This window comes from Canis lupus, chromosome 24 (assembly GCF_011100685.1).
Source record: "Canis lupus familiaris isolate Mischka breed German Shepherd chromosome 24, alternate assembly UU_Cfam_GSD_1.0, whole genome shotgun sequence".
In the NCBI taxonomy this organism is placed as follows: Eukaryota; Metazoa; Chordata; class Mammalia; order Carnivora; family Canidae; genus Canis; species Canis lupus.
In genome coordinates this window covers 36944155-37088333 of record NC_049245.1, presented here as the reverse complement: position 1 = coordinate 37088333, position 144179 = coordinate 36944155, and the positions used below count along the sequence as shown (strand labels likewise).

The 144179-nt window shown below is 45.3% G+C and overlaps 4 protein-coding genes and 1 long non-coding RNA gene across 8 annotated transcripts; 2 read left to right on the top strand and 3 right to left on the bottom strand.

The window, feature by feature from the left end:
• The first annotated feature begins 12131 nt into the window (after window positions 1-12131).
• On the top strand, window positions 12132-22672 carry SPATA2 (spermatogenesis associated 2). Its single transcript, XM_038572574.1, has 3 exons — window positions 12132-12424; window positions 17942-18390; window positions 19319-22672. Exons 2-3 carry the CDS (start codon window positions 18055-18057, stop codon window positions 20543-20545), a joined length of 1563 nt encoding a protein of 520 aa, XP_038428502.1. The 5' UTR covers window positions 12132-12424; window positions 17942-18054; the 3' UTR covers window positions 20546-22672.
• Window positions 22673-25511: 2839 nt separating this feature from the next.
• Window positions 25512-26084, bottom strand: IL29L (interleukin 29-like). Its single transcript, NM_001114853.1, is given in 1 exon segment — window positions 25512-26084. A coding segment is annotated over 1 exon segment (573 nt).
• A 6238-nt stretch (window positions 26085-32322) lies between these two features.
• On the bottom strand, window positions 32323-102527 carry SLC9A8 (solute carrier family 9 member A8). The gene is given in 18 exon segments (XM_038572573.1): window positions 32323-36908; window positions 37803-37949; window positions 39584-39766; window positions 39768-39805; window positions 43265-43376; window positions 45824-45906; window positions 48142-48258; window positions 55389-55494; window positions 56991-57129; window positions 62613-62756; window positions 67852-67886; window positions 69015-69116; window positions 74011-74094; window positions 79560-79618; window positions 93435-93515; window positions 100189-100367; window positions 101778-101825; window positions 102291-102527. Coding segments are annotated over 18 exon segments (1791 nt in total). The 5' UTR covers window positions 102317-102527; the 3' UTR covers window positions 32323-36800.
• Window positions 100996-108608, top strand: LOC119865685. Of its 4 annotated transcripts, none has more exons than XR_005377956.1 (3): window positions 100996-101081; window positions 101207-101324; window positions 107994-108608. It is a non-coding gene; the product is annotated as an uncharacterized LOC119865685 (long non-coding RNA). The 4 variants fall into 4 exon arrangements; XR_005377953.1 differs by having other exon boundaries at window positions 101207-101929; XR_005377955.1 differs by having other exon boundaries at window positions 101019-101324.
• Window positions 108609-126296: 17688 nt separating this feature from the next.
• On the bottom strand, window positions 126297-130310 carry LOC611366 (glutathione S-transferase P-like). Its single transcript, XM_038572998.1, has 2 exons — window positions 130056-130310; window positions 126297-126998 (listed from the first exon to the last, which is right to left on the bottom strand). The coding sequence occupies exons 1-2, from the start codon at window positions 130308-130310 to the stop codon at window positions 126297-126299; spliced, it is 957 nt and encodes a 318-aa protein (XP_038428926.1).
• Between the last annotated feature and the right edge of the window lie 13869 nt (window positions 130311-144179).

Genomic DNA, 144179 nt, shown 5'->3' with positions numbered 1-144179 from the left:
TAGAGGGAGAAGCAGGCTCCATGCAGGGAGCCTGACGTGGGATTCGATCCCGGGTCTCCAGGATCACGCCCCGGGCCAAAGGCAGGCGCCAAACCGCTGCGCCACCCAGGGATCCCTGTTTCCTCAATTTAAATCATTACTGTTACTTGAGATTTCACCCCACATCGAGTTGCCTTTTCTTTAAATTTAGGCAAACAAATCTCATTAAAAAAATTTTTTTTTTAAAGGAAATTTTAAAGGGAGATCTGTCATCACTCCTGAACTATGATAAGAAAATAATCACTTATTTCTAAGAGCATTGTAAACACAAAGTAGAAACAAGACAGCCTTATTAACGCATGCCGGATACCGTTGACACTGAAAAAGGAGATTAGCCATTACTAGAGGTGTTGAAGACAGGCTATGGCCATAAACGAGCCGGCCTAGTGAAAGCAGAAGTGGGAGGCTGGTCTCCCTCAGGGAGTGAGTCACCAAGCTTTGGTGCTGTGTTCACCCAACCCGTGGCCATGGGGCCCAACTCCCGCTCTGTAGAGATGGGGAAGCTGAGGCCTCCGGAGATAGTCTAAACCTCAACCTCACAAGAACTGGGAGGACCTGGAGCCCAGATCTTTTGAATGCCAACTTCATCCACTTTCTACTGCACCAAATTGGCTCTTGTAGACAGCCCATTGAACAAAAGATACATCTTGTTAAAAGGCAGGCTCTGCTAACAATTCTAACCTGGTTTTCTTAACCAGGGAAATAAACTATCAAGTAAGCCTCTGCTATGAAAGGCCACAGAGGCCTGACAGTATGGAGTCTATACAGGACAAGTAAATCCTGTTTGTTAACCAGGTTAATTGAATGTAGGAGGATTGTTTTTAGCTATCCATGTGGGCATCTTTTCACTGATAAATAACTTGGCATGTATGCACAGCAGCCCAAGGGAGACAATTTTTATACTTTGTTTCTTTTTCCTGTTCCAATGGCAGGCATCCAGTGCATCTGATCTCCTCCCAGCCAAATATGCCATTCCCCCTCCAGGAATGGGGTTACCTTGGCAGGGGCAGAGGTGTGCTGTAGGTATTTACAAGACTTTGTGTTAGCCTTGTAGCTGCTGCCAGACCCTGGGGTGAGGACAGGAAAGCCCCAGACCTGGGCTTCGGATTGACTGCCTCCAGTTTGGTCTCTTGGAATGAGTTTGCCATGAGCTCATATACTTAGTTATAGAGTCAAAAGGGCAGGATTGAGATATTAATAGTGAACTTTTTGGTGCTTATTGGCCTAAGCATTTTACATGAATAAATCCCCATTGCAACCTATCACTTAGGGTCAATTATCCCCATTTTACAACTGTGCAAATTGAAGAGATTAAATTACCTTTTAATAGAGATGGAAAATGATAGTCAGGATTTGAACACATACAGTTTGGCTTTGGAACCTGTGCATTTAAGAGTACCTCTCTAAGTCATCTGGAAGGTTTCTGAAACCAGTAGTGGGAGACAACCCCTTGAGATTCTGATGCAGCAGGTCAGTGGGGGTAGAGCCAAGGATTTGCATTTCTAACAGTTTTCTAGGTGTGGCTGATGCTGCTGCACCAGGGGCCATACTTTGGGAACCACTAGCCTACACTATCCTCCCCCCTCTCCCCCATCAGTGCTGGACTAGCCTGAATGTACTCTATCCCTTCCTGTTTTTCCTAGGCTTTCCCAATATCCCTTCCCATTATCCCTTCTCAGCTTGCAAATACATTGCCAGTCCTCATCTCCACACTCAATACTCGCTGTTTTTCAACCACAATCAACCTAATAATGTGTGTGAAATGAGTGAACCTTTCCCTTCTCAACGTTCTTAAGGGAACTACTTCCCACAACTGTCTCTTCCTCTTCTTTAGCTTTGGCCAGCCTCTCTCAGGCTGCCCACATCATCTAAGATCTGCTGTGAGCCCAGAGTGGGGAAATCAGTCCTGCTCAAAGGCATTGCAGACGAGATTTTTACCACCAGTGTGGACTCATTCATTCAGACAAGCAAGGAATCCCCGAGGGCCTTCTGTGTGCCAGGCCCTCTGCAGGGTTCAGAGGAGAAATATGGGGTCTTTAGTTGGCAGTGAGGTAGGTGGGTGGTGGCAGATACTTCTAAAAGTTATTCAACTAAATAATGATCTTAAGGAAAATCACAGGGAGATCTGGCTGTGCTAGTGTGAGGTGAACCAATCACACCATGCCTATGAGAAACTGAGATAATCAACATGCGTTAAGTTTGTGGTCATTGGGGATCCCTGGGTGGCTCAGCGGTTTAGAGCCTGCCTTTGGCCCAGGGTGTGATCCTGGAATCCTGGAATCCTGGGATTGAGTCCCACGTTGGGCTCCCCGCATGGAGCCTACTTCTCCCTCTGCCTGTGTCTCTGCCTCTTTCTCTCCGTGTCTCTTGTGAATAAATAAATAAAATCTTAAAAAAAAAAAAAAAGTTTGTGGTCATTTATTACATAGCCACAGATTATACAATCTCCTTAACAGGCAATTTGCCTATACTTATCTAAGTTACAAGAGCATATACTCTTTGGTTTACATATTCTATTTTCAAGACTTTATCCCTTGGACCTGCACCATCCCATATTGTGGCTATTTAAATTTAAATAAATTTAAAAACAAATCTAAAGAGTCAGTTCCTCTGGCTCCCTAGCCATTATTTCCAGAGCTCAATAGCCACACGTAGCAGGTATGTATTTAACATAGCAAATCTAGAACATCTCTACAGCCACAAAAAGTTCTGTGGACAGTGCTGCTACAGACCTACTCACACATATGGCACACGAGCGATTGTGAGCTTTAAATTCTTTAAAGCTATTTCAGGCCTAACTCTTAGAACTGCACCAAATTTTTGGACACTTTGTAAATTCCAGATACAAATCCTTTATCAGAAATATGTATCGCAAATATTTTTTTCCCAGTCTGTGGGTTGCCTATCCATCTTCTTAGCTGTGTCTTTTTTTTAATGCTACATTTAAAATAACAGCAAAACATCAAGCAACAACAAAATTCCCAAGCATCCACAACATGAAGACAAACCTTGCCAACTGGTTGATGAGATTAAAAAAATAGAAAAAGCATATCCTGATTTGGTAAGCCTAGGCAGAGACTCTCGCTTTCATCTGGAATGATTTATCTTTCTAAGGAAGATTTCTCAACTAGGAGTTCCATTAAAAATAAGTAACAAAATAAATATTGGGAAATTGGAAAATGTGAATATGGGTTGTATATTAAAAATAGTATCCTATCAGTATTAAACTTCATTTTTTAAAAAACTTCTTATTTTGATAATTGTTCAGTTGTCATTTAAGAAAATACCTTTGTTGGGTGCCTGAGTGGCTCAGTTGGTTAAGCATCTGCCTTTGGCTCAGGTCATGATCCCTGGGTCCTGGGATTGAGCCATCCCAACCCCCCATCCGGAATCAGGCTCTGCTCTGTGGGGAGTCTGCTTCTCCTCTCCCTCTGCCTGCTGCTCCCCCAAAGTTCATTGCATTATTCCTGCACCTTTCTCCAAGTTAAATTTTTTTTTTAAGTTTAAGAAAGTGAGTATCAAAATAAACTAAAGAACATATTCCCAATTGGCCATATCACAAAAATGTGAACTAAGATTTTAAAAATAATGAAATAGGGACGCCTGGGTGCTTAGTGGTTGAGTGTCTGCCTTTGGCTTAGGTCATGATCCTGGGCTCCTGGGATGGTATCTCATATCAGGATCTTTTATGGAGCCTGATTCTCCCTCTGCCTGTGTCTCTGCCTCTCTCTCTCTCTCTCTCTGTCTCTCATGAATAAAAAAAATCTTTAAAAAAATAATGAAATATTTTCAATCACATTCCTCTCACAAAAATATTTTATTGATAATATCTTTATTGGGGGCATCTGGCTGGCTCAGTCAGTGTAGCATGCACTCTTAATTGTGGAGTTGTAGATTCAAGCCCTCTGTTAGATGTGGAAATTACTTAAAAATAAAATCTTTAAAATAATAATATCTGTTGTTAGCACAATAAAGTTTTTACATTATTAAGAAATCAGAAAAAATACTATTTTATATCTAGGTCTTTCTTTTTGTAAGTTCATATTTTGAAATAATTTTAGACTTACAGAGAAGTTGCAAAAATAGTTTAAAGAACTCCCAGAGACCTCTTTCATCAGATTCCCCAATTTTATCACATTTGCTTTATTGTTCCATTTCTCTTTATATATATATATACACATACACACATATGGCTGGCTTTTATATATATTGTACATACATATGCTCTTTTTCCAGAAATATTGGAGAGTGAGTTGTAGACATGATGTTCCTATACTTCTAACTGTATCAGAGTGTATTTCCTAAGAATAAAGACATTACTTACAAAACCATAGTACAGGGATCCCTAGGTGGCGCAGCGGTTTGGCGCCTGCCTTCGGCCTAGGGCGTGATCCTGGAGACCCGGGATCGAATCCCACATCGGGCTCCCAGTGCATGGAGACTGCTTCTCCCTCTGCCTGTGTCTCTGCGCCTCTCTCTCTGTGACTATCATAAATAAATAAAAAATTAAAAAAAAAAAAAAACATAGTACAAATATCAAAAGGAAGGTGACATTGATACAATGCTATTATCTAATCTATAGGCTTTCATATTTTAGCAATTGTTTCCATAATCTTTAATTGTCATTATTTTTTAAGATTTTTATTTATTTACTCATGAGAGAAAGGCAGAGACACAGGCAGAGGGAGAAGCAGGCTCCCTGCAAGGAGCCTGATGTGAGATTCGATCCCAGGACTCTGGGATCACGACCTGAGCCAGAGGCAGATGCTCAACCACTGAGCCACCCCAGCATCCCGGGGGAGGCCATACTTTTTAATCCTTCTTTGTGTATCCCACCTCACTGATAAGGACACTTAGGCCCAGAGAAGTTATATAGCTTGTCCGTAGTCACACAGCTGGAAAGCAGCAGAACTGGTATCTCAGGTCAGGCCTCTTGGCTTCAGTCTACTTTACCTTCCTGCCTTGCGAGATTGTAGCTATAGAACAAAGACCTGGCCTGCTTCAAGGACAAAGATGATCGATTCTAGCTAACGGTCCTTTGAAACCCAATCCCTTAAGGAACTGGTAGAGTAAATAGCAGGAGCTCATAAACTCTGGGTTATTGTTCTCATCAGCAATTTAGAATCATCCACAAGAAGTGCTGACGTGCTGGCTGAGTCTTCCACATCCAACCCCAGGAGCTATGTCTCCTTGGAGCTGGGCTGGGCTAGAAGGCTCTCCTAATACACAGCCTTAAGTCAGTTGAGTTACCTTTGGACTTGGGGGTGGGCAGCTTCCAGGCAGAGGCAAAGACTTTGAAGTGATTGGCAAATTGAGTTTATATTTAAAGGGAAAGGGGGAAGAAAGACTTTTGTACTGAATGTGAAGTATTGGGACTTGCCAGCTTTCATTTCTAGACATGCTTTCTTTGGGGTTACAAGCTTCCCCCAGGTCCTGCCTCTGACAGTGGAGATCAGAATGAATTTTGAGGCTCTTTTTTTTTTTTTTTTTTTTTTTAATTTTGAGCTCTGAGGGATCCCTGGGTGGCGCAGCAGTTTAGCGCCTGACTTTGGCCCAGGGCGCGATCCTGAGACCGGGGATTGAATCCCACGTCGGGCTCCCGGTGCATGGAGCCTGCTTCTCCCTCTGCCTGTGTCTCTGCCTCTCTCTCTCTCTTTCTCTCTCTCTCTCTGTGTGACTATCATAAATAAATAAAAATTAAAATAAATAAATAAATAAAATTTGAGCTTTGAGAAGCAGATGGAATTCTTTGCTCCCAGCAAATTTACATTGCACAGCAATGATCTTAATCATGGATAACATTAGTTGCAGGTTGACTCCCTTCCAAGCACTGGGACTTCCCAAGGTGAAGTTCTTTCCATGAATTATCCCACTTCATGAAAAAGGCTTGATGGCAGATCATGCTTACTGAGTACTTACTGTGCCAAGTGCTTGCAGGGACTATCTCACAACCTGTATGGAAGTAGGCACTATTGTCATGTTTCTCATTTCAAAGATGGATAAACTGAGGTACAGTGAAGTTAGGTCATTTTGCTCAAAGTCATACATAGGAAGCAGCAAAATCAAATCCAGGCATTCTGGCTCTGGAGTCTGGCCTTGTAGAGGAGCTAAGAGAGATTGAGGGGCTCGTCCAACTCATGGGGCCATGTAATGCAGTACCAGGGACTTGAACCCAGGTGTACTGTCTGCAGTCATTTCTGTTCCAATGTGCCATGTTTCTTGGGGCCTTACATGTTGGTTTCTCATGCACCATACTCTTATCTACCAAGCACTAGACACCTGGTCTGGAGAACAAGGGCTATAACTGTCATCCATCTGGCTCACACACCTTCACTGGTTCCTCTGTGCTCACAGGGTCAAATCCAGACTCTTGGCTTGACTTCCAAGGTCCTCAGAGACTGGGCTGATCTCCCATCATCTCATTCTCACCTCACCTTGTGCATTCATCTCTCTAACTAGATGAACTACTTGTTACTTCTCATCCATCCTTAGTACAGGGGGCAGACCTGGCACTTGGAGCTACATATAGTCCCTAGACGTGTTTCTCTGGCAAACATAGTACTTCATGTTATATTTAGTATCAGTACGGGATCATGGTTTCTTTGACTCCCATTAAAATATTATAATTCATTACTATCATTACTTATTTTGATGTTCAAACTGTCCCAGATTTGGCCAGTGGGAACCCCTCCAATTTGGCTTTTGAGTCCTTTTGATATGTCCCATCATTCTTTTGGCATATCCTCACTTTCTGGCTCAATAAAATGGTCCAGGCTCATGTTGGAATTTTCCTGCCTCAGTCCTGAAAAATCAGTCATTTCTCCAAGAAGCCTTGATTATTTTTAGTGGAAGATGGCATTTAGAAAGCAAGATCTGGGTGCTAGGTGCTTATCATTGCAAGGATGTTGTTTCTTGTAGGCTCTCTCAGCAGACAGAACTAGGAAGTATAATTACACATGGAATTTATTATTGGGAAAGTTCGCCTAAAAATCTGGACTTCCCTCTTTAGAAGTCTGAATATCTAATCTGATCAGCAGGGAAATTGGCAATAATCAGCTGGAGCACAGTAGAGATTCAATAGTGTCCTCTCTAAAATTTGTATTGAATGCCTATTGTGAGCCAGGTAATATGCTAAATAACATTACTACTTATAAAATGATAGTCAAATCTGTGTTGGAGGCAAGACCTCAGGGAAATTACAGGAGACAGGGAGCACATTTGATGGGTTTCTAAACTTGAGTATGACAGTTATCGTGGGAATAGAGACAAGGAGTTAGACTCGAGGGCTAAGTCTATGTAAAATCAAATTGATGATGGAACTTGGTAACATGTTTTATAACTGAATGTGGGACACAAAAAGCAGTTTTAAAATGTGGTTAAATTTTCTAACCAGAGCAAATAGATAAATGATGTCGACATAAACCAAGATAGGAAATACAGAAAAAAGAATAAAGAAGAAGGAAAGAAAGAAAAAAAGAAAGAAAAGAAAGAAAGAAAGAAAGAAAAAAGAAAGAAAGAAACTAACTAACCTCTTAGGTTGGGAATAATATAAATCTGGTTTTGGCTTTTTTTTTAATAAGATTGTTATGTAAAAAATAAAAGAATATGTAAAATATTCAAGCAAGTTATGAATCATAAGGAAATGAATACTTGTGACCTCACTACACAAAGACTGTTATTTCTAACACTGATGTTACCTGTAACATGCTTCTTTCCAATCCCATCCCACTATCCAGAATCCTTCCCTTCCCTTCTTCCCTTCCCTTCCCTTCATAGTTCTACCACTTGTGGATATATTCTCATATAATAAAATCCTTAATTTTTATATAGCATGAAAAACACTACTACTAATATCTGGTACCATATGAGAATGTAGTACTCTAGTACCTAGCTATGTCAATTTTATATGTTTGTAGGCAATTGAGTTTTAATTTCTGGTCCTTGCCTTTTTTTTTTTTTTTTAAGATTTTTTATTCATGGGAGACAGAGAGAGAGGCGGAAACACAGGCAGAGGGAGAAGCAGACTCCCTGTGGGGAGCCCGATGTGGGACTCGATGCCAGGACCAAGGATCACAACCTGAACCAAAGGCAGACATACAACCACTGAGCTACCCAGGTGCCCCTGATCCTTGCTTTTGATTGCTTTCTTCCATCTAGCTGCAAGGAAAGCTGGACATCCTCACAGGTTCAGCTCACTCAAAGCCCAGCTCAAATGCCTCCACCTCGAGGCTGCCTCCAGTTTACCCTGTTGGCAGTCACTTCTCTGTTCTCTAAGCTCTACACCCTTCTCCTAACATTTACCACCTTCTATCCTGAATTATAGGTTTTTAGTTCATCTACTCTTATTCTCCTTCTGATAAGAAGACTATACACTCCTTGAGGGTAGGGGCTATGTCCATCTTGCTCATCATATGTCCCTTAAATGTTAACATCAAATCTGGTATTCAGTGATAATTTCCATCAGAAACAAGTACTGTTGAACCTCCTACTTCATGTGGGGTAGTGTATATATGGCAGATAATGCTGATATAATTGTAAGCAAAACATACAGTTATGTCCTTATGGAGCTTATTGACTGTTGGGGGAAAATATATTAATAAAAATCAAATTATGGGCAGCTCCAGTGGCTTAGTGGTTTGGTGCTGCCTTCAGCCCAGGACGCAATGCTGGAGACCCAGGATCGAGTCCCACATCGGGCTCCCTGCGTGGAGCCTGCTTCTCCCTCTGCCTGTGTCTCTGCCTCTCTCTCTCTTTCTCTCTCTCTGTGTCTGTGTCTCTAATAAATAAATAAGAAAAAATCTTTTAAAAATCACATTATATATATTAATGGGCTGACTTAAAAAACAAATGATCTATATTTGCATTATTGCCCCCTGTTGACTTTATACATAAACACATACCTTTGCTTTTTTGTCTTATTTTTATTTTTTGAAGATTTTATTTATTCATTTGTGTGTCTGTGTGTGTGTGTGAGAGAGAGAGAGAGAGAGAGAGAGAACAGGGGGAGAGGGAAGAGGGAGAAAACAGACTCCCCAATGAGCTCGAGGATGATGTGGGGCTCAATTCCAGGACCCAGAGATCATGACCTGAGCTGAAGGCAAATGCTTAACCATCTGAGCCACCCAGGAGCCCCCATATACACATACTTTTAGAAAATATATATTATTGTTTTGTTTTTCATTTCAGAGGATGTCTTTCTTTTTTCATTCCACGATATATCTTGCAGGATTAAGTAGGTTTATATCATCTTTTTTAAGTGATATGTCATAGTTATTAGTATGGACACTTCATTTCCCTATTGTTGGACATTTAGAATGTTTTTGGTTTTCACTTTTGCATTATAAACAAGGATGCAACAGGTTTCTGTGTACTGATGCTTATTTATCTAGTAGATTCCAAGACATTAAATTCCTAGGTTATAGGATTGCTTTCTTTTTTCATTTTTTGTTCTAAACACATCCATATCATTGGAATTCATGTATTATTTTTGTAATAAAAAAAGTAAAAAATAGAAAGAAGTAGGTAGATTTTTGTGTTGTTGGCTCTTAGGAAGTAGAGGTGCCTAATCATTGTCACATGACTATTATATAATCTGCTAATCATTATGTAATGAAATCTGAAAAGGATGCTTCTATAATTCCACATCATCAAGCAGAGAAATCTCAGGCCTTCAACTCTGCCTAAAAGATGAGAAACATGGCTCTGTTCAAAGACTTTGAGCCCTCTCTGATATAAAATGTCACTATACCTCAATGACCAGGGTTTCCTACTAGTAAAGCCTCCCTAAAAATCTATTTCCCTTTTGGCTGCCACGGAACCACAGAGCTGTAAGGGCCTTCTTAACAGTCTCATGCTGTTTTGTGACAGTTTCCAAAGGACAGTTTTGAGTTGTTGCAAAGGCAGAGAGTTCTGTTGGACAGTTTTTCTCAGCTGAAATTCCTATAAACACCAATAATTTGCAGATGATTAAGAGAGGAGCTTAAGCCTGAGCTGATAAAGGATGAAGCACACAAAGATCTTGAGTACTGCTCAGATAGCAACAGATACAGTAGTCACTGCTGTTCGAATAGCAGGTTGCTGGTTCTCCAAATGCTTCCCTGTGAATTGTCACTGACTCCTCTGAGACAAGACCCACTGGCTTTAGCTGGGGACACAAAGGCTAAGAGAGAGAATCCTGCAATCAAGGAACATCTGTGGGGCACATCCTGATCAGACATGTGTAGAGCTCAGGGGAAACACAGATAACATAGATGAGTAAGGAGTTCAGGTCTTGTGGGGGTATCAGGCTTAAAATGAATGAATGAATGAATACATATATATTTATATATATATATATTCATATATTATTTGAATGGGAATGGGTCGGGAGCCATATATATATATAGAGAGAGAGAGAGAAAGGAAGAGATGAGGGGAAGAACATTTACAGTGAGGGAACAGCATTTACAGGCACAGAAGCAAGAAGGGTAGAAGAGCATGTTGGAGGAAGAGGCCATGGCATGGAGTGGGCTCTGAGTTTTTTTAAACTAAAGATTTTTTTTTAAAGATTTTATTTATTTGATAGACACCAAGCATACTTGAGTTGGGGGAGAGGCAGAAGGAGAGGGAGGAAGCATATTCCTCCCTGAGCAGGGAGCCAGATGCAGGTCTAGTTCCGAGAACTCCAGGATCATATGATCTGAGCCGAAGGCAGACAACTGAGCCACCCAGGCGCCCCAACTAAAGATCTTATTTAGAGAGAGAGAGATAGAGCGCAAGAGCAGGGCAGAGGGAGAGGGAGAGGGAGAGGGAGAAGAGAGATAGAGAGAGAGAGAGAATCCCAAACTCCAGGTTGAGCATGAAGCCCCATGCAGGGCTTGATCTCACAACCCTGAGATGACAACCTGAGGTGAAATCAAGAGTTCCTGCGCTTAACTGACAGAGCCACCCAGGGACCCCACTCTGAGTCTTCAACAAGTGTCTAGGGTAAGTTAGAGAGAGAGAATGATGATCCAATCGCAAATATGTTGGACAAGGTCTTGTGTATGTTAGGCACTTTGCAATCAGTAAGGATTCAGTGAGTGGTGACCCACAAAAGCTGAGTCCTCGGTGAGCTCACGGTTTGGTGGGAGTACATAGACAAATCCATGAGTCGAAGCCACCATGACTGATGCCAGTGTAAACCATTCAGGTACTCCAGATGTCTGGTGAAAAGTCACAGAGCAAGGAGGCTATATTTTGGCTTGGTCTTCCTCGACGCTGGCTTCCACTTAGGGACATCGAGGGCAGAGAGAGGTCGTTTCCTTGGACTTCACCCGGTTTTAAAAACAAAACATACCTAGATCTTTACTATATGCCAATTATTGTAATAATTATTGTAATAAGCTTTCCCCATGTGTTAACTCACTTGATTCTCACAGGGGTCCCAGCAGGCGGTATTATTAGTATTCCACTTTACAAGTGAAAAAGCTGAGGCTCTGAAAGGTTAGGTAACTTGCCCAGGATCACGCTGCCAGTAAAGCGGCAACAGCAAAGCTGGGAGCCCCGTTCTTAACGCTAGCCAGTGACATCAACAGTCCCCTCAAGGCTAGATTCCATCTATGATGCTGGGGTTCTCGTTTGCTCTCTTTATTATTTTTTTAAGATTTTATTTATTTATTCATGAGAGACACAGAGAAGGGGAGAGATAGAGAGAGAGACAGGCTCCATGCAGGGAGCCCGACGTGGGACTCGATCCCGGGTCTCCAGGATCAGGCCCTGGGCTGAAGGCGGCGCTAAACCGCTGAGCCACCCGGGCTGCCCTCGTTTGCTCTCTTTAAGCCTCCGTATTTGCATCTGTAAAATGGGGCGAGGGCTCCAACTGTTAGCTCCTGCTCAGGTGCAGCCTGGAGCGCCACTCGCGGGCGGTGGACAAGGGACAAGTCCGGGGAGGCGGGGGCCGGGGATCACCCGGTCTGCGCTCGCAGCTCCCAGCCTCCACCGCCCGGCTCCAGACCCGTTCCCATGGCAACCCGGCCAGCCACCATCCTGGGGCCGGCGTGCGTCACGTCCGGCCCGTTTGTTTCCGGGTCTAGCGTCAGCCGCGGCGGCGGCCCTCCAAGCCCCAGGGCCGGAGCCCGCGACTCCTCGGCTCCTTCTTCTGCCTCCCGCTTCTCCCTCAGCCTCCCGTAACGATCGGCCTCTCCCCAGCCCAACGCGCAGCCGCGGCCCTGCCTCCCTTTGGGCCCGCCCCCTAAGACGTCACTTCCTGGCCGAGTGTTTCCGGGTCGCCGCTTGTCCCGGGGTACTGGCTTCGGTCCCCTGCAGCCGGCCGGAGCGACGAGAGCCCAGCCGGGCCCGGCTCCGGCGGCGGCCGCGGCTCCTTGTGGATTTCCTCGGCCGGGGCGTCCTCGGCGGCAGCGCCGGGGTGAGTGCGGGGCGGCCGCGGGCCAACACGGCCTCCGGCGCCTCCCAGGGCGCAGGGGGCGCCGACTCGGCGGGGCTCGGCGGACCCGGGAGCGGGGGGTCCCCTCGCAGCCCGCGGGGGCGACGGGTGGCCCCGCCTTTCCGGCATCCGGAGGGCCCAGCTGGTCCCCGGGATCCCCGCTCCCCCGAGGGCTGCCTCGCAGACTCCTGGGGCCGGCATGGGTGGCCCGGGGCAGCTCGGGAGGAACACCCCCTCTTCGGCGACGAACCAGGCAGTTGGCTACCCCGAGCCCCCCGTGAGACCGTTACCGCGCAGCGGGCTCCAGCCCCGTCTCGGGCCCCAGACCCGGGTCTGTGCTCGCTGTGTGACCTTGGACAAGTCATTTCATCTTCTGAGCGTCGTTTGGCCTAATTTGTTAAATGGGCGTGAACGTGCCTGCCGGGGCCGTGGTGGGGGCGAGATGAGAGGATGCTGGTGAAGCGCGGCCTCCGGCATACAGCAGGCGTCCAATAAATGAGAGCTGCTGTCCGCTCACTCACCCGGAAAGGGCCAGAGTTTGGGACCGGAGTATTTTTCACGACCGGATAGACTCTCAGAGGCTGTAGGAATTACCAGGTGGGGTATAAGAGCAGCCTCCAGCTTCGGTCTCCGGCAGGGAGGGGGAGCTGCTCCCTTCAGAGCCCCTCTGAGACGCAGCTGCCCGTGGGGAAGGCCGTGTTCAGCAGCGCTGAGGTTACGTTCAGAGGTGTGCAAGGCCTCTTTCTCTCTCTCTGAATTTCCCTGGAGTCTGATTGGGGTCTGGGGGACCCTCAGGTGTTTCACAGCCAGTGCAAGGTGCCTCCGCTGTGTCTTAGGAACCTCGGCTTTGGAATGAGTGCAAAGGAGTGGCGGTTCGGAGGTGGAGGGGGTTGAACTGCTGGCTCTCCTCTGGCCGCTGTTTGGAGGCCGAGGGAACTCTGAACTGGCTGGAGCCCGACCAGAGATCTGTAAACCTGTGGACTGGGGCGATGCTGGGACCAAAATAGCTTCTGCCTGTGCAGGGAGGGGGCGCCTCCAAATGCTGCCTGGGGAGTGTTTCTGCTTGAATGGGCCAGCTGAGGTAAAGCCAAGCTAATGCTTTGCTACCTCCAAATCATTTCAGCTCCTTTCAGTGGGGTTTTAAACAGGTACAGCTTTCCTTTGGATGCTTAAAAAAATAATCATCGGAAAACTAATAATCCTTAAAAAGCTACCACCTCCCTGACTGTGTATGTACTTGTACTGTCTCTCTCTTCATTGACTTGTTTTTCAAAGGGAGTCCAGATTGTGGGCGCAGGGAGTGCTGACCAGGCCTGTTGGCTCTGGGCACCCGCCTGATGCTGTTAGGGATGTTCACAGTGCCATTTTTTTCCCCCACCAGACTGGCACGTCATGGTGTTCCAATCTTTGGGTTGCTTAGAGAAATTAACGGCTTCTGTCATTGCGCTGTCTAGTCTCCTGTAACCACGCTGTTTTTGCAGAGAGCGTGTTTTTTGTTGTTCTTGCAGAGTGCTGGGAATAAATTGCTGGCTCTGTGCTCAGAAAAGACACCAGCTATGGCCAGCTACAATGCAGCCTGTATTCTCAGAAAATGTATTCAGGAGGGATGATGTCAGCTGCTTCACCACTGGCCGGTGTCTGGCCAGCCTCTTCCCTTGGCCCTTGAGCTTACATCATAAAGAGATTTGTGGCTCTTCTAGCCCCGTTCTGTGTGGGAAGATGTGAATTTTGCTACTATAGGAATTTTTAGAACTCAACTCCGCTCTCCCTGCCATAGGACGTTCTAACTTAGCCCTTTCAAGTAGAGCTGTCCAGCAGATGCCACAGGACACCTTTTGCCTAGAAGCACCCCAACTCAGACTTTGAGTCAGGGTTTTGGCATTGGTCCTAGGTTTGGACTTCAGATTCCCTTTTTCCTGTAACTTAGGACAAGTGCTTTGGCCTCGCTGAGCCTCAGTTTCCTCTTTAACCTTGGGCTGTCCTGTGAGTTTCGTTGATTTTTATCAAGCCCTTAGCAGAGGACCCTCATGTACTAATCCCTTGGTGAATGGTAGATTATAAGAATAAATGAGTAAGATAAACGGGGAAAAAAACCCAGGCCTCAGGGCCTGCCAGCTGAAGTTCAAATTACAGCTCTGACCGTTGGAAGCTTCTCTGGATTCATGGCCGAACTTTAGTTTCCTTCGAGCATTGTTGTGAGGATTAAATGGGATGATGCAATTAAAGTGGAAGGCCCTGTGCTTAGTGCGTAGTAGGACCTCAGTAATCAGTCATTTCCCTCTCCTTCCTTAATTCTCTCATAGTGTTCATTTCCTTTCACTTTTCTGTTCACCTACTTATATTGGTTCAAGATTCATCATAGATTGGTTTCCTATCCTTGACTTCAGGATTTAGAACACCAGTTGGGCTATTCGGATTCCTTTTCCTTGTTTATTGTGTGCCAGCAACAAACAAGGGTGTGGACTGTGGTGTGATTACAGAGCAGCAGACGCTGAGCTTGAGGGTGGCTGACTTTGTTAAAAAAAAAAAAAATCAGCCTCTATAAGCTCAAAGCTGACTTCCTTGGAGAAAGATCACAGCGGTACTTAGGAGGATTGATGTCCCTCTGTTTAAATTCTTCTCAGGTGTATCAAAAAATAGTCCCTGGGATGGACGTTTCTCTTAGATGAATAAAAAATGGTAAATACTTACAGGTTTTTATTAGCAAGGACTGACGTCTTTCAGGTTGCAGTGCAAACTTTGATAAGAAGTTCTTTCAGCTAGACTTGAGGGACAGGGCTGTGGCTTTCCAACTGCTCCCCACTACCCACCCTACATCCCCCCACTGCACCCATCCTAGGGCCTGGCACCAGAAAGGAGCTGCATAAAATACTTGTTGAACTCAGGAATTGTGGGGGTATGGGGCGGAACACAGGTGCCACAGAAGGTCAGGCTTGGAATCTTGGGTTCACTAACTCTGGCAGCTTACAGCATGTCATATCATGGAGCCTCTGTCCCTTCTCTCTCCAGCTGATCTCCCGGGATTCTTGGAGAGCTCAGTGAGAAACTGAAGGAGTGGCATCGTGAATGCACCATTCATTTCACCTGTTTTCTCAAACACCTGCTGTGTGCCAGGCTGTGTGTTAGGCACCACGGAACAAAACAGATATGGTCTTTGCCTTTGTGGAGCTTCCTGGGTAATAGGGGGCACAAAGAGAGGAAGTTAGTAAATGAATAAATAAAAGTGATAACGTCAGAGGGTGATGATCCCAGGATAATGGGATAACGAGGGACTGGGAAGGTGGGAGTTAGAGCTGGGGTTGTCACTGAGGCCTCTGAGGGGTGACATTTGAGCTAAGGCCTGAGTAATGAGAGTGAGCCAGTTATGGGAAGGATCAGAGAAGGAACAGGCAAAAGGAACAACATGGGCAAAGGTCCTGAGACAGGACTGAGCTTGGTGTGTTTGAGGAACAGACAGACGGGTCCCTGTGAGCAGAAGGGAAGGAAGAGGGAAGGGGAAGACGGCCATGAGCAGGGGTAGACCGTATGAAGCCTTTGACCTTTGGTCAGAAGGTGGGATTTTATCCTAATGGACTTAGGTTTGCCCCCTGTGCCCCTCACGTGTATTTGTTCCTGAATAATTGGGCTCCCTTGGCAGGGCAGTGGGTAGGAGAAGGTGGCCTCTCTGTCCCCAGTTCTCTCGCACATCTCACCCCTCACCTCATAGTTAAGATACTCAGGAGTCTCCCCAAAAACCAGAGAACCCAGGCGAGTGGCTCAAGATGTAGATGATTTTATTCAGCTCCTGATTGCCACTGGATTCATAGGCCTTTAGCACTTCCTGAGCTGAAGCCAGTTGTGCTAAAGGCTGGCACAGGCCTGTCCCATCCCTGCAGCTTCCTTCTCGGTCCCTTGCTATGTGCACAGCCAGCAGCAGCCTCCTTCACTTAGACAGCAGATGTCTAGGAGGCACGTACCCCATGTCTGGCTCTGTGCTTGGGTTACCTTAACGAGTAATTCAGTTGGGATCGCTGTGCCCATGGAGCTTGGCGAGGGTGAAGATGCTCATCCACCACCTGGGCGGACATAATTGCCCGCTCTGATCTTACCTCTTTGAGAATGCTTGGCGTTGTGGCAGGGGAATGGCACCTTCAGAGAGCAGGAGTAGCTGCTCATGTGTATCAAAGGCTTATTTCCAGCCAGCCCTCTGTGAAGAGCTCTCTGTACTGATTGCACATAACCCTTCCACCAATTCTGGACTCTAAGTACTATTGTCAACCCCCATTTTTGGATGAGAACACTGAGGCCCACAGAGGCTGAGTAGTTCACCCAGGTAGCCTCGAGAAGCAGACCCAAGATTCACACCCAGACAGTCTGGCTTGGGGATCTGTTCGTAACCCCTGTGCTGTGCTGTCCTCCTGGCCCTGGCAATACCCTCGATGAATCCAGATTGCTCCTGGCATTGTGGCACCAAAAATATTGCTTGCTCTGTGCATGTTCTACTAACTGGGGGCCAAGCAGACAGCAAGAATGTACAAATTTGGTGTACCCCAGCTCAGAATGTCTTGTCCTCTTCCAGTGGGACTGTGAAACTCTCCTAAGGTAGAGGGGAATGCAGGCTGTCAGAGCCAGGGAAAATGTTCTCCAGGGGTCAGCAGCCAGCATGATCTCTCTTTAAAGTGGCAGATAAGATCATGTCCCTCTCCCCCTTGCTTTGAACTCTTCAGGTGCTTCATGTGCCTCCTTGAATAAAATGTACAGTTGGGGCACAGGATCCTGTCCTGATGGTGCCTGCAGCTTCATCTCTGGTCACTCCCTTCCCTTCCCCTTGCTGCCTCAGCCGCATTGGCCCTTTTTCTGTTCATAGGCCAAGCTCCTTCCTGCCTCAGGAAAGCAGGGCGTGGTGGTTAAGGGCGTAGACTTTGGAACCAGGCTGCCAGGGCTCTCAGCTCTGCCTCTTCGTGGTTCTGTAACCCTGGACACTTGTAACATTTCTGTGTCTTCATTTTTACATCTGTAAAATGGGGATCCTATCTCCTAGCGTTGTTTGAGAAGACGAAATGCATTCACATGCATCAGTGCCCGGTGCGTAGTAAGAGTGATAGTGTTAGCTCTGGGCCTTCCTCCCTGGCGACACTGCTGCTGTTACATTCTCCGCCCACCTCTTTGCTTGGCAAACTCTTCATGCTTCAAGCCTAACTGTCACTGCCTGGGGTGGGGATGGGGGTGGGACTTTTAAAAACTTCTCCTCCCCACAAAACCAGGTTAGGTGCTTCTAATCATATCTTTATCTGAGTTCAACAAAGTCCAGGACCTGTTTGTCTTGTTTCCACTACAACTTTGCACATAGTCTGCGTTCAGTCAGTGTGTTAGCAGAATGGATGAGCAGAAAGGGGCCTAGAGCTGGCGATGCCCGGTGTGGCTCAGGCCAGGTCGGTCTGGTTTTGTCTCAGCAGCCACAAGCTGGTATATGGACCATTTCAGGAATGAAATGATGTGCTTTTTTTCTTCCCCTTCCAGAGCACGCCCCTCTACTCCAGGTGGGCAGCATGTCTGTGCTTTTAGCAATGGCCCTGCCTCGAACCCAGAAACCATGGAGGAGATAAGGTAGCCCTGCCCTGTCCCTGAATCAGATGGGGAAGCCCAGTTCGATGGATACAAAATATAAGGATGACTTATTTCGGAAGTACGTGCAGTTCCATGAGGGCAGAGTGGACACCACCCCCAGCAAGCAGCGGCCTGGCAGTGATGAGTACCTTCGGGTGGCAGCCTCGACCCTACTCAGTCTACACAAGGTGGATCCCTTTTATCGATTCCGGCTGATCCAGTTCTATGAAGTGGTGGAGAGTTCCCTGCGCTCACTCAGTTCTTCCAGCCTGCGGGCTTTGCACTGCGCCTTCAGTGTGCTGGAAACGATGGGCGTCAACCTCTTCCTCTACCCCTGGAAGAAGGAATTCAGAAGCATCAAGGTAAGGTCTAAGGAAGGGCCGTCCACACCGGTCTCCCTGGTTCACCTCCTGGTCCAACCTGAGAGGGCTTGTGCCAATTGCATGCCTCCTCTGCCCGCAGACCCTCCTGTCTTCCCCACTGCCTTTGATGTAACAACTAGAAGTACCCCCCTCCCTGAGGCTCCCTACTTTGCTGTCTGACAAGTGTCATCTCTTTACTGGGTCCCTGCCCCTGGCAGCTCCCACCTGAAGTTGTGAGGTTGGAAAGGTAGGCAGCTCCCTGGTTATGCAGGGCTTTGAAGCCCAGGGCAAAGGGCTTGAATCTGCCCTAAGTAGGCTGAGAAGCAAGGCAGGTCAGGGTCAGGTTTCCATTTGGAAAGCATCCCTCTGGCTGTTGTATGGGAAATAGCCTAGGGGGGCGGCGAGAACAGTTAGGAAGCTGCCGTGGATGTTGGAGTACTCTGAGAGCAGGTTTGGACTAAGTAGTAGCAGACAGGAGGGTGGAGGATGGATTTAAGAGAGAAAGAAAATTCTGAATCATTCTGAAGGCAGTGGTGGCTCAGGAGAGTTTCCACAAAGCCAGTCTGTTATTCTTCAGAACTTCGCAGAGATGCCAGAGAGGAATATTCTTGCTCATTGGGCATTCATCCCCCACTCTGATCCCTTCTCTTCTTGTGCGTTTGCCCTGTTTCCTCCTCCTGTGGAGCAGAGCCGCTGAGCCCCATATGGGAAGCTGGTGGCTTTGTGCCCTCAGCTCAGGGCAGGAGTGCCGTGCGGCTCCCCTCGCCATGTGCTAGTAGCCTCCGCCTGCTGCAGCGAGGAGCTGCTGAGATCCTTCCTCCCCTCCTTGTGCTCCCGTTCCGCCCTGGGCATACTGGGCACTGAAGCCAGCTCCCTGTGTGTCTCAGCAAATCGTGCCTCTCTTTTTCTGCCCCCTCCCTTCTCCTAGACCTACACGGGCCCCTTCGTTTATTATGTCAAGTCGTCGTTACTGGAAGAGGACATCCGAGCCATCCTGCATTACATGGGCTACGTGCCTGAGTTAGGGACTGCGTATAAACTCAAAGAGCTTGTAGAGACCCTCCAGGTGAAGATGGTTTCCTTTGAGCTCTTTCTGGCCAAGGTGGAGTGTGAGCAGATGCTGGAAATCCACTCACAAGTCAAGGACAAGGGCTACTCCGAGCTGGACGTGGTGAGCGAGCGCAAGAGCAGTGCGGAGGATGTGCGTGGCTGCTCTGAGGCCCTGCGGCGGCGGGCTGAGGGCCGGGATCACCTGACGGCCTCCATGGCCCGTGTGGCACTCCAGAAGTCTGCCAGCGAGCGGGCAGCCAAGGACTACTACAAGCCTCGGGTGACCAAGCCCTCGAGGTCAGTAGATGCCTATGACAGCTACTGGGAGAGCCGGAAGCCACCCCTGAAGGCCTCGTTGAGCCTGCGGAAGGAGCCCATGGCACCAGACTTGGAAGATGACCTCAAGGATGAGATCATCCGCCCATCCCCCTCGCTCCTGACCATATCTAGCTCCCCCCACGGAAGCCCGGATGACCAGCCATCCCCCTCCCCCAACAACGGCCTCGGCCTCCTGCGTGGCACGTACTTCTCCGCTCAGGAAGACGTGGATCTGTACACAGACTCAGAGCCTAGGGCCACATACCGGAGGCAGGATGCCCTGAGGCCAGACGTGTGGCTGGTCAGGAATGACGCCCACCCCCTCTACCACAAGCGCTCACCCCCCGCCAAAGAGTCCTCCCTGTCCAAGTGCCAAAACTGCGGGCTGTCCTGCAGCTCCTCCCTCTGCCAGCGCTGTGACAGCCTGCTTGCCTGTCCCCCAGCCTCCAAGCCAGGCGCTTTCCCTGGCAAGTCCTCTGCCCACGACAGCCTGGCCCACGGGTCGTCTCTGCGGGAGAAGTATGCAGGCCAGACTCAGGGCCTCGAGCGGCTGCCGCACCTCCACCCCAAATCCAAGCCCTCCACCACAGCCACCTCCCGCTGTGGCTTCTGTAACCGCCCGGGTGCCACCAACACCTGCACCCAGTGTTCAAAAGTCTCCTGCGACGGCTGTCTCAGCGCCTACCATTACGACCCCTGCTGCAAAAAGAATGAGCTGCACAAGTTCATGCCCAACAACCAGCTGAACTACAAGTCCACCCAGCTCTCCCATCTCGTGTATAGATAGACTGGACCTGGCATCCCCTGCTCCAAGGGCTACAGCACTGACTTTCTGGTTTCCCCCCTGGGAAGTAGTGTTGATGTGTTGATCTCAGAAGCCGAGACCTGCATTTGACTATGTAGGTGTCAGGGGATCGTGGGGTTGGCCGCACCATGTGGGAGTTCCCATGGTGACCCAGATACTTCAACTGATGGCTGCTTTGTCGCCTGACAAGGGAGAGGGTGGCACTTCCGTTCAGATTCATTTTGCTAATCTCTCCACTCCCTATTCCGTTGTTTTGTTTTCGAGGAGGATTTCTGAGACTCTTGCCACACCCACCTCTTCCACTGCAAAGCCAACTTGGACTGGGAAGGGTCCTCCAAATGCCCACCTGGAGCGCCTGAGCTAGAGGCCTGTTGGCTTGTGAAATGAGCCCTCCTGCCACACCGGGCCTCTTCCAATGGCTCATCCTTTGGCCGCCCCCTTCCCAAATACAAGGATCTCCCACCTGGAACCCCCCCCCCCCAACGCTGACTTCCACCTAAGTCTCAAGGGTGGACTGTGTCCAGTATTCACTGAATGGCATCCTGTTGCCAGCACAGCTCAGTGCAGCCCGTGGTGTTCGTGCACTTTGCTCCAGCGCATCGAAGTGTGGACCTTCCACGGCGGGATAGACTTTTCCCCTTTCTGTTGTTTGCACATGCCCCTCTTACTGTACTGTAAATAGATATTTTTGAGATTTATTTTTAAATAAATATTCAACTTGCCGTGTGTTTCAAAGTGGTTAAAACATTAATTATGTAGCTATTTATACAAATGACCTGGGTCCTTTAGTCTTCCAAGGGAGGGTCTCATGCCCTTCCATGTATCCTACACACACCACAGCCCGAGGGTAAGGCGGAGAGTGCGGGGGCCAAGGAGGAACAGACAATGCCCCTGAGCTGATGGAGAGCCACTGTCTTCCCTACAATAAATCTCTATATACCTACCTCCAGTGTACACTTAGGGGGCTAGTGCGGGCCAGGAGGTCTGTGTGCCTGCGGACTGTGATGACCTGGTGACCTTCAGGATCCTCACTCTGCAGATCTACAGCCTGGTCTTTGCCACTTGCTGCGTGTGAACCTTGCACTCCAAATGTCTCCAGTCTTGTTTCGGAAGGAAAATCCTATGGGATTCCCCTGCCTCCTCCCCCGCCCCCAATCTCAGCCCTCTTCGCCTGTTTCCAGGACTCCTCTGCAACATCAGTGATCTTTTTGCACTAATGTGGGCCCAAGTCAGCGTGTGCCCATCAGACAGATGTCTCCTGAGATACTCAGCTGAGCCTCAGTGCTTCCAAACCTGAGGGCCCCTTAAACTCCTCATGTGAATGACTGTCCCCTGGATTTTGCTTTTGGGGTGCAGAGCAGGAGTGGGGCAAGAATTCGAAAAAAGAACCGCTTCCTTGTGAACTACTATATTTTAGCCATAAGTGTTTGTGATGTACAGAGTATTATAGGAATTTACATGCAGTGGGTTTTCTGGTAGAAGGAGGTATTCAGCTCTTGAACAAATTTAAATCTGGCTGAATCCTGAGGCCACTGTGAATTTGCTCATGTTCTTCCAACTCAATTGAGTGATTTTAAGGTTTTCCAAATCTATGGCTCTTTTTTATATGTCTGGTAGAGCACATGTAGATATTCAATGTGTATGTACAGCTGACTTTCAACCACCTTTATTACTAAGACCAGCCCGTTCTGGGGTCATCATCTTTGACGTTCTTCTTTCCACATTTCCGAAGTGTCGATGCCTGTTTTACTCCCGAGAGCTCTAGTTTTCTAGTTTTCCATTTCCAGATCGCTCCAGCTCTACAGGAACTCTTAACAAACGGTGATGCCCGGTAACTTGTACGGTGGGCAGAAGCAGGAGTGCCCACCTTGTCCTGGGAGAGAAAGTCCGGCACGCGTGTGTCATCACGGAGATATTGTGTTCACAGACTGGAATAGAAAATGCTCTGACCCTGTCTTTGGTGTGTACCTTATTGTATGAGGTTGCTGTGATTGAGCTGGATAAATATATACTAATTTAAAAAGGCAGATGTTTTGCATTTGATTTCTACCAAGAATTGAAATGTTGAGAGATGATTTAAAAAATAATAAAGCGTCTTCCATTATTAAACCAAGTGTTTGAGGTTTTATGTCCCTCCTGCCCTGCTGCTTTTGAAGTTTGGGTTGATTGGGTTTTTTTGTTTGTTTTGCTTAAGCTGCATCCTTCAATGACAGGACTCACATTTTCTCCTCCACGAAACTGATATGTAATAATAGTCGGCATTCGGCATCCAAGTGCTCGTCCTGTGAGCCAGGTACTTTGTATGCTGAGACTTTACCTGCATGATTCCATGTAACAGTCTTCAGCCCCCTTGTAAGCTAGGTAGGTAGTGTTATGTATGATTCCCTTCTTACAGACGGGGAAACTGAGGCATGGCCAGTTCAGCCATGTTTCTCAGGAGTGGGACTCCAAACTCTAGGAGAAATTATTGGTGGTGATTGGCAGGCATTAAATAACATTGAAGGACATAATGAAAAAATTAATGACATCTTTAATTCTTTTGATCCATTTAAATGCCTTAAGGAGGAAGTTCTTATCGGGAAGACAAGTTCAGTGCTAGCTTGTCTGGACCAAAGAGGAAGGAGGTGTTAGGCACAGAGCCTCAGGCTGAATCTTAGCTAAGTAATCAGTTACTTTCTATTTGAAGCAGGTTGTACTGTTTTCCATCTACAGCAATGATAGATCACTTCAAAAATCAATTTAAGTGTTTTTTAAAAGCAAGATGTATGGCAAAAATCTTGAGGGCAGTATACAAGCGGCTGTGGTTCAAGACATCCAGGCTCAGTAGCAGCACAGTCTCCACATGATAGTGACCACTGCTGGGCTGGCCCTTCAAAGGCACCTCAGCCTTGTGAAATGAGCCCTCCTGCCACACCCAGCCTCTTCCAACGGCCTCAGGCCAAAGGCCCAAGTGTTGGGTTTGGTTTTAGCTACAACATAGGAGATGGCGCTGCTGGGAACGGCGGTTTCCTATAGGTGCACACCCAGCTCGGGGGAGCGGAGGAAGCCAGACACTCCTGCACCCAAAGCAGCGTGGTGACTTCAGAGCAGATTGCTTCATCTGTGAATATAAATGACAAGCATATTTAACATCATCAGGCCCACCAGCTGTCCGTTAGCTCTGCTGCCAGCTCTGAGCACCCATCTGTGGCGCCCCACATGCATGATTACCAGTCTCAGAGGGATAAGGGCTGTGGCAGACATTTCAAATTCCTCTCACCCTTTCTCCCTTGGTAACAGAAGACCATGGTAAAGACTACCTTTCCCAGCTCTCCTGTGGCGAGGCATGGCTACATGGCTGTGTCTGGTCACTGGGACAGAGACGTGGTTTGTGTGTCTTCCAAGACGTGTTTTTCAAAGGATCTTGTCCTCCCACCCTGATCCTCCTTCCTGGCTGGAAGGGCTGTGCTGGCTGGAATGGGGCAGCCATGAAGACACTGAGGCGGAAGCCAAGGGAAGAGGGCAGGGTAGCAGTTGGAAGGGGCCAGGAAGCTTAGGTGCTTAGGAAGCTGCCATCAGACCCAGCCTGCCCTGCCCACCTCCAGAATTCTTATGTACAAGAGGAATGAGCTATTACTTTGCTTAATCCACATTTTCCCACTTTCTCATTTAAAAAACCTTTTTATTGGAGATCCCTGGGTGGCGCAGTGGTTTGGTGCCTGCCTTTGGCCCAGGGCACGATCCTGGAGACCCGGGATCGAATCCCACGTCGGGCTCCCGGTGCATGGAGCCTGCTTCTCCCTCTGCCTATGTCTCTGCCTCTCTCTCTCTGTGTGACTATCATAAATAAATAAAAATTTTAAAAAATAAAAAATAAATAAAAAACCTTTTTATTTACAAACTTCATGTACCTTGAACCTGGCTTCAACAATTTAACAGGTTTTTTTTTTTTTTTTTTTAAGATTTTTATTTATTCATGAGAGACAGAGAGAGAGAGAGAGGCAGAGACACAGGCAGAGGGAGAAGCAGGCTCCATGCAGGGAGCCCGATGTGGGACTGGATCCCGGGTCTCCAGGATCACGCCCTGGGCTGAAGGCAGGCGCTAAACCACTGAGCGACCCAGGGATTCCCCAATTTAACAGTTTTACCAGGTTGCAGCCAACCTGGTTTCCTTTCTACCTGTCCATCCACTTCCCTCCTAAATTCCTTTGAAGCAAATTCCAGACATCTGTTTCACTTGTGAATATTTCAGTATGTGTATCTAAAAGACAAGGACTTCCATTTATTTATTTTTTAAAGTTTTATTTATTTAATCTCTACATCCATTGTGAGGCTCAAACTCACAACCCCAATAAGAGTCACCATGCTCCTCCGACTGAGCCAACTCAAGACAAGGACTTTTAAAACACCATACCATTATCACATCTAAGTTTTTAGAATTCTTTAATAGCGATGGTATGCAATGTTCTGATGTCCGGTTGCATAGAAATCCATATTTTAAAAACTATCAGTGCTCAAATAATTCTCCAAAATGCAATTGGTAGTTAGATCTTTAAATCACTTTTACCCTAAAGGCTGTGCCCACAGAGTATAGGGACCCCAGCTTTCTCTTTCTTTTCCTCTTGAAATGTTTTTTTTTTTTTTTTTTTTTTTCCCTCTTGAAATGTTTTAGTTGAGCTGGATTTTTAGTCCTTCATAGTTTGTCAGAGATTGCATTTTGCTGACTGCAGCCTGCACTGTTGTTCAACACGTTCCGCTGTTTTCTCAGTCTCCAGAGTTGTGGCTCTTTTTTTTTTCTCCATTCTTTATATGCTGCATGTTGTACAAAAGTAGAAAAATAAACTTTACTTAGGGGTACAGGGCAGGGCTGCATAAATAAGGGGTTGAGAGGAAATAACTTAAGGCAAGGGTGAGGCTGGTGCCTGGATAAGGCCTGGGTTCCAGACGGGCTGGGGGCAGGTCCAGGTTCTCAGACGCACAGGTCTCTACTGGCAACACATTTCAGGTCCCGTGTGAGGAGGCGGAAGAGGTTGAACGTGATGGAGGCCTCGAGGCAGCCCTGGGACTCCTTGGGGGCCTTCTGGAGCCGGTGCAGCCAGTGGTGGAGGCGGCCGTGGGGCCTGGGGTCTGCTGTGGGCTGAGCCGGGACACAAGCCTGGAGCTCCGAGTGGATGTGGTGCAGCGTGCGGAGGGGCTGGTCCAGGGTCACCCCCAGCGATGAGTCAGTCATGTTCTCCAGGACCTTCAGTGTCAAGTCTAGCTCAGCCTCCAAGGCCACAGGACGCTCCCAGGCCTGCAGGAGTCTCAGGTCCCTGGATCTAGGGAAGAGGCGAGAGCTGCAGCTCCAGTTCTTCCAGGAGAGCGACTCTTCCAAGGCATCCTTGGCCTTCTTGAAGGCTTCTAGCTCCCTGGGTGACAGAGACTGGAACCTGTCCATGTGGCAGCCCCTCCTGGTTGTGGTGGGTTTGGAAGTAGGGACAGGGCCGGCTCTGGTCAAGCCCAGCACCACGGTCACCAGCACCAGGACCCGAGCTGTAGCCATGGCCAACTCTCCTCTGCTTTCCCTGCCGCATGGCTCTGCTTTTAGCCAGGCTCACTGGGCAATCCCAGCTGAGGTATGTAAAGTGAAAAGGCAAATGAAAATTGGAATCTCCACAGGAGAGGCAGACACACGTAGGTGGGGCCAGTCCTGAACCAGGGGAGCACATGGGGCTGGGCGAGGCTGCCTGAGTCACAGAGACCAGGTATCCCACAAGTCCCTTCCCTGGACCTGTGCCGAGAAGGAAAGAGAAACTGAAATTCACTCATAGGAGGACGCCTGGTTTTGGAGAAGTCCCCGTGCCTGGACAATCTTCGGATTAGGACCCTCTGGGGCAGCCTTCAGCTAGCTGGCTTTGGGGAGCCCCGTACTGAGGCCGAGACCGGTAGAGGGACAGGAAAGTGGCTCCGGTGGGGTGCAGGCTGGGAGGTGCGGCAGAGAGGGCTTCCCTTTGAGGCACGTTTTGTTCACTGGGGTCCCCTTTGTCTACTTTCGCTTTGGTCACCTGTGCTTTCGGCGTCCTGTCCAAGAAATCCTTGCCAAACCCTGCGTCCCGAAACTCTTCCCTGTGTTTTCTTCTAGGAGTTTATAGCGTTAGGTCTTACATTTAGGTCTTTATTCCATTTTAAGTCTTACACGTGGTGAAAGGTAAGGGTCTAACTTCGATTTTTTGCATTTGGCTATCTAGTTCCTCCACCACCATTTGTTGAGGCCGTCCGTACTCCACTGTGTGTTCTTGACTGTCGTTGAAGCTCATTTGACCATATATGTGAGGGTTTATTTCTGGGCTCTATTCTGGTCTATAAATCTATCTTTATGCCAGTCCCATAGTATTTTGATTACCATAGCTTTGTATGTAATAGGATTTGAAATCGGGAAGTGTGAGAATCGAAAATTGTCTTTTTAAAGATTGTTTCAACTATTCAGGGGCCCTTGAGATCCAAGATAAATGTTAGGACTGTTTCTATTTCTGCAAAAAATGCCGTTGGTATTTTGATAGGGATTGCATTGAATTGGTAGAATGCTTTGGGTAGTATGGACAATGTTACGATACTAAGTCTTCTAACCCATGAACACAGGATGTCTTTCCATTTATTTGTGTCTTCTTTTATTTCTTCCAGTAATGCCTTATAGTTTTCAGTGTACAAGTCTTTTGTTTCCTTGGTTAAGTTTATTTCTAAGTATTTTATTCTTTTTGATGCTATTGTGAATGGATTTGTTTTTGATTCCTTTTCAGATTGCTCATTGTGTTTGGATAGAAGACAACTGATTTTTTATGTGTTAATTTTGTATCCTGCAAGTTGGTTAATTTCTTTTATTCTTTTTTTTTTTTTAAAGATTTTATTTATCCATGAGAGACACACACATAGAGGCAGAGACATAGGCAGGAGAAGCAGGCTCCCTGTGGGGGAGTCTGATGTGCGACTCGATCCCAGGACTCGGGGATCACAACCTGAGCCAAAGGCATAGACACTCAACCACTGAACCACCCAGGTGCCCTTATTTATTAGTTCTAACAGAGTTGTGTGTGTGTGTATGTGAAATGTTTAGGGTTTTCTACATATAAGATCATGCTGAGAACAGATACAGTTTTACCTCTTTCTTTCGAGTCTGGATGCCTTTTATTTCTTTTTCTTCCCTAATTGCTCTGGCTAAGACTTCCAGTTCTGTGTTGACTTCAAGTGGCAAGAGTGGGCATCCTTGCTTTGATCCTGATCTTAGAGGAAGAGTTTTCAGTCTTTCACCATTAAGTAGGATGTTCGCTGTGGCACATACACTTTCATATGTGGCATTTATTATGTTGAGGTAATTTCTTTCTATTCCTAGTTTATTAGAGTGTTTTTATCATGAATGTGTGTTGAAATTTGTTAAATTTTTTTTTCTGCATCAGTTGAGGCAACCATGTGGTTTTCGTCCTTCATTCTATAACTGAGGTACATCACACGGCAGTTGACTTTTAAGGCTTGCTCAGATTTGGGTCTGATTTGGGGGGAATAAGAATACTTCATAGATGTTGTATTCCTTCACCAGAAGGCACGTGATGTTGAATTTTCTCCCTTTGGAACAGTATCAGCCTTTAGAACTATTATTTGGTGCTTAGATCAGTCATTTCATTGGAAGTTGCAAAATGTAGATTGTTTTAGTATTCCTTTTGGCAACCAGAATACTTCTATAAAAAGAAACTTCCTTGTAGTGGTGTGACTCTACACATGTGATAAAATTGTATAGAACTAAACACACTCTCTCTCACAGGAGTACATGTAAAATTGATAGAATTTGAACAAGGTCTGTGGCTTGTACCAATGTCAGTTTCCCAGGTGTGATATTATTCTGTAGCTGTGCAAGATGTTACTACTGGGGAAACAGTGCAGGGTACACGAGGCCTTTTTGTATTATTTTTTTGCAACTTCCTGTAAGTTTATAATTATTTTTTTAGAAGAAAAAGAAACTGCCATTAGCTGTTACTTGACCATCAGGAGTAGTTTAAATGAGATAAATGCTTAATCATTTTTTATTACTATTTTTTTTTAAGCAAGTTCTTGGCCCAGTGTGGGGCTTGAATTCACAACTGGTATGAAGAGTCACATGGTCTACCAACTGAGCCAGCCAAGTGCTCCTCTTTGTCTTTATTTTTACTTAATGAGTTGATGCCTTAGGGTCCCCCAACAGTGACTATTTTTAAAAAAGTATCATTAACTCATTGATTTCAGCATATGTGTCTATGTGTATATATATACATATACATATATACATATATGTATATATATACATACATATATGTATATATATATTTAATTTCAGTATATTTTATTTTATTTTTTTTAAAGATTTTATTTATTTATTTATTCATGATAGTCACACAAAGAGAGAGAGAGGCAGAGACACAGGCAGAGGGAGAAGCAGGCTCCATGCAGGGAGCCTGACGTGGGATTCGATCCCGGGTCTCCAGGATCACGCCCTGGGCCAAAGGCAGGCGCCAAACCGCTGCGCCACCCAGGGATCCCCTATTTCAGTATATTTTAAATACTTTAGTTCTTTACATTATTGCTATTGATGCTCAGATTCCTGTCTTTGGCCAGTAGGGACCTCTTCCAGTCCTTCCTGAGTCCTTTTTTTTTTAAAGATTTTATTTATTTATTCATGAGAATACACAGAGAGAAAGAGAGCGAGAGGCAGAGACACAGGCAGAAGGAGAAGCAGGCTCCATGCAGGGAGCCCCACGTGGGACTCGATCCCGGGACTCCAGGATCACGCCCTGGGCTGAAGGCGGCGCTATACCGCTGAGCCACCCGGACTGCCCGCTTCTAGGTCTTTTTAATGAACAGAACTTACATTTTTTAAAAAACAAAATACATCATAAGTTCATATTTATACTTTAATTAAAATTTAGGACCAAGGGATTTTTTTACTTCACCTCTTTCCTAAGAATCTTGGTTCTCAAGGATTCTAGGAAAGCCATTACTGATTTTAATTTTGCCACCTATGACCAGACCTAATTTTGACTGAGAGGGAGTCTCAGTTACCCCCCCCCCCCCCCCCCCCCCCCCCCACATACAAGCGAGAAGGGGAGGGTAACTGCTTATCCACTTTCTTGGTGAGACACATTTCGCTTGTTTCCAATCAGGTGCTATTGCAAATATTCTCACGGGTATTTCCTGGTGCAAGAGTGTGTTAAGAATTTCTCTAGGGCAGGGGTGGGCAGGCCTTTTCTGTAAATGGCTAGGTAGTGAGTATTTTTGGCTTCGGGAGCCAAGAGGGAAAAAAAGTTATGTAGGTACTTACATAACAAGAGAGAAAAAATTTTCCATAATTTTTTTTTAAGATTTCTAAAATTTATTTGGGAGAGAGACAGAGATAGCGAGACAGACCATGAGTGGGGTGACAAGGGAAAAGCAGACTCCCTACTGAGCAGGGAGCCCAACTCTGGGGTGGATCCTAGGACTCCAGGATCATGACCTGAGCCGAAGGCAGCCACTTAACAAACTGAACCACCCAGGCACCCCTTCCATAGATTTTCTTTTTTTTTTTTAAGATTTTATTTATCCATGAGGCACACACAGAGAGAGGCAGAGACATAGCCAGCAGGAAAAGCAGGCTCCCTGCAAGGAACCTGATGTGGGGCTCGATCCCACGACTCCAGGATCATGATCTGAGCCACTCAGCTCCCCCAATAGACTTTTAATTAAAAAATTAAAAGCTTTATTTATAGGCATTGAGATTCTAATTTCATATAGTTTTCAGGTCATGAAATGTTCTTTTGAATTTTTTTTCAACCATTTGGAGATGTTAACCATTCTTCACTCTCTGGTAGTACAGAGCGTCGGCAGGCAGGCTGGGGTTTGGTCCTCCGACAGTCATCTGCTCCTGCTTGCTCTCCAGGGCATTGTCCTGGGAGGGGAATTCCTGGATTGAAGGGTGACAGATGTCTTTAAATTTTTTTTTAATTTTTTATTTATTTATGATAGTCACACAGAGAGAGAGAGAGGCAGAGACATAGGCAGAGAGAGAGGCAGGCTCCATGCACCGGGAGCCCGATGTGGGATTCGATCCTGGATCTCCAGGATCGCGCCCTGGGCCAAAGGCAGGCGCCAAACCGCTGCGCCACGCAGGGATCCCAGATGTCTTTAACTTTACTAGGCATTGCCAGATGCTTTTCTAAGTGATTCTCTCAGTTTGGACTCTCACCTCCGGTGACAGTGAGACTTCGTTTCCCGAGTGCTCTATCATATCAAATCTCTCCCCTTACTGCATTGCTCCTGTAGCTGTGGTTTCATTTGTTTTCATTTGTAATCACATTATGAAACGTGAAGATGCCGTGCAGTGTGTTCCTGAGTACTGAATGACTGTGCTTTCTGAAGGATAGGAAGGATATGCAAACAACAAGAGGTTTTAAGTTGCCATCATCCTTCCATTCAGAGAACCAAAAACTTGGCACCTGTTCTTCTGGACCGTTTCCTATTTATACACACACCATTAATTTAATTGTTAGAGGCTAATGCTATATATTATTGTTTTGGAATCTGTCTCCCTTCAGGAATTTGTATCCGTTATTTCTGCTGCAAGTGACATCCAGGGGATTATGGGGCCCTGACCTTTGTGTACGGCCCTCCCCCAGAGTTTTCTGGCCTCTAAGGAAAAACTCCCCTGCCCCGCTCCCTTCCACCCGGAGTGCTTCTCCTAGGAGTTGAGAAGAGGTTGAAATGTGAGCGAAAAATACCAGCTCCCTCTGGGGGGGCCACTTGAGATCCATTCTCCTTTTACTACCAGGATTCCCTTATCCAAGCTGACACTGCTTGGCACAGCTCCGTTGCCCGGCCTCCCCTGCAGCCAGCGGTGGCCTGAGAAGACTCCGCCACAGTCCCCCTCATTCCAGTGCCACCCATCATCACACTCACAGTTTGATTATGTAGAGAAACGATTCTCTGAACCCAGGTCTCCTCAAAGGTGGAAGAGGGAGCTGATGAAGGTGCGAGTGCCTCCCCCCACCCTGCGGCTCCCTGTCCCCGACCCCAGCAGCATGTCTGGGCACCGGGTTTGGCAGCCCGGGCACAGCTGGGTCCCAGGTGTGATCTAATCTCCCCACTTCCTTCTTTGGCTGGGGGTGGGGGAGCAGGAGTGGAAGGCGCGGAGAGGTCTAGCTCTGGCTTCCCTGCCGGAAGGCCCGCACCTGGCCTCAGCACAGGCTGTCCTACCTGCTTTCACTTTCTAGTACGTGTGTTTTTGGTCTGTGCCTGTTTCCGTAAGCAGCTTTGGGTGCCATGTGGAAGTATGAGGGGGCAAACAGACTCCAGGCGTCCTTCCGGCAGAGCGTGCCACCACCTTCCACCAGAGACACCTGCGGCTGTGTGGATTCAGAACCTGGAGGACGGACTGGCAAGTTCCTGCTTCCACAGCCTGGCAGAGGCGCATGAGGGCTCGTCTGCAGTCCCAGCAGCAGGAGACCAGCAGTCCAGGGAGCTGTGGGGAAGACAGACTCTAGCAGCTGTGGGCTGGCTGGAAGCTGGGCCCATGCTAGACCCTTCTGCTTGGCCTCACATCCTCCTCACTAAGGGGCAGGGGCGGGGGCAGGGCAGGTATGACGCCCGGGGCCTGTCTGGTCCGAAGCCCACCGCGTGGCCTGGGCAACACGTCTGCCGCTGGTCCCCAGAGTCTGGTAGGTGCTGACACAGAGCAGAGTCCAGGAGAGTGGGACCCGTGTATTTGCAGTGCCACCTGAACACAAACACAGGAACTGCTCGGATCCAGCAGCATTCATTTTTATTTCTAAATAAATATCCAGTGACATTACTGTTTTCTGTTTCTGAATTCTTTACAGTCCAGTGAGATGAAGCAGGGGCTCCAGCACAGCAGCTCCTGTGCTCCCCCCCCCCCCCTCCCCAGTCTGAAGCCCCATCAGGAAGAGCAGCAAATCATTTCTCAGGAACCAGGACCTAACAAATACCTCTCACAACTTACACATGGGAGGACAAAGAATAAGCCTGACCTTCTGAAAGGTCCTTAAAACAAAACAAACAACAACAACAACAAAAAAAACGGTACTTAAAAAAAAATCCTTCATTTTTATAAAGAAAATGAGTCAGAAGAATTCAAAGTTCTGATTAACCTTGAGAACAGATCAAGCTTGGCAGGGGCTGTTGTGGAGATGATGTGAAAGCCTTGGGGAAGCCATGAACCCCGAAACCTGGCAGCGAGCGAGGAGCCTTCCCCAGGTCTCTACTGGTTCCTTAGAACAGGGCTGGGGCTTCTAGAAGGGACTAGGAACATGAGGACATGGCTCTTCCACAGGGCTGACAGGCTCCTGGGAGCACAGGCCCACCAGGGTGACAGGGGACCTTTCTGTTGAGTGCCCGTCTGCATGTTCCCTGTCCGGTCAGGTGGCCCGGCTCCGGCAGCCGCACTCACCCTGAAGTCGGGCGAGCTCACACCGCAGCCTGGCACGACCAGCTCACCGGGAGAAAGGCCAGGTGTTTGTTTCCCTCTGGACCAAGTTGGCCAGTGGGATGGGGTGGCCCAGGGGAAACTTGTCAAGTCTTCTTCATTTGTCACATGGCCAATGGCCACAGAAGTTCCTCAATATCTAACTACTTGCGTGAGAGACGGCAGGAACCTAAGCAGGAGGGAGTGTGGCTACTTACTCTGTGTAAGTCTTCCCTTTCACTGGGAGTATTTTCATTTAAAACAAATTGCCTGGGGCTTTAGAGACTGAGTTCCTAGGAGAACAGCTTCTTAATGGTGTTGGCTGCCATATCGAGAACGAGAACGGTTCAGAGTTGGTTTCCTACACACGTCAACCAGCAAGAGAAACACAGGGTCTGCATTCTGGAGGGAAGGGGGGAGGATCACGGTGGCTTTTCTCTTTCTCTCTCTCGCTTTTAAAGTCCTAATTAATGGCAGATCATTGCTGCTGATTCTTCCTTGTGCTTGAATCAGGGACCAGTTCGGAGGCTTGCACCATTGACATCCATGACTTAGCTGACGAGAAGCCAGCCACCACCCTGCCTTACCCCCACTCTCCCCACCAAAGCAGAAATGGGATCCTGGATGTGGCCACCCTGCTGAGGACTCGGCCAAATGCACAAGCCCCTGGGATGTGAAGCTGAGACCTCACAGAGCAAGTCTTGCTGATGCCACCTCTGATGTAGGTTTCAAGGATAGGAGGGTCCCCTGCTCATCAATCTTTCCATATTTCATGGCACACAGAGGAATCTGCAGGCCAACCAGGACCTCTGTAGGCTAACTTGGGGTATTCTGGGGGAGCCAACATTCTGGGCCAGGCCCTGCCCCTGGGCCTTACCCAGGGCCTGGCCAGCACTTCTACTGTGAAGAGAGGTAGCTGGCCAGGGAGCAGGAGGTTTTTGGTTCTGCTGTTGGGCTATCTGAGCACCAGACTATGGAGCGGAGCCACCTTCCTCGTGCCTGGCCCTGGCTCAGCCCAGCCTAAAACTTGATCTCTGGGGACCTAAGATAAGCCCCCTCCTTGCCCTGTAACTCCCCACACCACAAGCCTCAGGGTATGGTTTTCCCAGGGATCCTACAATGACAGGGCTGCAGAGGGGAGCCTTGGGTGTGGGCCTTGTTGCCACATGGTTCCCCAAGACAAGCACGTCTTCTAAGTTCACTAAGCTGCCAGATGCCTCAGAGGCACTCACAGACTTCACAGCGTTCACCCTCGCTCTGAAGTATGACCCTGTCTGTGTGCTATACCCCTCCTTCCCATGGGCTAGACCTAGAAGGAAATAAATCTGTGGGAAATTGTAGTTATGCTAAATATTTTTTTATCTATTAGGCATTTATTGCCCCCAAAAGTAGAATTATTAAGTATGCTAAAGGCAGCAGCAGCAGCAAACTTCTGATTTTCAAGCAAAGACACTTGAAAAAATCCACCAGGAAAATGTATCTCCATAGGCTCTGCAGGTGGCAATGGCAAAGGCCAAGAGACAGACGTGAGGAACGCGGGTTGCCCTTGTCCCCATAAGAATGGGCTCCAGCCTGCCAAAGCCTCACGTAGCCAGCAGGGGGCAGAAGAGCCTCTCAGGAGACCCAAGAGGTGCCAGGACCTGCCAGGAAAGGTGCCCCCCGGCCCACTAACCCAGGCCTAGGGGACCTTCCACTTTGAGGACTCTTCTCTACTACACTATCATTTTCAAGTCTCCGCTAAAAGTGGGAGGCGAGACCTGGTGACAGGGGGCAGTCTGAATTGAGAAGGTGTTTCCACTGCTTTATCTGTGAATTCACAGCCCCCCCCCCCCCCATTTTCTGGGAAGCTATTGAGTTTGCAATGCAAGTTCCACTTCTGAGATCAGACCACGAACTTCAAAGGAGAAAGTAAATTATTTATGGATTGGAGAACACTCTAGTCTCGGATCCCTGCCCTCTTCCTCCTAGGTGTGGACAACCGTCTTCTCCTTCTTTGACCTCTAAAAGTAGGAAATGATGGAGACAAGAATTATACATGGTATTGCTCCTCCCAGAAGGTATTAGGTGAAGTAAAATACTCCTGTTTGGCTTAAATTACGGAGCTAAAGGGGGAGGTTCCAAAAAGAGAAATGAACATATGTTAACCCAAGCAAGTACAGATTTACTTTTCATGCATAAGAAGGAAACCAAGTGCTTCCTGTCTGATTGGCCTCATACTTCCAGGAAAGGGGCCTGGTCGGGTGGGCTGGGCACCAGGGTCTCGGAGGGCTCTGCAGTCAGTTCTTCCTGACACCCAGGGCCATGCTGCCTGAGGCAGAAGGGAAGGAAACAGACCTGCTGCCAGCCCAGGGTCCATGCTGGCCCAGTGTTCCTCACACAGAACCAGGACACAACGAAACCACCCAAGAGGGTGCCGAGTCCCAAGGCAGGGACCCTGAGGCACCTAGGGGAGGTGCCACTGGCCCATAGATGGGCAAAGGCTAGTGGGTATGAGGTTTGATAAGGGAAGATGAGGAGCAGATGTGAAAGTGAGGAACTCCACTCCATCTGGATGTGACTAGCAGCTCCTCACCCTGGATAGCCAAGGGCCGGGACCACAGGGACAGGGCAGGGGGTGTGCGTGTGGGAGAGAGAGACATGTGCAAGCCTCTGTGAGCGAGTTCTGGGTGGGAGTGGCAGGGGAGGAGCACAGGGCACTGCTGCTCTGGCCCCTACTCAGGGCTTTGGTGAGCTGGGACCCAAGACGGTAAAGAACTGAACAGGGAAGAAGGAAATGCTGACTAGCAGTGAAGGTGGCAGCAGGCAAACAGTGGGCAGACCCCACAGAGCCCAGGAACTGGGGCCTCTGGACCAATGAGATCCACTGGGTGAGGGAGGGAGGTGACTGCCAGGCTCTCACTATGTAAAAGTGCAGGAATTTAAACTGAACTCCAAGACCACCGATGCCAGCTGCATAAGCTCTATAACTCTAGCTTCTCCCTCCAGAGGGCGCTTTGACCCCACGGACTGGGCTGGCTCACCCCCAGAAACCCGATGCAGCTTCTAATGGGGTTCCTGAGAAGGACCCCTGTGTCCGGCTCCGCACCAGTGTAAACATTCACACTATTCCCAGAGGAGGGCAGCAGCTGCCTGCCACCCAGGGAGACAGCCTGCAAGGTGCCAGTCCGAGGTAAAGAAAAAGGTCACTGGTTTTTCCTTTTCAGGGAGTGCAAGCAACAACTCAAAGGGAAGTGTGAGGTTTTCCGGATTTCTGAGCCCACCACTTAGGTCAGAACTGCTGCTGCTGAGACCAGAGGCACCTTGATGACCAAAGGGAAAGGGTGGCTGGCTCCCTGCACTGCTGAACAGACACCCATTTGGGCCACAGCAGGGACTCCTGTGAAGGCTGTGGCTGAGAACAGCAGAAGCTGCAAGCCAGGGCTCCCCCAGAACCCCCAGTCCTGGCAGGCTCCACAGCTGGTCACAGCTTTTCTTCTCAGGCACCTCAGCTCGTCAGAGGACTCTGCACCCTGGCCACAGAAGCAGAAGGGAAGGTTTACCTGGACGGTGGGTCCCTCTGGATCTGCGGGCTGGGAAGCAACAGAGCAGAGGTCTGGCTCGGGGAGGCCCGGGGACATGACCTACTTCAGAAGCAGACAGCTGGCTCCAAGGCCCAGGGACATCTGGTTTCAGAAGACCATGGCCTTTGCTTCACCCTGCTTCCATCTTCCCTGAGGCTGCGGCCAAATGCAGCATCTCCGGGGCCCCTGCTGAGCGTCTGTCCTGAGAGCCAAGAGGCCGCTGGGCGGGCGCCCTGCTCCATCACAGCAGCTCCTGCTCGTCATCTTCGGAGCCCGAGGGGCCCTGGCGCACCTCCTCATACCACTTGTTGGTGAGGGTTTTCATCTGGATGCGCCCATGGTGGAGGTCCTGGGGCAGGAGACACAAGTAAGCCCTGGTCAGTGGGTCTGGGTCAGGTCAAAGTTAGGAGGGGGAGCTGCCTGTACCTTGTGGGGGTGTGGGAGAGAGATGGGAGGAAGGGCACAGGGCCGCAGGCAACTTCAAAGTGTTAACCAACTAACTCAAGCTGGGATTCTTCTCTGGGGGGTGGAGAGGACAGGAGATGTCACTCAGAAACGGGAGTGGGAGGCAGGCTGGCGTGATGTTCAAAAACCTGGCTTCCGGGATCAGACACCCCTGGGCTCTGCTGCCACCTCTGCTGCGTCTTGGCTGTGTGACCTCAGGGCGGTTACTGCACCTCTCTGGGTCTCAGCCTTCCCAGCTGTCCAGCAAGAGAACAGCTGTAGCTGCTACACAGGTTGTTGGGAAAATGACATGAAGCAATAATGAGAAACAGTCCCACAATGACAGAGACCATGACTGCCAGGGAGGAACACGGGCTCAGAAATGAAGTGCAGCAGACCCAAGTTGGGCCCCCCAAGACTGTGTCACTCACAGTCCAGAGGCCAGCAGTCCCCGGGGGGATGGAACAACAGCCCTGAGCCTTGGGCCTCACTGCCTGAGGCCCCGGCATGTTTGAAATTTTCAGCTCCGATTCAGTAGCTGATCAATGTTCCGAGTCTATCATCCAGGAAAACCAAACTGTGTTAACAAGTCTATTATTAAACTCACACTACAAATGGCAGTGAGGGGGTAGCGAAGAGCAGATGCCGAGCCCCACAGCATATCCAGCTGCCGGCCCGGGAAGGGGGGTGCGGGGGAGGCGGCCCGACAGGTCCCTCTGCCCACCCACCGACGGCCCCACAGGGCCTGAGGGTGGAAGGCTAGGGACCCTGAGCCATGTGGTGCATGCTGGGGTCCCACCTCCTGAGTCAGCCGCCGCGTGAAGAAGGGGTTCAGGTACTTGGCGTCCAGCCACACGAAGCCTTTGAGGTCCTGCCGCCTGATGTAGTGGGCTTCATATTCCTCCTCCGTGAGCTCTGACAAGTGCTCTGACTCGATGGTGTTGCCCTGTGGCCGGAGGGAGGTTGTCAGCTGGCCTCTTCCTGGGAGCCCCTACCCCACCCAGCCTACCCAGCAGCCCTCCGCTTCTGGCCACCAGTGCCCCCAGCCCTAACTGTGCTTTCGAATCAGTGCAGGGCGTCTGTAGGTAGCAGAGCGCCTCCTGGGAGCCCTGAGGGAGGTGGAAAGGCTTGTGAAAATACAATGGATACCCAGAAATAAATCAGAATCATGAATAAATCAGAATTTATTTGTGGGCTGGGGTTTGGTCTGTAAGCTTTCCAAAGGTGATTCTAATGTGCATGCAGGACTGGGAATTGCCATTCTCGGTGATTTTGTTCCCAGCAAACTGAATAGGGCAGGCTCCTTTTGTCACTTATGCCTGCAGCTGCACTAGCTGTGGTTCTGTTCTGGGCAGGTGTTTGTCAGTCAATCGGTGGGGCTGGTGGTGTGTGGGGGGGCAATCTTGGTGGGAAGCAGAGAGGAATGAGAGTGACCACCCTCTGGCAGGACAGGTCTGCGAGGGTAGGAGGTCTCAGGGTCACTGGATTCATGCCAGCACAGCTCTAGCCCACTGCGGAGGAACAGCCCCACCCTCTGAAAGGAGGACCAAAGGCCACCAGGGTGTGAATGCAGGAGAAGCCCTGAGGCCACAGCCAAGTGGCCACCACTGGGGGTTTGGGGGGAGGTGCAGCTGCGGGGGGTGGGGGAGAGGCAGGGAGAATCACCCAGAAGGCTTGTGGTTTCAGAAAATGCAGCCCCCCCCCCCGCCCCACAGGGTTCTCATTAGGCAGATCTGGGAAAGGGCTCAAGAATTCACATTTCTAACAAGCTCCCAGTGATGCTGCTGGTCCAGGGGCCTCCACCTTGAGAGCGCTGATGGAGAGCGTGATGGTTAAGAGCACAGACTATGGAGTCTGTGTGGCCTCTCTGTGCCTCCGTGCTCGTATCTGCAAAATGGGGATGAGCAGAGAGCACCTGCCTCCTGTGGGTGATCAGGGCACCCTGGGACAGTAGGAGGAGAGCCTGTGGCACACAAAGCACTCCCTAAATAGCATAGCAGCTCCTCTTCCTCTGGGCAAACATCCTGGTTCCCCTAAAGCCGGGCTTCAACAAGGGTGGCTGCAGGGTCGCAGGGCAGCGGCACCTGGCAACTTGCTAAAAATGCAAATTCTCTCTGGTCCCACCCAGCCCTGGAAAGCCCTAGAGCCACCACTGGTTCAGATACCCAGCAAAAAGTCTGAGAACCTATATTGGGGCTTTTGTTAAGAACAGACAAGAAAGCTGGAGGATGGGGGTGGTGGGAGAACAGCCTCTGTGAGAAGGTCCTGCTGAGCCAGCCCCCACTGTGACACCCCCTCTCCCCTGTGGACCTCTTTCCAGCAGGGCCTTGGCTGAGACATGGCTGCAGAGAGACCTGTGCTCCCCACTGAGAAAGTAGGCTGTGTCCCTTTCCCACCATGAGGCCAGAGGCTGGCAAACAACTCACAAGGAGCCTCAGGACTCCAACCTCCTTCTGAGGCTGGCAACTGGTATATGTGTGTGTAGGTGCTGAGATCGTCAAATCGTGTCTCATTTCCCCATTTCCCAGCTGCGGTGCAGACCAAGCCCCCATCCCATTCCCGGGCCCACGGGGCACTGACCATCTTCTCTGTCTTGCTGAGGTTGACGTCCTTCTTGTTCCTGCGGCGTGCCTTGGCGTCCTCAATGTCCATGAGGCGGATGAGGGGCATGGTGCTGCCGCCCAGCAGCAGGATGGTGAAGAGCACGATGATGATGGTGGTGGTGCCGATGAGCTGCCGCTTCTCCATGGGCTCCAGGTCCAAGGTGCAGGCTCAGGGCGTAGGGGATGGCCCCTCGCAGGCCTGGGGGAAGAGAAGGGGGTATGAGGACATGCATAGGGCGGAGAGAGGAGAAGCCGCATCACTGACCGGGTGCTCTGGGGATACGGCCATGGCCCTGCATCACGCCAGTCGAACATTCTAACACACCCGACTAAAGAGGATGAGCTCCTCCTGTGAGGCTCTGGGGTGTGAGGAAAAGCAGGCCACAGAGAAGCGGGGCCTTAGCTCATCCCATTTCTCCTTCACAGGGTGGCCAAGCAGGTCAAATGAGGTGACCTGTCCAGGCCGTGATGCACTAGGTGTGCGTGCTTGTGTGAAGATTTACCCAGCTCAATGCTCACAAAAATACTAGCATGGACCAAGCTATCCCTGTGCATAGGTGCCAGGCCCTGTGCTAAGGGCTCCACATGTACAACCTCGCTGGAACTTCACAGGAGGCTGGTAAAGCAGGTCCTACAATTCTCCACCAGATATAGATGAGGAACCGAGACTGAGGGAATGAAGCGTCCTCCTGGGACCACACAGCCTTTCAGGCAACAGCCAAGGAAACAATTTATCCAAAGGCCCCTCGCTTCTGAAGATGCTACTCTTACACAGCTCCTGGCGGCATGACAGGCCCTGGGCTGCCCTGCTGCTGGCCAGAGGCTGTGGGGGAGCTGCGCCACTGCCTCTTCCTTACTTCCTGCTGTGGTGCCCAGCAAGGCTGCTGGCTCAGCTGAAGGCTGCACAGAGCCAGAGCCGGAGAGAGCATTTTCTAGGAAACCTCCTAACTTGCCTGGGGCCACACAGAGGGGAGCTTCCAGGAGGGGAGACCCCAGACAAGGACTTGTCACACGGTGAGTGCCAGAGAAGGGGAGAATGGGGCAAGGCACTCAGTGGAGGATCTGACCCAAACATGGAGGCTGGAGCATCACAGAATGAGGGGGCTCTGACCAAGCAGTGCAGGCCCAAGATAGGGACAAAGACAGGGGATGGAATTAAGAGAGACAAGGAGAGGGGAAGGGCACAGACGATGGCGGGATGTCCTAGGAGGGCTGTGCTACACGGTTGACGGGGCACAGGGTCTAGAATCCGGCTCCTGGGTTCACCACCTAGTGCCCTGCTTTCCGCCCAGGTGTCTCAGGCTGGAGCGATGGATTCAACTCCATCTCTCAACCTGTCACATGAGACTAAACACAGGGCCTGCCAGGTTGGTGGCCTGAGGAGGAAATGCTCAGCACAGGACAGATGTACATGCAGCAAATACGGAGTTAGCCATGCCTCTGCTGTAACACGCACTTCTCTGTTCTCCGTGGAAGGGGAACGCTGGCAAAGAAGAGGTTGGGCAGGAAGGCAAATTCAGTCCTAGACAACAAGATTGTGGTGTTTCCATGGCATCAAAGGAGGATTTCAACACGGGAGTCAAGATTTAAGAGCAAACAGCTTGGGCAGCCCAGGTGGCTCAGCGGTTTAGTGCCGCCTTCAGCCCAGGGCGTGATCCTGGAGACCCGGGATCAAGTCCCAAGTGGGGCTCCCTGCATGGAGCCTGCTTCTTCCTCTGCCTGTGTCTCTGCCTCTCTCTCTCTCTCTGTGTCTCTCATGAATAAATAAATAAATAAAATCTTTAAAAAAAAAAAAGAGCAAACAGCTTTGGGAGTGTGGGAACTTGATGGAAGTGGAGGCCACATGATGGGTGGGCGTGTGAGAACACAAGAGCAGAAGCAGGCCTGGGGCTGAGTCCTGAAGAAGCCAGTGTTGAGGGTTTGGTAAGGAGGAGGGGCAAGCCAAGGAAACCCCACAGGAAAAGGAAGGCAACCAGGAGCATGGCCTGGATGCCTAGGAAAGAAGATCTCCAGGCAGAAAGCAGGTCAGTAGGAAGAAGGAGCTCAAAGCCGAGGAGGCAGGCCAGATGAGGGCTGCCCTGTGCCCGCCAGGTTTTGGCTGCAAAAGGTTGCTTCGTGACCCGGGCAAGGCCAAGTTCAGGTCCATGAACAGGAGGTGAGGAAGTGGAGAAAGCAGGCGAGGACAGTCCATGTCAGGAGGTCTGGCAGCATTGGGAGACAGGAAGCAGCTGAAGGGGGTGTGCAGAAGGGGTTTGGGTTGAAGTTGCTGGTTTTTTGCTGAGAAAGAAAAGAATCTTTAAGAGTTTCAATGATGATGTCTCAGTAGAGACAGAGTCTGAGGATCCAGGAAAGAGAGGGCAAAAGCCTGTGGCAAGAGGGCTCGGGATGGCCTGGGAGAAGCACCAGGGGAACCAATGGTCCTCACTGTTTAGAACAGCGCCCCATTCCCCACAGAGGCCTCTTCCCATGCCCACTTCTCCAAACAGCTCACGCTACTATGTAAAGTATCTGATACATTTCTGACATTTTCTTTGAAATTTTTAAGACCTTGGATCTACTACATTTTTTTTCTTCTTGGCAAAAAAGATTGAGCAAAAAGTTTCTCTTGCTATACATACATACATATCTCACACACACATACATATGTATATATTTTAAACAAGGCCTTTTGAAAGGGGAGACAAATCTGTGAGAAATTTACAGATACGCTGTTGGATAGAAAACAACTTATAAAGCACGTTGCTATACCCCAACCCACATGGAATATTTTAATTATAATATTTAAATAAGAAGGTACAAAGAACTGGATGTATTGCTCAAAAATAAATTTAAAGATGCCTAAGGATCCAGTGTGTTAGGAGCCAAAGATGAACTCATTCCCATCCTTTAAAAAGTAGAGGAATTTGCACAGAAACTTACAGTGTTCCAATCAATGCTGAGAACTCTGACTAAAGGAAAAAAATACCTAAACCTAGCCTGTCGTGCAAAAAAAGTTTCAACTTGAACTTTCTTTATTCTGAGCCCTACACTACTTGTAGGAAAGTCAAAGCTGCTCCTTGTGCAACCTGCCCCAGGCTGCCCATCTGTCAAGAGGAACGTGAATAGACAGTAAATTCTGGCTCTGCCTCCTGTTGATACACAAACCCAAGTGAGTCCTTTGCCTTAAGCCTGGGCTTCCTCATGTGTAGAACAGATGCACATTACCCATTTATCTCACAGCATGGAGCCTGTGAGTAGTACTGTCTGGAAGGGGCTCGTCCGGACCCTGTTAACCAGGGGATTGTAGGATTTTTGCCTTATGAGGTGTGGCCGTTTTTGTTTAAAAATTTTATTTATTTGACAGAGAGAGAGGGAGAGAGCACAAGCAGGGGGAAGTGACAGGCAGAGGGAGTAGCAGGCTCCTCATGGAACCTGACACAGGGCTTGATCCCAGGACCCTGGGATTATGACCCGAACCGAAGGTAGACGCTTCACTAACTGAGCCACCCTGGCACCTTGAAGCGCTCCCATTTTCTTTTTCTTTTCTTCTTTTTTTTTTTTTTTTTGAGGCGCTCCCATTTTCAAAGGGCTCCAGCAGATAGCCACATGCACTCTCTATACAGCGTGTGCCTTTATAAGAGGCATTTTCCTTCCACTGTTCATTCAACATTGGACTTACCACTAAACCACATGATGAACATCATCTTCGGTGTGATTTTATGATCACGGAAGAAATTCAGGAGGTAGGAAAGAGGGAAAATGTTTACCGCTCTGCCAAACAGTACAAGTACCTGTGAAATAGCAACAAATGAAGTCTTAGACAGAAACCTCTGGTCTTTCAGGATGAAGCTTGTTGAAGCTAACACAGACCTTGTGACACACCCAGAATAAATGCAGCCTTCCCCTTGGCCATGAAAGACATGAATGATAATGCTAGGCAGAGACCCAGCTGGGGCATGTTGCTCTAGACGCTGGTTTCTATGAGTCTTGGAAAGGATCACACTTTGTACAGTATGTTGCCATGGCCAGGAAGAGAGGACTAACAAGTATTAAAGCCAGCTTTAGTTATGACAGTAGAACAAAACCAAATGCCAAGAGGCCATGCTAAAGTATCCAGAGACTAATTTAAGGGCAATCCCACTCTTTCCAAAGGTGCTCCACCATGGGACAGGCCCGAGCTAATCGTTTCCAATGGGCTAGCCCTGGAGGGACAGACAAGGCGTTCCTGCCTCTCCTATGGGCGCCCCACTCCTCAGGGAAAGGAGGAATGACTGAGAAGGACGTACACCTAATGCTCGTAAATGCTGCTCCTCAAGCAGAAGGAATGTGTAGGCAGGTTCTAGAAGGAGGTTACATGCACCCTGCCTGGACATTTGCTTGCCACAGCTTTGGGTTCCTACCCATCTCTACAGTCTTAACAAAATATAGCTTTAGGTAAGGTTTAAATCTTATTTAATTGGATGCCTAGAACTACTTATTAATTTGCTTTTTTCAACTTGGTTCTCACCATAACTAACCTAATAACATGTACACAATATACACATGTACACTTGGCAGGCTCTAAGTTTCAGGGGCAAGGAAATGGAGACAGAGGGTAAAGGACTGGTCTAAGAGGACCTAGGCAGGAAGTAGGGGAGCCATGTCCCAAACCCAGTCCGGTCTCCAAAGCCCGTGCCCTTGACCATGAGTGAGTCTAAGGTAATGCATCTGAACAGCACTAGCCACCTCTAGGAGCGGGAGGGAGCTCCCACTCCAACACATCTTCTCATTTTCCTTTTGTTCCCAGCCCACGGCTGAGGGAGCCACCTCCGTTTTACCCACTGAAATCCAATCTTTCATCCCTGCACTTGTGTCTCAGGTTTGACCAAACGTGGCCCTTTTACCCAGGTACCACACTAAAGACCCTTACACTTTTGGGAAATGATTTTGGCTGTCCTCTTTTGTCCTGAAACTTGAGTTTGAAGGACAGATAACAGTGACAGAAGCAATGAGCTCTTGCTGACTGAGAGGGGGAAGCACCCCTACTGCAAGGAGAAACACTGTTTCCAGAGGATTCTTTAGCTTCTCCATGGCTCGGTTTCCCATGTGCCAAACAGGTAGGCCTCACTGGTTTGTACATGGTAGGTGACAGTGCTTAAAAAAGGTGTGCCTCTCCAATAGCTGGGTTCTGTTAAGTGGCATTGGTAATAAAAGTTAACTGAAGATGAATTATGATAATTGATTGAGCAACAGTAAGGCGTGCTTCTCATGTGTCTTAAATTGAAGGTGGGTCTAAAAGGACAACAAAGATCGAGTTAGGGATTACAGCAAGAATCAGCAGGCAGCAGGCCCCTGGGAGACAAGCTCACAATGAGGGGAGAGACCTGGGAGCACCAGGCTAAATGCTCACAGGTCAGAAGCCATTCATGTCACTTTCATCAGATGCCTGAGGAAGCTGGACCTTTGTTTTAAATGCTAAACATTTATTTCCCCCAAAAGATTTGACTCTACTGTGAATGATCAAACTTTTCCTTTCCTATTTTAATTAGTTAATTTATGACTTAATTTGTTAGTTTATTAATTAGCTTAAATTAATATTTTAATTTGTCTCCTCTTGCTGCCCTGAGTCCAGGGATAAGCTTCCCAAACCTTCTGAATGGCAAGAATCACCTCGGACAACTGCTCTGGGTAAACCTCTGGGGAGGTAAGGGCCTGGTAATCTTTACTTTAAACAAGTGTCCACGGTTATGCTCAAAAATGGACACATCTGAAGAAGGCCACAGCAAGAAGTAAATATATGCATTATAAATTATTGAGAAAAAGTAGAAAAGGAAAAGAAATCATCCCAATTCTACAACCCCTGTGAACATTGTGCTATATTCTTTCACATGGTTTTTTCCTCTATGCATGACGTTTTTACATGGCTATGATCAAGTATGTATTAAATTCTGAAATCTGCGTTCACCACCTCACATAGAAACACAGGAACTTGTATGTTTTAGAGAAGATCATAACCTTTAAGGCCGTTTAAAATTCAAAAAGAAGCAAAAATTCTTTTCCAGGGATATTCATTCACTTAATTCCATCCCTCCTCCCTTTATTGTATGTTTATGATTTTTTTAACAAAAGAAACTTTAAACAGAAGAGTGTCTATGTAGCTGTTGACTTTGAGCAGTTAACAGTTACATAAATGAATCCAGAATATGTGGTTATTGATCTACAAAGAAGTAATTAAATAAAAAACAAGGAAAATACTTACTATGCACCAGATGACAAAGGAAATTTCAAACTTGTGAGGGAAACTAAAAATGGACAGGCCAAGAAATGCAAACACACATGTTTCTGAAACAAACCAAAGAATGGATTATTCAGCCCCAACTATTTTCTTCTAACATGGTACTCAATCATTAAAGCAAGCAAACATTTCATGTAAGTCAGAATCCACTATAACAACTTTGCTTATTTTCTGAAAAATCCTGCACCTGATGCCTCCTTGGTGGAACTTGTACTTCGATTCACTCATTCTTTTCTATCCCATGAGCCACATGTGCTTGCTTATTCAGAATCTCCTCATTTAATGAGCCAGCTGTCAAATACTCATGCAAATAAATACTCTCCAACCGGGGGAAGATGATAAATACATGAATCTGCCCATTTGTCACTGTTATTAGCGAGGATCCTGACTGCAGCAAAGTGGCAAAAATTCAGAGCAAATGACTGCAGATACCACATAACCAGTGTGGAAAGGGCCCTCGGTTAACTTCCTTACCAGGGCAGACAAAACTAAGTGAGTGACTTCACACATCTGATGCGGTCACAGATTTGGAAGAGGACTTGTACCCACAGGATCTGTAGGAAGAGAGGGGGATCTCCAACTCTTGGCTTCCATCCACGAGGCAGAGAGAGTCGGATCCCTACTCTCTGGCCAGCAAGCCCTTGTGTATCTTAAGAAAAAGCACCATATGAATTTCTAGCACTAAGCTCCCTGCTTACATCACAACATCCCCCAGAATAGGCTAATAATCAGGGAGACAAAGACTGTATTTTAAAAGAGTTGAACATCATAAAATAGGCTGCTTTAAAACATTTCAGCCATGTTTTTCTCTAAACACGTATCTTTTTAAAACAAGTCTGCAAGCCGGATAGTATACACACCCTTCTCCTCCTTGAATTTTTTCTTATCTAATATTTTTGTGATCTTTCCAAATCAGCTCATTCAGAACATATTTAGATCTATGTTATGCTTTTCCCTGGTGGCATAAATTTCACTATATTGATCTGTCATGGCTAATTGAACAAAACAAATCCTCTGTCAATGGACACTTAAGCTGCTTCTATTTCTGATGTTACCAGTTACGACAAATATCCAGGCTCAGTTCCTGAGGGTAGCACTGGAGGGTCAAAGAGCACACAGCTTTGAAACCCTGCCTGATGCTGCAATGACTGTACAAGAGATGGCATCAGTGCACACGCCTGTCAGCAAGGTCTGCTTTCCAAATGCCCATATCAGAAGTGGGTATTAGCAAACTTAAGATACGCCAATCTGATGAGTACAAAACAGACAGGTGTTTTGCTTTACATTCCTTCAACTGCGAGTATCAGGCTCAGAGACTTTAGCTAGGGCTCTGCGAGTGGGGGGCTGGGGTAAAAAGACCCCCTCGGCCAGGAAGAGACAGACCTGGATTCCAGACTCACTTCTTAGCTACAAGACTGAGGGCAAGTCATCTGAACTCTGGGCACCTGAGCGCCCTAAGGCTGCAGAAGGAAGCTTCTGCACAGCCTGCCCCTGCCTCCTAGGATGTGACCGTGTGTAACTGGTGCTGGAAAATGAGACGCACCCTACCACAGTGCCAGGGAGATGCTGGTGATGACAGCTGGGCACAGTTACCTGGTAGGCCAGTGGAAAGGGACTATGTGAGAGTGCATCCTTTGCTGCCAGATATAAACCAGGGACAAGGTAAGGGAGTACAGCAGAGTGTAGGGGAGCAAGAGCCCACGCTGGAACAGCTTCACAGAGAGAGTTCTTGTGGTGGACCCTGCCCAACAATGACTGTGCTGGCACACGAGCTCCCAAGTTACGCTCTTCGAGCCACTCTTGTGGAAAAGGGGCCTGTGGATATGCTGGGGAAATGCTATGATGTGTGTCAGCTCACAATGCTCTTGTAGTCCCCAAACTGAAACTGCATTTCCCCCAAGATTTTCCAGATTCTTGTTGACTGTTGGGTCTTGTCCTAGCTAACTCTCACCGATGCCAATGCCAGGGAATACATTTTTGGAAATGTCACTTTACAACATTACAAACATAGGAGTCTCCAAAATTCATAATTAGTAGTTCTTACTGTTTATGGTTTTAAAATTGCAGGCATCAAATGTTCTAGAAAGTTATCAGGAGTTAGGTTTACATTACGGAATTTGAAAGCCAGAGTAATAAACAAAAGATAAGGGAGTGCAGTATCTGGCTTGAAGGAATTCTGCTGCCTCTCCTGCCAGGGGAAGGCTGGGCAGCCTCCCGAAACGGTGTAGCAGAACAAAGGCTGTGGGCAGGCCTGCGCAGGACCACACAGAGGCAGAACTCACCGCACAGGAAGGCCACGGTCCGGAGGGTCTGCTGCATGAGGATCTGGGTGACTGGGGACAGGTTATGGTGCGTGTAGTGGGACATCACAATGCCCGAGAACAGGATGGCCATGATGCCTAGAGAGAGACCAAGAGGGAAAGCACAGAGACATGAACAGCACAGAAGAGCACCTGCTATTTGATACACAAATAATATCGTATATTTTCTGCAGGTCACTGGACCCTACAGTGTTACATATATTCAGAAAAGGAAAAGAAAAAGCGAAGAAAATACTACCTGAGGCCTCCTGGAGGCTGCAGAGAAATGCTACAGGCCCCCTATCACTGGCAGCATCCTTACCAGCTGGGTGACCTCAGGCCAACCTTCTTTACCTCTCCAAGCCTCAGCTCTCTCTTCTGGGCAGGGGACTAACAGCAGCTTCTCGTGGACCTGCCAAGGGGGTACTGGGAACAAGTGACTCTCACCCACAGACAGAAACAGGGCAGGTGAATCACTCTTGGGGCAGAAAGGGAGTGTAAGAATCGGGATGTAGAGACTGCATGGACTTTCATTTCTTTTCTAATTTTCACCTTAATCACCATAATCTTTTATTTTTTATTTTTTTTAAAGATTTGTTTATTTATTCATAAGAGCCACAGAGAGAGAGAGAGAAAGAAAGAGAGAGAGAGACAGAGACATAGGCAGAGGGAGAAGCAGGCTCCCCTCAGGGATCCTGATGTGGGACTTGATCCTGGGATCATGCCCTGAGCTGATGGCAGATGCTCAACCGCTGATCCGTCCAGGCGTCCCCTACCATAATCTTTTAGATTACAAAGAGGAGTGACTAAAAAAGGATATGTGTCCTTTCCTGAAAGCTCTTCACGAGAGTCCACACCTATTGCCCACTGCCCCGATCATTCCCACAATGCTTTGTGTGGATGGGTTCGTCTGTTACTGCTGCTCTGCCTCGGCAGCAGCAAAGGGGTCTCACTGTCATGTAAGGAAGCTGAGATGTTTATAAAGTCATTAAGTAAGCTGCTAAAATGGATTACAAGTGAAAATTTATAAGAAAAGTTGTAGCTCACGCCTGCCACTCTAGTGACAGGGATGAATGGCTGACTCGCCACTTAGAAAAGGGATGAAAACCACTGAACTGTAGTAGAGACATTGCAAGAGCTCAGCTTGCATTCTCAATACCATTCCCACAGGGGTAGGCCTGCCACCTTGTGTGACCCACCAGGCACTGCGAGCCTGTAGATGGGAGGCCTAAGTGGTGACCAATCTTCCTTCTAGCTTTTTGAGAGATACTAGAAAGCTGTTTCTTGTGGGAAATCTCCCAGCTTTTATTTATTATTATTTTACCTTTCTTTTTCTCCCAGCTTTTAATGATGGCAACTAACTCAAATGTTAACAAAATTTCTGTATAGATAAACCACCTCTGGAGGCTGAATTTGGACTCTATGAAAATGGGTCCTCTGGCCAAAGCAAGAGTAAACAGCCAGCCACCACATTTTACCCTGGGTTAGTCTAAGATCAGAGCATCTCTTGAGTTCTGAGGTTTAAAGGAAAGAGTCAGCAGCATCAGAAGTGGGTGCAAAGGCCCAAGGGACAGTTCAAGTGTCTGCCCTATGAGCCGTCTCTCAGCAAAGGTGGCTTCTCCATTACCCAGACTACCCTTATCCACTGTAGCTGCCACCACACAGGCTGTAAAAACACCAGTGGATAAATGGTGTAAACAGGCTCACTTGTAGAGATAAAAGACATTGGTATTTTTTTTTAAGATTATTTATTTATTTGAGAGAGAGACAGAGAGCAAGTGAGTGAGAACAAGTAGGAGACAGAGACAAAGGGAGCAGCATACTCCCTGCTGAGCAGGGAGCCTGATGGGAGTTCAATCCCAGGACCCCAAGATCACGATCTGAGCCAAAGGCAGATGTTTAATTGAAGGAAAGAAGGGAGGGAAGGAGGGAAGAAATCCATTTCTAGTCTCAGTTAAATCCATTATTTTAAATGTAATGAACAATGATGATGAATAGACTCAAGTCCAAAGGCAGAAGGTGAAGGGTGGTCCTATCAAGGTATAACTTCCACTGTATTGTACCTTCCTGTGGGTAAAATATGAATTTCCTGAAGGCTGGATCAAATCACAGTTAGTTTTCTTTGTTAATTACCTCAAAATAAACCCATTTTTCTATAAAACATCCAGACTCAGAGGTAGAGTAAGAGACTCTCCATTCACACCACCTCGCCCCAAATTAAGTTTCTGATACAGGTTGCCAGTTCTTTTCCTAAGCCATAAATCTGTCTTTAAAAGGCAATGAATAGGAGGATCACATTATGTATGCAGCATGGATTATCAGCAGAGGGATTTTTAAAAGACCTCCAACACTTACCTGCCTTTGCACACATAACAGAATCCCAACTCCTGCCCAGGACTAGAGAACTCTGTGGGCCGGGGTCCCCGCCCCTCTGTCCCAGCCACGATGGACCTCTGCTCCTCCTGGAGTGTGCCAAGCTATCTCGTGGCAATATGGGAGGTCAAGCACTGCTCAGGAATCATGCCCTGGGCCCTCCCTCCCTTGGCTGCCTCCTTCTCACCATACAAGCCTTAGCTCATGCACCACCTATTTGAGGAGACCTTCCTGACCCCCTGCTGCAGGACACACCTGCCCCCATGCCACTCTCTATCGCAGTGCTCTGATTTCTCTCCTTCCTGTCACTTCTTCACGCCCTGAAAATTATGGTATGTGTTTGCTTACTTGCTTCCCATCTTTCTTCAGCAGTTGGGAACCTGATCTGGTCTTGTTTATGAAGGACAGCCCCAGTACCAAGGACAGTTCTCAGCCCAGGGTTGAATGGATGGATAAATGGTTTTCCAACTTTCTTTCTTAAAACTTAGCAATGTATCTTGGGAGTTCTTTCCACGGCAATACAAATAGGTTAAGTTCACTTAGTGGCTGCACAGGATTCCATAGTAAGAGCCTACCCAAACTTATGTAATCTTTCTCTCCTGTAAATGAACATGTAGTTGCTTCCAGTTTTTTTCCCATAGGCAGTGCCACAAATAAAGGACTCCCCTGGCTGTGTACCTGTGTACACGAGGGCTGCACACTTTCTACCTTTGGCCTACGTCTTCCCAACTTGGCACAATGTGTTATATCCTGGTCAATCTTGCAGATTCACCCTTCAACCTCCAAGTCCCATCCTCTGTGACTCGCCATGACAGTGGTCGCTCTGCCCCAATCCCTGGCAAAGGTGGGGTCTAGTTATCCTAGAATCTTTAGAGCCAGAGGGCAAAGTGGCCCCTGAAACTGGCCTCAATAAACAGAATAATTACTGTTGATAGAGTTAGAAAAGATTCTGAAAAGGGCTAACACTTACTAACTCATAATTAGAGGGAGAATTTAATTTGCTGTTGAAGCCAGGATGTTTGTGAGAGGGAAAGGGGGTATTATTAGTTTACATGTTGGGGGTACTAGGGCCAGTAGGGTATGTGGTCACCCCAGCATGCCTCTGTCAGAGCTCTTACTTGCATCCTTCCCTTTAATCCTCACCACGAGCCTCGGGGTGGCTCTTTTATAACATCCATTTCATGAGGAGGAAGTAGATGCTCAGAGTAGATAAGTCAGTTGTGTGAGGTTACACAGCTAACGAGAGACGGGGCTGGGATTTAAACCCAGGTCTGTCTGGCATCCTTAACTGCTGTGTCCTAAACATATGGTTTGGGTGTGAGTTGGGAGGACAGCATCCTGCTCCCTGTTCTTGGGAACTGCTCACTCAGTCATTTGTGACAGGAATAGTGCAGCATGAGAAGGAAGGGGGGACATCACCTTTCCCGCTGTGTTCTCACAGCAGGACTAGAAGGTCCTCCCAACACACCCGGGCTATCCTAACCTTGTCTGTGAACCCAAAAGACAAACAGGGGCAGAGCCCAGCCAATCGCCTAGACATGGCCAAGCGTGCCCTTGGCTTGCGTGTGCTGAATTTGGCTCATGTAGCAAAGGTCCTTAAAGAAGTGAAACCCGACAAACAGAAAACACAGTTTCTTGGAAGACAAGAAAAACACACCCTTGTTTTAATCACAAATTTGAAATGGATGCACAAAATACATCTTTGCCAACCAGGTACTCAGCGTTCATCTCAAAGGGGTGTGGAGCAATTTAGAAAAACAGAGGTAAAAATAGCTAGGCTAAAGCCAAATGACTCAAAGGTAATATTTATGTAAGTGCCAAAATTCGGGACAGATAAGAGAAGGAACTTGATGACAGATACCACGATGAAATTACCCAAGAGAACTGGCTTGGGAACAAATCAAACTAAGAACAAACAAAACCATAAGATTTATAACGAGTTCTCCAGTGAAAATGGCCAGAGTCCTCTCTGCTTCCTCCTTGGCAGGATCTGCTCGCAGAGTACCCATATGTGATTCTAGAGAGTGACCTGCGGGCAGGAGATTTCTGCTCAACAGTCATTAAAAACCACTGGGGACTTCCACTTTGCTAGGCAGACTGCTGTCCTGCCATAAAAAACTAGAAAACCTGCTAGAAGATGTGAAACGAAACTGTTTTCCGATGTTGGGTACTGCAGGATAGGATCTCGGAAGGGAAACATTCCTGACAGAAGGGAAACAAAGTGGCCACTTCTGCTCCAGGCCCCAGCCCAGCTTCTGCCCTGACATAGCTTCCAGGTTGAGGCTTAGGGAGGGGAACTCCAAAACCAAGCCCAGCAGGGTTGGTCCAGCTAAGAGGAGACAGGTGAAAGGAATAGGCCAACATTCCTTTCGAGGGACTCAAAGCAGTCATAATACCAGGAGGGGAAAAAAAAAAAAAAAATACAGGAGGAGGGGCCACAAAGAAACAGAGCTCTGGAGAGCTACCATAGCATCCCCCTGAATCTTGTACTGTACTGGTCTGTCCATGTGAGGGGTGAGATTCCAAGAAGTTAGGGAGACAGCCACTAAAAAAGAATAGGCCAACAATTCTTGAAGCAGACACAGGGCTGGTAAGTTTGTGTTTGCCCAGGCCAGAGTGAGGTAACCTTGTAATAGATGAGCCAGGAGGGAGAGGCCTCGGTAGGGCACTGTGTTACCTCTGGGCCTGCCGACAAAGTCAAAAAATCAACCCCAAAGGGATTAAAGTGATTCTGAGAAACTCAGATACACAGCAGAAGAAAACCCCAAATTCTGCGAAGAATACAGTAAAATCTAGTATTCGACAACATCATAAAATTTACAATGACTGGTATTCAATCAAAAACTATTAAGCAAGCAAAGAACAGGAAAATATGACTTATAAGCAGAAGAAAAGTGAACTGACCAAAGACAACCTAGAATTGACAGAGATGATGGAATTAGCAAAGGAGGATTTACAGCAGCTGTTATACACATGCTCCATGTGCTCAAGAACGTAGACAGTAGGGCAGCCCGGGTGGCTCAGTGGTTTAGTGCTGCCTTCAGTCCAGGGCGCGAACCTGGAGACCCAGGATCGAGTCCCACATCAGGCTCCCTGAATGGAGCCTGCTTGTGTCTCTGCCTCTCTCTCTCTGTCTCTCATGAATAAATAAATAAAATCTTAAAAAAAAAAAAAAAGTAGACAATCACGAACATGGATCTCTCTCTGTCTCTCATGAATAAATAAATAAAATCTTAAAAAAAAAGTAGACAATCATGAACATGGAGAGAAATGGATGATACAAAAATGACTTAAAGGAGGGGCACCTGGGTGGCTCAGCGGTTGAGCGCCTGCTTCTGGCCCAGGGTGTGATCCTGGAGTCCCGGGATCGAGTCCCACATCAGGCTCTCTGCATGGGGCCTGCTTCTCCCTCTGCCTCTGTGTGTCTCATGAATAGATAAATAAAATATTTTTTAAAAAATGACTTAAGGGGAACTCCTGTAGATGAATACTATAATATTTGAAGTGGAAAATACACTGGATGCAACTAACAGGACAGTGGGTGTAGCAGAAAAAAAGATCTGTGAACATAAAGACATAGCAAAAGAAACCAGGCAAAGTAAAGCACAAACACCAAAGATTGAAAACAATTAAAAAGGCCAAGTGTATTATGGGATGACAGTATATTGTTGATCATTTCAGTAACTGAAGTTTCAACAGGAGAAGAGATGGGAGAACACAAAAAAGTGTTTAAAGAAATGGGTAAAAATTTCCCAAATTCGTGAAAAGCTATAACTTCATAAAGGATAAACCCAAGAAGCTCAATGAACTCCAAGTAGAATATAAAGAGGACTATTCCAAAGTCCATCAAAATCAAATTGCCACACAACTATCAAAATGGCTAAACTTTAAAAAATTAAAATAAGTGTTGATGAGGACAGGAAGTAGCTGGAACTCTCTCATGCATTCTTGTGGGGATGCAAAATGGTCCAGTCATTTTGGAGAACAGCAGGCAGTTTCTAATAAATACTCACTGTATCACCCAGCCACCTCACTCTTAGGTATTTATCCAAGATAAATGAAAATATGCATACATGTTCGTAGCTAAAATCTGGAAAAACTCAAATCTCCTTCAAATGAATGAATAAAATGTAGTGCAGTAAGAGTGTATAAGCTACTGACAAGTGCAAAACCATGGATGTCTCTCAACAACATTACTATAACTAAAAGAAAGGAGACACAAAAGTCTATATACTACGTGATTTCATTTGTAGGACATTCTGGAAAAGGCAAAACTATAGTGATAGAATGCAGCTCAATAGGGGCTCGGGGGCAGGCCAGGGGACTGACTGGCCCTTGGCGGTCTGACCCCATCCTTTGAGTGAAGGCTCTTTAGATGCCATATTCTGGGAAAGAGGCACCACTGGATGAGTATTTTGATCTCTGCTACAGGACAGTGGGTGAAGAGAAAACATGACCATGACAACACCGAGACCCTGAATCCAGCCAGACCTGAGTTGACCCAGGTCAAGGGTCAGTAAATCCCCTTTGTTGCTTAAGCTTTTGGGAGTTGTGACTGTCTCTTGTGATTGAAAGAGACCCCACTGGGATGCCTGGGTGGCTCAGCAGGTTAAGCATTTGCCAATGGCTCAGAGCAGGATCCTGGAGTCCCTGGATGAGTCCCACATCAGGCTCCCTTTAGGGAGCCTGCTTCTCCCTCTGCCAGTGTCTCTGCCTCTCCCTCTCTCTCTTTGTCTCTCATGAATAAATAAATAAAATCTTAAAAAAAAAAAAAAGGGACCCCACTGATCTAACCTCTTTCACCAGGCAGGACAACATGCCATCAACCCCAGCAGTTCAACGTTTCTGTCACTTACCCGAGAGCGAGATTCCTTCTGCGAGCCCATAAGGAAGATAAGCAAAAATGATCATCATGCCAAACTCCAAGGAAGGCGTTTTCCTCAAGTCAATATGCTTTAGCACGTAAATAACAGTTGTCAAGGAAAAAGAACCAACGGACAGTTGATGGGAGATGTAGACAAGTCACAAAACTGCTGCCTTCCAAATATATAGGGTAAGCAACGGATGTGAAAGGCTTTTGAACATCCCAGGGTAACACATGAAAATCTGTTTTTTTTTTTTTCCTTTTGCAGGCAGACTGTTTTAAGAAAGGGAATCGGACAAAACACCAACAACTGTAAATTCCTGAGACAAATGGTGGGGATTTATAAATGAAAATCAACGTAAGTAACTCATTTAAAAATGCTGACTTGAAAGGCTGACAATGTGCCAGAGCTACGGGGGCAAAGCTGGGGTTGCTGGGGCAAAGCTGAGGAAGCAGCCAGAATGAGGACAGCCCATGCTACCAGGAGGGCCTGGGCTTCCGGGGCTGCATCACCCTTCATCCCCTTCCTCTGACGTCTGATGAGACAGCTGATGGAGTGGCCAGAACTCTGGGGTAAAGTGCCCCACTGAAGGACCTTCTTTCTTTCCTATTCCTGGAGATTTCTAAACTCCTGCTCCTATGAAAGGAGAGTCTTCTCTCTATTCAAATACAGCCCACACGCCTATGCTGGGACTCACTGAGCCCATCTACTTGGCTTCATCACCGCCGAAGGTTCTCCATCCTCCCTCCCCTTAGAGAAAGATGAATATGGAGGAAAATACTGAACTAGAAAAAGTTCTTTTCCATTCTGTTTATGGTATAATATGAGAAGCTGTCAGCCAACAATAGAGCCTTTAGACTTCTGGACAAAGGAGGTGAAGGAAAATTCAATAGGACGGCAGACAAGCATGCCTGTCATAGGCAAGGGTGGCTCTTCCGGCCATCTGTGGACCAAACTGCTCATGGAGGAGGGCCAGGTGGCCAACTCCCTGAGACGCAGGCTTGGGCTCCCACAGAAATGGTCTGGTGCCTGTTCCTATTTTAAACATGATGAATTTTCTACAGCGATGAAGGTGTCATTGGCCTTAATGAGCCTCCTTCCTCCTCTGGCTGGAACAGCAAGTGTATGGGCTGTTGAACAATGCAATCCAGCGTGAATACCTTGGATGGACCCACTTTGCAAGTCTCTTTTCTGGACCTCCAGATAATCACTTTCAGTGGGATAATAAAGACTTTCTCAATTTAGTATTTTCAGAGGAAATTAATTTCCAGTTTTCTGACTATGAAAAAGGAGACAGTGGAAACGGAAAATCTTCTCTACTGAGAAGCAAGCTCCCACAACAGTGGGATCTGAGAGCCAATGGTGTGTGTGATCAAGACACTCTGAAAAGTGAGGCCCTAAACTGTACACGTCACATCTAAAAGTGGTTGGGTGTTAATGAAAGTGCTCCCCAAGCCAAAACCACGTAAAGGTCCTTCAAATGCAGCCTTACACTAAAACTGGCCTCTTAAGCAAGGGGGTGGAAATGGCTGGAAATGAATCTAATTATGAAAATCTTCTCAGCCATGCTAGTTCATCATATTAAAAGGATATTAATGCAGAGATTAAGCCAGTGAGAGTGCCGAGTGCTGCTGAGCCAAAGAACATTTTGAGGAAGTAGCCAAGGGCTTGTAAAAATGTTTGCCACCCACTGACATCTGACATATTTTTCCTTGTTAAACCTTCAGCTGTGCTAGGAAATAAAAGAAAAACAGAAAGAAGTTAAAATGTTATAGACAAAGTTATTAGAAATCAACTAAAACCCAAAACTGATTTTTTGCTTATGTGCTCCTTCATTCCTTCTGCCACTGGGCTGGGCCACTTATTGGTTCACCTACTTTGTGAACTACCACCTACTGTGTTACCTTCCAGGGTGGGGGGTAGGGGGCAGGGGTATGTGTGGGAGGGTGTTTCAGGGAGGAGAGCAGAGGACCTGCTCTGCAGGGGCTCCTTCAGCCTGGTAAGGAATATGAACAAGGCGGAAACAAATGACCACCTCGGGGAAGGGCAAAGGGCTGCAGAAACACAGGGTGGGCATCTAACTCAGCCGGGTGGTGCCCAAAGGAGTTTTCTCATGACATGCCGGCTGGCTTCAGAATTGCAAAAAAGAAGAGTTCACAGGTGAAGAAATGAGGGCAAGTGCCGCCAGCAGAGGGAACAGCGCGTGCAGAGCCAGGGAGCCCATTCTGGGAGCATTCAATTCCACACATTAGTAGAGGTAGAGCCCAGGAACGGGCCGGGGAGGGGAGGCGAACAACAGCAAGAGATAAGGCCAGAGCGGCTGTCATGGCAGACCTGTGAGAGGCCAGGAACCAAGGTCAGGAGTGGCTTTTGCATCCCGAAGGCCCTAGCGAGCCATGGGGAGTGCTTCCGGTGGTGGCAGGCCCTGTGATAAAACCTAGAATTGAAGTGACGGCAGGAACTCCGAGAGTAAGGGCTGAGGGAGTGGACTTAAGAAGACTGTTAGGAAGAAGAACTGAAAGGATTTTCCTTTCGGGATCACAAAACAGGAAAATGTCAGAAACCATTAAATTCAATTAATGGTTTTATCCTCAAAGGGAAAACCATTATACCCTGACGATGGAGTTACTCTCATTAAAGATCCTCCTAATGGATCCTACCTTCAGATGACCTCTCAAATCCATCCACTTCTCTCCCTCTCTCTCCTTACCATCCTCCGTCCTGGGCCTTATGTCTCAGGGCTCTTTCTAAACATCCTTGTCTTCCTAGGGACCAACCCATTCTCCACTTACTGGCCGTTAAAATGTACTATCTGATTGGGTTACTGGCCTGTCCAAACCCATCAACCCATCTACTGCTTTTTAGAAGGAAGCCCAGTCTAGGGGATCCCTGGGTGGCGCAGCGGTTTGGCGCCTGCCTTTGGCCCAGGGCGCGATCCTGGAGACTTGGGATCGAGTCCCACATCGGGCTCCCGGTGCATGAAGCCTGCTGTGTCTCTGCCTCTCTCTCTCTCTCTCTGTGACTATAATAAATAAATAAAAATTAAAAAAAAAAAAAAAAAAGGAAGCCCAGTCTAAGCAACACTTGACTCCGTCCACCATATATCATGACCCCATCTCCTCCTCATCCAGGGAGGGCCCCAATGTTATGGTGGGCACCCCTCTGTAGGTCACTTTTTACTGCTCCCTGACCCTAGTTAACTCCCCAGTTTGTTCCTCAGAACCCACTGTCAGTGTCACTTCCCTGGGGACACCTGCTCTGACCCCTTCACATATTATAGGCTCCCCTGGTGCTTGACTTCATGGCAAGTGCCAACGTTGTCATTCACATGTCCATCTCGATCATCATTACGCGTCCAGGGCCTAAGGCAGAGCCTGGTATGCAAAGACACTCAGTACAGTTTTGCTGGATCAGTAAACAAAACAAAGAATTGTCCATAAAAATATTTAGCTTCTTTAATCAGCGTTTCATGAATTGGTATAATTTCAAAGCAGGATAATCTCTGATAAGAGGATAGCTTGGTCAAATAATCTCAGAAAATTTTCAGCAGTGATTCACAGCTGTAGTATAATAATGGTTCTGAAAAGTCCCACAAAAAAAGAAATCTAACTTTTTTCACATAAACGTTTTCTAAACTCACTTGAATGCACAACGTCCTCCATCCCTTTCTTTCCCAACAGACCATATAGGTTAATACCCCACCTTGAGGAGTGCTGAGAACCAACAAAGGTTCTCACTGGACAAGTGTTTTTGAAGGCTAAACTCACCCATAGTTCCCAAACAGATCTGTAGGCCACTTGCACATAGTGCCCAGCCCCCACCCCTTAGAGCTGCCACGGCTGGTTCACCTGGTTCACCGGTTGGGGCCACTGCTTTCTTTTCATGCAGAGGCTCCATGGAAGTGTCTCACTGGTGAGGCTGCACTAAAGGATAGCAGCAGATGAAGGACAGAGGCCAATGGTTTCTGAACTCAGGGTAACTGAAAGTAGAATCTGGACTCTTTCTGGCCTGGTAAATTTCTACATATTTTGTTTCTCACACTTAAAAGAAAACAAGACAATGCTGCGTCAGGATCCATCTCATTAGTTTACACTGCAGCTAGAGAGCACAAAAAGGTTTCCTCTACAGCAATCGTTATAAGAATAAATGGTCATACTAACAAATCAAAGCTAAAACTAATAAAGTCAATGAAAAAACAGAAGATAGCTTTCTGGCACTTATGAAAATGAAAACATCGAAAAAGGGGTATAATTCATTCACATATTCAGTTGCAAATATAAATGTGTCAGGTCACTTGGAAAGTGATCATTTATGAAGTAGACTCTGAAATAAGACGTAATTCTACCTTCTGACCAAGCAAAGCTGACAACAATCCCCTCTGTACTGCTCTCTCGCCCCCTCAAAACAGGCAGGCCTACCATGCCCCCTCTGCCTCTCCAATCTGAAAACGCCTACTGGCTCACAAGACAGCTTGGCTGAGAAGCCTCACTCCAATCCCTCAGAGAGTCTGTCTCCCTCTTGTACTCAAGGCACTGTGCTCACCTCTCTGTGAGCATCCTTCTTCTACCTTGGACTGACCTTGGCAAGTCCAGCTGGCCTCTGAGCAATAGAGGGCCTTCACCAGATGCTGAGAGTGGACAGCCAGCCTGTAGCACACCTACCCCAGCCTAGAGACCAGCAGTGGTGAGGTGGGGGCTGGACACTATATATGCATATGGCCCACACATCCAGTTTTGGGAACTGTCATCACAGGCGATCTTGGCCTTCAAAAACACTTTTCTAGAAAGAAACTCTGGCTGGTTACAGTGACTCCATGATTTCACATTTTCAAAAGAAAATAGCTCCTCAGGACGCCTGGATGGCTCAGCGGTTGAGTGTCTTCCTTTGGCTCAGGGCATGATCCTGGAATCCCATGATCAAGTCCCACATCGGGCTCCCTGCATGGAGCCTGCGTCTCCCTCTGTGTCTCTGCCTCTCTCTCCCTGTGTCTCTCATGAATAATAAAAAAATAAAATAAAATAAAATAAAATAAATAAAAAAATAAATAAAATAAAATAAAATAAAATAAAAATAAAAATAAAATAAAATAAATAAAATAAGATAAAATAAGATAAAATAAAATAAAATAAAATAAAATAAAATAAATAAAATAAAGAAAATAGCTCCTCATCCTTAACCTTCTTGTGGCAAAGAGTCCTGGAAAAGTTCAGAAAACATCCTAATTCTGATGAATTTTTGAAAACAAAACAAATTAGAGACAAAGCAGTCGTGTTGAGCTCCTAATGTGTAAAAATAACTCATGATATCACCACCAATTTGGACAAAATTCTTCACTGCAAATGTTCAATACGTGCAGCCAGGACATGAGACAAAAGACAAAACCCAAAAGTTAAAGGCTTTCAGGGTAGATCTTAAATTAGAAAAAATATTGCCATCAGATTTTTAAAAGGTCTTATAGGCATGATGTATGATAACTGCCTAATAAAGCTCCAGAAATTTTTGTCAAGAGAAACATGAAAAAGCCAAAAGTGGGGAACTTGCTAAACTGATCACAGTAAGTTCATAGAAAGGAATACTCTGTAACCAGTAAAATGAGGTTATGGACAATTATTTTTCAACTCTGCTCAATGGAAGAGTTATAATACAGTATATGGGGTATAAGCCCATCTCTACAAAATGTGTGTATACTTCCAAATTGTCAACTATAATTATCTCTGGATAGTAATAATGCATGTACTCTCTCTCCCTGTTTTCTAAATATTATATAAAGAAATGTATTACTTTTAGAATAACAAAAATATTTTAAAGTTTTTTGTTTGTTTTAAGGTCTGCTAAGCACCTCTTGCAATTAAACAACATTTGGTAAAGTTCTTCCTGCAAAAGTGGGACAAAACTAAGACAAACACAGGAAACAGTAAATGGGGGACAGGCAAAGAAGAGGAAAGGACCTAACATGAACTTATGTCCGGTGCTTTTCACACAGCATCGTATTTATTCAATCCTCGAATCCAATCCTAGGCTGGGGCATTATCACCCTCACTTTACTGCTGGGAAACACATAGCTCAGAAGGGTAAAGGAGCTGACCCAGGGTCACACAGCTGTTAAGTGGCATCAATGGGACTTGAACCCAGGTCAGCCTGATTCCAAAACCTGAGTTCAGGTTCCTTCCACTATAAAACATCATTTTATTCCGACATAAAAATTCAGAATGTCGTCTGTAATAAAGCTTTTAAGAAAATGCTGACTACAACAGAGTGGCTATGCTTAGCCAGGAACCCCTCAACAAAAGAAGTCAAGTCAGTATTCAGATCATGGAAAGTCTATTCTTTAGCAGAACACAGACTGGCTCCTAAAATTCTCTTAGCCCATCTTGAAACACTGTCCAGGGCTCTTTTCTCCAATTGCTTTGACTGTCTGTGCCTTCTCTGTTTTTGGTAAAACTGTCTGGGTCTTTCGCCCATACATGCTAATGAATGAATACCACAAAAGACAAGGAAAAGAGGAAGACAAGGACAAGAGCCCTGTGTCAGATAAATGCATCTGAGATGATCTTAGATTCATTTCTTTTTCTCAATGGCTTCTTGACATTTTAGGATTCATCTATAATTTCTCAGATCCTATCAACAAGGGTGGTAATACCCATGAACATTTGAAAGAGATTTACAGTTTCCAAAGTAGCTTTCACACAATAGCATCTCAAGTTGGGATGCCTGTTAGTATCACTAGCTTATTTTACAGCTGTGAAAAGGAAGGTGATGTGCAATAACTCCTCACTGGGAGAGCAGGGTCTCTGGTCTACTGCTTTTGTCTGCACCGAGGCTGTCCAAACATAGATCCCTCAACCGGCTGCTCCCTCATCATTTGTGGAGCCAATTAAGAACCTAAGTTCTCAGAACTACCCCAGATCAACTGAATCAGAAGCTGAGAGTGGGGCTTGGGACTACTCTGGTTAATATGCACCCCCAGGGACACTGACAAGAAGCTGAACTTGAAAGCACTGCTGAAAGGTAGGTCCTAAAAGGCAGGTTCACCTCTGATCAGCCTGGGCCCTGACAGTATTGCTGGGGTGCCTCAGGGCCTGTCAGGACAGAAGATGTAGGATCGTGTGAACCCATCACCTAGAGGACAAGCAGCTGTACACGCAGCTGCATGGGAACATTTGTCCTTCTGATACAAGGGCACTTGAATGCCATCCCCGAAGAAAGGATACTCACTTGGTGAGGACAATGGAGACTGCGTCATTGAGAATACTCTCTCCAAAAACCAGCATGTTGAGCACTGGGTCCACGTGAAGGGCATTGAAAATAGCAATAGTGGCCACTGGATCGACAGCAGAAATCAGGGAGCCAAATGCAAAGCTGGAAGAAGAGAAAAGGAAGGGGTCATTCAGAATGCTTTATCACTCGGCCCACAAAATAAACAGCCAGAGACTGTACTTGGTATAACATGTTGGTACACACTGGAGCTGAAGTAACGACAGGAGAAGGTGTCTTCTCTCCCACTTACGGTATCTGCTGGCAGACCCTGTGCCAAAGGCAATAAAGGCCCACTCCACAGGCAGTTGTTAGGAACGGCCTGCTTTCCCACCACGAGTCCTAGGACTTTACTGGATTGATAATGGCTGGGAGGACTTTTGCTTAAAATATACTACAGACATCCCAGCCTTCCTTGTCAGAGCAGCCAGAAGCATAATGGCCCAGGGGGGCCTCCCCGACAGGGCCCATGAACCAGAGGTGTGACCTCTGCCTTTCCCCTTGCCACCAGAGTGCCACCTGTGACTGATCATACCTGCCACTTAGATTTGCAACATAGTCAATAGTCAGCAGCAACTCTGGCGTCCTTCAAGGGGATGGACTGTAGACACCAATGCCAGCGCTGCCCCCCCCAGGCCAGCAGCGCCCCCTAATGGTGCCCAGGAAGGTGTCATTCTCTCCAACAAAGAGGTATTAATTGCCTGAAATGTTTCAGGCACCGAGGCCAATAATGACAGCTAACATTTATGTCCCAAGCACTGTTCTGAGCACTCACTACTCCACAGAGCTCACCACTCCCATGTAGGGTGGTACTATTACCACCCTGATTACATAAGAGAAAACTGAGGGGCAATGAGGTTAAGTAACTTGTTCGGGGTCAGACAGCAGCTAAGAAGTGGCAGAGCCAGGATCCAAACCCAGGCCGTCTGGCTCAGAGTCCGTACTCCTGACTGCTACACTGGATACAACAGCACCCAGAGACCAAGGCCAATTTGGAAAATAGCAAGTGTTACATGGAAGATCAGAGTGACCTGGCGGGGGCAGGGGGACAGGCCACTTAAGAGTGGCTGGTCAGAAAAGGCCTCTCTGAAGAGATGACACTTATTTAAACAAGCATCTACGAGACAAGAAGCAGATGGCAAGCCAGGATCTGGGGACAGAGACAGCAGTAAGCTGCTTCTGAGGTGGGAGTAAGCTTGATGGCCTGAGAAATAGAAAGGTAAGCATGGCAGCAGCTCCTGAGGGTGAGTGGCAGGAGATGTCAGAAGCTGGCAGGCGAGGCAGGGCCTCATGGGCCACCTCAGGAGCCTGGAAGATCTATTCACTCCACCTGTTTGTCTTTTTACCCCGAAGAGTTCTTGTGTGCCTTCCAATCCCCTCAAACAACATGCCTAGCACTGCTTTCTTTCTAGCTCAGCAGACAGATGAGGTCTGCCCCCTTCCACAACAAAACAGGGACCCCCAAGGGGGCAGACCTGGGTAGAGAAGGAAGCCAGAGACTAGCCACCTCTGTTTCCTGCCCTCTCACCACGCTTGGGAAGGGGGAGCAACTCACCCGGAACAGGCGGCGGGCTCTGCCCACTGTAGCTTCCCCAGCAGCCCTGCGCAATCACGTGAGTCTGGGCTCAGGCAGAGCAGAGCCAGTGGGAGGAGAGGCCTAGTTGCCTTGGCCAGCTACAGTTTGCTCTATAAGTCAATAATCTGGCAGCTCCCTGTGTTTGATTAATGTGAACTCGTGCAGGATAGCCCGCTTACCTCAAGGACAGCCTCTGGATCCCAAGTTGAGGAGCAGAGCCCGAAAGACAGTCTCAAGTCTCAGTTCAGAGCTCAGTTCCACACTTGCCCCGTCCTCACAGAGGTTGTCACATGTCACCTGCCTCTCGCCCTCACTGTGAGTGCCCAGGGAGTGAGTCCCAGGATCTGTACTGAGTATGGCCTAGAGATATTTGTGGAAGGCAGGCAGGAGGGGGGGAAGGAGGAAGGCGAGGGGGAGGAGGAAAGGTAACACCACCAGATGACTGCCAACCTGGGGGGCCCTGTTCCACTGGCAGCCGACTTTGAGGCCCTCCTGCTGCATTCTCGACATGGAGCTTGTCTCTTCTCCTTGTCTTTAATTCCCACTCTCCTCACTTGGGGCAAAACACCAAGGGCCTCAAGGGAAAAGGTCTAAAAAGCATATTCTGAATGCCCCAAAGACAAAGGCGAGGGAGGGGGAACCTGGGAGCCTTTGATGGCCTGTGCGTTGGGGGGTGTGGCTCCACTGGCCCTTCCCTCCATTCCGGGGGACAGTGCGGCTGAGCAGACAGCCACGGTTCTCTGCTCTGCATCCACACCCCTGGTTTTGGTAACAGCACCCCAATTTTCCTTTGGGGAGCCTCCCCTCCCCGCACAGAGTTGCATGGGGCTCTAGGAGCAGGCAGGGGACCCTACTTTGGTCCAAGAGGGCCACCACCGGGCATTCCACCAGGTCATTGGGAATCAGGTTGGCCCTTGGGCAGAGCTGGCTAGAGTGGGGGCAACATGAGCCCAGAGCCATCAGCGCTACCACGTGGGACAAGTGGGACCAAGGATGAAGCTGGTTGGAAGAGTGCACAGAGACATGATGGGAGGAGAGATCCCTGGATGGCATGGACCCCAGGGTGCCGTCATGCTGGAAGCCATCATTCCAGGACACTTCAGTTCTCTGAGCCAACAACCCTTTCCCCCACACACAAAAACTAGTTGTGTTGGGTTTCAGTTGTACTAAGAGAGGCCCAGTGCCATCCTTTGTCACAGTCCCTGTAGCAACCTGAACTGAAACCAGAGCAGGAACCAGCAGAAACTGATGAATGGACAGTGAGATAGGCGGATGGAAAGATCTGGGTTAAAGCAAATGCAGTGAGACAGTAATTGCAGAGTCCAGGAGGTGGTCATTTGGGTGTCCACGGGTGTATGCTTTGCCTTTCCTCTACGTTTGAAATTTTCATAATAAAAAGTTGGGCAGAAATGCTTTGCACAAGTCATAGAACGCATTTAGCTTGGGTTGGGGAGGGGGATCTATATCGGGACAGAGCCCTCTGGGCAGTGAGCATGACACGTCTCAAGTATGAATGACCCAACTCTTTGAGGTAGGAGTCTCAGGAGTCATGTCATTGTGCCATCAGCTGCTCTCCTCCTCACTTTCATGGCTGGTCCTTGAAAGGCCAGGAGCTAAAAGTCCAACTTAAAATGTGTTCCTGGGGCACCTGAGTGGGTAAAGCATCTGCCTTCAGCTCAGGTCATAATCTCAGGGTCCTAGGATCGAGCCCCACTTCAGACTCCCTGCTCAGCGGGGAGTCTGCTTCTCCCTCTCCCTCTGTGCTCTCTCTCTCTCTCTCAAATAAATAAATTAAATCTTAAATGCTACAATAAAATATTACATGCAACAGTTATTTTTATGTTTTCTATTGTGCAGAAGTCTGTGGGTATTATGTTTGACTTAGATGGCATTTTGAAAAATTGACTAAGTTGTCAACATTTAAAAACTAGAAAATTGGGATCCCTGGGTGGCGCAGCGGTTTGGCGCCTGCCTTTGGCCCAGGGCGCGATCCTGGAGACCCGGGATCGAATCCCACGTCGGGCTCCCGGTGCATGGAGCCTGCTTCTCCCTCTGCCTGTGTCTCTGCCTCTCTCTCTCTCTGTGACTATCATAAATAAATAAAAATTAAAAAAAAAAAAAAAAAAAAACTAGAAAATTCACTATAAAATCTGGAAATCTGGCTTCTTGTGAAAAAAATTTTTTTTTTAATATTTAGTAATTTGGGGATCATTTTCTCACATGGTGATTACTAGGTAGAGCTGAGAAGTGGCTGTCCCCTTCAAACAGGGTGCACTGTTAGGGTCACCACTGTGGCCACCCCTAGACGCACAGTGGCAGGTCCCTCTGGTAAGCACTCGGCCAGGCCCCATGGCTGTGTGGGTTTGTGACTGCTAGCTAATTTTTCCCAGAGTATCCCCTATCTGGGGGGCAGTCACTTTCTAACAGGAAAGAGAGTATCTCCACATGGAGAAGAAAAACCCTACCTGGCTCTTATTCTGCTTTTCTAAGGGACAATTCTTTTCTCTACCTGAATGTCCCAATAAACATTGGTTCAATTCAATTGCATAAGAATTTATCAAGCAGTTTTTGGATCTCTAACCGGTTGCCCCAGAACAGGCTGAAGGACGGAATACTGTGACATTTCCTTTACATGACTGGTAGGGGCATTTCTTCTCACTTGCAAAATACTTACAAAATGCAGGGCCTTGGTTCTGCTTTATACTTCCAGCTCCTTATGGAATAGAAATGTGACTTTTGCTACTTGTTTATATATCAGGACTATCTTATAACAACAAAAACTCCCAAAATTTATGTTCCCGGTAGAAAGATGGGATTGGACTGACTGTTAGCAGAGGCACATTTCCCATGAAAACTAGTCCCCAAGTTACTGAAGGCTGAAAGCTCCAGCCAGCTTGACGGGAGAGATCCGGGACTGAGAACTCAGCCCTGCTTTCTGCCCCCAGCCATACTCCAGGAGCAAGTGCCGATGGTGCAAAAACACAGACCAAGGCCATACACACACTGGACTTCTCAGAGGGGAAACCAGGCCTCACTCTGCTTGTGTACTTTTTTAGCACTAGATCTGGTACTATCCACGAGACAGTGGCCTAGGCTGTTTCTTGCTAAGTTGATTCTGGAAATTCCTGGGCTGCACTTTGAGACAACAGCTCTCAATGGAGCCATAGTAGAGCCCTTGGCCCTGCCTATTTCCCCCACCCTGCCCCATGCCTGGCTTGGCGGGAATCCCAGAAAAAAGATACCCCTCACTCCCCACCCTATCCTTCATCTATCAAGAGGACAACTTTTCATTGTGGCCACTGAAAACATTCAGAAATTAGTTGAAGATGATTCTGGATAAAAAAAGATGCACTGTGCGGTGTTGAAATTAACTGACCAGAGTTATCCTCTGCAAAGCTTAAATTAAATCAATTATTTCCATCAGCAATGCTCTGACTAGAGATCTTCAAAATTCCACAATATAGTTTTGATTCATTTCAGAGCCACAAGTTACTTTGGCAGAAATCACCAGCAAAACAAAAAGAGAGACTGAATAGAGAAATACCACACCCAGGAATCAATGTGGAGAAAACTATCCCCAGTCTGAAAAGCAGTCACACGGGTGTGACAGTATGAAAGATTTACCTGTCTGTCATGTTGAGTTTAGAGATTACATCAGCCTGTAAAATAAAACACACAAACACACAGACACAAAAAAAACCCCCTGGAGAACAGCCAAGAAGATTAAAATGTCCATTAGTGCTTTATTAGAAACTAATAAGGACATTAATCTTCAGTCCCCAAACCACTTGAAAAATAAAGAAAACTCCAAAGTTTTAGTTTAAGCATGCATTCAACCATTATACAACAAAAGTACGGAAAAGAATACTACATTTTTCAAGCCAAATTAAGTATAGTTTTCTTCTCTTAAGTTTATTCCCATTTGATGCTAGAAGCTAGAAGCAATGAAGAAGGCTGCATGACAGACAGATTTATTTCTGGTGCTACTGAGGCAGCAGTATAGGGGACAATCAGATGCAGTGGGCTTTGGCCAATAGCTACCCACAGAAGCAAACATATCTGACACACACACAAGAAGCCTGCCAGTCACCCAGTTGCCTGAGCCTTAAGCTTTTAGTTTACAGAACCGGGGCAGGCAAACTTGCTGCAAGTGACCATAAAGGAAAAGAACTCTGACGTGCATAGGCATGCAGAATGCAAAACTACAGATTTTACCTTTCTGGGTAGATTTGGTTTAAATTAATTCAAATTAATTTGTATTTGAAGTACAGAGTGTCCAACTGATGACACTGGGAATTGGTTTAGCAATGGTGGAAAATCCAGAGTATATAATTCTATGGGTGGACAACTTAGAATTGAGTGAACATATTCAGAATCAAGTGTGATTTTAAAAACACAAATTTTTGTTAAGAAACAGTATTTAATCCTGATTCAGTCTACTTGATAACACAACTGAAGACCTATAATCTGAAGACTTTGATGGTATATATTCTACTTTAGTTTTAGTATTCTGTCTTAAGAAATTAATGGTTTGCAAATAAGATAAAAAAAACTTTTGGGGATTATGGAGAAGATTCACTCAATTCCAGACACCAATGCTCTTCGAGGACACTTAGAAACAATTTCAGCATGCCTTTATTGTGCCTCGTAGGAGTTTGGCTTTCCTTCCAGGACAGCATTTAACCTTGAACGTGAAACCCGGCCCCACAAGATGTTCCTACCCCACCTCCCTGTACTAGCTCAAAGAATATAAGTTTTTCAGAATTTTTCAAAGATGTTTTTCTTACCTGACCCAGAAAATAAATTCCTCCACCTACTACAAAAGCGGAAATTGCCGTACCGAAGACAGCAAACAGGGTGATGGAACCAATATTTTGAAAGAAGTTACCCTGTTGGAAAGAGTAGAAATAAGAGGACTGCTTAGGGAAGCTGGTCCAGTCAATGAAGGCATACACCCCTCCCCTGGCCCTCTGTACACGTCTGATTCTCTGCAAAAGACCACCCACCTGGTTTGGCAAGCTGGTAACCTGGGAGTCTTCCCTCGCCCCCCATCTAATGCAGAGCCAGGTGCTGTGTGGTGTCACCTTCTCCACGTCACTCACATCGCTACAGCCCTTGTGCAAGCTGATAATGCCTCTCCCCTGGACCGCTGCAATAGCATCAACAATCTCAACCAGTGCTGGCCCCTTGCCCTTTATTCTTCAAGGCCTTCCAGAATGATCTTTGGAAAAGCCAAACCTGATTGTGCTATTGCTATCTTCACTCTCTGCCACTTGGAATGCAGCTAAAATCCAACCAAAGCCTAGATGGTTCTACCCCTATGAAGCCCTCTAATTTCCCCTTTGTTCTCTGGGTTCTAGTCACACTGGTAGCTTTTGGTTCTTGGAACATGTCATGCTCCCTGGGCTTGGGCCACTCTTTCTTCCTCCTTGCTCAGTGAACTTAAATCATCCTAAGGTCTTAGGGCAGTCTGGCTCTTCCTGAGGGAAGCCTGCTCTGATCCCTCATCCAGGTCAGATTCTATTCTATGCTCTCAGTGAACAATCACCCTCTCCTGGTAACACACGACATGGCTGAAATCTTGCATTCATTTATAGAACTATTTGACTAATGTCTGTCTTTCCCACTAAACTATATAGGCTCAGTGGAGGTGGGGGGGTGGGGGGAATGACCACATCTGCTTTTACACAACATAGTTACTGGCATAATACCTGTCAGATGGAAGATGCCCAATGAATAGGAAGGAAGGAATTAACCTTTCATATTTCATGTCTGATCAAAGTCCAAAGCTTATACAATTATAATTTTTTAATTAATTTTAAGAAGGTGCATACTTCTTAAAAAAGATTTTAGGTAATCTCTATACCCAACATGGTCTTAACCCTGAGATCAAGAGTCACATGCTCCACTGACTAGAGCCAGCCAGGTGCCCCAGAAAAGATGCGTTATTATAAAGCATGTCAAGATAATAGATTACGTGATTAGAAAATCCTGTTTGCTGTCCAGGACTTTCAAATAATCTTATTTTACTCTAGGGGCTACTGGGTGGCTCAGTCGATTAAGTGTCTCCCTTTAGCTCAGGTCATGATCCCAGGGTCCTGGGATCAAATCTCATACAGGGCTTCCTGCTCAGTGGGGAATCTGCTTCTCCTTCCCCCCAGTCCCTCTCCTCACTCATTTTCTCTCTCAAATAAATAAATAAATAAAATCTTTAAAAAAATAATAATTCTATTATACTCTCAGTATCTTCTTCAAATATGACAGATAAAATATATTTCCATCTATACCTCATAACATTTAAGAAAAAAATATTTGAGTCCTACTACCATGGTAATTTCCATAAAAAAATTTCTAAAAGCTACTTATTAGAATCCTGTGGGCTCCACTTAGGAACAATACCAAGGATCCCTAAAACTTGACTGTGGGCACAGACAAGGAATCTCATCTTTTTGCTTAACTAACACACCAGAGACAACAGGAACTGCTATTTTATTTTACTTATTTTTTAAGTTTACTTTTAGTAATCTCTATACCCAACATGGGGCTCAAACTCATGACTCAAACCAAGATTAAGAGTCACATGCTTTACCAACTGGGCCAGACACCCCCAGGAACTGCTATTTTATCTATTTTTTTAAAGATTTATTTACTTTGGAGAGAGACCATGTGTGCATGAGCCAGCAGGGGGTGGGGGTGGGGGTGGCCAGAGGGAGTGGGAGAGAGAATCTCAAGCAGACTGCACTGAACACAGAGCCAGATATGGAGCTTGAACCACTGCTCCAAGATCATGACTGAAGCCGAAACCAAGAGTTGGACGCTCTTCTGATTGAGCTGGTCAGGTATGCCAGGGAAGTGCTATTTTGTTTTTTTTTTTTTTTTTTTAAGATTTTATTTAATTATTTATTCATGAGAGACACGGAGAGAGAGAGAGAGGGGCAAAGACACAGGCAGAGGGAGAAGCAGGCTCCATGCAGGGAGCCAGGTGTGGGCCTCGATCCCAGGTCTCCAGGATCACGCCCTGGGCTGAAAGCGGCGCTAAACCGCTGAGCCACCACTGAGCCACTGGGGCTGCCCGGAAGTGGTATTTTGAAGCTCACTTCAAAAGTATGCCCCAGTTTAATACTGGCGGCCCCACCAAGCCCATCTCCTTCAGGAAGCTGCTTTGCTTCATTCATTGCAATCTGATTTGGCCACCCATGATCTGACATTCAATTACTTTGTTTGGTATATCAATCTACCATACACAAAGAACCTTAAAATAACTCAGGGCAAACACAATTATTTGTTTTTTTCTAAACTAAAGGCTTTCCTCTGAGTTTTTCTTTGCAAGGAGCTGATTTATTTTGTTGTTAAAATAGATTAAATTGGGATCCCTGGGTGGCGCAGCGGTTTGGCGCATGCCTTTGGCCCAGGGCGGGATCCTGGAGACCCAGGATCGAATCCCACGTCGGGCTCCCGGTGCATGGAGCCTGCTTCTCCCTCTGCCTGTGTCTCTGCCTCATTCTCTCTCTCTCTCTGTGACTATCACAAATAAATAAAAATTAAAAAAAAATAGATTAAGTCTTGATCTGTTTATAGGAATCTAATGCTGATATAATTTATGTAGTTGCTTAATATTAATCTGGATATGGAAATTTTACCCAAATTCAAGTTACTATTCAAGAACTTCCCTTTCCTACATAATGTAAATTTATGTTTCTCTTTCAGATAACTAATGGCCTATTCTTTATGTGATATTAATAATTTTAAAGAACCAATAGCCACCTGTCTAATGCATATTAATTGATGGTAATCTTACTGAAATTTTTATTCCAAGTCCAAATTTACATCAACAAATACAACAAGGGCAGCCCTGGTAGCGCAGCGGTTTAGTGCCGCCTGCAGCCCAGGGTGTGATCCTGGAGACCCGGGATCGAGTCCCACATCAGGCTCCTTGCATGGAGCCTGCTTCTCCCTCTGCCTGTGTCTCTGCCTCTCTCTCTGTGTGTGTTTCTCATGAATAAATAAATAAATCTTAAAAAAAAAAAAAAAAAAACAAATACAACAATATCAAGGACATCCAGAGTCAATTTCCTATCTTCTTTGGGGAGGGCAGGAAATGAACAGAAATCTCTTGAATTCACATTGCTAAGTCACATTAATCCCTTTCTCATAATTGTCACATTTTCTGCTGGAAAGCCATCTTTCTTTTTCTAAGAAACTACTATTTTCCCTAAATTTTAGAACAAATTTATCTCCCTTCCAAAAAATTAGAAAATAAAAATTTTATATGCTCTAATACAGTAATCAAAGGGTCAGCTTTTAAGTAAAATCCAAATCAATCACCTCAACATTGTTTTGAAATATTTTCATAATCTGCTTATAGTTAAGATTTGTTTATAAAATGAAAAAATGAAAGACGCTGACTTTTTAATTCCTTCTTACTCATTTCTTTTTAAATTATCCAAGGTCAGTAATAGTTTATAAGTCTTGGGAATTTTTTTTTTTTTTACATTAAGCTTCCTTTTTACTTTTTCTTTGAATAGCTACACAATAACAGTTTAAACTGAATCCTGACTGAACATTTTAGAATTTGGACTGTACATTTTATGCTTTAGAATCCAGGTGGAAAATTAAAGATTTAATTAATATGTTTTAACTAAAACTCTCATGACAAATTTAACTCTTGAGTTTAATAAGCTATTAAAAACAACACTGATTATATTAATAATAGATAATGTTAATAACAAGCACCCTCACCAATCATTTATTGTGATGGGTGACGCTCTGCAAACATTCCTTCATCTAGTGCAAACCTTCAAACAACCTGAGAAGTAGAATTTTAGGGGTTTTTTCATTTTGTTTTTAATTTTGACTTTACTCAGAAGACACCTGTAGGGGGCAGCGCGTGATTAGACCTACATCTCTCTGAAAGTCCAGGCTCTGCTTTCTTCAAGGCTAGGCCAAACCTTCCAGCCTTCACAATTTTTAATCACATTCACAAAATAACTGATGTATTACTAACATTTCAAGTTGAATACCCTTTTATTTTTAAAACTAAATATATTTAAGGAAAACTCATAGGCCAAAAAACAACATCCCAAACACCCCCTTTCCTTCCCCCCTACACATATATACAATACAAATCAGCTTAAAAGTTAGAAGCTCTGGCCCAGGCAGTAAGGGTCCCATTGGAAGCCAGAGGACAGAGACTAGAAATGCTGGGGCAAAGCAGGGAAGCGGGCAGAGGCCAGAGAGGCTGCTCCCCAGGCCAAGGAGCCAAGGATGGGCAGGGGAACTGTGGGACTAGGTAATGGGCCAGAAGGAGACTGGGAGTGAGGGGCTATCAGCAGGGAGCTGAGGCCCAGGGCAGGACACTGAGAGAGGATACAATGAAGGAGGCAGAGGGGCCCCACACTGCAAGCTGAAAGAATCAAAAGGCCTGAGGCACATGTCTCTGTTGTCCCAGGACAGTCTCTGTCCAACAAGAGGAGTTAATGTATCGTCTGTACATCACATAAAACCACTTTGGTGATCACTTCCTAGGCAAAGTAATCCTTTATGGAAAATGCTAATTAATAAGCCACACTGCCTGAAGCCATGAGAGCAACTCACTGACCATATATATATTGTCTGCTCTTCTCCCTATGTCAGGCAGTGCAGTCCAGCTTCTACCATGTACCCCGGGGTGTTCATGCTGAGCCACTGCAGCTAGGTCAAAACCAGCCTTTTAAAGAGCTTGCCTTACTAACATGGCAGCTACCTAGACTGGTCCTAAAGGACCAATGCATGCCTGAGTCTTACCTTGTGTAATGAATATCCTGACTCAAATATAATAGGAGGAAGCAAGAGGAGGAAAAACATATTTGGACGAAACATTTCTTCTTCCTGTAAATATAAAATGGGTATTTTCAGAAGCATAGAATTTGTATAGTTACAAAATAAATCCATCAGTAAAGAGCCAAAATAATTGTTCTCTTAGGCCCAGTGGAAGCATGCAATGTTTAAAAGAGTACCTGATGATAAAACCAGGCAGAAGAAACCAAAAACACAACAAAACCTGCATTAAGAAATGCAGGACAGGGGGATCCCTGGGTGGCTCAATGTTTTAGCACCAGCCTTCAGCCCAGGGTGTGATCCTGGGGTCCCGGGATAGAGTTCCATGTCGGGCTCCCTGCATGGGGCCTGCTTCTCCCCCTGCCTGTGTCTTTGCCTCTCTCTCTCTCTCTCTCTCTCTCTCCCTCATGAATAAATAAACAAAATCTTAAAAAAAGGAAAGAAAGAAAGAAAGAAAGAAAGAAAGAAAGAAAGAAAGAAAGAAAGAAAGAAAGAAAGAAAGGAAGGAAGGAAGGAAGGAAGGAAGGAAGGAAGGAATGAATAAATAAATAAATAAATAAATACAGGACAAGTGATTTTAAGAGGTGACCAGCAAGAGAAGCCACAGGATGAACTGCTTCTAAACACACAGTATATGCTTTCCATTCTTTTAAAAAATTTTTACAGAAAGAGGGGGAAGGAGCAGAGGGAGAGGGAGAAAGAGAATCTGAAGCAGGCTCCACGCCCAGCACTGAACCCAATGTGGGGCATGATCTCATGATCATGAGCAAAATCAAGAGGCAGATGCTTAACCTATTGAGCCATCCAGGCTCCCCTGCTTTTCATTCTTTACTAAGGAAAGAAAGTTAATTTTAATACAGAAAACATTTCAATTAAAATAGAACACTTTAAAAAATAAGTCCACAAATCGAAATCCTCTGGAAAAAAGGTAACGGTTAAGGCCCTAAAACAATCCACTTGAAGAAAGAGTAAACTCTGTATGTGTTTAAAACAACCCAGCCTTTTCTCTGCCTGTCACAGACAACCGTGACAGAGATTTTCCTAAATCTGGGACTATGACAGAACAGTTTCCACCTGATGCCCTTGTTACTGGGGACACAGCTATAAAGCAAGGCCCTTGCCATACTTCAGATTCAAATATTAAGTACCATTAGGAAAGGTATTTCTAGAATATGGCCATCTTTGGAGGAATGAAATGATAATTCCATTTTCTATATTAGTATCTCTAATTGTTGGTGTATTGGGGGAAAAATTCGTATTGGTCCTCAAATCCAAAATGACCACACGTAATATAAAGTCTACTTACTATACTTAATTGTAAAATTAGGCCCCCTTTCACATGAAAGTTTTCATGCCACAGTCAGATTTCTTGTCCAAATCCCTGTTTAAAAGAATGGCTAAGTGTATTCTTACAAATGTACAGCTGTTACCATAAAGACTAAAATAACATTCAAAGGCTCAAAATAGAAAGCAAATGACTTCTGAAAATGCCTTATTAAGTCTTAAAATAACTGCCCGTGCAACAAGCTCATGACTCAGACTGGGACCATGTGAAAAGAAATGGGCCGATTTCTGTGTTTTGTGGGGCAACCTATTCTCAGGATATGTGTGCGGTGGGACCGCCATATAGATTCTTTTGGAGTTTCAGAAACTGACCTTCTACCTTGGCCCCGGGGAAAAAAAGAGAACCCACCTGCAGTGGGTTGCACGGGTTTTACAGGCTTAATTCATGTCCACTTGGAACCCCAGAATGTGACCTTCTTTGAAAATAGGGTCTTTGCAGATGTAATTAAGGGAAGAGTCCAAAGGAGATCAGACTGGATTAGAGTGGGCCCAAAACCCAATGACAGTGTCCTTACAAGAGATAGGAAAAGACACACAGACACAGAGGAGGAGGACATGTGAAGACAGGAATGAGAAACAGGTTATGCTGCCACAGCCAAGGAACACTTGGGACCATCAGAAGCGGCAAAAGCCAATCACTGAGCCTGGATTTGCTCCCCAGAGGGAACACAGCTCTGCCAACACCTTGATTTCAGATTTCTGGTCCCCAGAACTATGGAAGAATAATCTCTGTGGTCTTAAGCCCCCCAGTTTTGCTACACCAGCCACAGGAAATACACATCCTACCTTACAATGAACAGTGTTACAGAAAGATCCCAGGTTCTTTTGGCAACATCTTCCCCAAAATGATATGAGGTAATTTTAGATGGTACCTGAGCAGTGTATGTCAAATACCACAGACCTGTCAGACTGAAAAAATCTCTTTTGATTCTTTTCCAGTCCCAATGAACTCAGACACCACAGGTTGGAGTTAGGGCGTGTAAAGCCTCTCTCCAATATGCTGATCGCCCTTTTATTTAACAGAGCAGGCTTGACCTCAGAGGCTTCAGCAGGCATCTGTATTACTTTGTTTTTATCATATTTATTTATAAAAACAATACTGGTTTCCCACAGTATTATAACCTGGTACTATAGTGTCTCCTTTAAAATAAATGTATATAGTATACCAGTGTTCACAGGAGCATTATCCACAATAGCCAAAAGGTAAGAACAACCCAGCAGCCCATCAACAGATGAATGGATAAACAAAGTGTGGTGTATACCTACAAAAGAGTATTATTCAGCCACAAAAAGGAAGGAAATTCTGACACATGCTACAGTATGAATGAACCCTAAAAACATCACTTTAAGTAAAATAAACCAAACACAAAAGGACAAATGTTGTATGATTCCACGTACATAAGGTACCTAAAGTACGTAAATTCATAAAGATAGAAAGTAGAATAGAGGGTTCCTAAAAAAACAGAAAATACTAAACAAAAAAAGAAAAAAAGAAAGAGCAGAATAGACTGTGGGCGGGGGGGACTAGGGAGTTTTTTACCAGGTAGAGTTTCTGTCTGGGATGATAAAACACTTCTGGAAATAGATAATGTGATGATTATACAACATTGTGAATGTATTCAGCTACTGAAACATATACCTAAAAATAGCTAAAATGATATATTTTATGTTAAATATACTTCACCACAACAAAAGCCTTTACAACAATCTGCTACAATATATATAAATATATATGTAAAAACCAAGTTGCTTTCAAGAAATAAATATTTAAGTATATGACAATACAGGTGGAAGGCAGGCCCAGACAGACAGTCTGGCAATAGAACTGCGCGGAGAGAACACCAAACTCCTTGTTTTTTCTTATCTCCCCCTGCTTCCTGCAGCATTCGGTTTCCAAACAGGTGTCCTGCTTCCTGCTTCGGCTTTCCACAAACACCTGTTCCTCCAGGAAGCCTGGCCCAACTGTCCTAGCCTAGAAACCTCCCCCTTCTCTGAGGTCAAGCCCAAATTGGATGGCTCTTTGGGCACTTCGTTACATTCACCACCCAACTGTGGTTTACTTGCCTGGGCTATTAAATATACTATTATTTAACATCCATTGAAAAATAAATTCAACAAAATTGACGCATATAAAACTGAAAATGGAGGACAATCTCCCCTCCTTCCCCCTGTCCCCACTACTCAGAACAGGGGTCACCAACTCAAGTGGTTCCCCAGGCCACATAACATTCCCCAGGGAGCAACTGCTGGATCTCTGCAGGGCGGCATGTGGGCCTGATGTTAAGAGTTTCTGCTTCTTCAAGGGAAGCTAGAAATTCAGGTTTTTATGTGAAATTTCCAGCATTTTATATAGATTGGCAATATTTTAAAATAAAACAATTTCTAATTGTTTAAAATCAATTCCAACTTTGAGCAACTGATTTTAATTCAAACAAAATGTGTTAGGAGGTTCCCTCTACACACCAGGCTGTATGTAGGAGTAGAGAAAGGATTACGGTCCCCTGCCCTAAAACTAGCCACTGTGAGAGTGATTAACATTAACCAGTTGTAGTAGGGCAGAGATTGGGCAGGCCCCACTGAAGTACAGTGGGGCCTGCTCAGTCTCTTCCCCAGCTGGAGGGAGATCTATAATAGCAAGAGCTCAATGTGTATTTTGAGAATCCATTTAATACATGCAATATTTCCTGAATATTATTTATAACAGTTTCAAATTATGTTTTAAGTCAGTCTATGTGGCTTGTTTTGCAAATTTTATGCTCTATAGTTTCATAGGTAAATTAATCCTAGCATCTAGGAGCTGAATCAAAATAGGAGGGGTTTGAAAAAAAAAAAAATAGGAGGGGTTTGGATGTGATAAATTTTTGCTACAAAATATTCTTTAATGTTTTGAAATTAACCTTATTTCCCTCCACACAATTTTTTTATATGTTTTTAATTTTGATTTTTTTTTTTTAAGACTTGACACAGAGAGACAGAGCACAAACAGGGGGAGCAGCAGGCAGAGGGAAAGGGAGAAGCAGGTTCCCTGCTACACACTTTTTAAAGCTCTGTACTCAACATGGATGCACTAGTTTAGGTTGAAATTTGAGTTTCAATTAGTTCTTGTACCATAAGATGATACTCACATGCTGACTTCTGTGTGAACACGCTGGTACGAATGCCCACACAACATGGTATAGTGGAGAGAATACAGAATACACAGGGCCAGAGGGTCTGGCCATAAGGCTCAACTCAGCCACTTTCTAGCTCTTTGATGTTGGACATGTCTCAACCTCTCTGTGGTCACTTTCTTCATTCATGAAAACACAGTGATGATAATATGTGGTCAATTTACCTCACATGGTTGACATGAGGACAACACGAGCTACAGTATAGAAAGCATTCTGTAAGCTCTACAGGGCTGGACAAATCTGTTTTATTGTTAGCTGGCAACAATAACCACTGATTGATATTTAATGCTAATTAAAGATTTCCTCCCCAGACAGCAGCAGGTGAGTCTAAGATTATGCAAATGAAATTAAGTAACAAAACATGACACCAGGTGCTCCCACATTAACTTGAAGCAGTGTGAGACTCAAGCTTTTTCTTTTTTTTAGATTTTATTTATTTATTCATGATAGACATACAAAGAGAGAGAGGCAGAGACACAGGCGGAGGGAAGAAGCAGGCTCCATGCCGGGAGCCTGATGTGGGATTCGATCCCGGGGCTCCAGGATCACACCCTGGGCCAAAGGCAGGCGCTAAACCACCGAGCCACCCAGGGATCCCCAAACTTTTTTTAAAAAGTCAGATGTTGGGATGCCTGGGTGGCTCAGCAGTTGAGCATCTGCCTTCGGCTCAGGGCATGATCCTGGAGTCCCGAGATGGAGTCCCACATCAGGCTCCCTGCATGGAGCCTGCTTCTCCCTCTGCCCATGTCTCTGCCTCTCTCTCTCTGTGTCTCTCATGAATAAATAAAATCTTAAAAAAAAAAGTCAGATGTAAAGATATCAACCCTAATCCAACGGAATGTTAAAAAATTAGTGGGACAATATAAAGTTTACTGATAGTCATGTAATGATAAGCCATCATAACTAACCATCAGTGTTACTAAAATTAAAGATAATCAATAAAAATTGTAAGTATGTTCAAAAATCAACAAGCAAAAAAAAAAAATCAACAGGCAAACCTACCTTCCAATTTGCCAACTTTTTGAACTCTATAATTTTTATTACTGCTCCCATGAGAATACCTAGAAGAGAAAACATAAAGTTTGACATAACTTATGATATGAGAAAGATTACTCAGGTTTATTTTCCTAGAAAAACTGATTATTACGTCTTTAAATAGCTTTTATGGATTTCCGCAAGTTTTCGATCTGAAAACGTAAGAATGGAGATCAATGTGAAGTTCCGAGTCACATCTTAGACAAACATACTATAATGAAGTCAACAATGGCAGTGGGGGGGGCATGCAGCTTGGTAACAAAAAGCTTGACTGAACAAGCCCTAAGGACAGTCTGCTGGGCACAGGAGATTTAACTGGTCAGTTTTGGTACACCCACTCATTTTCAATGTGAAATGACAGAAAGCTCACATGCCAAGTTTCCTCTATACTGCTTATTCTTATCATTTCTGAACAAGAAGTCTGAGATCACTTTCTTAGATTCAGATGGCAGTTCTAGGCAGAGTATTTAGTTAGAGATAAAACCCCAATGCTAAAAATAACCTAAAGTAAAAATTCTGTGAAATTCCTGGAACAAAACAGACCATCTAAGTTCAGGCATGTTTCCTTAAGGCTGACAGGCTCATTATTCTCTCATAAAGAACCTACCAAAAATAATTCTCAAAGAAGCATCACGGGTACAATTTATGATGGCTCTGTTACTCACTAGATAAATGATTTTTAACCCTGTTGACTCATCAGAATCATCATGGGAACTTTTTATAAAATAAAGACACCTGAGCAGCACTCTGGACCTACTAAATCACAATCTCTGGTAGGGGCTGATTCAAAGCAAGCCTAAAGGCCACTGTCATAGACCCTAAAAGTCAAAGACATCTCCCCCGCCTCCTGCCCAGAGGAAGGAGCTTTTCCCCACTAACAACAGAAAGATGAAACACACTTTGTTACTATGTCTGATGGGGGTGGGAGGAAGAGACAATACTAGAACAGAGAAGTTTATCAGGAAAAGGAAGTGCACATCACTCACTTCTGTGGGGGAGGGGGTTGCAGGTGGAGAGGAGATAAGTTTAACTTTATAAACCTCTATACTATCTGAATTGTTCCATATTGTTAAAACTATAATAACATTACTCTGAAAAAGAGACCAAGACAAAATAGATCTGGGGTGTAAAGAGAGTCAATGAATCTATTTTTGAAATAGAAGTTGTCTATTCACTTGCCAGGTGGCATGAAAGCACTGATTCCAAACTCTCCAGATAGAGCTTCCCAATTGCTTTTTTCTTACCTTTTCAAATTGTGTATATATTTAAGGACTTTTTAATACAATTGTTTATTAACCAAATAGCTCATGAATACATTGTAAAATGTTGTAAATAAAAGTCCCTTTTGATGAGATCCCACCCCCCATTCCCACCTTAGTGCTTTCTCTTCCTGCCCCAAGGTAAGCAACCATCTTGAGGAGTTTGGGAAACATTCTATCAGATCATTCTCTAGCCTCTGACATGTTTATATTTAACATACAGTACTGTGTTTATGTACATATGGCACACCTGTGTGTATTTATATAAAATTTACAGTATGTAATGTGTCATTCTACTATTTGCTATTTTGCTCAGTGTTAAATCCTGGGAGATGCACTCAGGGATTATTACATATAGATCGGCCTCATTCCTTTGAACAGCTCTGTAGCATAGCATAAAAATGCCACACATTTAACAGATATTTCTCCAAAGAAGACATACAAATGGCCAACAAGCACATGAAAAGACGCTTAACATTGTTAGGGTAATGCTAATCAAAACCACAATGAGATAGCTCTTCACACTCCTAGAATAAAAAGACAGGAAAGCAAGCACTGGCAAGGGTTCAGGGAAGCAGGAGCTTTCATTCAGATATTGCTGGTAGGAATGTAAAATGGCGTGGTTGCTGTGACAAAAACAGTTTGGCAATTCCTGAAAAAGTGAGAGTTACCATATGACCTGCAACTCCACCCAAGAGCCCAGAAAACATATGCTTTTATAGGAACTTGTACACGGATGTTCATTAGCACCATTATTCACAGTAGTCCAAAGGTGGAAGCAACGCAAATGTTCATCAGCTGATGAACAGAGAAACAAAATGTATATTCACACAATGGAATATTATCTGGCAATTTAAAAAAATGGGGCACTGATCTATGCTACAACGTAGATGAGTCTTGAAAACATGCTAAGTAGGGATGCCTGGGTGGCTCAGCGGTTGAGCGCCTCCCTTTGGCCCAGAGCATGATCCTGGGGTCCCAGGATTGAGTCCCACGTCAGACTTCCTGCATGGAGCCTGCTTCTCTCTCTGCCTGTGTCTCTGCCTTCTCTGTGAGTCTCTCATGAATAAATAAAATGTTAAAAAAAAAAAAAAGAAAGAAAGAAAACATGCTACGTAATAGGGGCCAGGCACAAAAGACACATATTTTGTGATCCATTTGTACAAAACATGCAGAATAGGCAAATCTATAGAGACAGAAATGGTTGCTTTGGACTGGGGAGGATGGTTTGGGGCTCATAGCTAAAGGGAAAGGGGTTTCTTTTGGGGATGATGAAAATTTTCTAAAATCAATTGTTGTGATAGCTGTACAATCTGTGAATATACTAAAACCCACTGAACAGTACACTTAAAATGGGTAACTTGTATCATATGTGAATTATATCTCAATAAATCTGTTATTTAAAAAAAGGCCACAGATTATATGATTCCATGTATACAAAATGTATGGAATAGGCAAGTCTACAGAGGCAGGAAGGAGGTTGGTGGTTGCCAAGGGAAGGGGAAAGGAGAGAATGGGGAATGACTGCTAATAGGTAGAGGGTTTCCTTTTGCAGTGATGAAAATGTTCTGTAATTAGATAGTGGTGATGGTTGCACAGTCCTGTGAATATACTGAAAGGCACTGAATTGTATGCCTTAAAACTGTGAAGTTTACAGTATGTGAATTATACTTTAATTTTTTTTAAAGTCACAATTTTTTTTTTAACCATTCAGCAAATAATAGCTGTCTCCAACTGTTTGCTGTTAACAGTGGTCCTGCAACGAACACGATGGTTCAGGCTCCTTTGTGTAAGTGTTTCCAGAGGGCAGATCCAGAGACAGTGAAAGGCATGAACATTTTTATCTCTTGAAAATGTTGCCAAATTGTCCTCCGAAGTGGTTGCACCAATTTACACTGCTGCTCCAGAGCATTCATTCCCACATTCTCAGCAACCCTGGACAGTCATCAGACTAAACATTTCTGCCCCACGGGATGGTCAAGAAGTTGTTACATTGTTTCACTTTGCATTGGCAGTTAATCTGCATTCAGTAATCATTCCTGATTACTAGAGAAGCTGAACCTCTTTTCACGGTTTCAGATTTCATTTTCAAAGCTAGTGTTTTTCTGCTCTACTAAAACTTCAACTTTCTCCTTCCCTTGTAAATGTATAATACCATGGTTAGTGCTTTGTAATTACATATGAAACAGCTGCATTCGAAAATCATTATTCTTTTTAAAAGATTTATTTATTTATTCATGAGAGACATAGAGTCAGAGACATAGGCAGAGGGAGAAGCAGGCTCCCCTCGGGGAGCCTGGTGCGGGACTGGATCCTAGGACTCTGGGATCACGCCCTGAGCCAAAGGCAGATGCTCATCCACTGAGCCACCCAGGCGTCCCATGAAAATCATTATTCATAATTATCTATTATATCTATCGATTATAATCATTATCATTCTATTGCCTAAGCTTGCTTCTATATTATTATTTATGAGGCACTAGAAAGCTTTGTAAAATACAATGTGATATTATCACTACTACTGTTACTACTATTTCCTGAGCAATCCTTTCTAGATGTCCTAGGACTAAAATATCATGCAGCCTGAGATTAGCAACTTTCCCTTTTGAGACTAAGGTTCCAAGTTAGGTCAAATCAATCTACTCTCCAGGAGGAATTCCTACCACACAACTAGCTACCAGATGGAAATAATGCCCTAGTTACAATTTTGTATATTCTTACCAGTAAAAAGAATGTAAGCATATATAATCTCAAGTTATAAATTTTTATCTCTTATTAAAAAGCACTGCTACTATATTAATATATTTGAAAGTGTACACACAAAACAGATTGTAAAAGAATGAAATTAAATAGAAACTCAAGGGACGTCTGGGTGGCTCAGTGGTTGAGCATCTGCCTTTGGCTCAGGTCGTGATCTGGGGTTGTGGGATCAAGTCCTGCATCAGGCTACCAATGGGGAGCCTGCTTCTCCCTCTGCCTATGTCTCTGCCTCTCTCTCTCTCTGTGTCTCTCATGAATAAATAAAATCTTTTTAAAAAATAAAATAAATAAAATAAAATAAAACAGAAACTCAAGTTCTTACATTTTCTTCTGCCCCCAATAGATTCTGATGCACACATCTCATTATGGACATCACTGTATTAACTAAAAACATTGGGAACAATTCATAATTATTTGTTGAGCCCCTTCTCCTACGATTTGTCACTTTAAATTATTTCTAATCCTCAAGAGAATGTTTCAGGTAGGCTCAGAGTGTTGAAGTAACCTGTGTGATGGCTCAGGGCCAGCAAGGGACACTGGACATCCTAACACTTCATGATGCTAAGACAGAGGCAGACTATACTGCCCCAGCCTGTCTGCATAGCTGTTATAGCCTATGAACCCTCACCTCTCTCCCAGGGTGCTCTGCCCTACCACCATCACTGTGCAATGTTCCTAACAATGTTACAGGAAAAATGCTTAAGATATCTTAAGGATGATAATCAGGTTGCAAAACAGAATGTAGAACATGATCTTAATTCCCTTAAAGAGTAGATATATATGTACATATATATATTTATTTGCCCTATGTTAAAAAGAGACACACACACACACTTTACATCCAGACACTGTGCTGATGTATAAGATACACATTATTTTAGTTCATTCTCACAACTACCCTGCAAGGCGATAAACCATAATAATATAGATAATATTAAGAGCAGCAGCTAATAGTCATTGATTACTTAGCAAGTCGGCATTATACTAAGTGAATTCTATGCATTACCCTGCTCAGTATCTGCAATTCCAGGAAGTGAAGACACTGTCACCTGCATTTTATAGATAAGGAAACTAAGGCTAAGGCCCAGCACCACTTATCTAGTAAATAGCAGGTCCAGAATTAAGAATGAATTATTACATCTTTATTTAATTATGTAACAGATGTACGTGATACAAAATTTAAAAGCTACAAAAGAATATTCTGTGAAAACTTGAGACCCTGGGCTTTTTCTCAGGATTTTGCTATCTGAGTAAATACATGATTCCCCATGGGTTGGGGCATCCAGAGCACAAACCCCTGAAAGAGGGATTGCTGGGTCAAGGGTACAGGCATTTTTAATTCTCTTTCCACTGGGCCCATCTGTGGGAGCCGCTGAGAATGCTGGCTGCTAAGTGCTCGCAGCTGTCCCCTACTCTGGAAAAATGCCCTCAGCTGCCAAGAGGCACCTTCTCAGGAGGTTACACCCACCCCACACCAATTCATAGACAATGACTGACAGGGTGGTGGGAGTCCAACTCCCTCTCTTTAAAGAGGGACAACCATGGTGTGGGTTCTAGTCCCTGGGCCTTCCTGGTGAGGCTAAGGCCAGACTGAAGCTGAGATCCGGCCTGGTGTTTGGCTCTTTCTCCTCCTGAAGTCTGGTTTACTTCCTTTCTTGCAGATTTGTTCGAGCACCCCTCCATAAATTACATGTCCCCAGCCCTGTCTCAGACTCTGCTTTCAGGCAGCCAACTTAAGACAACTGGTTTCAGGAGTGGAGTGGCTCTAGGAGGTAAATTTGAAAGGTGCTGTACTCTGGAGTTGGATAGCTCAGCAGCCAGCTGGCCATGAGGACCCCAGCACGGTGGTCAATCCCGATGGTTACTCCCAGGGGCAGCAGTACCACTGCTAGGGCTCCCTTGTGGTGGACTGGGTCAGACACTGGGTGGGAAGCAGTGGCTCAGGCAGTGCCTGTGGTGTTGGAGAGGTGTGGGGAACATAAGAGCAGTGGAGTTGTGTGGTGGCTGCGGAAGGCCACTGATCTTTTGAAGAGAGAAAATGATAGGCTTAGACAATCACAACTTAAAAGCAAAGGGTGAGCGTCAGAGGGCTTCCCTGGCAACATGTAAGCAGACCCTCATCTCCTGCAGCTGGAGGGTTTCTAGAGCTAAAGATCAGGCCTGGGACTTAAGTGCAAGAGTGGCAGATCTCCCAAGAAAGCTGCACTCGAGAAGGAACATCCATGCCTTCTCCTGCCAGGCCTGCTAAGGAAGAAGTGGGACTTTGTGACCTGGGGGAGTTACCCAGGGGAGATGCACACAAGCACCTTCAGCCCACAGATTCTTGGAGACTGTCTGGTGGCAGAAGTGCTCCAACCTCCCTGCTGGAATACAGAGTTCTGCAGGCTATTTCACGATTACAGACGAGCCCCAGATAAGTCGAGCGCCTTATGTTAACTCCTGCTTTGTCATAACCTAGTCCCAAAGGACCCAGACCATATGTACCCCAGGACAACATGCTGATCCACTAGACTGTGGACATCACGTTAACCTGATACAATAAGCAAGAAGTGGCAAGTAGATGTCTTGGTAAGACACACAGGCTTCAGAGGATAGAAAGTTTCAGGGGCCTGCCCATCTGGCAAGCTGTTAGGGGTCAAGTGGTCTGGAGCATGACAGGACATTGTCTCCAAGTAAAGGACAAGATTTACACCTTCCACCTCCCACCACTAAGAAAGCAGTGCAATGCCTGGTAGGCCTCCTCCAGGTTTGGAGAAAACTACTTCAATCATTTACTGGTTTGTGGGAGGCTGACAGTTTTTTTTGGGAGGGGGGGCAGAAGAGAGGCCCTGCAGCAGGTCCAGCTGCAGTTCAAGCAGCTCCGCTGCTTTTGCCATACCATCTATGGTATGGTACTAGAATGATCTATGGTAGAAAGGTATGGTGTGTGACATCTCAGGCAAGTCGCAATAGGAGGGCTGCTCAGCATAGTTCCCTAGGGTTCTGAAGCAAGGTCCTGCCATTTGCAGCAATTTGAAAACCACCTGAGGAGAAAACGCAAAATGCTCTTGGCATGCTATGGGGCCCTGGTACAGACAGAGTATCTAGACATGGGACATCAGATGCTCATGTGCTCAGAACTGTCCTTTAGAAGTAGGTTGCCATAACTACTCAGTTTGGGGGCTGGGTGGGCTGAGCAGCAATGTGTTGAAAGATGAAAGTGTAACATTACACACTGAGGCTTGTGCAGGTCTACAGGGCGTGAGCACAGGTGCGTGAACAGGCACCACAGGCCTCTGTGTCCTCCACAGCTGTTACGTCAACATCTCTCTCTCAGTGCTTACTTCTTGATGGGAGTTCTTCATGACCAGCTGACAGAGGAAAAAGCACTCAAGCTTGGTTCATGGAAGATTCAGCCAGCCTCTCACCTCAGTCACTTCAGTGTTTATGCAATGGGTTCATGATCACAGACACTACAATGGGAGCTGTGCAGGGGCTCAACAGCACGAACTCCTCCTCACTATGGCTGCTCCAGCTACTACCATTGCTGGATGGATGGCTGGACAGCCACATAGACCAGCACCTATCCCCTGATGTGGTTCCATCCCTTGTGAAGACCAGCTAGCTACATGATGGCAGCTCGATTACCTCAGACCTCTTCCACCCTGGAAGGGGTGGTAGTTCATACTGACTGAGACTGGATGCATGCTGGCTGGATGTCCTTTGGCTAGTGCCATTGTCCAATGGTCCACAAATGTCCAAGCCACCGAAGTGGGATACTGCATAACAATGGGTAAACCAAGAGATTCACTTTATGGGAAAAAAAGATGCAGCAGTAGGCATGTGACCATGGACTCCATAATAGTCATATACCATGTAACACTCCATCCAGAAGCTGCCAGCCAGCCAGAGCTGTAACCAGGTCTTTTTTTTTTTTTTTAATTTTTATTTATTTATTCATGAGAGACACAGACACACACAGACACACACACACACACACACAGAGGCAGAGACACTGGCAAAGGGAGAAGCAGGCTCCATGCAGAGAGCCCGATGTGGGACCAGATCCTGAGACTCCAGGATCACGCCCTGAACTGAAGGCAGGCACTAAACCGCTGAGCCACCCAGGGATCCCCTGTAACAGGGTCTCTTAAAGAAGCTGAGGCACCAGCTTGGAGATGACATCCTGTGAAGAACGGAGCTCTCCCCCAGATTGCAATTTACTCCTCAAACCAAGGGCCATTTTAGGGTGGTATATCCCCAAGGATAAGCATGGGTATAGCACACAGTGGGTAAAGTAGGAGTGGCCCCACTCAACATCACTCTCAGGGACTCACTTGGGAATGGACAGTCCTATTTGGGGAATTTCTGCTTCCTTAGCCTGAAACTTTAGGCTCAGGGGGTTGAAAGGTCCTGGCTCCCAGAAGGTAACATTTCCACCAGGGTTCACATTGTAAGAGTTACAATGGCAGCTGCCTGGTCCCTTTGGGCTCCTTAAGCCAATAGACCAGCATGCCTAGAAACAGGCAACCATATTGGCAGGGATAATTGACCCTGATCATCATGAGGAGACAGGTCTGCTACTATATGAGGCAAAAGAAATATAGTTACTTATATTATACTCTTTTAGCCAAATGATTTTTTGAAAATGTTTTTAGCACATTTTGTCAGCTGTAATTACAGAACCAAGTTATATTATCATAAGGTAATTTTGAAAATCCAATCCTTGATTTTGCCACCTATTCTATTCAAAGATACTCTAAAAGAAGTCCTACCAGTTTGGATTAGAATCCATACTTCAGGGCTGTTTGTTTTCTGGGGAAAGCCTGTTTTATATGTTTTGTTTTTAAAGTAGCTCACATTTTCAGAGGAACATTATTCCTTTTTCCACCAAAAAGGAGAACATTTAGGTGGTGAAGGAGGAAATTCAAGAAATCAGCCAAATATAGCAACTTTCAGAATACAATTACTTAACAATCTTTCTTATTCTAAATTTGAGCTTATCTCCCTACTCTGGCGTAACTGGAAGATTGAAGTATAAAATACAACATACGGATGATAAAATGTTCCACTAAGAGAAGGAGACCATAAAACTAGGAAAGTCCAAACAAGACTCCAGGAAAAAAAAGGGAGTTATTCCAGACCAAGCACACATTTAGTTCACAGCAGTAAAAGAACAACAGGAGTTCCAAGAGGACCTCATCACTTCTGACCCATACATCCAGGAACTAATAAAAATCTGTGCTAGCACTCTTCCTTGGAATGCAACAGCCCTGAAAATCCTGAGCTTAATGTGACCATTTTGTCAATTTGACAACCAATTTTGGCCTCTGCCTCTAAGACCACTACTCTAACACCAGCAAATGAATGCCTGTTTCTTCTCTAATGAAAATCATGGCACTGCAGATTCAGTGAGAGTTCCCTGTGAGCCGCTGTAAGCTGCGTCAGCACTGGTTAAACTTTAATAGTCTAAAAAGGAACAGAAATTGTTACAGCTAGGAATCTCCCTTTGTCTTAAAAAAACTTTTTTTTTTTTTTAAGAACTTAAATACAATTAGAATATCATTACTACATCTGCTTTTTCCTGAATTACTTTTAGTCAATAACTCAGGGACTGAGTGATTTTTCATTCCTTTCTACTCAATTAAAGGAGCACTCGATAAAGAAATCTAAAATCTTATAGTTAAAACAAGAATGAGTTAATAAAACTAAAGGCACACAGTTAAAAAGGTGATGACAAGGGAGCACTTCGGTGTTTCCTAGTCAATGATTCCATCAAATCTGGGTTTCCTAATTATCAGCGTATTGGCATTTGGATGGGGCAAATTTTCAGTCTGTATCTGACCCCTTCCGATTTTTCCTCTAAAAATATGTTGGGGGGGGGGGTGGGAATCTCCTGTTTTGCTACTGGAAAGATTGTAAGCACTAGCAGATAGTAAGCAGTACAATTATTTCATTTTTATTCATTATAAATTCAGCCCAAAATAGCCAATCAGCACCAATAAAAGTAAATATGTGAACTTAATATGTTCACATATCTTAATATGGAAAGGGTGGTAAAAAGGAAAGAACACAAAAATGATAAAAACTCAAACCAAGTAAGGTCATCTAATCTCCACATATATGCCTACAAATGGTTTGGAAGAGAACGAAGCCTAATAATAAAAATAGCTGAAGTTATCAATGAAAAGGATTTTTCTTTTTCTGTATAGTTCTTTGTACAGAAAAAAAAAGGGGGGGGGGGGTTTTAAAGGCCTATGCTACAGAATTCCCTAAGTACAGAAAGTATCCAAAAGCTTTGAAGAAGGGTCAAGGAAATATCTTTAGAATTTCATGTTGATACTTTTTTATAAAGAATGAGAAAAGTTGGGATGCCTGGATGGCTCAGTCGGTTAAGTGTCTGCCTTTGGCTCAGGTCATGAGTCTAGGGTCCTGATCATGTTGGCGGAAAAAAAAAAAAAAAAATCCATGCTTAGCAGGGGGTCTGCTTCTGTCTCTGCCCCACACCATGCTCATGTTCTCTTCTCTCTGAAATAAATAAAATCTTTAAAAAAAAAGAGAGAAAAGTCTGGAGATTCATCTGAAAATACAATAAAATAGAAGGGGAAAATGTGCTTTTAAAGGCAGATAGTCCTTTTTTATACCAACTTTTTTTTTTTTTAAGATTTTATTTATTTATTCATGAGAGACACAAAGAGAGAGGCAGAGACTTAGGCAGAGGGAGAAGCAGGTTCCTGTGGGGAACCTGATTTGGGACTTGATCCCAGGACCCTAGGACCCCAGGATCACAACCTGAGCCAAAGATAGACAGACGCTCAACCACTTACCCATCCAGGTGCCCCAGGAACTCTGAATGTTTAACATCAAAGGCTAATCATGTCTCTACATGACTGCAAACTGAAAAGCAACTCTGGGTTAGAAGAGGTAGGCTGGGAGAGTTTATCCCTGAAAGAAAGAAAACTTTTTTCTCTGGCAGCTTCATCCAGATTCTTTTTGGCACAAAACTTGGAAATTATTGAAATGGGGGATATCTCAATATTTTGTTACACTTTGCTCTAATAAGAGAAAAAAAGTTTTCCTTCAATTCACATGGTTTTATGAAATACAGAACTATTTTGATAGCTTTGTCAGCATTTCTAAGTTCTAACCAAACGTCCTCTAACATAATAAAAAATATTTTCTGGACCCCAGCACTCTCCCTGGAACCGTTCTCAGCGTTCCAATCACCTGAGTTAGCTACCGGAAGTTTTGAAAGCAAGACTTACTTCCCATCAACCTTCCCATGACCTAGCTGTACATGCTACGTTATTTCTGCTCTATCAGTGAAGAAAGAAACCCTGTGGATAGAGAGCCTTGGCCAATCCCCAACACCATTCCATCCTGTCCAGGCTAGGGAGGCTATGAGGTCAGAGTTCATCCTACAACTTCTGGTGGAAAGAGGGAGAAGAGGAGGCTACTTTTCCCACTGTGATTGCTATGGTAAGGAGAGCAGGCCTGAAGCTAGGGTTCAGGAGAGAGCCTGCCTGAGAGTGAAGCCAAAACAAAGGGAAGGAAGCACTGTTGAAAAATGAAGAAAAACAGTCCAAGAGACTTGATCCAGCTAAGTCTGAAGCTAGTGCTACCTGTAGGTTTTCTGTTCCAGGGGCCACTGTGTATGCAACTCCACCCCCACCAATTTTTTTTCTTTGAATCAATTTCAATTAATATTGTCCCTTAAATAGGAAGAGTCCTGTATCAGTTAAGATGCTTTTAGCTGCAAGTAAAAGGACACCCACATAAAAATGGCTTAAGCCACAGATGTTTGTTATTTCATATAACAGGCAGCTCTAGAACTATCAATTCAACAAAAACAACACTGCAGTCAAGAATCCAGGTTTCCCATCTGTCCCCTTGGCAATCCTTAGGATTCTGGATTTTGTCTTTGAGCCACAGTGATTACAAGACATCTACCAGTGCTCCAGGCATTATATCCTCACATGACAGCATCAGAGGTAGGGAAATTTTCTTAGCGGAGAGGATAAAGTACACTCTACCTCAGCACTTCACTGTGGTCTCACAGGCCAAAACAGGGTTTCCCACTGCCTCGCTGCCTTCACCCTGTACAACCAATCAATGGTAAAGGGGAATGGAATTATCATGATGGCATAAAGACCAGTCTTGACCTGGATGGGCCTATCTTTCTTCAGTGCACTGTGGCAAGATACCTGATCAAAATTAGAGTTCTATTTTCAAGGAAGAAGGGGGACATGGCTCTTGGGTAGGCAACCAACAATGTCTGCTGTAACTCCTAATACAAGCATTGGTGTTCGCTGACCTGCACTTACCCAAACATTCAAAGAGTGAAGAACATGACATTCCAAACCAAATTATAAGAACCATCGTTTCCATGTGCATAATACCTAAATGCATACCAACTATAGTTCTTATTCTGAGAAACTATGAAAACTGAACTGTACACTCCTTGGAGTCATGTTTTAAGTCTTTACTGAATGTCCCTGAATAGGTTATTAGTTGTATAGGTTATATTCAATGTTCCTGATAGCAGGAAAAGGATGTTAATAAATGATCATCCCATTCTTAGAGCTCGAAAACTATCTTGTTAGTGAAGGTTGTTTGAATCTGCCAGGATGTGCAGCTCAAGAGCCTGCTAAATAGAGAACAGGAATTCGAGTAAAATTGTTTTTCAATTATTTACTGAAGATCAGTACTACCCAGTGGTGTCTCTTCCTTAAGATATGGCATCACTAGGGAGTTATGAGGCTTATGTGAGGGGGCAATGCAAAAGATCATGGGCAAGAACCTGGCACTTAGAAACATGAGGCCCAGGGGAAACACAGGAGGAGCTGAACCAGGGTAGTAGGAATGCAGATGGTGACAAAAGAAGGTGAATCAAAGTCTGAATGTTCCATCTCCAAAGCTAACCTAAACCATCGCTGTACTGTAAAATTATTACTAAATATGCTAAATAAGACTCACAAGGCAAAGAAAATTAAGTAGAGCATCAGTGGAGATAAGGAAAAATTAAATATCATTAGTAGGCAAGTGGAAACTAGTAAGAGTAACTACAATATCACAAACTGATGAATGTCTTAGCTGACCTTAGTGAAAACTTATATACTATGCCTTAAGTACCCCCACCCACATTTTCATCTTGATTTTAATACTTACTGAAAAGTAAGGTCCCTGCACTTTCATTAACCATTTCAATTAACTTTCATGTAAGCTTGTATCTATTATGATACCGATTTAGTATCGGTAGATACTAAATTAGCCTCTAGAGGCTAATTATCTTTTTTCTTTTAATATTTATTATTGAAGGACAGTTGACATACAGAGGCTAATTATCTTAACAATTAATTGCTGCAGGAAACAAGAGAGAAATGTAAGTGAGGTAGAATGGAATGCTCCAGAAGACTTTAGATCTGACTGACATGGAAGTGAGCCACTTCTCCTTCCTAAACCATAAAGTGAGAGTCCCTTCAGGTTGTAAAATTCAATGACCCTAAGAATTAAGCATCAATTGCTTGCCTTAGTTGAGTTGCAGGTCTGCACAGCCTAGTAACACAGTCAATGTGCCCCAAAGGTAGTTCTAGAAGCAGAAAGGCCTTTGAGTAATATGGGGGGGCGGGGGGTTCTATGTGACTTTTAGGAGGTCATCACCCCTCTCTGAGCTATAGTGTCCTCATCTGTAAAATGGGATCATAATACCCTCATGACAGATGGCAGTGAGGATTTAAATGAAATCAGGAATATATCATATCTCATGTGGTTCCTGGCACTAGGGAGGCACTCAAAAAATGGTATTGTTACTGCTTTTCTTATAGGATCACTGATAAGCACTTACCTAAAGAAACAACAGCAACGCTCTCTGGCAAGAAATGTAATCTGTATCGGATCAGTAAATGCACCAATATGATGCAGATAGCTGCGGGGAAAAAATAAGACATTGTTAAAACAGCACAATTTTAAGTTCAAAGCCATGGTTACTTCTGGGGGGTGCTGCCAGGAAAATGTACAAGGGACAGTGACACAAACTGCAGTTGTATTTTCAATCTCTTATTTCTTAACCTGGAAACAGATTCACAGTGTTTATAGCATTGTCTCCATATTTCTTCATATGCCTGGACTACTTTGTTTTCCAGTGGTCACTGAAAGAGCAACAGATATCTTCAGTTTTTCTAGCCTGTTAAGCCTTCTACAATCATTTCTTCAAATCTCTCTGATTCTAAGAAATGGTCTTCAACTTTTTTGAAGTAATCAACTAGAAAACTTGAATGGTGAGAAGGAAGTCAATGAAATCAATCACTTTTATGTAAAAATAACTGCAACATAACATGTTGACACAAAGTATTTTGCTACCATGTGGTTGGTTCTCTTTGAATACAGAAGGAAGTGAGAATGTTGTATAAAGAGGACAAAGTAAGTACTTTGAGCTGATGATGAGAACAGCAAGAGCAAAAGATGGGGTGCCTGCTTCTTGGCTGGGGGACCAGGGCTCCCACTGGTTGAGGGCTCCACATGAGCCAGGCGCTACACTGAGCACTTCCCAAACACTGTCTCATTTGGCCTCCAACATCCCTCTTAACTATTATTATCATAATCTCCTTTGATTATAGATGTAAAAACAGAGGCTTCAAGAGGTCATGTCATTCATAGGTACTGCAGGATTGAGCCCAATGCCAACCCTGTGCTCTTAACCAGAGGCACCCACCACCTCCCACTCAACTGCCTTTGTTCCTCAGTCACCAAAATAAGAATAATGTCTGACTTTTCTCATGGAGGTGTTGTCATGAAAGAAAAGAAAGGAAACAAAAGGATGTGAAACTGTTTGAAAGAGGGGAGCCTGGGTGGCTGGGTCAGTTAAGCATATGCCTTTGGCTTGGGTCATGATCTTAGGGTCCTAGGATTGAGCCCTGCATTGGGCTCCCTGTTCAATAGGGAGTCTGCTTCTCCCTCTCCCTTTGCCCCTCCCCGCCAACTCGTGTTCTCTCTCACTAACTGCTCTCTCTTTCTGTCTTAATAATAAATAAATAAATAAAATAAATAAATAAAAAATCTTAAAACAAAACAAAACCCTGTTTGAAAGAAGTATTTCTGGACACCCCCCACCCAAAGCATACCTTCACATAAATAATTCCTAAATGTAATTTCATGGTCCAAATCCAAATGTGCATGTCTCCTTCTTTTATTATGCACCTAGGTGGTATACCATCTCATTAATCACAGTATTATCTTAACAGCACTAAAAATAATTGTTGCTTTTTTTATAAAAGGAAACGTTTAAACAATCTGCAGGGCGGTTAAGTGGCCACCCTCAGAGCCTGCACTGACAAACCAGATATCTTTAGGCCCACCAAAAACCACCAGGTGGCTAGAAAAAGGAAACAGTTGTACATAGAGAAATTTTGTCCTCCTTTCATTCTGTGCTTTAAGCTATCAATCTGTGGTGTTATTTTATTATAAATATTTAACTTAGAAAAATCCTACATTAAATAGTAAGAGCAAGAAAAAAATGTTCTAAGGCATAAGCACAACATGTGACCAGTGAGCAGGCCTATTGTCTAAAAAGGCAGGCACATAAGTAGACCGAATATAGATCTAGGGAGTTCATTCAGTTTCTGTTCTTTTTTTGCACCATGCTAGATGAAAAAATTAATTTAAAAAGCTTATTGTGGGCAGCCCTGGTGGCTTAGAGGTTTAGCACCGCCTTCAGCCCGGGACATGATCCTAGAGACCCGGAATCAAGTCCCACGTGGGGCTCCCTGCATGGAGCCTGCTTCTCCCTCTGCCTGTGTCTCTGTCTCTCTCTGTCTCTCATGAATAAATAAAATCTTAAAAAAATAAAATAAAAAAAGCTTATTGTAATAAATCAAACATCAATTTGTACCTTTAAGAGCAAAGGGGAAGGGTGCCTTGGTGTTGTGGTTTTTTTTTTTTTTTTTTTTTTTTTTTTTTTTCCTTGGTGGTTTAGTAGGACCCTCAACTCTCAGGGTCATGAGATCAAGCCCTGCATCTCTCTCCCTCTCCTTCTGCACTTCCCCTCTGTCTCTCTCTAAAAAAAAAATAAAAAAAAAAATAAAAAGCAAAGGGGAAAAACCTATCTCTAACAGAGATAACTAAATATGAGGTTCATGAATGCCAGGTAATGGTCCTCAGCCACTTAAAAGAATGAAGTATGAAAAGACCCACAGAATGGATGAGAATATTTGTAAATCATTTATCTGATAAGGGTCTAGTAACCAGAATACATAAAGAACTCTTACAACTCAACAACAAAAAGACAAACAATACAATTTAAGAAATGGGCCAAGAACCAGAATAGCCATCTCTTTGAAGATACAAATGGCCAATAAGCACATGAAAAGATGCTCAATGTCACTGGTCATTAGAAAAATGCAAATCAAGACCATGAGCTACAACTTTACACCAACTAAGATGGCCATCATTAAAAAACAAAACAAAACACAATAAAAAATAACAAGGGTTAGGGGCAGCCTGGGTGGCTCAGTGGTTTAGCGCTGCCTTCAGCCCAGGGTGTGACCCTGGAGACCCAAGAGGTATGGAGCCTGCCTCTCCCTCTGCTGTGCCTCTGCCTCTCTCTCTCTCTCTCTCTCTCTCTCTCTGTCTGTCTCCCATGATTAAATAAATAAAAAAATCTTTAAAAAATTTTTAAAAAGTAAAAAATAACAAGGATTGGCAAGGAAGTAGAGATCCTGGAACACTAGGCCACTGCTTGTGGAAATATAACATGGTACAGAGTTTGGAAATTCCTGAGAAAGCTATACATAGAATAACCATTTAACCCAGCAGCTCCACTCCTGAGTATGTATCCAAGAGAAATAAATATATGTCTACACAAAAACCTGTATACAAATGTCGACAGCAGCACTATTCACAACAGCCAAAATGTAGAAATAACCCAAACATCCATCAATTGATGAATGGATAAACATAATGTGGTTTATCTACACAAGAGATTATTATTCACCCATAACAATGAATGCACTTCTAACACATGCTATCAACCTTGAAGATACAATGCTGACTGAAAAAAAACAGATATAAAAGGCCACATATTGTATGATTCTATTTGCCTGAAATATTCTGAGTAGGCAAATTCCTAGGGACAGAAAGCAAAATAGTGTTTACTAGAGACTGGGGGTGGGGAAAATGGGGAATGACTGCTTTTAATGGGTACTGGGTTTCCCTTTAGGGTGATGAGAACATTCTGGAACTAGATAGTGGTGGTGGTTGCACAACATTGTAAGTGTACTAAATGCCACTGAATCGTACACTGTAAAATGGTTAAAATGGTATATATTTTATGTTTAACACATATACATTCTTTAAAAGAAAAAAAACATCAAGTAGATACAAAAAACAGTAACATAAAAAGACCTCCAAGACATTCTGCAAGATGAAAAAGCAAGTTATAGGATCTTACTTATATTAAAACAAACAAAATCCAAGCTATCTAAGCTCTATGTACCTGTATATGTGAATGTGCTTATGAACGTATATTTGCATATACACATACAAGTACACGTTTTCAAGGATATTTGAGAAAAAAACAAGAAAAGACAAAAGCTTCCATGCGGTATGGAGGACAGGGATACCACAAGTTAATATGCTTCTAAATGTTCATGCCCAAAGTAATAATTATGGAAACTATATTAAAACATAGGTATATCAATTTTAATAACTCCATTAAACTTAATGGCCCATAAAATGTATCATACAATGCTAATTGTTAACTCAATAAAAATGACTCACCATTGTTTCTTCAGACTCAAAGATCAGCAAGGGTTAAGTGTAAGTCAAATGATTTCAAGCTTCTAAAGTCAAAAGTAACTAGAGTAACCAGAGTTTTATCATCCTTCCTCAAAAAAAGGGGAGCACACACTGTAATCCTCTGACAAGCTTATAAGACATAAATTACACTTTCATTTGACTTGACTAAAATAGTAAAAAGGGGCATCCCAGTGGCTCAGTAGGTTAAGTGTCTGCCTTTAGCTCAGGTCTTGATCTCATAGGTCTTGGGCTGTAGTTACGCTGAGCAGAGAGCCTGCTTCTCCCTCCCCTTCTGCCTACTGCTCCCCGTTTGTGCTCTGTCTCTGTCAAATAAATAAAATATATATACATATAAAAGAAAATAGTATTTTCCTAAAAGATGTGCAGTGGGGAGTCTGCTTCCCCCTCTCCCTCTGCCCCTCTCGCCACTTGTGCTTATGCACTCTCCTTCTCTCAAGTAAATAAATAATCTCTAAAAAATAATAAACAAAAGTGGTTAAATGTGTTCCAGGTTGGGAGTTCCTGAAATTTAGAATAAACTATGACTAGTAGTTTCAATTCACTGCAGTTCATGTATTTAGTGAGTTAGAAGATATCCATTAGCTGTAAACTTTTTTATACTTTATCAGATATATATTGTCTGGACATCTAACATATGAGATATATAATATTCTGTTGATAACACACAGGAAAAAAGCAAAAATGCCTTCAAATTTATTGAAAAAGAAAGCATTCCATTCTGCTAACACATACTGACTTACATGTAAAAAGTGGAGATACCAATTCAGACTGCCAACAGTCTGACGAGGTGAAAACAAAACCCATCTGATGCTAGTGTGACTCTAGAGTCTAGGTTTATGATCTGTTTGAAATGACAATCCAAGTAAAATACACAGCACTCATAAATACAGTTCAGACCTTTCTAGCCCCAAAGATGTGTTACCACTGCACAGGGTTTTGCCAGGATTAAAAAGTACTAACAACCTGTTTCGTGGTTTCTGTCAGAAACTAACCTTCATTGCTCCACACCCTGAAAATCACCTTGAAAGTCTGACTTACCACTTTTTATCTTCCCGTGAAAACAAAGTCACTACAAAACAAAAGTTTGCATCCAGGCCCGCCTTGTATGCTATCCTACCATACCAAACTGACAACAATGTACAGAGGCTAATAATACTCATCCTTCAGGATTAAGGATTCAGGTACTAAAGACTTCTTGATCAAGAAAAGAACTGCTAAAAAAAAAAACAAAACAAAAAAAGATAACAAAACTGCTTTTCTTTATATTCAACTACTATCACAGAGGAAAAAGGAAAAAAAAGAAGAGTCCTTGATTGTTGAAGGAATCCCCTAGATGCAGAATTCAACTACCTTCACCAGGTACACAATTACTTGAGCATATCAGGTCCGTATGGGAGACTTCATGCTTGTGGTTTGTGTACTTTTTCAGTATTCCACTTAAAAGTCGTGTGTGTGTGTCTTTTTTTTTAAAGTAGGCTCTTCACCCAGCGTGGGCTTGAAACTCACAACCGTGAGCACAAGACCTGAGACCAAGAGTTGGATGCTCAATCAATTGAGCCATGTAGGTGCCCCCAATTTAAAGGTTTTTTAGAATCTGTGAGAGATAAGGCTGAGTCCTGGGACTTTAAATCAAGTGATTGGTTTATTAAAATTATTTGACCATTAGCAGAATCCAAATATAAATATGAAATAAGTTCTAGTTTTCTTCAAAAAAGTCCTCAATGACATCAGTGAAATGCTCTGCACCTTTTAATCCAGTTGTACTTCCTAGTCCTCTGAAGAGACCTAATTTAATTCAAAATATGGCTCAGTATCATTAAAGAAAAACAAAATGTAAATATGCCAACTTCACTCTTCCAGGAAGAGTTTGGATTTGGGCCAAGTTTCAAGCTATTTCTTCCTTAGCTAGTCCAAAGTGGTTGTCCAGTTTCAACTGGCTTTTCTTGTCTAAGACAGCTGTCTACAGTCTCGAGGAGGCATCTAATGTATTGCCTTTTACCAAAACTTCTCAACTGATGTCTGGCAACCCAAATGTTAATCTCTAGTCTCCCCAGAAACGAGGCATGTCAATTGCTTAATCTCTCTGGGCCTAAATTTTCTCACCCGTTACTGGAGGAGGATGAACAGAACGAGACTTTTAAGTTTGAGAGTGAATCTGTTCAAAGAAAAATATTACATAAGTAAACAACAGCGTAGGTGGTATACAGATATGGGAAAAAATCATACTATGGTTGATGGGAGATAAAGGGTAAGGAAAGGGGTGTTGGATTTTTTTACTCAGCAACAAAACCTTTAATTAAGCAAAATTTACATGGAAGCCTAATAGATAGGAGACCAAATGCTGCTCTGGTCAGAAAGTCAGATGCTCTCCCATTTGACTTAGCCCACCTCCTGCTACTACTACCACCACCTACACACACACACACACACACACGTGCACGTGCGCGCACACACATGCACACACACTCATGAGCAGGGTTTGAAATCCACTAAGCTAGAAGAAGTTCAAGGTTCTTTCCGGGTCAAAAATCCCTTCTTCCAAATGACATCTAAGATACTACTATATAAAGAGCTCTTCAGAATTGCTAAGCTCGATGATTTAGAAAGAAAAAGGAGCACGCTGTTGTGATGTTACGAACTAACTTATCATTGTCCCTCAGTGTCTGATGTCAAACCAAATGGAAGGAAGGCTTGATATTAAGTAAATGGTGGCTTAGACAGGGTTGACCTTCTAGATAACACACACAGACACTCATGATGGCAGATGAGGGTGTCTCCACATTCACCTAGGACGAGGAGGCTGAAGAAGATGGTCATGCCGCTTGACTGTTCCTCCTGCTGAGCCTGCTCCCCTGTTTGCACAGGGAGAATGGGCTTGGCAGGGGTCGGGAGCACCAGTTTCGTAGTGACAACCAGGGTGGTGTGGAGGGTGACATTGAAACCTTCGTGAGTTGTGTTAGGAAACCTGTTGGACACAAAAAGCAGCAGGATTAGTTAAAGGGAAAAGGGCCCCAAGTGTCAACACATATACACAAACAGAAGGAGAACCTGGCACAGAGGATGACGGGATTCACAACTCTTACAACCACCAGGCAGGCCTAAGAGAGACACTGATTCAGAGAATTCTTGCCTGCCACAGCAGGAGAGTACCAGGGTCTTCAGGTGCTCTGAACACAGCCACTCAGAGAACAGCAACAAGGGGGAGCCAGGGCCCATGTAGACACAAAACACTGCCTGCTCTTTGGCATTTAATGAGGGATTTAAATGGAGACAAACTGAAGTCTCATCACATTCCAGGATCCAGCGCTATTTACTTGGCGCCGTTATTTCTCCTATTTACTTTCTTTTCCTTGAATTATAGCAGCAGGTTGAAGAAGCCACCCAAATTTACCCAATTGTTGATTCTGGTCGGAACACCCCACCCCGCTTTACAGAATCCTTCTCAGATTTCTAAAGGCTCAAATGTAACCTCCTCTGTAATACTGCACCCACCCCACCTCTTATGTTCCTCCCAGTGCACACTCCTCACTTTGGGGTGGGACTGTTGTAAACTAGGGCAATATTCATATAATAACCATTGCAACTGTGATCATAACAGCTCATGTTTATTGAGTCAATGCTTCACTCCAGGAACAAGGTCACCTACAACCTCTCATTTAATGGGCCCACCAGGCCTGAGGTGGGCACTATTCCTTTCACTTTTTCACCCATGAATAACTGAAGCTCAGAGGGGTTGTGTAACCTGCCCAGTATCTCAATTAACCGGTGGCAGAATCAGGTTTGAGACCAATCGTGTAATCACAGGGCCACTGCTTTATGCTGCGGATGCCCAGGTTGGTGTCTTGTCAATGGTGCATGTGCTGAGCAAGTAGGAAATGAAAGGACCACCCAGCCAGCCGAGACACATCTGCAAAGATGTCAGGTGAGGGAGTCTGAATTCAACCACGGGGGGTTCCTTGCTACTGTTTTTACAAACCGGCTCATACAGGTAGGGCATCTATATAGCATGAAACAGGTTGTGCCCGGCGGATACAGAGACGGGCTAAAGAGTGGTCCTGGCGGGTAAGTACCTGGAGGACACGGGACCCCTTGCCCCCATCCCTGCCTCATCTTGTACACCTAGCCCCCCTCACTCTTTCTGTTCCAGCCATCCTGCCTGTCTTTCTGCTCCTCAAACACATGAAGCTCTTTCTTGCTTCTAGCCTTTTGCACTTGCCTGTTCCCTCTCCCAACCCTCCTTCTCATCATCAAAGTTTCGACAGGCACGTCACTTTCTGCTAAGGGGACTCCCCCATCCTAACACTGCCATTTCCTTTTAGAGCTCTGACACCACCTCGCCTGCGTGCGGTCTTTTCCCCACTAGAATGGAAACTACCTGAGGGCAGCTCCTGGTCGGCCTCCTTCACTACTATGTGCCCAGGGCCTGGAATAGAGTAAATGGCCAACAGTTAACGAATGAATGAAACTCAGTGGAGGAAACAGATGCGAAAAATGACCGTTACGGTGGAAGAGGAGGCGATTGGCTAAGTACGGGGGTGGGGGTGGGGGTGGGAGACTTCCTGGAGGAGGCGGCGGAGCTCTCCCTAATCATCAGAAGATCGAAAACCGGGGAAGCGGAATTTGGGTTTCGGTTTCCTCCAGGCGCCTTTCGAGGCCTGCCCTGGGCTGTCGAGTCCCGGCACCAGGATCCGACCCCCAGGAGGCTGCGGGGCCGGGCTGGGCCCAGGCCCGTCCCTCCCGCCCTCCTCGCTGGCGCCGGCAGGGTCAGTCCCGGCCAACCGACACAAGCAGCTCCGCCTTTCGGGGCCGGAGGGCGGCCCGAGGCGCTCGCTGTCACCCGCCGGGGCCCAGCCCCGCCGCCTCCGCCGCCCGGGAAAAGCCCACTCACTCCTCTTCCGCCATCTTCTCCCCCATCCTGCGGAGCCTCCAAGACCACCGAGTTCGGAGCCAGGGGCTAGCTGGGACCGCTTTTGCTTCCGGCTTCCGCTGGAGGCGCGGGCGGGCCGGCGAGCGGGGGGCGGGGCCTCGGCCGTGAGCGGGCGGCCCTTCTGGCCCTTCGTCTCTGTGGCCTGAAGGTGGGAGGACCCGGCCCCGGCGATTTTAGGACGCCTGACCTCCTTGGGCCCCCTGACCTCCTGGCCTCGTGAAGTTTCGGCTTCTCTTCATCGCAGGGCGGAGAACCTTTGAGCGAAACTCCTGTGAAGTCATCGTGACTCACCCTGAGAGCAAGCACTCTCCACCCAGTGTCCAGGACTTGGCTAGAAGGAAGCTTCTAGTCTAGGCTGTGCAGAGGGACCCCGGGGTACACATTCCTGTCCGAGCCCCAGTCTTCCTCCTTGCAAAGAGGACTAGTCACCTGGCCTTGCAGAATTGTGCTGTACTCTATGTGCAAACATTTACTGAATGCTGACTATATGCCTATCGTTAGTGGGGGCGCCCGGGTGGCTCAGTTGATTAAGCCTCTGACTTGATTTGCACTCAGCTCAGGATCTCAGGGTGGTGGGATCCAGCCCCGCCTGGGGCTCTGCCTTTAGCTGGGAATCTGATTTTCTCCCTCTGCCCCACCCCCTGCTCACGCTCTCTTTCCCTAAAAAAAAAAATCTTAAAAAAAAAAAATAATAATAGGTGATGATGATGCTCTAGGCTTGGATCATTCACTAATTCTTTCACTGAGTCAACAAATACTCTTTACACACGTGTATGTGCCTAGCTGTGGTTTGTGGCCTACGGGATATAGGAGGGAAGGAACATGGCTTGTTGGGGGGGGGGGGAGGGACACCATCAGGAGGGCTCCTACTCTTGGGTAAGGCTTTTGAATATGACACCACCTCCTTCCTTGCTCCAAGCCATCATATCTCGTAACAGCTGTTGTAGCTGCCTGAACTGTAAACTGTCTCACTGGCTCTGCTGGCTGCTCCTTGTGGTCTTCCACACAGTGGGCCTCAATGATCCTGGAAAAAAAAAAAAAATGTTTTTTTTAAGTTTTTTATTTATTTGAGTCATCCTTACACCCAACATGAGGCTTCAGCTCTCGACCCCGAGATCGAGTCACATGCTCTTCCAAATGAGCCAGCCACATGCCCAGCCTAGTGATTCTTTAAAACCCCAGTCATTGCCCTACTTAAATTAAAACCGCTGGTGGGGCACTTGTGTGGCTCAGTGGTTAATTGGGTTAAGCATCTGCCTTCAGCTCAGTTCATGATCCCAGGGTCCTGGAATAGAGCCCTGGTTCAGGCTCCCCATCTAGCAGGGAGTCTGCTTCTCCTTTTGTCCCTTCCCTCCCCTCCAGTTGTGAAATCTGAAATAAAGAAAATCTTTAAAAATAATAATAATAGGGACGCCTGGGTGGCTTAGTGGTTGAGCGTCTGCCTTTGGCTTAAGGCATGATCCCAGGGTCCTAGGATCAAGTCCTGCATCTGCCTCCCCATAAGGAGCCTGCTTCTGCCTATGTCTCTGTCTCTCTCTTTCTCATGAATAAATAAAATATTTAAAAAAATAATAATAATAACCATAGGGGCACCTGGATGACTCAGTCAGTTAAGTGTCTGCCTTCAGCTCAAATCATTATCCTCAGGGTCCTGGGATCAAGCCCTGCATCGGGCTTGCCGCTCAGCGGTAGCCTGCTCCTCCCTCTCCCTCCACCTCACTACCTGCTTGTGCTCTCTCTCTCTATTATTATTATGATAATAGTAAAATAAAACCTCCACTGGCTTCTAGTCTCAATCAAAGAAAAAAGACTTGGAGAACCCACAGGACTCAACAACCCAGTCCCCTTTACCCCTCTGAGGCCCCCTTTACCCGTCTGAGTTCAATCCACTTTCCCCCCTCCTGCATGTTTTTTGCTGTGGTCACAGTGGCTTCCTCTGTGTGCTTGAAACACATCAGGAACACTTCCACCTCTGTACTTGCTCAGGCCTTTGTCTAGAATACTCCACTTGTGAGTTGCCCCTTGGATCTCACCTTTTACCACTTTTGGGCTTTTTATTTAACCCTTACCTTATTCATTACACATATGCTGACCACCCTGTTTAAAATACCAAACCCCATCTCCTTCCTTTAGTTATTTTTCTCCATGACACCTAACATATTGTATGTTTTACTTCTACATTGGCTTATCGTCCTCCCTCTAGGAGGATATAAACTTCCTGAGTGCAGAGGTTTTTGTCTGTTTTGTTCTGTTTTATCTCCTGTGTCTAGAACAGCACCTAGCACATAGTAGATACTCAATAATAAATGATCATTGAACAAATAAAGAAGTGAGTTAACTCTAGAAGTGCTAGGAAACAGAGGATTTTGAGGAGTGTTCTGACCTGACTTTTATCGGGACCCCTTTGCTTGCTTGTGGGGAGTTGGGTAGTTGGCAGCCCTCTGACAGCTTAAGAGGCTTTTGTGCTAATCTGGGTGAGAAGTGATGGCAGTTTGGATTAAGGTGATGTCTTGGAGACGACAGGAACGTTTGGCTTCTCTGGGTGTATATTGAAGGCAGCATTTGCTGAGGGACTGTGGTGTCTAAAGGAAAGAGAGGAGTCAAGGATGATTTCAAGGATTTGGCTCTGAAGAACTGGGTGGAGACAAGATCTGTCTGGCTCCTACCCAGAATCTTCTGCCATCTAGACTCTCTTAGAGCTGTTGTCACAGCTAACTGAGGGAATGTGCTTAGGATCAGGCAATGTTTATTGAGTTCTTCCTGTAGGTGTGGTGCTGAGCTATTGTTTCCTTAATTCTGTACTTTTGTAGTTGTTGTTTTGAGGGAGATACTATCGTATCTATAAACGGAAGCCACCTGCCTGAAATCACACACGGGGGAAATGTTGAGGCTGGGATTCAGAGTCTGTGTTTTTACCAAGTATCCCTTGTAGCTCTCCACCACCTGAATTTCTCTGGCTCTAAAATAGGGCCAACACCTCATTTCTCTCCTTTATCACAGAGCCTGGCAGAAATGAACTGGCTCAGAGAAGATTCAGAGTCAGGTTCTCTTCTGCGTCTTCTCTCAGAAGACCCCTGGCTGGAGTCTGGCCCCTGCAAACTGGGGGTAGGATTTTTTGTATCAAGCTGCCAGCTGTAGGGCCACTCAGGATGAAAGCAGCTTCCTGAATTCTCTGAGGGCTGCCCCGTTCTACCTGGCATTCCACCCACTGCCTTTGCCACAGATCCTGTTATCAGGGCCAGTTTTGTGACGCTCATTGGCATGCTGCCAAATAGGAGTCTATAGAACACCTACCCTTGGGCCTGAGGGCAAATCCCAGGCCCTTCTCACCTATTCCTGGGAACCAATCTAAAATCATTACTCCCAGAAAGGCAAACAAAGCTATTCAACACACAGATCCTAGGCTCCTGTGCTGTGCCAGGCCGAAAAGAGGCTAGAACAGGTCCTGGTTGAGTCCCATAAGTTTTTTTTTAAGATTTTATTTATTTATTCATGAGAGACACAGAGAGAGAGGCAGAGACATAGGTAGAGGGAGAAGTAGGTTCCCTGCAGGGAACACGATGTGGGACTTGACCCCAGGACCCCGGGATCACCACCTGAGCCGAAGACAGACGCTCAACCACTGAGCCATCCAGGTGACCGCCCCCCCACCCCGCCATCATAATTTTTGACAGAGCCCCTCTTTGGAAGGCTGTTACAGGATTAGAGAGAAGCTCTTACCTTAGTTCTCTGTTCTTTCTGCCTTCCTACCCCCAACCTTCCTCTTTCTTGCCATTCCGGTCTCAGCTTAAATGTTATCTCCTCAGGGAGGGCCTCCCTGACCACTCAGCCTAAAGCAAGAGCCAGCAAACTTTTTCTGTACTGAGCCAGACCGTAAATAGTTTAGGTTTTGTGGGCATTCAGATCTCTGTTGCAACAATCTGACTCTGCCTTTGCAGTGGGAAAGCAACCTTAGATGATTTAAATAAGTATGGCTTTGTTTCAATAAAACTTCATGGATATTGAGATTTGAATTTCTTGGCATTTTCATGGTACTTGTTTTCAACCATTTGGAAACATGGAAACTATTCCCAGCTCACAAGCCATTACATAGAGGGTGGCAGGCTGATTTGCCCCTGGGGGGTGGGGCTGCTGACCCCGGTATGAAGTGTTAAACATAAGTGTTTCTGAGGCACTTATCACGGTCAGATTTTTTCCCCTTTCCTTTCCTCCCTCCCTTCTTTCCTTCCTTCTTCTTTTTTCCTTCCTGAGTTTATCATCCTGTTTCCTCCAGTTAGATCTAAGCCCCCTGGAAGCAGAGAGATTGTATCTCTCTTCTGCCTTTCTTCCATTCCTTACCTCTTCTAACTTAAAAAAAAAAAAAAGATTTTATTGATTTAGAGAGAGAGCATAAGCACAAGCACAAGGGGGGGTGTGTAGGGGTGGAAGGGCAGAGGGGGAGGGAGAGGGACAGGCAGACTCTGTGCTGAGTGTGGAGCATGACACTGGGCTCGGATCCCATGACCTCAAGGTTGTGACCCAAGTCCAAACCAAGTCAGATGCTTAACCGACTGCACCAGCCAGGCACCTTCTAACATTTCTTGAACCCTTACTCTGTACCAGGCATTGCTCAAGTGCATTATGCTCAGTGACTTATTTAGTCAGTATAATAACCTAGGAGGTATTCTGATTAGCGCAATTTTACAGATGTGGAAACTTGATGTCTTGTTCCTCACTCTTTTCCCAGAGCTTAGAAAACCTGAAGCTGTCAACAAAACAAGGGGCCCAACGAAAGCTTTCAATGAATTTGGTATTTCATGTATTTTAAAAAGGGAATCAAAGTGGTTCCCATGTATGTTACTCAGGGTTCAATCAGAATAGAAGAACCAGTAGGAGATATATATTAAGAGACATATTAGAGGAATTTTCCAAACCAACTACATTTATTATCTTTGTGTTCTATTGGGAGGAAGTATTATGGGGTTAAACTCAGGGTGTTGTCATGGCTGCCTTCCTTCTGGAGACTTTAGGGGAGAATCTGCTTTCTTCCCTTTTCCAGCTTCTAGAGGCTGTCCACATCCTATAGCTTGTGGGCACTTCTACCACCTTCAAAGCCAACAATGGCATCACTCTAACCTCTGATTTGGTCATTTCATCTTCTCTGGCTCTGACTTTCCTTCCTTCGTTCTTTGAGAAGGAGCTTTGTGATTACATTGAGCCCATCTGGATAATCCAGAATGATCTCCCCATCTCAAGGGCAACTGATTAGCAACCTTAATTCCCCCTTTTCACGTAACATAACATTTGCAGAATCCAGAGATTAGCAAGTGGATGTCATTGGGAGGCCATTATTCTGCTTAACGCACCATGAGAAAAAGAAAATCTGTGTTGACCTTCCCTTTATGTTTATTGTTTAGTATTGTTTCACATGGATTTACATATGAGTCGGGGCTAATTTTTCAATGCCTATGAATTTAATATTTTAATCTGGCAGGTAACGGGTACTACAATTACTAGGTGAAAATGAAAAGGTTGGGTTTGTAGAATTCAGTGGAATCAGGTGCAACACATACTCCTGAGAGAGTTTGTGAAAAAATACAGATTCCAGGCCTATCACTGACTTACTGGATCTCAGATGTGGGGCCTGGGAATCTGAGTTTCTTTTTTCGCTCTCTCCCAAAACAGACTCTGCTGGTGCCTGCTCAAGAGGTTACTCTTGGAGAGTCCTACTGCTGCCCACAGGCTTCCTCTCAACACACCACAAGCCAGCACAAGTGAATGCTTCCAGAACAGCCCTCAACCAGTGACTGGTGCAAGTAGAGGATAAATACCCCCATTCCCTCACCCAGAGGGGTGGGACAAGTCTGAAATATCTGTTCTAGACACAGGTACCCAGTAGGGTTAAGCTCAAGCTGCCTGCAGGGGCAACCTGCTTGACAACATACCTACACATGGCTGATATAAACATTCAAGAGTATGACTTTGTTTTGAAAATCTGCTTTGAGGATAACTCATGAGTTTTGACCCATGATGATTTCATTATAGTTTCTTTTCCTTTTTTTTTTTTAAGTGATCTCTGTGACCAACATGGGGCTCGAACTCACGACCTCAGGATCAAGAATCCTATACTCTACTGACTGAGCCAGCCAGGCATCTCCACAGTTTCTGCTTTGAGACAGGATTTACTTAGGGAGTGTTTTAGAATTTCCTACTTACTGAGTGTTTATGTAAATTTTTTATCCCTTTCTAATTTTGTTATATTTTTGCCAGGTGATATAAACTAACATTTTTTTGCTTTTATGATTTCGCAGAGATTTTTTTCCTTTTAAAGATTTTATTTATTTATTTGAGGAGAAGAGAGACATGAGCGGGGGTGGGGGGTGGCGGGTGGCGGGGGGAGGTAGGGCCAGAGAGAGAGGGATAAGTAGATTCCCCACTGATCAGGGAGCCCTATGTGGGACTCGATCCCAGGATCCTGGGATCTTGAGCAGAGCTGAAGGTAGATGCTTAACCCAACCAGGCACCCCGAGATTCATTTTTTTTAAAGCATAAACCCTCAAGGATAAGGGAATAGGAGAGGAGAGAGACAACGGTAAGAACATTTTGGAGAAGAGAAAGAAGGCAGGTTTAAATGGCTCAACAGAATTGAGAAAATCCAATCCTCAGGCAGCAGAGAGGAAAGCCACAGGCCACCCTGATTTACACCCCTGTCCCAGAAAACCCTCCAAAAGGCTCTGGAATTGGTGACACTAGGTGCCTCTGAAAGTAAAATTAAAATGGGAGTGGGAGGTGGGTGGTGGAGAGGAGGGTGTGAAAATAAAGGAAATTGGGTAAAAAGAAGCAGATTTTCATGTCCTCCCAGCCCCCAACTGAATCTAGGCAACTGGGCACCTACTCAGGTAAAAGGCTAGAGGTCTATGCTGTGGAGACAATAAAACAGGAGTGTGTCTGGACTTGCACACCTCAGCATGCTTTAGGGCAGCGGCACTATGTTAAAAGTGAAAGATTCACTGGACGCTAGTCCTGGGGCTGCTATAAGGAATTACCACAAACTGTGGGGTGTCACAATAGAAACACATTCTGTCACAGTCCTGGAGGTCTGAAATCAAAGTGTCAGCAGGGACATGCTCCTTCCAGAAATTCTAGAAGAGAATCCATTCCTTGTCATTCCTATTTTGGTGGCTGTTGGCATTCCTTGGCTTGTGGTCTTATCTCTTTCTGCTCCATGTATCTGATCTCCCTCTACCTCTTTCTTATGAGGATGCCTGTGATGGTGCTTAGGGCCCACTTGGATAGTCCAGGATTATCTCATCTCCAGAGCCTTAACCTGACTGCAAAGATAGAGAACATTCCCGGGTTCCAGAGATTTGACGTGGATGTCTTTTTGTGGACCATTTTCTGGCCTGCATGCTGAATGCCCTACTCTAGTCTTTCCCTAAACCTGCAGAGCTGGCCCCACTGCTCACATCCGGAGCAGCCAGGCAAATTGGATATAGTGTCCCTACTCACATGGCCCCAGAACTAGGCCAGCCAGGCCATTCATTCCATTCCAGGCAGGAGACTAGGAGAGTCTGCTCCAGAAAATCTGCCTAGACCCAGAGGAATAACCTAAAGATATTTTGACATCAGGGGTCCCTAATAAAGCTCATTGTCATAGCTAAAGTCAACAGCCCCCTTTCCAACATACACAATAATCAGCTTCTTGACTCCCTGCACTTAAACATGAACAGAAAATGAAGAAATATTAGACACCAAGGATAGCCTCTTACTTAAAAATTTGAGACTAAAACAATAGAGAAAAGTAACTAGAGAAAACAGAAATAATGCAAGAGAAAAAAAAACTTCTCAGAGAGCAACCCTGAAGGAAGAACAAGATGCTATAAAAAAGAAATATTTTGAGAACAAAGAGGGGCTCTTGGGAATTAAAAGAATGACACTAGAAATTTTTAAAATGTAATAAAAGGGTTGGAAGATAAATTTGAGGATTTGTCTCAGTAGGACAAACAGACAAAAATAGCAAAATAGGAGAGAAAGGATAAGATGTTTAGGGGACCAGTCTAAAAAATCCCACAGCTGAAAAATAGGCACTATCTCAAAAAAGAAGAGAAACAGAATGGGGAGGATTCATGGATAAAATAATTCACAAAAATTCTCCAAAACTCAGGACATGAGTTTTCAGACTGAAAGAGTTTACTGAGTGCCCAGCATGTTGGATAAAAATAAATGCATAGCAAGGACATCATCATGAAATTTCAAAATACAAAGAACAAACTTCCAGAAGAGGTGGTGGTGAGGAATAGGTCACATGTTAAGCACTGAGGTCAGAGCAACTTTAGACTTTCAACCAAAACTTGGAAGCAAGAAGATGATGGAGTAATACCTTCAAAATTCTGAATGAAAAGGATTTCCAACCTGGAATTCCATACCCAGCCAAGCAATCATCAAGGGAGCAAATAGAATAAACACATTTTTCAGACATGGAAAGTCACAAAATTTCTGTTTCCCAACATCCTTCCTCAGGAAGTTTTTCTGCAGAAAGCTGTGCCACCAAAAGGGGGGGAATCAGACAAAGGATAATAAGACACATGACCCAGGAAACGGAAACTCAACACAACAGACAAACGAACGGCATCCCCAGAAGATGATAAAAGGAGATCCCAGATGACAGCTGGGATACCAATGGGTACCAGTTCCAGTTACCAGCAGGTCTAAAGGCTCCAGAGAGATTTCTTCCAGAAGATAAATGGATAGAATTTCTGAAGCATTGGAAGGTGTTGAGAGGACACTTGGACGGTGGCAGAGTTTGGAGTCGGACTGGTAACAAATACTGAGAAAATTAGGTTGGCTTGGGGTTGGGAGTAGGGAACAAAACAATTATTAACTCAAAGAAAAATAAAAAGCTGTTCAGGAAAGCAAAGGACATCCTAGTTTACCGTGGAGCTCAGCTGTGCATGGCATTTACATAGTCACAATTATGTAAATAGTGAATATTGATCCCACCAAAATTACCATAGAGAATGGGGGATGGGAAGGGTGTGCCTATCTGCTGGGGCCAAGAATGGGAAGGGAAAGACAGCAGAAACCTCAAATCCTATAGTGGGCAAGCAGGTTATACTGAAAACTGAAAAAAAAAAATTAGAAGTGGAAATAGAAGCATGTTATTGAGAGATATGGAATTAAACATCGAAAAGTCAGCTAAATAAAAGTGGTCAAAGTGGTTGTGTTTGGGGAGGGGGAAATGAGAGTAGGTGCCAAGTGAAGATTTCTGTTTTTAGAAAATGTGACTTCCATTTATGTGACAAAATAACCTTGATACAAATCAAATCTAAAGCCAAATAATAATAAAAAGGACAGGAATAATATGTGTTGAAATGTTGTTTTGATTAATGGTCGTCTCTGAATTTTGGCGCGGGGGTATTTTATTTCCTTATTTGTTTTTTTTTTTTTTAACAGTTTTGTTCTGCAAATGATATACAGTGTGAAAAAAAATACAAGAGAAAAGAAGATATTTTTAAATGGAAGAGAGAAAAAAGGCATGCCCGGGGGCAGCCTGGAAACTAGTGTTTCCATCTGTCACCAGGTCACAAAGTGGGGACAGTTGGAAGGATACAAGAGTGAAGGGGTGAGGGGCGGGGGAGGAAGACTTGACAGAGCTTGGTGACTCACGGAACAGGGAGGTGAGGCAGTGTCAAAGACAGACGTATCAAATAACCATGGCCTTGACTTCTTGTTTTTAAATAAATATGACAAGCTGGCATATTGCTAATTTATGAAAGCTGACTGGCAGTTCCTGAGTGTTTCCAGTCTTGGGCACAGTGTCAAAGGGCTTTGCTTACATTTTCTGCCTCTATTCTCACTTGTCTGCTATTTACTTTACGTAGCTGTCCTTTGGAAGCATTTATCAGATCAAGTTACTCTCCTGCTCGAACCATTCCATGGCTCCTCATTTTACTGGGAACAAAACCCAAACTCTTCTTAGTGGCTCTCAGGGCCTGGTTTGGCCTGCTTCCTGGCCCTGCAGGAGTCTCTGATACCCCCTCTTATACCCTTTCTACCAAACCCAACTCACTGGGCTCCAGCTCCACTCGCTCAGCTGCTCCTTGAACATGCCAAACTTGTCCCTGCCTCAGGACCTTTGCACAAACTGATCCTTCACCTATCTTCTTCCAGATACTTTTAGAACTGCCTCCTAGTCATAATTCAGGTCCCATCACCACTGTCACTCCCTCAAAGGGGCCTTCAGCAACCACCTTGCCACCTTGCCCCAACCAGTTATTATTTTTCTCTCTTGGCCTCATTGCACATAGCACTATGCATCATATATGCTGCTTCTTTCACTTTTTAAAAATGTTTTAAGGGCAGCCCAGGTGGCTCAAGTGATTTAGCGCCACCTTTGGCTCAGGGCGTGATCCTGGAGACCCGTGATCAAGTCCCACGTCGGGCTCCCTGCATGGAGCCTGCTTCTTCTCCCTCTGTCTGTCTCTGCCTCTCTTTCTCTTTGTGTCTCTCATGAATAAATAAATAAAATCTTTTTTAAAAATTAAAATGTTTTAAGAATTATTATTTTGACATAATTCGCTTAGTGTAAACTTTACCCTTTACAAGTGTACAATTCAATGGCATTTACTATATTTGTTATATTGTGCGTTCACAATGTTATCTGATTCCCAAATGTTTCCACTGCCCCATCAATAAATCCTGTGCCCGTTAGCAGTCATCCTCACTCCCCAATTCCTGTGGCAAGCACTAATCTATTTCTGTCTGTATGGATTTGCCTGTCTGAACATTTCATAGAAATGGAATCATGTATGTGGCATTTTGTGTCTGGCTTCTTTCTCTTAGCATAAGATTCTGTTTCTTTTTAAAAACTTACTTCCTTATTCATCCCCATTAAACTCTCAGGAGCTCTAATACCTAGAAGAGTGTCCAGCATAAGTCATTAAATATGGATTAAGCATCTCTTATGGGCTATGCACACAGTTGCACAAAAAATCCTCTCCAGGGAAACTTTCTCTACCCTCTGTTTATCTCCCAGTAATCTTCAAGTCTCCCCTAGTACCTCCCCAGGGTGGGTGATGGGCTAAGGGTTAGTGGGCTGGTTTGGGGAAAGTCTACCCTTTCCTGGCTCGGGAGACATGGTCGAGCTCTTCTAGAAAGCAACACTTCACACCAGCACGGTGGTCCCCACCAAGACTGAAACAAAAGAAAAATCCCATTGAATACCTGTTTCTAAGGGGGTTCCCTGTCCTTTTGGTTCTTATTCAAGACAAATCTGTGCAGTTAAGATACTCATCTCCACCAACAGCAAGCAAGGAAACGTCTCGGATCTTGGTCCTATGATCACAGGAAATTGAATTTTCCCAACCACCTGGATGAACCTGGAAGAGGATTCTTCCCAGAGCTTCCAGATGAGGAACAGACAGACAGAAAGCTGCCATCTTGACCTCAGCCTGTGAGACCCAAGGCATAGAACACAGCAGAGCCTGCATGGGCTTAGGACCTAAGAATTCTGGGCTGGATGTTTAAGGAAAAAATCTGCCTTGTGCTTCCAGTCCCCAGCTGAAGGCAGGCTAGCTTTGAGGACCCCAGGACTGGCTGGCTGAGATGGACCAATGGGTAGATAGAGAGGACCATTAGAATAAGAGCGGAGAATCCAGACAGTGCAGCTGGTTCAAATCCCAGCACTGAGGCTTATGACCTCACCTTGTCATCTTGGGCAAGTTAGCCCTCTAGTGCCTCAGTTTCCCCAGGTATGTATTTCAGGATATCATTTTGGATTAAGTCAGCCTCCTATTCATAGTGTTTAGAAGCATGCCTGGCATATGATAAATACTTTATAGATGTTTTGCAAATAAAAGTAACCCCCTAGACCAATATTTGTGTACATAATGGGGTGACTACTTCCAAGTGGTGCTGGAACCCTTTACTGCTTCTCTTTGATTAGAAATACTGGTTGGGAGGGGCACCTGGGTGGCTCAGTTGGTTAAGCCTCCAACTCTTGATTTCAGCTCAGGTCATGATCTCAGGGTTGTGAGATCAAGCCCTGTGTTGAGCTCCCCGTTTAGTAGGGAGCCTGCTTAAAAATTCTCTCTCCCTCTCCTGCCCCTCTCCCTGCTTCTCTCTCTCTCTTCTTCTCTCAAAATAACTACACCTTTAAGAAAAGAAAAGAAAGAAATGCTGGTTGTGGTGATATCTTACCTCATTTGAAGACCAAAAGGGAAATTCTTCTCTATTTCCTAAATAGGGGAGAATTAGAAAAATCCCAATTATCCATTAATAGACAGTAAATACAGATACTGAAAATGATGATTCATATCATCATCAGTGATGATGTTGAAAGAAGCCTGCCCTCTGCCTTGACCATGTAGTGTAGTAGTTAGATTCACAGGCCTTGAAGCTAGACCCCAGCTTGGCCACCTACAGCTGTGTGAACTTGGCTGAATCACTTAATTGCTCTGTGTTTCAGTTTCCCCCTCTGTAAAATGGGGTTGATCATAGTGCTTATCACACAGAACTATTAGGATAACATGAGTTAATACACAGAGAGCAATGAAAACATTCATTGTAGATACTTAATAAATTTTAGTGATTACTGTTGAATAAGAATAGCACAAATTCACACTAGTGTTTAAATATATGTCTGAGTTGAAAAAAATCTACGAGATAATTTATAAAATGCTCTAAGATCGACTGTTTATCACTTTTCATGCTTTTCTGTATTGTCTGAAATTGTAAAATAATAACAATTCAATACTACTTTTGTAATTAGAAAAAAAAAGCTTTTAATTCCATTTGGGAGTGGAGCGCTTAATTAACAACTCCGCACTCCAGAGTTGAGGTGATCACTGCATTATTATTATTTATTTATTATTTTTTGTCCTCACCTTTGTGTGTTTGAGGACTGTTTTGCCTGGGAAATTCTTGCTAGAACATGAAGTCACCCATGTCTGCTCACATCCTCTCTCTGTGAATCGGGATGAACCTGTTAAAGCCTGGGAGGTTCTCCATCCCCATGCCCGACTCTGTGTCACGGGGGAGGAGGTACTGACCCACCCAAACCCTGGTTCATTTGGCCCACTTGCCCTTCCTTCCTTCCTTCCTTCCTTCCTTCCTTCCTTCCTTCCTTCCCCGCTTCCTCCCTTCCTTCCTTTCTTCCTTCCTTCCTTCTTTCCTTCCTTCCTTCTCTCTCTCTCTCTTTTTTATAAATATTTTATATATGTATCTATTTGAGAGACAGAGTGGGGCAAGGGGCACAGGAAGAGAGAGATAGAGAGAGAGACAAGCAGACTCCCCCCCCTGAGCCGTGAGTCCAATCCAGGCTCGACCTGGGGCTTGACTCCAGGACCCTGAGATGGTGACCTGAAGTCAGACGCTTAACCCAACTGAACCACCCAGGCAGCCCCATTTGGCTTTTTATTTCATTCACAATTATTCAACAGGGCTTGAAAGCAAACATGGCCCACCCAATCAATAGTATTCCATGCATTTGAATAAAAGATTGAGGCAGATTCATTATCTATTACCCTGAAAAGAAGTTTGTGATCAGACTGTTCAGTTAAATGAACCAACTATAGAATATTTATTCAACAAATAGATATTGAGTATTTAGCTACTCTGTTCAAGGCACTGGAGACACAGCACTTATAAGTAGAGAAAAGTCCCTGCTCTCATAGAGCTGACAATCTACAAGAAGAGAAAGACAGTGTACAAATAAACAAAATAAGTTAATTTGGGTAATGAAAAATGCTGTGATGCAAGAAAGTAGGACAAAGGTGGAACTACTAAGTGGGGTGATCATGGAAGGCCTCTCTGAGGAGGTGGCATTTGAATTGAAAATGTACAGTGTGATTCCATTTTCATAAAAGTATTCCTCTATGTATGTGTATATGTCTGTTTATTAAAGCATAGGAAAAAATAGTCTGGAGGGACACTCACCAGACTGTTTGCACCTTTAGCTCATTACTTCTAGAGTTCTATTCTATTTGTTGACCTGAACAAAATTCTCAGGACACCAAGCTTATTTGGACAGGCATGGTCCTACCCTCAGAGGACTACCTCTTTCTCTGATTCTCCAACTTAACGGGGCTAGACTGCACTATGAACTCATCATTGCAAGTAACAGAACCTCCTAGTTTAAAGCAGAAGTGGTGTACCTGGTTCAGGCATGGTTGGATTCAGGAGCTCTGCAGTGTCAACAGGCCTCTGCCTCTCTCATCTTCCATCTCTGCTCCCTCTTCTGTTGGTTTCAATTTCAGTCAGGCTCTTCCCAAGAGGTGACCAAGAATCTCCAGCACTTCCTAGCTTCTGCTCTAGCTCAGCAATCCTAGAGACAAAAGAGAGCACCCATTTCCTGGGCAAAACCATCAGAATTCTGGAGCTGCCTATCATTGATATATTTTGCATCACATGTGTTCCCTGAACCAATCACACTGGCCTGGTTGGGGGTGATGCAGGAATCTAGGTGAGGATAGCACATCTCCACCTGGAGTCAGAAGGAGGAATATCCCTCACTTGGACCACATCTACTGGAAGGAAAAGGTCTACCCAAATTGCTACTGGAAAGTCAAAAACAAAACACAACAAAACAAACAAAAAAACTCCAGCACAGATTGAGCATTAACTATTTGCCACACAATAATGACATGGCATAGGAGCTCTTATAATTTCCATTTTACATAGTACAATTGAAGGTCAGCAACTTTTATAAGGTCACACTGCTGAGAAGTGGAGAAACTGTTTAATTGAAATCTGTCCTGATGTCCAAGACCTCAAATGGTGATGACGATAATTATAGTAATAAGGACTACTGTTTATTGAATATCCAGTGTGTGCTAAGCTTTGCAAGCATGATCTCATTCCATTCCCTCTGTAACTCTTTAAGGTTGGGAGGACTGTGCAGGTGATTCCTTGACCTCCGTTTCCACCCAATCTAGTACCCAATTAGTCTGAGCCAATCATAGAATTGCATCCCTTTGCCAGAGACAGGTTCAAAAATGGGCATGTGACCCAAATCTGGCCAATGCGAAACAAGGAGACATCTGCCAGGGAAAGTTCTTCCTTGCTCTTCCAGCAAAGGATCTGAAAGGGAACCTATTTTGCAACTGGACATGAAAGAGGATGCCTGCGACCCTGATAGCTCTTGGCAAGTCATCTGTGCTCACGAGGCAGAGCAACCTTAGAATGATACCAACTTGGGTCAGCAGAACAAAGAGATGGAGAGAACCTGGGTCCTTGATGATAGCATTAGGCTGCTAGATCTATCACTGTCTTGTAGTTGGCCTGAGCTGGATATCCTGTAAGGAGTGGCAGGGTAGCCTGTCCTGGCTAGGATACTTTGAATTTAATTAGCTGCTTCTTTCTAGTGAAAGGCATTCTAATTGGTTTAGTATGGATTTTTTTTTTATTTTTTTTTTTAATTTTTATTTATTCATGATAGGCACACAGTGAGAGAGAGAGAGGCAGAGACACAGGCAGAGGGAGAAGCAGGCTCCATGCACCGGGAGCCTGACGTGGGATTCGATCCCGGATCTCCAGGATTGCGCCCTGGGCCAAAGGCAGGCGCCAAACTGCTGCGCCACCCAAGGATCCCAGTATGGATTTTTAAAATCTGTATTAAACAGATGGGGAAACAGAGGCTAAGAGAGATCAAGTGAGTTGCCCAAGGTAGCACAGGGAGTAGGCTCTGAGCCAGGGTTTGTCTGATTCCAAACTCATCAAGCAGTCGTTTCCCATACAGTAGTAGCTTTCCTTCTGCTGGATGCTTTTTAAGTGCCCTAACACTGAATCCTCATAACCACCCTGTGAAGTAAGTGCTTTTATTATTCCCATTTTGCTGATCGGAAACATCCGTGGGAGAAGGGAGGCTGTTTAGCAGATAGGCTTTTGGATCTGAAGCTTTGCTTTTAGGTTTATGATTCAGAGCCAAGGGCAGACAGTAGTCAGGTGGAAGGGAATGGGGGTAGGAGTGGGGAGTAAGGAAATCCTGGAGGTTGCAAAATGCTGGGGTCTTGTTTCAATCCTGCTGAAGTGTTGAACCAGGAGGATTGGAAAATAGAGCCTCAAACTCACCTGTCCTCTCTCAGGGTTGGCTCCTAATTTTAAATTTGAGTAAAAAAAAAAAAATACATGTAGGGAATACATCACCACTTCAGAAAAAATGGCAATATAGTCACATAGTAAGCTAACAAAATTCAAAAATCTTACCCATACTCCAGCTGTGTAAGCTGGATAGTCCATGGCTAGTCAGGAAAGCCTCTCTGAGGAGGTGGCATTTGAGCTGAGGCCTGAAGAATGAGATGGAGTTGCCATGGGAAGAGTGTTCCAGGCAGAGGTAATAGCACGTGCAAAGACCCTGAGATGAGAGTGAAGTTGGCTGACTAAAGGGACAGGAGGGCGCCCAGTGGAGTTCACAAGAAGCAAGGAGAGGATATAGGGGAGATAAACCATAGTTAGATCACAGAGGAGAAAGTGGGTTTGGGGCCAGGGAGCTGCTCATGTATCCAGCACACAGATGACAGGCCAATAATATAAGCAGATGTATTAGTAATCACCATGAAGCTTCTGGGAGGAGAAGAGGGTGTGGGACTCTGCCAGTTTGGTCCAGGACATTGTTACCAAGAGCCTATCCTCTGCCAAGCTCTGCCTGGAGTTCTGGACTCCAGGATCATCTGCTTCAAAGATCAGAAATTCAGGAGCAGCCAAGGCTAAAAAAGGCATTTTTTCCCCCAAAGAGGACACCTGACTCGCCAACAAATGGATGGAAAGATCCTCAAGGTCTCTCCAAAGTAGGCAATGAAAGTTCAAAAACTTACTGATGTTTCACAGCCAGAGACAAGAATTTGAAAATTAAAAAATACCAAAGGACAGAAGAGTGGTTAACGGCCTCTCTGGGTTCACACCACACTCTGGCCATTCCTAGCTGAGTGACTTGGGGCTAGTTACTCCACTTCTCTGTGCCTCCATTTCTCTATCTATCAAATGGGAATGATAATTGTTTTTACCTCAAAATTTCCTGGGAGGGTTACAGGAGTTATTTCATGTTAAATGCCAGAGAGTGTCTGGCACATAATCAGTGCCATATATGATAGTGGTGTATTATTATTGGTGAGGAAGTGGGGAAATGGGAACTCTCGTACACTGTGGTTTGGCACACTGAAATGCATGCTCTGTGTGAAAGTCACCCCATTTCCAGATATCCACCCTAGAGAAGCTCTAGAAGAAGATGGGTGTGGGTGTGGTAGCTTCACCCCATGATAGGCCAGAAGTGGAGTCAACTGGATAGGTGTCAGTGGGTAAGTAAACAGTGACATACTCCCGTAAAGGAATTCCAGTGAGCAGTAAAATGAATAATCTAGATTGAAATAGGTCTTTATGATGTTGAATGAGAAAAAAAACTTTCAAAAGCAAATTCTTAGTACAAGACTGTTTATGTAAATGGTAAAGCCACAAGACATTTTATTTCATGTCTATGTAATAGCAGGGGTGATTTTGAAAGATTTATCAATTGGCACGATCCAGGCACCCACCAGTCAGAACAGAGAGTGACCATGGGGATCCCGATGGGCAGGCCATGGTTCCCATTGGTCCTAGGATAAAGATGTAGCTCCTCTGTCCTCACCAGCTCTCCTATCCTCCTGTCCCTTTTCTGACCATTCTGTTGCTTATAAACTCTGTGACATCAGGCAAGTTGATTAATCTCTCTGGGCTTCAGCTTTTTCATGTGTACGATGAGAATAATGGTTGAAAAAGCATAGTTTCCCACGTGCCAAATATTCAGTATAATCCTCATAATAACACTTTGTGGTAAGTTCTCTTATTAGCCCCATTGTGCATATGTGGAAGCTGAGGCATAGAGAGAAGTCTGAGAAACTTGCTCTTGTTCCGTAGAGCTTGATTTATAGAATTGTTTCAAATAGATACTAAGTGATAATGTCAAGAGCTTAGAAAAAGGTCTGTCATGAATAAGTGTTCAATAAATGTTAGCAGTTGTTATTATGTCACTGCCCTGCTCATGTGTCTTTGGTGGGTCACATTGCCCTTAGAAGACAGTTGAACTTCTTGACATGGACTACAAAGTCAGGGGCTGTTCCCTTCTCACCCATCTACCTCTTACCCCCCTGTTTCCCCTTGTTCACTGTCCTCCAGCCATCTGGCCTTCTCTCAATTCCTCCCACAACTCTCACCTTTCCTGCCACTGGACCTTTGCACAAGATGTTGCCCCTTGCCTGAAATGCTGTTCCCTCCTGCTCTTCTTTTACCTGGTTAGCCCTTCACAAGTGACATACAGTGAGACCTCTTTCAGGAGACCCTACTGGAAAGGATTAAATCTTCCTAGTCTATGTTCTCATAATTTCTAAAATTTCCCTTAAATAATGCTTTCCCCTCCTGGAATTATTTCATTCATGTTGACTTTATCATTGTTGTGAGCCTATGACAGGCACTACAGACCTGCCTATCCTACTCTATCCCAATCCCATTCTAACATGGTTTCCTGTACTACAAAGGCTAAAAAGTGAAAAAATATATTTCCCAGACATCCTTGCAACAAACAGGAGTGATTTATGTGACCTAGGATACCCTGGTGAAGCCCTAGAGACAAACACTAGCTTTGGGATGCCAAGTTGTGACATCTTCAGGCAAGCACAATGGTAGGAGTATCTGGTCCTTCTAGGGAATAGTGGGGGGGGGGGTGTCCCATCAGCCAATCCCTAGCTGCTTGAGTCCTGAGTTGAGGTAGCAGGCAGTAGTGACATTTCTGTTGGAACAGCTCAGCAATGAGAGTGGGTATTTCTCCTGGCTCTGGTGCTTCTATCTATGCCATTTATGGTTGTTTGGCATCAGGGTACTTCTTGAAACCTTTAATAAATCCCTTTCTGCTTAAGCTGGCTCTAATTGATTCTATTGTTTTCAATTCAGTACATAAGCACTCCATGGATATTGGTTGAATGAATGAATGAATGAATGGTGACCTCTTAAGAACCTTCCTGTTCCCGTTGCTTTTATCCCCAGAGGTAACGTGACAGGCCTTGGATGTGTACTGTTCCTACAAAGGTCAGGGGCGTGAAGACCGTAGAATGTCTTATCACTGGCAGGACAGAACAGTGAGGTCTTACACATGAAAGAGAGTCTGCGAGGGAGCTGGGGACCCTATCTGGGGCGGCGGGGAGGAGGGAGAGGAGGGGTGGGGGTGCGGGTGCGGTGGGGCTGGCTAGGGCCTCAGCATGCATGGGCTCAGGGAAAGGCTGAAGTGAGAAGGGAACAGGCGAGATGGGTCACTGAGCTGTCCCAGGGCCAGCCAGGGGCATTTTTTTTCTTCTCAGGGCCCTTTCTGCTTTGTATACCAGCAGGCCAGTGTGTGCGCTGCTTAACAGCTGAAAAAAGCAAGTTGTTAAGAGGCAAATGTGTCCAAAGAATGCTTGAACTATGTGTCAGCCAGAGCACTTTTGACTGTGAGTACAGAAAGTGATTTTTTTTTTAATTTTTTATTTATGATAGGCACACAGTGAGAGAGAGAGAGGCAGAGACACAGGCAGAGGGAGAAGCAGGCTCCATGCACCGGGAGCCCGACGTGGGACTCCATCCCGGGTCTCCAGGATCGCGCCCTGGGCCAAAGGCAGGCACTAAACCGCTGCGCCACCCAGGGATCCCCAGAAAGTGATTTTAGGAAATGCTGAGGTTGGGTTCCCACAGAAGCAGATCTGAGACAAGGATGTGTGTGCGAAGAATTTATTTACAACATGATCATCGCAGGTGGGATCCCTGGTGGGGGAAGCAGGGAGTGAGACAGGGCAGAGAAGAAGCAATAATGAGGTAGGTTACTGAAGCTCAAGCCCCTCTGTGGAACTCCAGGACTCAGAGTAGAATGGTCCTCAGAATCATCCACCCGAGGCTCAGGGGAATAGGGGTATTTATCCACCAGCTCCTGTCAGTCCTGGTAAGGCTGCTCATAGGGACAGTGGGCCCCCCGCATTCTTAGCCTGTTAATATTATTCTCATGTGGGAACAAAGGCCTCTGACAGAGAGCCCCGGGGTTGGAGATTGGCAGCCGCCAGGTCGTTGAGCATCACCATGACAAGTGCCAAGGGGATTTGGGCAGAGGACCAACATCATCTGCTATGCAACATCATCTGCCATAGTGACGTCAGCCAAAACAGAGCCATATGGACTCCGGGAGAATAACATGTACAAGGATGCTCTGGCTTCAGGTACAGCTAGCTAGACTCAGGGGTTCGTCAGTTCTCAGAGCTGAGTCTCACTGTCTCCCTAGTGGTCACCTTGAACTTCAGGCCCTCATCACACTCTTCCAGAACAGCAGAAAGAAAACAGGGCAATGCCAGTGATTCTAAAACCCGAGGACTGGCTTACTGGTCCACGTGGGGTGTGTGCCCATCCCTGAACCAATCCCTGTGGGCAGAGGGGTGAGGTGTTGTTTGGCCAGCTTAGGGCAACTGGCCTGCCCTGGAGCCAAGGATGGAGTTTGCCCCACATGCTTCACAGGGTTAGGGAGTAGAGAAGGGGGCTTTTGGGTGCTGTTACCAGAGATTGGGAATTTGATTCTGAGTAGATAACACCAAGAGGACAGATGTCGTCCAACACTCTCCCACCACCATGCAGAGATGAGAACCACACCCCAGACGGGTAGGAATTTGTCCAAGGTCACTCATTCTGACAACGGCAACCTGGCTTCTGTCTTTATTTATTTATTTGAAAGAGAGAGAGAGAGAGAGAGAGAAAGTGAGCACAAGCACCAGGGGAGTGGCAGAGGGAGGGGGAGACGCAGGCTCCCTGCTGAGCAGCGAGCCCAGCTCGGGGCTCAATCTTAGGACCCTGAGATCATGACCTGAACCAAAGGCAGACGGCTTAATCACTTAACTGATTGAGCCACCCAGGCGCCCTCTCAGTAGTTATATTTGAAAGATGCACATAAATGCTAGGTCCTGACACCACCCTGCACTGGACTTTGGAATCAATACAGTAAAGTTTGTTTTTTGCTTTTATTTTAAAGATTTCATTTATTTATTCACGAGAGACACACAGACAGAGGCAGACACAGGCAGAGGGAGAAGCAGGCTCCTCGCAGGGAGCCCGATGTGATGAGAGATGAGACTCCATCCCAGACCCGGATCATGCCCTGAGCCAAAGGTAGACACTCAAACACTGAGCCACCCAGGTGCCCTACCTGCACCTAGGAATAAAGTTTAAATCTTTATTCTCGTGCCTTCCTGGGCTGTGCAACTTTAGATAAGTTACTTAACCTCCCTGAATCCCGCCTTCATCATCTGTGAAGCAGGGATAAAGGTATATTCCTCATTCAAGGGCTGGGAAAATCAAATAAAGCACAAGCACAATGTTCAGCTTAAGCGAGTGTTCAATAAATGGTCATTTTATCAATAAGAAATGTGTAGGTAACATATAAGAAAATGACTCAGAGGTCAGATAGACCTGGGCTCAAATACAGACTCTTCACTTCGTAGCTGAACAAATTATTTAAGCTCTCCGTGCCTTAGTCTGTGACTTGGAAGCAATAACAGTTGCATCCCACAGAATGGTTTTGAGGCTTCAAGGAATGGCTGGTACGCTGAAACCAGCCAAACAGAGTTATTAGGTTCCCCTTTCACATGGAGTTTCTGGAGAAGAGGTGAGGTCAAAAGGCCATTGCTGCAAACATAATGTCATGCAAAGAAGTAATAAAAGAACTAGTGCTGGATGATGCCATTACGTGAAGTGAAAAAACAGGCAAAAATAACCATTGGTGTTGGAAATCAGGGTTATAGTTACTGTTGAGGGTGGTGGCAGAGACTGGAAAGGGTCTTCTAAGGAACCAGGTATATTCTGTTCCTTGGTCTAGGGACTGGTTACCTTAGTGCACTGCCTTTGTGAAGGTGTATTGAGCTATCACTTATGTGTGCATTTTTCTGTATGTATATTACATTTCAACAAAAAGTTTCTTCCATAAGGCATCTGTGGTCTATTGGAAGCCGTTGGTGGCTGAGGGGTCAAGGGGCAGAGGTGAAGGCATCCTTCCTTGCCAGCCACTGCAGTTTCTGTTTCGTTCCAAGGTACAGGCATCAGCTTCCCCAAATGCTCCACTCCTGGAACCTCTGGCCAAAAAATCCCCCTTCCCCCTGTGATGTGGCCTGATAACCACATCTGGGGCCAATCTGGTCCCAGCCAGCCTGACTGCCCATGTTATCAGCTCCTGGACTGTAGGACAGACTTATTTAGACAGGGAAATTTCAATAAGTCACTATGAACAGCAGCCTCAAATCACTGATCTCATAAGTGGGATTAATGCTATTCATTTTTTATTTCATGAATTCAAACTCATTTTGGGTGCCCACTATACATATAGCTCTAGGCAAGTTTGTGTTTGGTACAAAGATGCTACATTCTTCATTTATTCATTTAGGCAATAAATATTAACCGAGCACCTTCCAGGCACTGTGCTAGGTACTGGGGGTGCCCAGTGTAGAAACAGAGGTATTCTCCACTCTCTCTGAGCTGACTTGTTAGTGGAGGTTTAGATGGTGATCAGTGCTATGGAGAAAAATGAAGCAGAGATGGGGGTATGGAATGTAAGGCATGTTTGGGGAGGTTGCAATTTTTGTTCAGGGAATGCCTCCCTGAGGAGGGGATATTTAAGCAATGACCTGAAGAAGGAGAAGATATGGGCCATGTAGGAGAAAACATTCCAGCCAGAGAGGAGTGGTGAGCTCAGGTCAGAGAAGTTGCAGGGCATCAGATCCCTCAAGTCCTCGTGGGCCAAGGTGAGGATTTTGGCTTCTTCTCCAAGTGAGATGGCAGCTATTAGAGGGATTTAAGCAGGGAAGGGATGTGGCCTGGTTCTACCTTAATGTTGGCTTTTGATTTGAGAGTAAGTTACTGAGGAAAAAAAAGCAATGAGACTAGTGAGCAGGCTGCTGGAATAAATCCCGATGGAAAATGATAGTGGTTTGGCCAGAAATGGTGTCAGTAGAGACATGTTGATTCTGGATGTATTTTGAAGATGGTATCAAAAAGATGGGTTGGGATGGATGTGAGGGAAGAGAGACAGAGAGGAGTCCAGCATGGTGCTCAGATTTTTGGCCTGCCCAAATAGGATGAGACATTAAGAAGGGACTGGCCAGGTGAGAGAAGGTCAGAATTTGGATTTGGGGTGTGTTTTTTGAGATGGCTGCTAGATATCTAAGTGGAGATGTGGAAGAGGTAGATGAATATCTGATCCTGAAGTTCAGGAGAGAGGTTTGGGCTGAAAACATGCATCCCAGGATGTCATGTTGAGATGCCACTTGAAGCCAGGAGTCTGGCTGGGGGAAGGTGTCTGAGAACTGAGCTGTGGAACACGTTCAACATGATCAAGGTCAGAGAGATGAGGAGAAGCAGCAAAGGAGCTTGAGCAGCAGCAACCATCACTAAAATTATACTGACCCATCATTATAAGAATAAAAAATAACCTTGGAAAATATTGTACCAAGATGGGATGCAGCCTAAGATACTCCTTTACAAGAAAACAAAACAAACAAATGTGTATATTTCTATAAACAAAAATATATAGCATATATTTTTAAATTTTTATTTATTTGTTTATTTGAGAGACAGGGCATGTGCACACAAGTAGGGGGAGGGGCAGAGGGAGAAGCAGACTCCCCACCGAGCACAGAGCCTGCTGAGGGGCTCTGTTTCAGGACCTCGGGATCATGACCTAAGCCAAAGGCAGATGCCTAACCAACTGAGCCACCCAGGTGCCCCGAAAAGTATATATAATATTTTAAAAGCATCACAGACTGATTCAGGCAAAAAATTAACAATGAATGCTTAATCTTAGAGCTCAGAGAAATTTATGAGGAACAAAATATTTTATTGATCTTCTACATTTCCCCCCAACAGCTTATGTATCAATTTTTTTTTTCTCACTTGAAAATTTTATTGGTCAGGGAGAAAGGAAGTCAGGCAGCTCCCCCAGCTTCCTGCCCAGGGTTCCACAAGCTCTCACTGCTTCCTGTTGCCATTGATGGGGTGGTTCACGTGCTCGGGGGACAACAGGAATGCCTTGAGCTTGGGTCTGGCGCTGAGGTGCGCCACATAGGCCGAGAGCAGGGGGAAGGAGTCTAGGCAGCTGGGGGCCAGGACCTGGTGAATCAGCAGCAAGTCCAGCAGGTTGTAGTCCACGAAGGAGATCTGGTTGCCCACGATGAAGGCCTGGCCCCCCTCATTCTGGGACAACAGCATTTCAAAAGGCTTCAGGTAACCTGGTAGTGCCTTCACATACTCCTCCTTTCCTGCCTCATAATTAGTGTAGATGAGGAGGGCATATTTGCAGCGGAGATCCTCCACACCATCATTCACTACATCCAGCAAGGCCGCCTCCTGCTGGTCCTTCCCGTAGAGCCCAAGGGAGCGGCCCAGGTGTCGCAGGACGGCATTGGACTGGTACAGGGTGAGGTCTCCATCCTGGAACTTGGGGAGCTGCCCGTATAGACAGGAGGCCTTGAGTGAGCCGTTCATCCAGGTCTCCATGGTCACCACCTCCTCCTTCCAGCTCTGGCCCTGGTCAGCCAGCAGCATGTGCATGGCCTCACAGCGCCCTCGAACAGGGAAGTAGATGATGGTGTAGGGTGGCCTGGTTGCAGCGCGGGTGGCGGTGGCGGTGGTGGCGGCGGTAGCAGTGGCAGCGGCGGCGGCAGCAGAGCTCTTATGTATCAATTTTAACGAGAGCTATACCTTCACCAGGAGATCAAAAGCCACATCATCAAGGAGAGGTGAAGGACATGTCTCCCCAAATGTGACTCCCTGAGAAAGACACACCACTTAAGTCATATTTCAGTTGGGGATGCATAACCTGAATCAAACTGGAGCAGATTTTGCAAAAATGATCACACCAATCATTTGCAAAAATGATTTTGTATTTTGCAAAAATGATCACACCAGTATTTATCCCTCCCAAGTGCTTTTCTTACGCTGTGACATTGACATGCCTCCTGCAGAAGTGGAGTCCATGTTCCCTGCCCTTGAACCTGGGCCGAACACAATAATTTTCTCAACTAATAGAAGGCAGTGAAAGTGCTAGTGCATGACCTCCAAGACTAGGTCATAAAAGGCAATATAGCTCCTTCCATTCTTTCTCTCTTACTTGGATGCTTGCCTTTTCCAGCCCAGCCACCATATTGTGAGGAAGCTCAGGACACATGGAGATGCCCTATGTGGATGTTCAGACCAAAACCCAGCTAAGCCCCAGCCAGCAGCCAGCATCAACAGCTGGACAGATGAATGAATAAGCCTGATATTATTACAGGCTTCTCCACTATGCCCTTTCTGAATTCTTGTTCCGTAGGAAATTTGGGGTAATTTGTTTCACAGCAATGTGAAGCAGACAAATCCTAAATGAGGAACATTCTATGCAATAATTGGACTGTATTCTTAAAACATGTTAATGTCATAGAAGACAAAGAAAAGCTGAGGAATCATTCCAGACTAAAGAAAACTGAAGAGACATAATAACACAGTGCAAAACATGGTCTTGAGCTGGATCCTGTCCTAGAGGGAAATAATCATGTAAAGGACATTATTGCATCAGTTGACAAAACTGGAATATGGGTGGTAGATTACAGGATTATATCAAGGTTAAATTTCTTGAATTTGGTAACCATGCTTAGTTATATAAAATAATACCTTGTTCTTAGGAAGTATTATGCTGAAATTTTAAGGGGTAAATGGTGCATGATATATGTAATCTATTTGCAAATGGAAAAAAATAAATACATTTTAAAAGATTTTATTTATTTATTTGAGAAAGAGATTGAGAATGAGTGGGGGGAAGAGCAGAGGGAAAGAGACAAGCAGACTCCCTGCTGAGTGCAGAGGCTGTTGAGGGGCTTGACCCCACTGCCCTGAGATCAAGACCTGAGCCCGAATCAAGAGTTGGACACCTGGGACACCTGGGTGGCTCAGTGCTTGAGTGCCTTGTCTTTGGCTCAGGGCATGATCCTGGGGTCCTGAGATCCAGTCCCGCATCAGGCTCCCTGCAGGGAGCCTGCTTCTCCCTCTGCCTATGTCTCTGTGACTCTCTCTGTGTCTTTCATGAATAAATAAAGTCTATTTAAAAAAAAAAGAGTTGGACACCTAACTGACTGACCCACCTTAGGCGCCCCCAGAAAAATAATTTTTTTCAGAAAAATAAATATTAATAATGAATACATATATTCACATGAAGAAAGAGAGGATGATAAAACACACATGGCAAAATATTTTCAAAATTGGTGAATGTGAATAATGGGTATACTGGAATTCTTAGAATTATTCTTGCAATGTTTCTGTAAATTTGAAACTATTTTGCAACCCACAATTGTGGTGTGTCTCGGGGAGAGGAGGTGGTTGGGGAAAGGAACAAGGGAAAGAGAGACTGATTTTTCAACCTTGTGTAGTTTTTATAAGTATGACCTAGCCCCATAAATAAGTGAAGAGTAAAAAAACAACAGAAGTTCATGTATTAGACACCTATTCTAGGCATTGTGTGAAACCACTTACATGGTTGAGATGATTCTCATTTATTCCTTTCAATGATGCCCATTGTGTAGAGGAGGAAACAGGCTCAGGGAAGGGAGGTAATTTGACCAGAACCAGACATTAATCCAGGTCATCTCATTTCAGAGGCCTCAAAATCAGGTGGGCGGGATCTTTGCCTTTAAGGAGAGGAGATTTCTCAAAACCTTCGTTGTTTAAAGGAAATAAAAAAGCATATGGCTTTTAGCCCTATGGGTGTGTATTGTCCGTCGTGAAGATTATTAATTTGGGGTGTAGTTATTTGACCAATTAGTCACTCAGCAGACATTTATTGAAAATCTTTACTGGGTCCAAAGGCAGGTTTACCATGATTTACCAGTACTGGGAGGTATTAGGAGTTCTAGAGTGCTCCAGGGTCAGTGAGGGGCAACAAGGGTACCATCCGGAAGCTTTTCTATGTAAATTGTCTAAAGAGATCTCAGAAGTAAGGGTCCTGACTCTCCAAGCGTCCAGTAATTTGAGATGAGCTATTTTTTCCCCTCTGTCAATAAATACTTTAACTATTTAATATTTACAGCTTTGTATTCTTTTTCTGAAATTGCCTGAACTTCAGAACCCGTAACCACCAAGAGTCAGAGACGGAGCTTATAGTGTGGGGTTGAGCAATTATAATTTAGTGACAGATGCTCTGATGGGAGAAGTAGAGGCACTGTGGATGTTCATGAGCTAGTCACCCGAGAAGACCCAGGGTTGTCTCTTCCTCTTCACGGTTGCTTCCACACTCCTGTTAGGCCAGCAATTCATGTTTTTATTATCTGTTTTCCTGCTGTCCCCAAAGTGGCATGGGTAACGAGATGGCTCAGCAGCACATGTGTGATCATAGTGGTAATTTAATGACTGCTGATGGTGCACTAGGCACCCCTCTAAGCACTTCACCAGATTCATCTCATTTACACCACTGAACAGCCCAGGGAGGGACATAGGACTGTTATTGTGATCAGTATAAAATGGAGGTTTTACATGTATTAAGACATGTGGAAAGGTTTAATACTTGGCCAAGGTCACAGAGCTAGCAAGTGAAGGAAGCAAGAATCAAACCTGGGCAGTTGGTCCATGGTCCCCCAATTGTGGCTTGCACCTGTCCAGAATTCCAACTATCTTTTGGGGACCGACTCACCCCCAGTTCTGACCATGTGGTTTGGGTGGAGCTGACCATATTTTTTGGTTCTAGGTTGAATCATGTCACACCCAGTCCTGGATCATCAGAACAACAACTTGTCCTGACATAGTGAGTAGTGCAAAGGCCATCCAGGCCAGGTCAATGAGGACTCTCCCCCAAGCCTTTGCTGAAACTCCGCAGTACTCCCCAGGGTGGCGGGGGTGTTTAAGAGTCAGGCAGCCTGGAGCAACAAGGCCATCTTTGTCACCTGCTTGAAAGGAAGGTAACACAGGCAAATCTGAGCATGACTCCATTGATAATTCTGGAGCTTCTGGTTCCGCCATGCCTGAAATGTCTGTGAGCCTTTTCATTCTGCTCCCTTCTCCTTCGGTTGGCTCAAGCTAGTTAAGCACAGAGTAGCAGATATTCAGCCTGTGGGCCGCCTGGGTGGCTCAGTGGTTGAGCCTCTGCCTTCAGCTCAGGTTGTGATCCTGGGGTCCTGAGATCCAGTCCCGCATCAGGCTCCCTGCAGGGAGCCTGCTTCTCCCTCTATCTGTGTCTCTGCCTCTCTCTCTGTCTCTCATGAATAAGTAAATAAAATCCTAAAAAAAAAAATTCAGTCTGTCCTCTCTTTTTATTTTTTTTTAATTTTTATTTATTTATGATAGTCACACAGAGAGAGAGAGAGAGGCAGAGACATAGGCAGAGGGAGAAGCAGGCTCCATGCACTGGGAGCCCGACATGGGATTCGATTCCGGGTCTCCAGGATTACACCCGGGGCCAAAGGCAGGCGCTAAATAGCTGTGCCACCCAGGGATCCCTGTCCTCTCTTCTTAAAAAACATTTTCTTTAAAAGCTTTATTGAGATATAATGCACATGCAATATAATTCACTCATTTCAAGTGTACAATTCAAGGGTTTTCTATATATTCAGAGCTGCACAGCCACCACCCTAAGAAGAATATTTTCATCAACCTAAAAAGAAACCTTGTACCCATTATCAGTCACTCCCCATTCCCCTCTAACCCCCACCCCAGCCCAGCCCCTAGCAATCACTAATTTACTTTCTGTCTCTAGATGTGTCCATTCTGGACATTTCATATAAATGGAACCACAGAATATGTGCTTCTTTGGGGCTTGCTTTCACTTTGCACATCTTCAGGGGCCCTCCATGGTGTAGCTTTGTGTCACAATTTCATTCCTTCTCACGGCTGAATAGGATCCCTTTGTATGAATAAACCACATTTTTGTGGGGGTGGGGGGCATCCATCAGCTGTTGAACATTTGGGTTGTTTCTACCTTGGGCTATATATAATAAATAATGCCACTGTAAACCTACATGTGCATGTTTTTGTGTGGACATACATTTTCCATTCTTGGGTTTATACCTGAGAGTGGAATTGCGGTGTGCTATTGTTGGTAATGCTGTGTTTAACCTTTGCAGGAAATGCCAAACTGTTTCCCAAAGAGGCTGTGCCATTTTACATTCCTATACAGCAACAGATTCTTGCTGTGTGACTCACTTTTGCTGAGTGACCCTGGTTAAGTTGTATCAATTCTCTGGGTTTTGGTTTCCTCTTTTCTGAAATGGCATGCCCTATAGTGAGGATGAAAAAGAGATCGTGTGTGTATAGAGCAAGTGTCCTAAATCTGGGCCTCAGTTCTCATCTGTGAAATGGGGATAACCAAAGCACTTCTCATGGATTCTTCTCAGGAGGAAAGGAGACTCAGCTGCTAGGGACAGGACACACTCACCAAAAGGTGGTTGTAGATCTGGTTTTAAAGGGATTCCCTCTTCCCAATTGAACAAAACTTGCCCGAACATCTGTGTGCTATACAACCGGCTTGTGGCTTGTATTAATGCTCCTTTGATTTTCAAGTTGGAATTCCTTTGCCTTATGAAACTCTGGAAGAGTTGTTGTCTAATCTGTGACGATCAGCTGACATTCAGGAACCCACACAGTGGATCAGTGGGATGACATGATCTGCTGATGAATGACACATTCGCTGAGATATAGAAACTGTGCCAAGCTTGAAGCCAGAGAGTGTGAAAACCCCATGACTGAGTCATGATCCTGGGACTGGGATGGGGGTGGAGAGGTGGGGGTGGGGGTGGGGGTGGGGGTGGGGAGGAGCCTGGCTAAAATTGCAATTCCCTGAAGGCATTCCGCCTTTCTCTCTGACCTCATCACTTCCTCTCCCCTTCCCACAATACTTATGGGTCAAACTCAATCACTCACATTTTCTGGAAGCAATGTTCTTCAGACCTTTGTACATGCTGTTCCCTCTGCCAGGTGCTCCCTTTCTGTTCCTTTTCTCCCTGTCACCTGCATAGTCCCCGCCATTCTTGAGTTTTCAGGTTAGAGGTCAACTTCTCCAGGACGCTTTCTTTCTATCCTGGGGATCTTTTATCTTGCCTGTATTGATTTTCTCTGGATCCGAAAACAGCATCTCAATTTCCTGTTGGGGAACCAATACTCCGTCCCCCAGCGCTTACCCCTGGGGTTCAAGGAGTCCCTGGCTCTATGGGTGAGCCTGGCCAATCAGCATATCCCACCCCTCACCCCCCAGGGATTGGTTCCTCAAGGGGCACAACATTCCTGCAACAAAGGACACTTGGGGGCACCTGGATGGTTCAGTGGGTGAGCATCTGCCTTTGGCTCTCAGGTCATGATCCCGGGGTCCTGGGATCAAGCTCCGCATTGGGTTCCCCATGGGGAGCCTGCTTCTCCCTCTGCCTACATCTGCCTCTATTGTTAGTAAATAAATAAAATCTTTAATAATAATTTTTAAAAAGGACCCTTGGAGGTTCCCGCTGGCTGTCTTTGCCAACAAGTGCAGAAAGCCTCTGGAGGAAGGCTGAGCAGAAAGATGGTGAGAGAGAATGAGAAAGAGATAGAAGAGATAGATACATATTTTGACATCATTTGAGCCCCTGGATCCAGTCACATGTGAAGGTAGTTTGGCATCATGATTTCTCATAAACCAATGACTCACTTTCCCCTTCTTTATTTCACTAGTTAGTGGAAATTCTGTCACTTATAAAGCCTAAGTCCACCTGACTAGCAGTCCCGGGCCCCCAGCACTCCCTGGGCCACAGTGGGTGCCCTTCTGGATTTTCTTTCTTTCTTTTCTTTCTTTCTTTCTTTCTTTCTTTCTTTCTTTCTTTCTTTCTTTCTTTCTTTTCTTTCTTTCTTTCTTTCTTCTTTCTTCTTTCTTCTTTCTTTTTAGATTTATTTATTTATTCATGAGAGACACACAGAGAGAGGCAGAGACACAGGCAGAGAGAGAGAGGCAGGCTCCATGCAGGGAGCCCGATGGGGGACTCGATCTTGGGACCCCAGGATCACACCCTGGACTGAAGGCAGGCGCTAAACCTCGGAGCTACCCAGGGATCCCCCTTCTGGATTTTCAAAACAGCCCCTGTTTCTCCATTTTCATTGCACTTACTAGATTATGTTCTAATGATCTCTTTGGTTGTAGTGCCCATGACACTCAAGGAGCAGCTGTCCCTTGTTTGCTGTTGTATCACTAGCACCTAGTCATGCCTGGCACATAACAGCATCTCAGTAAATTTGATTTTAATTCCTTTTTAAAAAATCGCAAACTAGTTCACGATGGCATACATGCAAATATGCACAAAACAATTCAAAACTTTTCTATGGATCTGCATGAATACGCACCGAAGAAGCCTGGAAAGAAACCACCCATGAGTCACAGTGTGAGTTACCTTGCATCTTGGTGGTTACCAGAGGAATGTACTTGGTATCACTCCTTATTAAAAATTAATTTAGGGCAGCCCGGGTGGCTCAGTGGTTTAGCGCCGCCTTGGGCCCAGGGTGTGGTCCTGGAGACCGGGGATCGAGTCCCACGTCGGGCTCCATGCTTGGAGCCTGCTTCTTCTCCCTCTGCCTGTATCTCTGCCTCTCTCTCTGTGTCTCTCATGAATAAATACATAAAATCTTTTTAAAAATTTTAATTTAAAAACAAAGCTGAACAAAGGAGCATGTGCTGTTTGCAATATTGAAGGTATACAATTCAAAAGGGTATTGTTGAAGAGTTACCTTGCCCCTCCCAATAATCTTTGTTGACTAAAGGAATCAAAAGCATAACTATAAATAGTTGATGAATAAACGATGGAATAAGAAAATGGTTCTGTTCAGATAAACCTCAGTTCAAGATGATCCTCCCTAGCCCCCAGCCCAGTGGGCCAGCTGGTTTCCCTGAAAGTCTGGGCCTTGGGCCAATGTTTTATTTCTTCCTGGGATGGGCCCCTGTCTGGGAGTCTTTTTTCCCTGGAGCTTTGAGAATGGCTCACAGGGTTTTGCACGGACAAGGAGTCCCCTAGCGACCCCGGAGGGTCGCTTTCCGTAACTTAAGCTGGTGGATTCTGGATAGAGGCTCCAGTGGGTGGGTTGTCAGGGGGAAGGAGGGCTCCTGTGTGTCTGTGTGGCCCGTGGCTGATTGCTGTTCCCCAGGAAACAGCCTCCAGCAGAGACATTCAGTCCCCAGCTGTAACAGTGTAGAGAGTCTGCTGGCCCAGACTATGGGCTCAAGGTCCAGTCTTGCCAATTAAGCTGCTGTGGGGCCTTTCCTATCTATAAAATGAGGGAGATATGTACAGACTCTGATGGGTACCTATCTACTAACCCATCCTGCCCCTTCTTTCTTGCTTAGAGAACCTCAATTTGAGAGTGGGAGCTTTGGATGGCCATGGGTTTAAGGGAGAAGGCTGGGTCTGTCTCCAGCCCTAATTTTCTGTGTCTGAATGCACATACATATGAATCTTATATAGCCTAAGAGAATCACAGTAATGCCAGGACACCTCCTTGCTAGTCATGGGTTTAATTAAACATGTAATAACATTCTTCTCATTCTCTGTGGCTTTGGGCTTAATTTCACTTAAATTTTTCCTGCATCAGTTTCTTCTTTAAAATGGGAATGGTTCTCACTCTAATGTTTGCTGTGGGCCTTAAAAATAACCCAGCTAGGGCAGCCCGGGTGGCTCAGTGGTTTAGCACCTGCCTTTGGCCCGGGTGTAATCCCGGAGACCCAGGATCGAGTCCCACGTCAGGCTCCCTGCATGGAGCCTGCTTCTCCCTCTACCTATGTCTCTGCCTCTCTCTCTCTCTCTCTGTCAAATAAGTAAATAAGATCTTAAAAAAAAAAATAACCCAGCTAAAAGACCCAAGGTACAGCAAAAGTTAGAGTAACAGTTCTTAGACACACTGTCAGCTTCATTCTGTTTGAGGACACCTTGGATTTTTTCATAGGCACTCAGTGAGTGACAGTTTATTCACTCTATTTGCTAACCCAGCTAATTCCATCTGGAAAAGGTATGAATCATTATGATAAAAGCAGATTTTGTTTGATAAACAAGGTAATTTCAAAATGTTGGGGGTGCATATGAGGCAAAAAGCTATACAGACAGGGGACAGGACCTATGAGTTACTGAGAGCTGCTGGTGTCTGGAAGTTGTTGATATCTGGAAAGCCACCTTGTGGGAAATATGGAATTGCTGGCTCCATCTCTAAAGATTCGGACGCGAGGGATCCCTGGGTGGTGCAGCGGTTTGGCACCTGCCTTTGGCCCAGGGCACGATCCTGGAGACCCGGGATCGAATCCCACGTCGGGCTCCCGGTGCATGGCGCCTGCTTCTCCCTCTGCCTGTGTCTCTGCCTCTCTCTCTCTCTGTGTGACTATCATAAATAAATTAAAAAATTAAAAAAAAAAAGATTCAGACGCGATGGGTCTGAGAAGGAGCTGAGACCTAACAAGGATTTTAACAGCTGGAGAGTTTGGGACTCACTGTTTTTAGTGAGTTTTTTTAGAAGACTTATTCATTTATTATTTTAGAGGTGGGGAGGAGTCAAGGGAGAGGAACGAAAGGGAATCTCAAGCACAGAGCATGACATGGGGTTTGATCTCATGACCCTGAGCTGAGATCATGACTTGAGCTGAAATCAAGAGCCGGGTGCTTAACCTACTGAGCCACCCACACACCCTGTGAATCACTTGTTTTGGACATTAACTCTAATCCCCGACTTTGCCCTTTACCATTTAGACAAATCCTCCTATTTCCATACCCTGGTTTTCTCATCCGTTAAATGATGGTGATATTACCAGCCTTAGGGGTTTGTAGGACAGATTAACAACTGTGGTTCTCAACTGGAGTGATTTTGTACCCCAAAGGACATACAGTGGTGTCTAGAAACAGTGTTGGTTGTCTTAATTGGGGGAGGGCACTACTAGTGGGTACAGGCCAGGGATGTTGCCAAACATCAGTGCACAGGATGGGCCCTACAACAGAGAATTATCCAGCCCTAAGTGTTAATAGTGCTAAGGTCAAGAAACTCAGGTTAAATATATTAATGTGCCATGAGTTGGAGGCCAAAGAGACTATTCTATTGCCTTAGCATAAACACAGTTGCCCGCAACATAAGAAGGCCTTCTCTAGTGCAGGAAAATAGAGTTAAGTGGGTGTGTGGAGAAGGTTGGAGAGCCAAAGAGAGATCTATTGTTCTGTGAGTGGTGTGTGTATGGGGAATAGTGACAGTGATGCCAGAATCCGTGTATGACCCACTGGGAGAAGCCAACTGGCTGGCAGAGGATGCCAGGGCCTTCACTGCAAGCTGCATTTGTGTGATGAACTTGAGGTTTTTATGTAGATGATATTTACAGCTCAATGAGAATGACTATATTTTCCAAATTGCTTATTGCTATGCTTTATATAATATTAAGAAAACATCAATGGTCTCTATCAGTGGACCTGAACCAGGGGTGATTTTGTCTCCTAGGGGACATGTGGCAGCGTCAGAAACATTTGCAATTGTCACAACCGTGGGGCAGGCTGCTGATGTTGAGTGGATAAAGGCCAAAGGACGCTGCTGAACATCCCACAATGCCCAGGATAGGACCACCCCCACAATATTATTTGGCCTAATATGTCAATTGTGCAGATGTTGAGAAACCCTAGTTTATACTAGGATACTATTGTTATTGGGGTCTAAAAGCCATCCCCAGATATCAGGGGATGATGGGGGACAGGTTTAGGGGATGGAAGTGGTAACTTGTTTTCAGACAGGTCAAGCAGTCCCTGAAATCATTTGGGAGCTGGAAGGGAACCCTAGAGGTAGTTCAGAGTGTTTCTTGAGACCACAATACATGCCATGCCCTCTGCCCTCTGCTGACCATAAGAGTGAGTTAGAGGGAGTTTCTCTCAGCTCTGAAGAAATGTCCAGTTAGCTGCATGACAGACACTAAGGATTCTGAGGGGTCCAGAGTCCTGACTTTGTTCCTGTGAGACCAGCAAGTGCTTTCTCTACTCTGGTCCTTCATTTCTAGCTCTGTAAGCCCTGGACGCCCAGGGCTAAGATGATCAAGAAACAAGACAGTAAGACATGGGGGGATTCTGGGAGCAGGACAGTTCTGGCATCACTGGGGTTCCCAGTGGAGGACCAAGGAGGTCCAACAAGGAGGACAGAACATAGGCAGAAGGCCTGACCTCCTTTTATCCAAAGAGGAGGCGGTGAAGGGAAAGAGAAGGTTATTAGGAGGAGGAAACAGTACAGAGGATGCACTTCTCAAACTAGGGTCTCAAGTGACATGGGGGATGGAAGCATTGACCAGAACCCTTTTGACCCAAACCGGGATGGTCAGTTACTGTGCACAGTTACTGTGCTCGAACTGCCCATGTCCAATCTCCTGACCTGGCCATCGTCTGAACCTTCGATGTATGCTGGCCCAGACTTTATCTCTTTGAGGACTTAGGTCGCCAGGGACCAGACCAGTTTGCTTTTGCATACTTACTCCTGGGAGCAGCTCTCAGATGAGGATTAGCAGGAGCTGTGCCTTCAACCCTACAATGGGATAACTCCAAGATGCCTGTTCTACACTAGCTCCCAGAGACTCCTGATGGGATTAAGCTTCAATTGCCCACAGTGTTTCTTGTTCCAAGACACAATGACTGCTTTCCTTTCTCTGTTTCATTCCCTCATGCCCCTAATGGTGCTACCTGGGATCATCTCCCAAAGAATCTCCTTGCACTTGAAATTCTTGTCTTGGGGTCTCCTTGCAGGGGAGCCCAAGCTAAGGGATGCAACTAACTTCCCCATTCCCAGGTCTTGGTATATATGATTGAACTTCACTCCTGCAACTCCAGGGTGGGCATGTGACTCGAATCTGACCAGTAACACCACTGGATGTCTTTGGCTACAGTGGTTGGTTCAGGGATAGCCATGTAAACCCTACCCTTCCAACCCCCTCAGGCCAATGGCAGCTTCTTCCTGGACTTCTGGTGAAACAATGGAGAATGAGAACATTCTTCTGCTGTGGTTCCTAAATTGTTAGGGTACCGGCTTGGGGAGCTAACGTCCTCTGATGATGACGCCATCATAGAGAACAGTGGCACTAAGATGAGGAAGAGAAGTCAGATCCTGGTGGCCATGTGTGCATCCCTGGTTCTAGTGCCGTGTAGAAATAATTTTACATGTCATTTATAGCGTGGGGCATCCTGAGCCCTCCTGTTCCCCACAGGCAGGCCTGCTTCCCATTGCTTCACAGATTTGCTCTCCCTCTCTGGCCCCTCAAGTGACAGGGTTTGTAGTCCCTGGGTTTGGCTGGGAAATAGTTCTTGCCCGAATGTTCTGAGTTGCTTTAGCAACACTGTGGAGCAAGGGGAGTTACCAAAGTTTACAGTGGCAAATAACTTGATTGAGAAATCAACTACTTTTCATTTCCTCCACTCCAGAGTCATTGGGAAAGAATGAAAGGTATTTCCCCTACTCTTTGCCAAAAAGGTAGCTGGATTTTGTGATCGGAAGGTCTGGATTGCTTTTACCCCCAATTAGAATAACAGACCATCCTTCCCCAAGGTCCTAGAGTCTCAGATTGTGGGGGGTAGGACCACCTACACCGTGGGACTTGGAGGAACTTGTTCCAAAGTAGAGTCTCAGGCCCCAGGCCCAGGGGCCTCGGTCATAAATTTTTGGAGACCAGACCAAGGAATTTACCTTTCAAATATGCTTCTCCAAACATTGAGAAACTTAGAATTCTTTTATTTATAAATGACAGAAAACCCATTTGAAACTGGCTTTTGCAAAAGAGGCAATGTATTGGCATAAATAACTGAAAAAGGATTGGCTGAAGTAACTGAAGAGCTCTGGCTTTAGGCCTGGCTGGATCCATGAACTCAAATGGGGTTGCCAGACACAGTTTCTTGCCATCTCTTGCCTTTGCTCTTCAGTGTGTTGGCTCCATTCTCAGACTCCACTTGACAAGATGGCAACCAGTAGCTCTAGGCCTGCATTCTGTTGGGTACAAGTCTAATGGCAAAAAAGAGGGTTATTTCCTGAAAACTCTGCTGTAGTTCCAGCCTCCACTCTGATTGGACAAATTTAGGTCATGGTCTGTCTCTGAACATTGAAGGCAATGTTCTGATTGTCCAGGCCTGGTCACATGCCTATTGAGGTAGAGATAGCTCCACCTGAACTACAGGGACTAGACATTGGAAGGGAAAGTTCCCCAAAGAAATACTGAGTGCTGTGAGCAAACATGGGAGAATGAATACTGGACAGGCAAGACAATGGTGTCCAGTATAGAGTCCCTGGTATAGGCCATGTATCTCAAGGACTCTGGGCTTCTTGGTACTTTTTTTTAAAGATTCTACTTTTTTAAAGATTCACATATTTATTAGAGAGAGAGAGTGCTCACATAAGCAGGGGGAGGAGCAGAAGGAGAGGGAAACAAGCAGACTCTTAGCTAAGCGGGGAGCCCAATGCTGGCTCTGATCCCAGGACCCTGAGATTATGACCTGAGCTGAGATCAAGAGTTGGACACTCAACCAAATGGGCCACCCAGGCACCCCAAAAGATTGTATTTTTAAGTAATTTCTATACCTAATGCAGAGCTTGAACTCACGACCCTGAGATCAAGAGTTGCCCACTCCACTAACTAAGCCAATCGAGTACTCCTCAACCCTGATACTTTAACACTGATCAAGTCTTTTAGTCTAGGGTTGCCTGGGTGACTCAGTGGTTGGGCAGCTGCCTTCAGCTCAAGTCGTGATCCTGGAATCCGGGATCAAGTCCCCTCATAGGACTTCTCGTGGGGAGCCTGCTTCTCCCTCTACCTTTGTCTCTGCCTCTCTCTCTGTCTCTCATGAATAAACAAATAAATCTTAAAAAAAAAAGTTCTTTAGCCTATTTCTGCCATTTGTATTAAAATACAATAAAATACAAATTTTGCCAACTGCATACCAATTTTACTAATTGATCCAATAATGTCCTATAGTGTTCTTTTTCTCCTCCAGCGCAAGATCCTGTTAGTTTAGGGTCAGATATTCCATTTAGTTGTCACTCCTCTTCAGTTTCCTTTAATCTGGAACATTCAGTCTTTGTCTTTTATGACATTGACATTTTTTTTGACATTGACATTTTTGAATAATACTCACACCCCTTGTCTTTGTTTAAAAAAATAATATATTTTTTTGGAATTGTCTGATATTTTCTCATGATCAGATTCAGATTGTGCATTCTCGATCTAACAGAACCTGGCCATAAGACCCTGAGCAAGCTGTATTGCTTCTTTGAGCCTCAGTTGTTTCCCTATCTGTAATAAAAAGGATTGGATTAAATGATGATTAGAACTCTTTCCTTGGGGATGCCTGAGTGGTTCAGTGGTTGAGTGTCCACTTTCAGCTCAGGTCATGATCCTGGGGTTCTGGGATCAAGTCCCATATCAGGCTCCCTGCGGGAAGCCTGCTTCTCCCTCTGCCATGTCTCTGCTTTTCTCTGTGTCTCTCATGAATGAATAAATAAATAAATCTTAAAAAGAGAGAGAGAGAGAGGAACCCCTTCCTAAGGAGTCTACTATCATTTTTATATGACACAAGCCCTCTAAATTCCTTTCTTGCTTCTTGGGGCATACAGGTGGCTCGGTCAGTTAAGCATTGGCTCTTGATCTCAGCTCAGGTCTTGACTTCAGTGTCTGAGTTCAAGCTGCACAAGAAAAATTCTTTTCTTGATTCTAAAAAGAAAAAAATTAATATGAAGAATAAATAGTAGCATAAATAGCCATTGTCAATTTGAGAGCTATTCATAGATATTTACTCTTCATTGATATTAGCCAAGACTCTTTCAGTTGGGAGTTTAGCTCAGACTTCTGCTGACTTGAGCTACAAAAGAAAAAATCCAGAGATAGGGTTAGCTTCAAGCAAAGCTAGATACAGATGCTCCAGTGATGATATATGGAATCTGTGCCTCTTTCTTTCTTCAACATGCCTTCCTCTCTGGTGGCCTCCTTCTTTGCCAGGCCCATTCCACATTATGGCAAGATGATCACCAGCAGCTCCAGGCGTCCGAACAAACAGCTCAATGACAGCAGTGGAAAGATTGCTTCCACTCACCACAATAGTCCAGCAAAAATCCTGGGGCAGGCTCTCATTGGCCAGGATGCATATGTCCATGCCTGTGGACAGGAAAGTAGAAATCTCTGGATAGGGGGTCTGGATCATGTCTCTACTTCCACAGCCAGGAGAAAGTGTGTGCCCCTGGACTGTGGATGAGTCAGGGGAGCAGAGTCACTGTGGATGACTGTCCTATAGGATAAGACATATATTACAGGAAGTGGACCACCCACTGAGAGGAGTGTGTGTGTGTGTGTGTGTGTGTGTGTGTGTTGGGGGGCGGAGCGAAGGTTTGGAAGGGGACTTGAAGGATCAGAAAAGAGTCACCAGTCAAACTGAGAAAGTGTGTCTAGCTGCAGATGTAAAACTGATTTGGGTGGATCATGTGCCCGTTCTGGACCAATCATTGCTGAAGGGGAATGGGATCACTGCTTCTAGCTTCTACTTAAGATGGGTCATTATTTATCGGCTGTGGCTGGAGAGCAACCCACCCTCCAAAGATCAAGGGATTTCTACCCCTCAGCTGAGCTCCAAATCAACAGAGTGAATGGAGAGGAGAGATCTATGGGAAGCAGTTGCCTCTGTGAATCTACAGCCAAGCATCTGGCCATTTCAGTCAATGAGACTAAAAGGAAAAAGAGCTGGAAGTGGCATTGTAAGGAGCAAAGGCAAATTCACCAGTCATGAGAACAGACAATTACAATCAAGTTTGATAAAGGTTTTTCTTTTTTAAATTTATTTGTTTTAGTAGTCTCTATATCCATTGTGGGGCTTGAACTCATGAGCTGGAGATCAAGCATCGCATGTTCTTCTGACTGAGCCAGCCAGGCTCCCCTTAAAAAGTGTTTTAATAGAGGCAAGCATACGGTACAATAAGACATGTAAGAAATCAAGGAAGTCTTCCTGGAGGAGACAATGTTTGAATTGAGACCTGAAGAGAAAGGGAGCCAGATGATGTGGGGAAGAGTAGAGGAATTAGCACACGCAAACACCTAGAGGTGAGATAGGATATTAGAGGACTAAAAGTAGGTCAGTCTGGCTGGGGCCTAAGTATGAGATAAAGAGGGTCAGAGTGATGGCAGGGTACTTGCAAGTCTTTATAATGAGGAGTTTCAACGCTGTCCTAAGAGCAATGGGAAGTCATGGAAGGATTTGAAGCAGGGGAGAGGTAAGTGTCATATGTAGGTGTTAGCAATTTGGAGACGGAAGGATTTTCTGAATGTCTCCCTTCCAGGAAAAGTCCAAATACCTCTACTGGAACTCTGAACTCTGCGCCTTCAAAGGTTTGCTAGCTGTGGTTTCCTTCCTTTCCTTCTATTCCCCCAGGCAATCTGGATAATAGAGAATCAGGAAAGTGACCACATTAGTTAAGATACTTTCAACTGCAAGTGATAGCATGCCTGACTAATAGTGGCTTAAGCGAAGAAGAAATGTAATTATCTTTTATAACAAAAAGTCTGGAGGTCGGCAGCTCCGAAGCTGTTGAAGTGGCTCGATGGTGTTGTCATGGACCCAGGTAGGCTCTTCTTCATCTTTCTGCTCTGTCATCTCCAGTGCTTGGCTTTGGCCTCAGACCCATTGCCCATCACACCTATGGCAGCATCGCCTGCCATTTGATCACAGGACACAGATCAAAGCAAGAAGGAAGGGACCGGGGCAAGAGGTTTTCACCCCCTGAAGCTCTATCTGATTAATGAAGTGAACCCCCAGATTTCCCTTGACCTTTCATTGGCTAAGAGCTGGATCATGTGCCCATTCTGGATCAATCACCGCCAAAGGGGAATGGGATCACTGCTTTTATTAAAGATGAATCATGATTTTATCTTCTGGGGCTGGAGAGCAACCTACGCTCCAAAGATCAAGGGATTTCTACTTCTTCATTTAGCCCCAAATCAAGTTCTTTGGGCAGGAAGATGTGGACGTGGGATGGGAATGCCAGTGGGGCAGGAAGGGGCAGTGTGTCAGTTCACACTCTCTTGGGAAGCAGATGCTAAGATGGAGTGAAGTTTATAGGGGGTAGGAGAGGTGTTATGCTTGTGAAAAATAAATATGAGAGAAAGCAGAATTGATAGAGGGAACCTCAGACTGCAATGTAGATCTGCAAAGTCTTTGTCAACTCTGTGGGGGCTCCAGAGCAAAGATTGTTGGTTAGAGGAGGCCCATGTTGGGCAGAGATGGCCAACCCTGGAACCGTACCATACTCAGTCATTGATCTGGGGCTACATGGCATTGCTTGGTAGGTGGGCCAGATCCCAGAGATGCTGCAGCTAGAGGCTGTCAGCTAATTGCATTCTTCATAGGAGGGCAGCATGTTCCTGAAGCTGTGCCCCTCCAGGACTGTCACAGAGTGTCTAGTGTCTGGCCTGGCTATGCCCAAGGAAGTCAATTTGAGGTGACAAATTCATGTTTGCCCCAGGGCCTGCATCGAGTTTAACAAAAGGAGTCAGAAGACTCTCTCTCAATTGAGAGATTAGGCTCAATTCAGAAATTGAATTTCATTTTTAGAAAAACATTTTTTCCCACACAGAATATTTTCATTACAGTAAAATTGGAAATTGCACATATGCTCAAAGAAGACAAAAATCAATCATAAATCTTCCACCATTGGTAAGGATGATATTATTAAGACAATAATAGCTGTTATTTATAAAATGGTAATTATGTGCCAGGCACTGTTATATACCATACATATTGATCCTCTCATTTAATCCCAGCTCTGCTCTGCTGCTTGACTGAGTTACTTACCCCCTCTATGCCTCAGTTTTCTCATCTGCCTAATGGGGAGATTCAATAGTATCTATCACTTGGG

Coding starts and splice junctions, on each gene's coding strand:
- SPATA2 (XM_038572574.1), top strand. CDS start 18,055: ATGGGGAAGCCCAGTTCGATGGATACAAAATATAAGGATGACTTATTT. Junction 18,391..19,318: donor AGGAATTCAGAAGCATCAAG/GTAAGGTCTAAG, acceptor CCCTTCTCCTAG/ACCTACACGGGCCCCTTCGT.
- LOC611366 (XM_038572998.1), bottom strand. CDS start 130,310: ATGGCGGAACCAGAAGCTCCAGAATTATCAATGGAGTCATGCTCAGAT. Junction 126,999..130,055: donor TTCTGATGATCCAGGACTGG/GTGTGACATGAT, acceptor TTGATACATAAG/AGCTCTGCTGCCGCCGCCGC.